A 144,179-nucleotide genomic window follows, 5' to 3' on the forward strand; every position below is an offset into this window, starting at 1 on the left:
CATCCTCTTCAGGCGGCGGAGGTTGAATCTCACTGACTTGCTTCCCGATTGTGACTATGGCTGAAACTGACTTATGGGTGTTTATCCTGTTACGTCAGTAGACCAAAAACCAGCCAGCAACCAGATGACCCCAGAATCCAATTCTTGTACCAAACACTGGGCCAGCACCCTCTCATGTGTTTCCATGGTTTTACTGTAGTACAGGTGCTGGTCATAAAATTAGAATATCATGAAAAAGTTGATTTATTTCAGTAATTCCATTCAAAAAATTAAACTTGTATATTATATTCATTCATTACACACAGACTGATATATTTCAAATGTTTATTTATTTTAATTTTGATGTTTTCTGGCCAATTAAGAACAGGGATACCATGGTCCTTAAACCAGGTACTGGTAGCTTTGGCACTGTGTGCAGGTGCCAAGTCCTGTTGGAAAATGAAATCTGTATCTCCATAAAGTTGGTCAGCAGCAGGAAGCATGAAGTGCTCTAAAACTTCCTGGTAGATGGTTGCGTTGACCTTGGACCTCAGAAAACACAGTGGACCAACACCAGCAGATGACATGGCACCCCAAACCATCACTGACTGTGGAAACTTTACACTGGACCTCAAGCAAGTGGATTCTGTGCCTCTCCTCTCTTCCTCCAGACTCTGGGACCTTGATTTCCAAAGGAAATGCAAAATTGACTTTGATCAGAGAACATAACTTTGGAGCACTCAGCAGCAGTCCAGTCCTTTTTGTCTTTAGCCCAGGCGAGACGCTTCTGACGCCATCTCTTGTTCAAGAGTGGCTTGACATAAGGACTGCGACAGCTGAAACCCATGTCTGCATACGTCTGTGCGTGGTGGTTCTTGAAGCACTGACTCCACCTGCAGTCCACTCTTTGTGAATCTCCCCCACATTTTTGAACGGGTTTTGTTTCACAATCCTCTCCAGGGTGCGGTTATCCTTATTGCTTGTACACTTTTTTCTACCACATCTTTTCCTTCCCTTCGCCTCTCTATTACTGTGCTTGGACACAGAGCTCTGTGAAAAGCCAGGCTCTTTAGCAATGACCTTTTGTGTCTTGCCCTCCTTGTGCAAGGTGTCAAAGGTTGTCTTTTGGACAACTGTCAAGTCAGCAGTCTTCCCCATGATTGTGTAGCCTACAGAACTAGACTGAGAGACCATTTAAAGGTTTTTGAGTTAATTAGCTGATTCGAGTGTGGCACCAGGTGTCTTCAATATTGAATTTGGGGTTTTCATTAGTTGTCAGTTATAATCATCAAATTTAAAAGAAACAAACATTTGAAATATATCAGTCTGTGTAATGAATGAATATAATATACAAGTTTCACTTTTTGAATGGAATTTCTGAAATAAATCAACTTTTTTATGATATTCTAATTTTATGACCAGCACCTGTATGGTAGTAGCAGATAAGCAATATCAATAATAGTGGGGGAGCTTTCAATGAATGTCTTTTCTCAAAAATAGGGGTCACTGCTTATATAGAGTTTAATCTGTCCCTCAGTTAGTTTTTTTTTTTTTTTTTTTTAATGGAAAGAAAAAAATTATTTTGGCTTCTACAGGTTTGTAATTTTAATCCTGTCTGAGTCTTGTTGAAGTTGTATTTTGAAACTAGCCAATGTAAAACCTGGAAGGATGTCAAAGATCCTTTGTTTCTTTTAACTGATACGGGGTCAAGGATGTAACATGCTTGCTTCCTTGCTTTTGCTTCCCTTTCACATGTGTCTCTGTGACTGCATCTGATCTTATTTAAGTGCTGCTGGTAACTCTTAAATGAGCATCCGATTAGGTGGGCTTTCAGTATTTGCTCACACGCTGTGTATTATTGACACTGAGCATCTGCTCTTGCCCCCACTACCACCCAGCTGCCACTTGGGTGGGTGGGGGAGATCACAGGTCTATACTATAACATACAGTCAGTGGATTTTAAACCCACAGTTTGTTTTCCAATTGAAGCAGCTGTTATTTAAAAGAAAAAAGCTGCCATGGTAACAACAATGTTTAGATCTAAGTTTAAGAATACCTGATGATGTCACAGTCTTCTGGAATGTCACCACAATTCCAACCTGAACAGTGATGTTATCTGAGAAGTCACACATTATTAAGATCAAAGGATCACATTGTCAAAAAATCTCTCCTGGTTTACACAACGCAGTCTTTTAAAGCGTAACCAAAGAATTCGATTGCAGATTTAGTGTAATATCATCTGGTTTTGCTTGATACACAAAGATGCCACTCAGGGTTTTTAGAAAAGCTGCACGGTTCATCAGATCACACCTGGGACAATCTCAGTCACCAGATTCTATGAAAGGTTTGGAGTCCCAGACTGAAATTCACCAGAACACAGCCAAACAACCCACCTCTGCGACTGGGAGAAATGCCTCTGAGTTATCGTCGATAAAATCTGATCGAACTCAAGCCAAGTCACTGAGTTTCACTCAGTTGTTCAGTTGTTGTTTTAGAGGCTCGGAACAACTGGATGAAACTCAGGACATAGAAGACCAACCCACCTCTACAACTGAGGAAAATGCCTCTGAGTTATTGGTGCTAGAATCTGATCCACCTCAAGGTGAGTTAGATGATGATCTTCCCGAGCCCAGAGCCTTGGAAGAACTGGGAGAAACTCAGAACATGGTAGAACAACCCACCTCTGCGACTGAGGGAAATGTCTCTGAGTTATCGGCACCAGAATCTCATCCACCTCAAGCCGAGTTAGATGATGATCATCCTGAGCCCAGAGCCTTGGAAGAACTGGAAGAAACTCAGAACATGGCAGAACAAACAACCTCTGTGACTGAGGGAAATGTCTCTGAGTTATCGGCACCAGAATCTCATCCACCTCAAGCCGAGTTAGATGATGATCATCCTGAGCCCAGAGCCTTGGAAGAACAGGAAGAAACTCAGAACATGGCAGAACAACCCACCTCTGCGACTGAGGGAAATGTCTCTGAGTTATCGGCACCAGAATCTCATCCACCTCAAGCCGAGTTAGATGATGATCATCCTGAGCCCAGAGCCTTGGAAGAACTGGGAGACACTCAGAACATGGTAGAACAACCCACCTCTGCGACTGAGGGAAATGTCTCTGAGTTATCGGCACCAGAATCTCATCCACCTCAAACCGAGTTAGATGATGATCATCCTGAGCCCAGAGCCTTGGAAGAACTGGGAGACACTCAGAACATGGTAGAACAACCCACCTCTGCGACTGAGGGAAATGTCTCTGAGTTATCGGCACCAGAATCTCATCCACCTCAAGCCGAGTTAGATGATGATCATCCTGAGCCCAGAGCCTTGGAAGAACTGGGAGACACTCAGAACATGGTAGAACAACCCACCTCTGTGACTGAGGTAAATGTCTCTGAGTTATCGGCACCAGAATCTCATCCACCTCAAACCGAGTTAGATGATGATCATCCTGAGCCCAGAGCCTTAGAAGAACAGGGAGAAACTCAGAACATGGCAGAACAACCCACCTCTGTGACTGAGGGAAATGTCTCTGAGTTATCGGCACCAGAATCTCATCCACCTCAAGCCGAGTTAGATGATGATCATCCTGAGCCCAGAGCCTTGGAAGAACTGGGAGACACTCAGAACATGGTAGAACAACCCACCTCTGCGACTGAGGGAAATGTCTCTGAGTTATCGGCACCAGAATCTCATCCACCTCAAGCCGAGTTAGATGATGATCATCCTGAGCCCAGAGCCTTGGAAGAACTGGGAGACACTCAGAACATGGTAGAACAACCCACCTCTGCGACTGAGGGAAATGTCTCTGAGTTATCGCCAGTAGAATCTGATCCACCTCAAGTTGAGTTAGATGATAATCATCCTGAGCCCAGAGCCTTGGAAGAACTGGGAGAAACTCAGAACATGGGAGAACAACCCACCTCTGTGACTGAGGTAAATGTCTCTGAGTTATCGGCACCAGAATCTCATCCACCTCAAACCGAGTTAGATGATGATCATCCTGAGCCCAGAGCCTTAGAAGAACAGGGAGAAACTCAGAACATGGCAGACCAACCCACCTCTGCAACCGAGAGAAATTCCTGTGAGACAAAGGAGCTCTCTGGGAGTACATCCTTGGCCTCTCGCACAGTTAAAATTCAGAAAAGGAAAGAAGCCCAGAGGCTTGAAACAACTGAAAAAACAAAAGGAAAAAACAGAAAGAAGAAGGAAAGTAGAAAGTCAGAAAAAAATAACCATGAGGTCTTCAGATCACAACGGGGAAAATCTCAGGCAGCATATTCTATAGAAGATCTGGAAAAGTCCCTGATTAAAACTCAGCAGAAGAGGACAGACCAACCCACCTCTTCAACTGAGAGAAATGCCTGTGAGACACAGGAGCTCTCTAGAAGTACATCCTCTCTGACAGGTGAAAATCAGAAGAGGAAAGAAGAAAAAAGAAAGAAGAAGCAAAGAAGAGAGGAAGAAAATCCTGGCCTCAGGCTTGTTCCCAGACATTTGAGAGGAGATACTACAATCTACAGTTTTTTAACTGAAACAGAAGCTCCTTAAAAAGTTTATTCTGGAGCCAGAGCTGTTGTCCTGTGTGTTGTCAGAGGGACAATTTTTATCCTGAGGCCATGGATCAACTGCAGGACTGCAATTCTACAAAAATCCTCCATGGTCTGGCAAAGAAGTGCAGCTCTCATACAGAGATTGTTGGCTCCAGAAGACCTTAGAATAGCTGCTAAAATTTGTATTTAAATTATTGGTAGTAAAAGACCTATTTCAATTGGTTTGTATTCTAAATTTTAAGATGTAGTTTTTATATAACCAAAACAGCAGTTGCCCCAAGTACATTAACCCAACCAGTCACGACAGATGGCTGCCCCTCCCTGAGCCTGGTTCTGTCGAAGGTTTCTTCCTGTTAAAGGGGAGTTTTTCCTTCCCACTGTCGCCAAGTGCTTGCTCATAGGGGGTCATTGGATTGTTGGGCTCCTCTATAATACTGCTGGGACTTTGCAGTATTATAGAGGCTTGGGGAAATTGCTGTTTTAAACTAAATTTACATAAATAAACTTTTAAAAAAAAGCATATGCAAGAGAGAACAGTCTTTTTTTTTGTCTCACTCCTCCTGGAGATTGGCCACATGTATTGAAATCTAAGGAAATGGGAACAAATGAAAGTGCACAGGGAATATGTTTTTGAAGGCAAAAAGAGGAAGGGGAAAAAAACCCCTAAATAGTTTGGCCATGGTAACCAGAAAAAAGAAGATGGAGCATGGAGCGCTGCTGCTTCTGCTTCTTCAGGATAGAACTTCAGACTAATAAAACATCCTCAGACTTTTAAATATTCCCCCAGCCATGTTTCGCTGTGGTTTCATTCTCTCTCTCCTGTTGGTCTCCTTACCTACATTCATTGTGTTTCATCAGTAAAAGAACCAGCCACTGTGAAATGCTGGTTGAAGAATTTATAGAATTTATCCCCTGCTTATCTATGTTATAAAAACACAGGTGGGTCTGCAGAACTCCACTTTTGGAGCCCGCCTGTCATAAAACCTCCTAAAATACAACATGAGGTTACAAAGTCATGTGACCCAATGATGTTCCTGCATCCAACCACCAAGGTCTCAAGCATATATGAGTATTGGCTATAACAGGCCTTACCTTTACCCCAGTAACCTTAACGTATTCAGTGTTCATTAATTCAGTGTGTGTGTGTGTGTGAGAGAGACTCAGCCAGAAATTTTTTTCAGCCCAGCGCAGGGGTGTTGCTAATGCTAATTAGCAAGCTAATGCTAACCCCTAAAAGCTGCTCCAACTTGTTAATTGAGTCGCGGGGCTTACATATTGTAGCGTCCCGGTTGAAAAGATGGTCTCTTTAACTGATGGTTCACGATCCTTTTATTTGAAATGCCTTGCACGTGAACACACCGTAAGAGCTACAAAATATACAGAATAAATATACATTAATAACTCAAACAGTATGTTGCCTTTAACCTTTTCCTTTGCTTTAAATTACAACCTTTTAACATTGTTTTCTATTATTTCCTGCACCATGAAACTAAAACGAGATATGCCATGTTCCAACATTCTATGACTTTACACAACACAACACCGAAGCTTGTAAACCTTAGCATGACTAATTTACATGAGCACCCTCTAGTGGATGCGAACGTAATTGCAACACTTAATAGCAATCTGTATGCTTCGTGAACTATAACTATATATGCATTGACACAACAAAATGAAGATACCAACCTTGTTCCCTCATCAACCAGGTGCTGAGCAACCCTTTAGAGCTTAAAATTATGCCTTAACAATTCTTTTCTCCGTCCTTTACCGTGGAGTGCACCTTCTCTCTGTACACTGGACTTCGCGCTACTGCTGCAGTTTGCGACAATCGATTTACGGCCTTGTCGTTCTGAGCCTTTCAAAATAAAAGCATTAGCGGCGTTACTGCTGCAGCAGAATAACAAACACTCATTAATCAATTTACCATAAAGAAAATATCAGGTCAGTTACACTCCCACCAAATCATTAGAACTTAACTGGTAAACAAATGGAGCGATAATGATTTCCTAATGAAGAAATGACCTGTAACCTTAACTCTATGAAAACACATAGCACATAAGAAAGAACCTTAAACTGTAAATTGTAGTTAAACAGTCTCTAATAGCAGAACCAGTTTCTGCACCGGGCGTTCCACTATGGAAGGTTTACTGGAACACTGTCCTTTCTCCATCTTCCTTTCTCCAAAGCGAATCTTTACCTTCCTTACAAGTCCGTCTTTGTCAGTCACTGTTTCCATTACACGTGCTAGTCTCCATTCATTGCGAGGCAAATCATTCATCTTCTCCATGACAACATCTCCAACCTTCAAATTTCTCCTTGGAGTGTGCCATTTCTGTCTCGTTGCAATGTTGGGAGAGATACTCCCTTTTCCAACGTGACCAAAACTGTTCTGACAGGTACTGCACCTGCCGCCATCTTTTCCGTGCATAAATGTCCTCTTTGATGAATTTACCTGGTGGAGGCAAGGCTACCTTTGACTTCATAGTAAGCAGGTGATTTGGGGTCAAAGGCTCGGGGCTGTTTGGGTCACTGAGGTTGTCCACTGTAAGAGGCCTGCTGTTCACAATCGCCATTGCCTCATAAAAGAATGTCCTTAATGATGGGTCATCCATTCTGCCTAATGAAAGTGAAGCTGTTGAGCGCAGAATGTTTCGAACTGTCCTGATTTGCCTTTCCCATACACCTCCTGTATGGCTTGAATGAGGAGTGTGCATTTTGAAGTCACACTGTTTCTCGGCCAGAAATGTGATAATGCGATTAGAGTCCACTTGTTTTAGGGCTTCCTGCAGTTCATTTTTTGCTCCAACAAAGTTGCTTCCTTGATCGCACCTTATCTCACTGACTGCTCCTCTTATAGCTATAAAACAGCGGAGCGCATTGATGAAGGCGTCTGTTGTCATGTCGTCCAACATTTCTATGTGGACTGCTCTGCAACAAAGGCATGAAAAAAGAAGTCCATAACGTTTGTGCACTTTGCGAGCTTGTTTGGTTAGAAAGGGACCGAAACAGTCCATTCCACAAAATGTAAATGGTGGGGATGGCTCTAAGCGCTGTCTTGGGAACTCAGACATTTTCTGTTCCTCTGTGCCTCTTCGGAGTCTGCGACATTTTACACATTGGTGTATGAAGTTTGCAACAGCTTTGTTGATGCCTGGAATCCAAATTCCATTTGACCTGATCTCATTGATTGTCAATCCTTTCCCTTGGTGATGCACTTTACTGTGAAAATGAGCTATTATTAGTTGAGTGACATGGTGACCCTTTGGAACTAATATTGGATGTTTCAGTGCGGAGGAGAATGAAGCATCTTGGAGCCTTCCTCCCACCTTAAGGAGTCCATCACTATCAAGAAAAGTGTCCATTTGAAACAGTTTGCTTTTGAGAGGAAGTGCCTTTCCATTCTTGAGCAACTTTATCTCCTCTGCATACTCAGTTGCTTGTACATCCTTTAGAATAACACATTGTGCATTTTGTCTTTCCTGTACTGTACTGTGGCCTGTTGTTTTATCTCTCTTGGCACAGCGAATCAGTCGAGCTATGGCTTGAGTGGCTTTGTGCCATGAGGAAAACTTTGTCAACTTGTCTGATAAACCTTTCTTCTCTGTTTTGAGCGTGTTTAGTGCATGTACCCTTTTAACCTCTGGATCTCCGAGTGGTACGTTCATGTCAATCTCTGCAGCTGGTGAGATTTCTTTGTTCCACAGAAACTGTGGCCCCTTGAACCAGTCTGATGCAATGAGCTCACTTGCACTTGAACCTCTGGAGGCAATATCTGCCGGATTTTGCTCAGATGAAACATATCTCCACTGCTGGGGGGCGCTGTTGAGCCTTATCTTTTGAACTCTATTGGAGACAAATGTGTGAAAACGACGTGCTTCGTTATTGATGTAGCCTAAAACGACCTTAGAGTCCGTCCAGAAATACTCATCAATCTGTGTCAATCCAAGCTCATCCTTTAACATGGTGCTTGCAGTAATGGAGACAACAGCAGCTGTCAGTTCGAGTCTTGGTATTGTTGTTACCTTAATAGGAGCAACTCTGGTCTTTGCTGTAACTAAAGCACAATGCACTTTATCATCTTTGCTTATATGTCTTAAATATGAGCACTGACCATAACCGCACAAGCTTGCGTCAGAAAAATGATGCAACTCTGTTTTTGCTATTTGGCCAAAGTCTTTAGGAACATAACAGCGTGGTATTGTGATTTTCTCCAAATTCTTTAAGTCAGCTTTCCAGTTATCCCACACTGGCCTTAGTTCACTGGAAAGGGGATCATCCCAGCTTGTGCCTTGTTTGCATGCCTCTTGAAGCACTCTTTTGCCTGTGAGTATAAAGGGGGAAATTAATCCCCAATGGGTCATAAAGAGATGCAACCATAGATAGGATGCCACGCCTTGTAGCAGGTTGGTCGTTGGGAAGAAAGCGAAACCTGAGTGTGTCTGAGTCTATGTGCCAATGAATGCCTAGTGCTCTTTCAAGTTTAGAGTCATTAAATGCCAGGTCACATGCTTGCTGTGGGGAGGCACGTTCTGATGGTGGAATGCTTTCCAACACTGTTTTGTTGTTACTCACAAACTTGTGTAGTCTGAGGCTGCCTGATGCACAGAGTGTCTGAGCCTCCTGAGCTAGCTGAATAGCTTCCTCGATGCTTGCCGTGCTTGTTACACCGTCGTCCACATAAAAATCCTTTATTATGAACTGAGATGCAAGGGGAAACTGTGTCTCATTTTCTTTTGCAAGATGTTTTAATCCATAATTGGCACACCCTGGTGAGGATGTGGCGCCAAAAAGGTGAACCTTCATTCGAAACTCCTGAGGCTCAGTGTCCAGGTTGCCATCTGTCCACCATAAAAATCTTAAATAGTCTCTATCTGCTTCATACACATGAAATTGGTGGAACATTTTTTCAATGTCACACAACAGTGCAACTTGATGCCGTCTGAATCTGATTAAAACACCATTTAGACTGTTCAACAAATCTGGCCCTGACAGCAAGTGATCATTGAGACTGTTACCTTTGTATTTTGCTGAGGCGTCGAAAACTACTCTGAGTTTGTCTGGTTTTTGGGGATGATATATCCCGTGGTGGGGAATATACCACTTTTCTCCTTCCTTTGCTTCACTGTGCACTTCCTCAGCATCACCCTTCTCTGTGACTTCACTCATAAATTTTACATATTGCTCCTTGTACCTTTGGTCTTTCAACAGCTTGTTTTTGAGGCTTTGAAGTCGCACAGTGGCCATTTGCTTATTGTCTGGTAAGTGAGGTCTCTCCTTAAATGGAAGTGGCATTTCATAATGTCCTTCATTGTTTTTGTAAATGCCTTCCTTCAATGTATTCAGAAAGAGAATGTCATCCTGAGACACTGATCTGTTATCCTTGGTATCATCCTTAAAGTCAGACTCGAGAACCTTGAGTGCATCAGCTGGGGTCATTAAAGGAAGCTCTTTGACTGTAACTCTGTGACACACAGCAGACATGGTAAAAGAGTCACTGTGGGATGATGTGGGTCCTACAATACTCCAGCCCAGTGCTGTTCGGACTGCATAGGGTTCGTTCTCTCCTCCTAAGATTACCTGCCTTGGAGCTAATGCCTTGGAGCAATTGTAGCCAATTAAAAGCCCAACTTCACATTCTAGTTGTGAAGGAATCTCGTTCACTATTACCTTAAGATGATTCCACTGTCTTGCCGTTTCACAGGAAGGAATGTGGGAGCGATTAACTGGTATACAGTCTTTAGTGTAAGCAGGAGGGAGTTCAATCATTTCTGAGGAGTTGTAGCCTCTCACCTTAAGACCTAAGACACGTTCACTTGGCACAACAGCCTCTTTACCAAGCATTGTAGTGAGCCTTAACCTTATTGGGGTGGACTTAGCCTGGAGATCATAAGACACATCTTGGTCAATGAACACCGTGTCGCTTTGGGTGTCTAAGAGTGCATAAACAAGCCTTTCTTTACCTGGTTGTTGCTCTGAAGAAACCCATACTGGTATGATCATGGAAGTGCTTACACATTGTTCATTGGTTTCTACATTGAGTGACAGGGTAGTTGCAGCCTGTTCTGTGTTGGTCTGAATTGGGTTTGTGGTTGATTTAGCATTGTCGTAGTTGAAGTCATGCAGACAGGTAGGGTGTTTTTTCTTACACATTTCACATTCAAGTCTGTAACGACAGTCCTTTGCACTGTGTCCGGGCTTGAGACAGCCGTAACAAAGCCTTTTCTCTTTTACATATTTCCTTCGTTCCACAAGTGATTTGCCTTTGAACAGGGGGCAGTTGTGAAGTTTGTGTCCGTTGTCTTGACAGAGCATGCATGGTAATTTAATGTTTGACCTTTGTTTTGTGTTTTCTGTCTCTGTTACCACCTGTGTGTGTAGAACACTGGAGGTGAGCCCTTTTCCTTTCTGGTAACTTTTACCGGTGGTTTTGGTGAAGTCTGTAGAGTGGAGAGCCTGAAATGATGTGATTGGATTGCATAAGATCTCTGCTTCAGAAGACATGAACTCAGCAAAGTCCCTTAAACTTGGAAACCTTCCACTTTCTTTCATGCTCTGAGTGGCTTGACGATTCCACCTAGCTGCTGCCCAGTTTGGTAACTTCTGAACAAGCTTTTGGTTCTCCTCACAATCATTGAGAATGTTTAAACCTTCTATGTGGGGCATAGCTTCATGACATGTTTGAATGAAATCAGCAAATGCTCTAAACCCTGTAGAGTCATTCGTTTGTATCTTTGGCCATTTTGCGAGCCTTTCTCTGAACGCCTTCTGTACAACAAATGGATGTCCATACCTTTGGTTGAGGCGTTCCCAAGCATCCTTGTATGCCTCACTGTCGTTTCTGTAGAAGATGCCATCAAGCATTTGTCGAGCTGAACCTCCTATATATTTCTTTAAGTAGTGCAGCTTGTCTGCGGGTGAGATGTTCTTTTTATCAACGAGTGAAATAAATGAAGCTTTCCACTCGATGAACTGTATTGGGTCACCTGTGAACGTGGAGGGCTCTGGCATTGGCAGTCTGTTCATGGCGACACTGTCCTGTAATGCTTGGGCTAAGTAAAGGATGTTTGCTTGTGGAGGTGAGTCGGATACAATGTTACTGTTAGTGACTTGAATGGGAGCAGAAACTGTGGGGGCCTTCTGAGCTGCTCTGCTACAGTCAACATGAACACTGCTCTCACTCTTTATCTCCTGATCATAAGTTATCAGTCTAGCTCGTGCAGCCTTTAACTCCCTTTCAGACTTTAGTCTCTCTAACTCACGTTTCTGAGATTCAAGCTCCTTTCTCTGCCTTTCCTCTAAAAGTTGAATCTTTTCCTTTTGTTTTTCTTCTTCTAATAACACCTCATACTCTGCTTCCTTGGCTGCTAATTCAGCGGCAGCCTCTGCTCTCTTTACGGCTACTACTGACCTTGAAGAGTTTGACTTACTGGCAGATGAGGCTTTACTTGAGTGAGTGACCGATGAACTGTAAATGGATTGAGCATAGTCTGGTTCAAGAAGCTCGCGTAGGCGTGTCTTCACTTTGCCGCTGTCATAGTCATCTATGCCTGAGAGTCTTTCATGTGCAACCTTGATAATGTCTTTTGTGACTGCTTCACATGCATCTATAAGTCGCCTTGTGTCACTAGAGGGAGTAATGCTTTCCCTAATTTCTGCATACAGCTTTATGACATTGTCTCTTTCTTTCTCTAAGATGTCCATGAGTGAGGCAATTTCACTGTTTGTTATGTCTCCTTTTAACTGCTCTCGTGTTGTACGTATTTGTTTTTTCCATTGATCATAGACTTTCAGAAGTCGTTTTCCCCTTTTATGGGCCTCCTCCTCCTGATATACTTGCATTTTTTCTGTAGGCCTCCTTTGACGAACGGAGCATGGAGGCTCCTCTTCCTTGTTCACCTGGAGGTCCTCTGTGGACTCTGTTTCCTTTTCAGATATTTCCATGCTGAAGATAGGGCAATACAGTTGACCATCAGATCCCAGAAGACGTTGATTGAAGCCGTGGAGCTGGAACCTTGTAACAGCTTTCGCTGGGACCTCGGTGCTGAGCGCGGGTTGAGCTCTTCTCAGCTTGAGGCGAACTCTCACTCAGCTTGGGTCAAGCTCTTACTGTAGCGTCCCGGTTGAAAAGATGGTCTCTTTAACTGATGGTTCACGATCCTTTTATTTGAAATGCCTTGCACGTGAACACACCGTAAGAGCTACAAAATATACAGAATAAATATACATTAATAACTCAAACAGTATGTTGCCTTTAACCTTTTCCTTTGCTTTAAATTACAACCTTTTAACATTGTTTTCTATTATTTCCTGCACCATGAAACTAAAACGAGATATGCCATGTTCCAACATTCTATGACTTTACACAACACAACACCGAAGCTTGTAAACCTTAGCATGACTAATTTACATGAGCACCCTCTAGTGGATGCGAACGTAATTGCAACACTTAATAGCAATCTGTATGCTTCGTGAACTATAACTATATATGCATTGACACAACAAAATGCAGATACCAACCTTGTTCCCTCATCAACCAGGTGCTGAGCAACCCTTTAGAGCTTAAAATTATGCCTTAACAATTCTTTTCTCCGTCCTTTACCGTGGAGTGCACCTTCTCTCTGTACACTGGACTTCGCGCTACTGCTGCAGTTTGCGACAATCGATTTACGGCCTTGTCGTTCTGAGCCTTTCAAAATAAAAGCATTAGCGGCGTTACTGCTGCAGCAGAATAACAAACACTCATTAATCAATTTACCATAAAGAAAATATCAGGTCAGTTACACATATGTAACCAGAAAGCACCTCTGAAGCCTAGGCAGTAATCACAGTTTTTGTGGACGTGTAGTTACATTTCTCAAGGTGCATGTTAAGTTAGGTTCAGAGAGGATTTTTGGTTATGTACGTAGGACCGACGCAGAATGCTAAACCAGGCCTTATTAGATCGCCTGTTTTGCATTTAATCCAGAAGAGCTACACTTAGATATCATGCATTTAATGTGTCCAAGAGTGCTGTTTGCAGAAATAAGAAATAATTTTTCGTATTAACAATTCATCTGCACATTTTAACTTCTGTACTGCAGTATTTCTGTGTGAAACAAACAGCGGTGGATGGAGCAGCTACAAAGTTCTCTTTTCTTCATGTTGCTGATCAGGTGGTTGATTAAGGACCTCCAGCTGTTTCCCAGTAAATGTTTTAGGGTGGTTACAGGAGTAAGCCCTGCTGCTTTGGACATCTCCTTTCTCTCCACCTGAGCGCAACCAGTGTTGCCAGATCTCAGTAGAAACAAGCAACCAGCTCTATGAAAACAAGCCCCAAAAAAGCCCAACTGGCAACCCACCACATTGTGTAAAACTGAGGAGCATTTAATTGAGGAGCTCTATAGCAGTATTTATTGTTTTGCCTCATTGTGTTTTGGAGCAGTGAAACCCATGTTCCTTAGCCTCATAGAAGAGAAGGGTGCACAGTTTTTTTGTGTGCTTCTCGGTATTAGCATGTTGAATTAAATCAGCATGGTGAGCACAGATTTCACACTTGCAAAATCTGCAGAATGCTTTTGATACGTCTCCCATCATATTTCTGAGGTGTATGCGGGGACACAAACAACACACCCTCTCAAGGTTTACTGTGTTCATGCCTGCAGATCTCACTCATTCATGGACTTATAAAATATAAGACTTCTATTACAGGCTTTTATTTTCTATCAATCACAAACAAAAAAAAAAAAAAAAATGTGCGTGTGTGTGTGTGTTTGTAGAGGGGGCAGGAGGACGGGAGGTGAAGGAGCACAGGAGCGCCTAATCAGCGCCCTCCCTCTGTTATTGATCAGATCATATGCACAGCTGTTAAATACAGAAAATGCCGAATGGAGAAATATTTTCCCATCACATCGCTTTGGCGCCCCCCTCATGTTAAACTGTCTTTAGCACAGGGGGAACCGTTCCACAACCATCCAACCATTTAGAATCACCAATTAACCCAACCCGTTCCCCCTGTGCTTGACCTTTGACGGTGTTCGTAGTTCTCTTGCAGCGCAAGTAAGCACTGAACAAGCACGGGAACAAGCACGCGCGTTCTTTGCCGCGTGTGCGACGGGGAGACGCCAGGGAAACAGTATCTGATGGGGAAACGCGAATCGACCAAACATTTCGATTTTCCTTTGAAATCAAGCGCGCGCACGACCATAGGGAGATCAAACGTGCACATTGTGAACTTTCCGTGCTCTGATAGATTGCAAATTGCAGTGAAATAATACAGGTGCAAGCAGCGATAAAAGCAGCGACCTAGCCAGGGCGGAGTCCGCGGGGCGGGCTCCTCTTTGCTAAATGCAGTGGCAGCAGAGCTCAGAAAGTGAAGCGGTGAAATCCTCAGCCCGGCGCCAGGGCGCCTCAGCTCGGCGTAGCGCCTGGCGATCAACCACTAGCTAGAACACTGTATTTGCATAAAAATAAATAAATAAGTGCCACGTAGGGTGAATTGTAAGAACAGTCATCACAACCTTGAACTTTTATTTAGAACATCAGGTTAATACCATCTGACTTTCTTTATAAATCATACTGTTATTATTTTATTTTCTTTTGCCTGACTGAGTGAATCATACAAGAATTCTGATGTTTGATTACCTTATGCTTGCGCAAATGCTACTAAAGTCAAAGTAACTGCAAAACTTTAACCCACCTAATATTGATCCCCTTCATGCTTCTAGCACTGCTCTGATCCACTGCTCCGTGGCCTTTTCAGCATCTCTTAAGGCATCTTTTGGTATCAGGCACAAAGGGGTTTGTAGCAAATCCTTTAAGTCCTGTAAGTTGCGAGGTGGGGCTCTCTGTGGATCAAACTTGCTTTTCCAGCACATCCAACTAATGGGGAATGTGGAGGATAAATCAACACTCTTAGACCTTAAAGAGGTCAACGTGGACACTTGATTGGTATTTGTCTGCAGCTTTGCAGTCCCATATGCTTCAAGCTGCAATGTGTGCTTTCAAATTTTTTCTGTAGTAGCTCTTCTGTGGGATCAGACCCACATGGCAGCCTTCACTCACTGCATCAGTGAGTCTTGGCTTCTTTTGGACCATGTTTGGTAGATGGTACCAAAATAGGTAGTATATCACTGGATATCAGGAACAGCATTTATCTGTGAGTTTACAGACCACAACCATTAATTAATTAATTCATCTCTCTTTAGTTTGGTTTGTCCATTCTTGACTGCTCTAGAAACATGGCAGTGCAACATGGCAGACTAAGCAGACTCTAGAAAACTAGGGCTTGTTCTGAGGGATCAGTAACACAGTGGTTCTTATTTTCAGGTGATTGCAAACTAATAAAAACATAACTGAATACTGAATTCATTTTCTGCCCATATAACTTTCTAAATCCTACACACTGGACCATTAAGAAAAACAGCACCGTGCCAATGCATGACCTCACAGGGACCAAACGGATGCAAACTCATGGATTTTGGATAAATCTGGGAGATTTCAAATAAACTGATTTTACAATTCTGCACAAATAAACAGATAAAAGAGAGCTTAAGATGCTGCATTCATAGAAGAATCTTGAATTAAAATACATTTTATTTGTGATAATCCCTGGTGTTGTCCTATCAATGAATCTGTCAATCAGTTTATTGCCAGATGATTCCATTTCACTTACAACATTTCAGCTGATTGAATATGCAAGCTCAACTCTTGATGCAGGTCTAGCAACTGACAGCACTAATTTCACCCAAGGACTAAAGATGAAGGCCGATTCTCCAAGGAAAATCCTCGGTCAGTTGTGTGCACCATGGAAATGCCAGCTGACAATGTGACCTCCCTCCATCTGCCTCTGGTAGCCACCACAGAATAAAGCACTGCATATCAATTACACATGCCAGTATAACAGCCCGGAAAGGTTAGACATGGAAACACTGCACAGTCTACTGAATGACACCCAACAGAGTTACTGATTTCATTTACTTACACATTTTTCTATTTTGTTGCTGGGTTCTTGAGACTACACTCTGCATTTAACTGCCTGTATTTTGATGAAGAGCCTCACCACAGAAAACAGAAGATAACTTCTTTATAACTCTTACTTACTCTGTGCTATCTGTAATGCCCATTAAGCACGTAAGATTATTTACCACTTTAAATGCACTTTAAAATGTTTGGTATCTGATAGAAGTGGGTGTTTTCACCCTTTGCTGTGCTGGGGTTGAGGATTCAAACAATACTGGTACTTTTCTGATGTAAGACTACCATCTGCTGGGAATGTGACATCACTGCTGGAAGCAACTATGGGATGAAGGATGCAAGAACAATTGAATAGCAAAGACAGGAAGTAAGTTTTTTTTTTTTTAATTAATAGGTTAAAAAAAAAAAAATAACGTCACAAAGGTACTCTTCAGCTCAGTATCCTGACCAAGCTGGCCAAAAACGCCACCAGGCTTTTAATTACAGTGGTGCAATGGCTCAGAAAGGCCGCTAGAGGGAGACAGTTGCTGATGAAGTCACCGGAAGTTGCTGCTTCAGGTTTGTTGACATCTGTAGCAGGAATGAGTGGGGTTTATACGCACCGTGGCGATTTGAGTCGCGGTCTTGAGGATGTTCCCGTTTTATTTGAAGGGTTCACATTTCCTGCTTTTCAGGTAACGATACTTTAACCTGTTTTATCTGTATTTGGACACATTTCAGATTTTTTAAAACACTGCCTCGATATTTTAGCAACTGCATTAGCTGGCTGAGCGCAAGCGTGGTTAAATAGAGGTGGATGTTATTTCTTTATTTAGAAATCTGGTAACGCTAAAACTTTATTTAAACATGTGTTGCTAGTTAAGAATTACAATCTGCAACGACACAGGTTAATTACTGTTTTCTCTGCTGGTTTTTAGACTTTTTAGTAACAGAAAGGTCAGTAATCTCTCTATTTTAATCTGTGTGCTTCCATCTTTGGCACTTTAAAGTTGTGTTAAAAGTATGCAACATGGATACATCAGGAAACACTGATATTTTATCCCATTGTCTCCCATCCCATTTATCCCATCTTTTTTTTTTTATATATAGTCATTGTCACTGATCATCTTCTGCAGGATTCACTTCATTCTGTGCATTTCTTTATTCATGTAGAAAAATTATCTTTTCTCCAGACACAGAGATCATTGTTAAACTTGGTAAGAACAGGTAACATAAAACAGCTTTTAAAAAAAATCTAAGATTAACTGTATTGGGGATATGTAAATAAAAAAGGTCAAATGCAGTTTATTTTTTGTACAAAGATTAATAGCTTTCCTGTTTTTAGCAGTTCTAGACACAGATTCAGCTAGATATTGTGATAATAAATCAATGGTGGTCTGAAGTTTATGCATGCACATGCATAAACTTGTCATAGGGTGACAGGCAGGGTACACCCTGTACTGGACGCCAGCCTCTCGCAGGGCCAGCACAGAGAAACAGACAACCATTCAACCATTTAGAATCACCAATTAACCCAACCCCAGTAACTGCATGTCTTTGGAGGAAACCGGAGTAGCCCTCTTTGAAAGGAGAGTAGCAGTGGTCATCTCTCAGCAGTCATTTCTCCTCTGGTGGGGCAGTCAGTGTGCTGAATAAACTCCAGTATCACCTTTCAAGTTTGCACTGTTGAAGTCCCCAGCTACGATGAGAGCTGCATCACGCTGGTTAGCCTGATAGGTGGAAATAGCTTCTGTGTCTGCCTGGGGTGGGATATATATGGCGCTGAAGATGACCAGAGTGAACTCGCGGGGCTGGTAGTGGGGCCGGCATTTCAATGTTAGGAGCTCCAGGTTAGGTGAACAGGATTGTTTCTGAGGGACAACATTCCTACTGTCACACCAGTTGTTATTAATCATTAAGCACACACCTCCTCCTCTTGTTTTCTCAGACTGGCGTTTTCTGTCCATGCGATGAACTCTGAAGAACTCTGCTGGCTATATATTGTTGTCCAGTACACGAGGGGTCAGTCATGTCTCCGTGAGACAGATGTTACAGTCCTGTATGTCCCTCTGGAACTGTATCCTGTCCCTGAGTTCATCCAGCCTGTTCTCCAGTGGCTGGACATTAGCCAGCAGGATGCTCGGCAGTGGCATTTGGTGTGCCCTACGCCTCAGCCTTTCTCTTACACTTTTCCCTCGGGGCCTTGCGTGTGACCTGGGGGCCCTGTGCCCTCCTTTGTTTGAGCTGGCCCACCGGTGCAGGATGTCCCTGGCCAAGCCGGGTCAGGAGGAAAAGGTCTCAAAATACAGCCGGAGTACTGTATTCTGATGTTCCAAAGAGTCTCTGTCATACGTGATATGACACAGAGCAGGCAAAATTAGGAAGTCAAAAATGAAGGCAAAAACTAATATATACAAAGTGTTGGAGCAGGTACGACAGCTGCTGACCTCAGCAGTGCCATCTTATTTTGCTAATAAACAAATAAAGTGCCAGTAATTACCAGGAGTGGAATCAAAGTGCTTTGGTGAAAGTGTGCTAATTTGAGAGTGTTAATTAAGCCATCACTAACATTAGCTGTCATAGCCAAGTTACCTGGAAAGCTTCATTTTCATAAGGCATCAGTCATGCGAACAGGTGTACCCAGCAAACAGAGTGTTTTTATTATGTTCTAGTCATCAAAAAACCCACAAGAAGTCTGAGTGGCGTTTGTATTTATTACATATCAATTTTTATTACAGTCGTGGCTGTGGCCTTGACAACAGCTCAAATTGAAACATAAATTAAAACTGATGGGCAGTGACGTGCAGCTCCTCTCTCTAGCAAACATGTGGACATACAGTAGATGCATCCCAAAGAGGTGCATTGTGATGCTGCTGCAGGTCACCAGTGTCACTCACCTTTATTTACTTCCTTTATTTACTTTTGAGCATTGATGCAACTGTTATATTATTTGAGAGTTTAAGAAAACTATAATGCTATGTAGACTGATCAAACAAACAGGTTGTTGGTTTTCTTGTGCACGGCGTCACTGCAGTTTCTGATCAGCCGTCACATATGATTGTAGAAAAAATATAATTGAAACAATGCTGTAATTTATTTAAAGATTAGTATAAAGGTATGAAAAGTAACTGAGCTGTCTAGAAAACCCCTGTGTCCAAAAACCTCATGCAAGCCTTGTGATTTTTTTAACACTACCAAATGTAGCACCCTGTTTTGCCAACAGATGGCAGCAAATCATCACAGTCACATCATCAACATGCAGCGCAGGGAATAAAAAAGATGCACTACCAATCCAGGATCAAAACTCCTTTCTCCTCTCTCCAGAGGACCCTCCTGACTGTATGGTTGTATGTGTTGATGTGGTTTTTAATGCAGGTTTAACAGGTTTCACATACTTAAAAACACTTGTACTCTCTAACAAATAAAACTCATTTAAATAAGAATTACAGTAACTGATTATTTTGATTATCAGTTTTAGCTGCGAGTTATTTTCTTGTTATTCTGTTTTACACAATTTCCACAAAGTCCAAGTGATGTCCTCGTTATCTGAAAACAGTCCAGAACTCAACTGTGCTCACTTTGCTTTCATTTAAGAACAAGAAAAGCGGCACAGCCTCACAACAGGTTTTTTTTCTTTTTGAATTGGGACACTCATTGTTTTTTTTTCTGTTGTCTTTCAGTATTCCCCAGATAACGTTCAGGGACCAGGATCCACTGTAGACCCCAGTGAAGTCACCCTTCCTGGATGCTCCTGCCTTTCCCACTCGTGCTGCATTGACAGCTGCTCCTGCCTGCAGACCCATGGTCAGGAATATGACAGCACTGGCACGCTGCTGTACCTCAACAGAACAGATGCAGGTTTCTGCTCACCCGTGTTTGAGTGTAATGCCCTTTGCACCTGCAGCGATGATTGCTCTAACCGGGTGGTGCAGAGAGGGTTACGGCTCAGCTTGGAGGTCTACAGCACCCGAGACAGGGGCTGGGGGGTTCGGACACTAGAGAAAATCTCACGTGGGGCATTTGTGTGCGAGTATGCAGGAGAGGTGATAAGTTTTGGGGAGGCCAGACGCAGACAGTTTTCCCAAAGATCTGAAGACAATAACTACATTATTGCTGTAAGGGAGCATGCGGGCACAGGCTCAATCACTGAGACGTTTGTGGACCCAGCCCAGGTGGGAAACGTGGGTCGCTTTCTCAACCACTCCTGCGTGCCTAATCTGTTCATGGTCCCGGTGCGTGTGCACTCAGTAATTCCCAGACTGGCGCTGTTTGCTGGACGGGACATTGAAGCTCAGGAGGAGCTGACATTTGACTACTCAGGAGGATACAGTAACGAGCATCCTGCAGAGCTTTTGTCCATGCAAAGCAATGCCGCCGCGCAGGCCAGTGGGACAGATAGACTCCAGAGGAAAGCATGTCGCTGTGGTTCCAACAACTGCATGCAGTTCCTTCCTCTGGATTTATCCATTCTAAGCTGAAATGATCTATTCTGGTTGTTATCTGAATATTGGGAAAACATTATTGTGAAACACAGCATTTCTTTTGCTCTGACGTTTGTTTTTTAATTGTATATTAAATGTGTTTTCCTGAAATCCTAGTTAATTCAGCTGCTCATTAGCACAAGACAGTGCAACATGTTTGGTGGCTCCATGAACACAATGAGCTCGATGAATCGTGTCTGTGCTCATCACTGTTTCCTGTTTGGTCTCCCGAGTGTCTGACTATCTGCCACTGTCTTAATGCCGTCTCCCACTAATTGCGAGATGATGTGAAAACAAGAATAATTCGATTCTTGTCGACATTCTTATCTGTTCTTTCACTTGTGTAATCCATTTCATGTATCAGGACAGGCTTGTTCCCAGTTGATCTACAAGTCTTATATTTATCGTCTTGTCCTGGCCCATTTCTCAAACCACACATGACTATGAATATAGAAGTGAAGTCATTTGCACTGGCAGGTGTAAAAGAATGATGTTTAATAGGTTTCTTTTTAAAGCCATGTAGTATACACGATTGTTATCTTGGTAAAACAGGATGCAAGTGAGAATTTGATGGTTTTTCACAAACTCATATAAAAGTTGATAATTGTCATATGTCTCCATCTGCTCAACATGTCTTTGTTGTCATCGTGCTGCGCGGCCACCTCTTGTAGATATTCTCGGCTTCTCATCGCACTCAAACCTCAAGAGAGGTGGGACCAATTAAAAAGGGCCACGGGGTATAGTTTATATAGAAACAGACTTTATTCCCCTGTCAGAAGGGGGAGCAAGGTGTCCCACTTTAGTGTGACCATTCTGAAATCAGGACCTTCTCCTCTCAATCTGCCCCGTTTCTAGTCTAGACCTGCTTTCATCTTATTAATATCCACATCTGGGTTAATTAGGATGGAGACCATATTTCATCCAGAAATGGGACCAGTGCTCCAGCCACACTGGGGCTGATAGGGACTAGCGGCGGGTGGTGGTGGTGGAGGGAGTGGGAGCCTTCTGTTGATTGGAGACCACTGTCAAGTTGATTGGTTTTCGTGTCATCCAGTGGAGAGGCAAATGTTGTATCAACCTATATTTTTTTACTCTCTGAGGGTTACCTGGGATTCTTTCTGTTCAAAATGGGCTGTTCTGATCTGATCCACATTCAAACCTAAAGGAATAATTCTGAGTTATATATTTTTTCTTCCCAAGAGTTGGATGAGAAGATCCCCTGTATTAGTCCAGAAAGTTACAAAAAAAAAATCTATCTTGAAAGCATTTTTAAAATGTACTGAATTACATTATTGGATATTACAGAAAACATACACAGGATGTCCGATACATCCTCTTGTGTACGGCACATTAACAGCCAGGCCTTGGAGAAGGCACTAACACAGATCATGCAGAAAAGGAATACTCATGCATATTATTATGTTATGCATTAGAGTTTCTTCTTACATCATCTTACCGGTAAAACGGCTGCATGACCTCTGACACCTGTCTCCCCTGTTTGTTTCTGTGTTTGTATTTCTTTCTGTTAACTGTAATTTCCCCATTGTGGGACTAATAAAGGTATTCATTCATTCATTTAGGTAATTCATGTCTGCAGTGTTGGGCACGTCTTTAGTTCAAGGTCAGAGAGTCTGCAGTCCTTAGAATTTTTTCTGGCCTTTTCTTTATTTTGCCTTTGTGAAAAATTAGATTCCACTGTCGATGCAAAAAAAGAAAGAACCGAGCACACGAAGAAAAACAGTCATTCTTCAAAATCATGACTCATGTCATTTTTGAGTCAGACGTCCCTGGAATCCCCATGGCAACCGGCTGTGTGTACAGGAGGTGGTTTGGACAGCAGTGGTTGGTCCGGAGGTGCACGAAGGCTGATCTCAAATCCTGGCTGTTGATTAGCTGGGCTCCTTTCCAGGGTTGTCACCTAGCAACCAGCAGTTAATCACACGAGGTGAACTTCACCACCAGACACCTTCCCAGCCCCCTCCCTGACTTGAAAAAACAAACATGCCAAGGATGCTTTACAGTGCTATGTCACTGTGTGATTGGATTTTGACCGTGACCACTGCATTGTTTAACGTGCGTGGTGGCAGCTTGAAGCAGGGTTCAGGGCAAAATAAGAAACTGGAATATCCCAAAAATTCCATAACAGGATGTTGTGCTGTTTCATACCAGCGTGACTAAAATGTAGCCTTACGATATGTGCAAGTTTTGTTACTTCTACTAACCTTATTTAAAGTGAGACTATAAAACCTTTGAAAATACTCACTGTTCTTTTCAGGGGGTCATTCATAAATTCAGTAGCTCTACATACTAAAAATGTGCACCGCAGCTCTGTATTTGCTCAATATTACGTGGGCCCAAACGCCACAGGCCAGTTGGTGTATGGTGTCAGAATGCCAAACTGGGAAATTTAGGATCATGTCAAAATACTGTACTAAAGTTATTGCTGTGTAACTGTAGTTAGGTAACCAGCTCCAAGAATTCATTAGTGTTTGAGCATGTCACTTATAAACATGTCATAGATTATTGCTGAAGTAAATTTAAAAAAAAAAAAATGCTGTTGCTGGGCAAACACAAGTCTTCCTTACTCTCAGAGTTAAGTCATTCATATATATATATATATATATGAAACTTGGACTCAACAAAAATCAGAGTATAAAGAGTACAATTAGTTTTTTTCATGGGGTGTTGCGTGCAAAATTATGTTGCCTGGCAGTGCTGATGTACTATGCTAAACTAACACACTGTGGACTGCAGCCATGCTTGCTGTCAACTTTAAGGGGCTCTCAGTCTTTTTCATAATACTCTTGTGAAAAAGCATATTTCCCCAAATATTGATCTACACTTCTACAGCAGATGAGTTAAGATAGTTTTTCTCGTTTCTCATGGCTAAGTGCTGTTAGTCTGCCTTTAAGATTCTTCTATATAATAAGCTTTATTTTCATCATGGCACCTCCTCTTCATAGCCTCCACTTTGATTTAGCCTAATAAGTTTCACCTCAGTGTCTTACCTGGTGCAGCTCCAAAGGACAAAGGATAGGATACACCTTGATGCTTATGAGAGCCGTGCATCACATTGATAAAGGAGCGAGACGCTATTTCAGGGTGAATGACCAGTGGAGAAATTACAACTGGCAGTCCATTTGTCCAGAACTGGAGCACCTCTCTGATGAGGGAGCAGATGTCCTTGCCTTGAATCCCGCAGCCAAATCAAGGGGAAAAGAAAAGACAACAGATATCTGTGGGGGCCTCTGATAGCAAAGGCATTTCATAGTCCAATCTGGAACATGTTTTAAAACTCCTGACTTTGTTGTGACAGTGGCTGATAAGAGAAGAAATATTGTAAGCTGCAGTCTGTTTCAACAACCTGTCGCTAATTATAGCATGTTTTAAAGGACCTGACAGCACTCTCTCACTCTCTCAGGTTGTGGCAGAACACGTGAAACATTGGCCTTTGTGCTTACATAATTGATGAATGTATCAAATAAGTTGTTTCTTTGTTCTATTGATGTCAAATCCAGCAGGTGGCTATTGAATCAGTGTTTGAAATACTCACCGTCACCATGAGAGTAATGTCTCTCAAAATGAAAGTTCAGTCGAGCTGCTGGCTGCGCTTCAAAGGAGGAGTTCACAGTAGGATTTCACTCTTTCCCTCTTTTTTGGGGAATTTGCAGTTTCACTTAAGTGTTAAGAGCAGTTGGTGTTAAAGAGGGTTTTCACATTGGCTCCTCCCTCCACAGATGTGAAGTTAAATTTGGCCCAGGGCACCTGCAGCAAACTCAGCAGGAAGTTCTGGAGCCCAAAAAGCACCCGCCTCCACAGCTGCTCTCCGCACCGATCAGAATGACACATGCATGCATATCTTCTCTGCTCTTACACTCACAACAAATTGTTAACCATACCCGTCTCTTAGAGCGTATTATTACTTCTGCTTCAGTGGAAATGCAAACCACTATTAGTGTGAAAATTAAACTGAAGGGAAACTCTGGAAAGGATGGATATAATTTTTAAAGAATCAGAAAATAACAGGTTTAATCATAGCCTCACATATGCCAGGGATTTCTGTTAATCGCTATCATTATTTCCCACTGCAATCACAAGCTTTGCTTAATGACCCGGTGTTTCATAGGTTTAAACGCCCGGTTTAGCAAGCATGTGTGTCAGCATAAGACGAATCATGTGCAGGCTATTACACTTAAGGATTTTTAAATCATGTGCAACAGCTTGCTGAAAAATATGAGCCCCAATTCCATTATCGGCCCTGTCTCGTCTTTCCACCATATAACAGAGACCAAGTTTAGTAAGCTGGTATTTTACAGCATGCAGTGAAAGTGAAGCTGGAGTCCTCCCATCCTCCTGATCCTAATGGATTACCTGCCTTTAAAGCAGCTTATTGAACATGCTTCCCAGGTTAAATAGAGGACTTCAGGCTACTGCCTCCTCCAGACATTGTTTCCCTCAGTGGGATTAGCTCACAAAGAAAACTGTGTGAGGAGTGATAGTGTGCAAAACTCTGCTAACGTCCACCTGTGCACATCAGACACCTGGCAGACAGTTCCCTTTGGCATATGGATATGGTGTGTCATATTGATTATGCCGTAACCAAGGTGACGTGGTGAAGTGATCCGCTGCTCTGTGCACATTGTTTTCGAAGAGGAGATTCACAGGAAATATCCAAAGCACATCTATCTGCTATCAGACTCACTATTACAGGTTTCATACAGAGTGGCTTACATTTTCTGTAAATTGAATATAGATCCAGCACAAAATGATTTTTCCTGTAGGAAAAAAAAAATCACAAGGCCTAATTAGAAAATCTCTGCAGCTGGTTTAATCAGACTATTTCCACTGGGGATATGTGGGCCATTATACCAGCATAATTATCTGGTATTTTTAGGGAGGAAGATCTCTACTTTATGCCCCAGTGTAGAACCAATACCTGTTGTCTTGCAGGCAAAATAAGTAGGATCTGTATTTTTTCCAGCTTCAACATGACAAAACTCAACGGGTGTCTGATCTCATTCTGGTTCAGTCTTATTTTCTTCCACTTCTTCTTTTGCTGTCATTAAGTCAACCAGTAACCAAGTAGAGTAAGCTCCCTTGAGCAGCCTGCTTTCATGCAAGGTTGGGGCTGCTAACTACCTGGCTTACAATTTGTCTGCATGTGGTTCTGCGTGTGTGATCTGACTAAACTGAAGTACTGTGCATGGACTTGACTCCACGGGGGTGTGATGTCATTCACAGCCTGCCTACGTCACATACTGACAAAGGCTGGGAGATGGGGAGAGGATAGCAGATGGTTGTTTCTTTTCACACTATGCTAGAAGATCCTGTACTCAGTGTGTTTTTACGCTACATTTGTTTACACCATCTGCCGTACAGTTGTGCATGTTTTATACTGATATTGACTAAGATGGGACTCTTTGGTCCAGTTCGTCCAATAATACAGTTTAGTGAAAAAATCTGTCAGGACTGAGAATGAGATGGAGAGAGGAACCAAAAACAGCAGAAGACCCAGAGTCAGACGAAGTAAACCAATGGCCGATGCAACAAACCAAGAAACACAAAGTGCAGAGGGCAACAAAAACAAATCCAGAAACAGGACCACAAGAGGTACAAGAATATAAGGGGAGATACACAAACCACAAACTGATAAAGCCCAAGGTAAAGATGGGAGTATGTACTATATACACACCCAGGTGACTGGTGATAAGGCACAGGTGGGAAAGAAACAGGTGAAACTAATGAAGACAGGGCAGACAGTCATGAAGGAGGAAAAGGAACAAAGGCAAGAAGTAAAATCACAACAGGACACATAATAAAACCTGCCTTCAAAGTAAAACGGGAAGTAACCAAAATGTAAACCGCTAACACTGAGACAAGAAGCTAAACATGATGACAGAAGACGTTGAATACAGAAGGAAGGAGTATCTAGAAACAAAACAAACATAACCGGGACCATGACAGTCAAGTTCTACCACTATTCTACATTTAGCTACATTGGTAATAAGTCATTATCTATGGTTCTTGCTCCCAGCGGCATCGTGCCTTGAGTGGTTTCCTGTCCCAGATCCACAACAGCAGTAAGAGAGTGATACGGTTACAGAGCCCTCCTTTTCACCTTTTGACAAGACTGTAGAGTTGATCTGGTCTTTGGAACTTAACCTATAACACTGAACAGTCCATCAACGTGAAATAATCTAAATTGAAATGTTGCCTTTTAATATATTTTTTCTGTATTTGCCCTGTTTTGCTTGTCTTTTATCATTTCTGATGAATGCGAGGCTTCGTTTTGCAAGCGTGGCCCACACAGGCCTATCTGCGGCTCAGAAGAGAATACAACCAGCCACTGTGCCTACACATTGCTGCAAAGGGAAGGCCTGTATCTGCATGAGAATACTCACTCTAACACATGCACAATGATGACTCTCACAATCTGTGCTCCCACACAGATGGTCGCTGCATTTTGTCATCCCACTGTCTCTTTTGCACTCCCAGCATGCAGATGTTGTATTTGTTAATTTGATAGCCATTTGTAAATTTAGCGCATCTCCGTCAGCTACGAGTCAGAATACCAGGCGAGATGAATCACCCATTCTTCCAACCCATCTTGTGTTCTTATCCATCACATTACATGGGAGATCAATGGTTATCCTATCCTGGCTCATATCTATCTATACCACGGAGTCTGCTGTGCTCATGCATCATGTGTGTGTGTGTGTGTGTGTGTGTGTGTGTGTGTGTGTGTGTGTGTGTGTGTGGGGTCTTCAGGTTGAAAGAGAGGACGAGAATAAAACACTGACCAAAAAAACCCGGAGAATAAAGAAGGCATTGTGTTCTCCGAGCATTTCTGACATCCCCGTTTGCTGCAATTCACAAAACACAGAAGCAGTTGTGTCCAGTTTTATATTTATAAACTCCCTCCCTAGCCAGTCGTCTGTACAGTGTATCCATGACAACTGAGTACTCAGTGATTTGTGTTTAACTTCACTTAATGTCAAATTCAACTGAAGCTTCAAAATATTTTAGAGGAAAAGAAGGTTAGTGTCTCCGGTGCTGTGAAGTCCTAACTCTCTGACATTGATGGCGAGGGACAAGTCACCCACCTGCCATCTGTCCCTCAGTGAGCAGAGCAGTCTGTTTCTACATATGTGGTTTTCAGTGCTCTTTTGATAAAGTTCATCTCATAGTTGGATAATGACGATAGATTGGACAGCCGTTAAGCGGGAAGAGCATTTGACTGTACAGAAAATGACGTAACATGCACAGTAATAATAAATGGTTTTCTACAACTAGAGTACTCAGTGGGTTCAACACAAGGAATACAGAGCCTCAGAGCATGAGTGTCAGGTGGTAGTGGCGGTGTTGGGGCTTAGAGTACTCTACAACATAGCAATATGCAGCCATTTACATCTGAAAGACCTCACTGTGTGCGTAAAAAGCAAATGTGGAATGTAGAAAGTGAAAAGAAGCACTTTCACGGTAATGGACACTTGTCCATCCCCATTTAGTCCTCTCTTACAGTCTCTCTACATCCTGTAGCTAAGAAACCAAATCAGGAGCTAATTCATGGGCTTGGTTAATACCACTGGGCCCATTTGGGGGATGAAAGTGCTCTTTCTCCTCATGTATCTCTCTCTTCTTCATTCAAATTGCAATTAGGAATCATTAGGAATAATCAAGCTTTTAGGCATTTTCAGATATAACCATTCTACACACAGGCTTCTCTGCTGTTTTGGAAGAAGTATCAGGATCACTGTGGGGACTGCCTCCTTCCTATTTTTTAATTCATATTTGTAAATTCGGTATCTGACAGTACTAATGACTGCTTCAGTACACAGAAGAGTCTGTTCCAGTTCCAGTAGCTGAAAATGACACACTGCGGTTTTATTGGGTCAACTGTAGGAAAAAAAAGAAAAAAATCTCTCAAAATGCTATTGGGAGAGATTGAGGTTGCCAAAGCTTATATTACAAATTGAAAAACTTGTTGGCATATAGACAAGATCATCTCTGTTTGTATGATGCATAGACCATCCAATTTAATGAAAGTAAAATAAATAAATACTTTACAAACCCAGGAATCTGACTGCTTGTGACTGAATCAGTGTTCCTGACAGGAGGCTGTCCACACAATGGAAGTCTTTATCTCATGTCCTTTCACTTTGGCATGCACAGCATGAAACCCTCTTCATAAGGCACCGTGTGTGCTTCTGTTTTTGACATTACATACATAAAATAATATAGACATTGACATGCACGCAATCCCCCAGAGACATGTTTACTAGTCCACAACATGTGACACATGTATGGGAGTTATTTGTACTCAAACAGGCTTGCAGCATGTGATCTTACAGAGGTAGAAGGTTCTGTTTGTTAAAAAGACATGTAGGTGCCTTTTATTTTATTTTATAAATAGAACTACAGGCTATAATTTCTTCATCCTTATGGCTACTTGAAATTAAATATACATATTTAGCATTTTTATTATTATCCCACTGGGAATACATGCATTTTTATTTATTTACAATAAATAAGATCACATATTTCTGCTACAGGTTAGAAATTCTTCTGTACATAAGAAGATTGAGTTAAAGGCCCAAAGAACTGCATTACCCAGGGAGCACCGCTGCAGTATAAATAGTAACAAAAGGGGCGTTCCTGCGGTGACATGTGGAGGAGGTAAGAAGAGGATTGTTACCGAGGACGCATTCAGCTGTGAGAGATAACGTCGCTCAGGCTACCCTTACCTGGAGTTTCACTGCCATGGACTTAACCGAGGATAGCGCTGTGGAAATTATCCTGTGCTGACCCACTTCTCCGCGCGGTTCTCTCTGCCTCCATCCTTTGACGCCTTCTTTCATTTCTGTCAGGTAAAGTCCTTGCCTGTGTGTACTAGTTTTCCAGCTTGGGCATTGTTCATTTTGTCACTGAGCCGTAAGCATCCCTGTCAAGGAAGTAGCCCACGCGCTCATTTGTTTCTGTTGTGTTGCTGCAGCTCGTGCGACTTGACATTTCATGTAGCTAGAAGGCTCGGCTGGAAACTCAGTTCAAATGTGCCACAAGACGTTTAAATTACTTTTCACGCTTTCACACTGAGAAATAGAAAGTTTATATATGTGAAGTAGAGTGCGACTTATGATTTATTTTATTTTTTTTTCATTCTATCCTTTTATTTATTTGTAAATGTCTCTGTATCTTCACAACCAGGACTATATGTGTGTCCCTTACATACTCTTGTTTGGTGCTTCTCAATCTGAAATGATGGTGACAGTCGTTTTGGGTGTTTTTTTTATTAACTGCAAAAGTTCACAAGGCCACATAGACCACAAAGCCTAGTGGGAAGTTCTTTCACACAAGCTGATATTTTCACAACTTGAAAATAAGCTAGCGACCTAAATTTAAGACCTATTGCTTTATATATAACAGCACAGTGCACATACACGCTTCATTACTGTATGTTCTCCTCGCATACACTTTTAACTTGTAGCGGTATAGTTGGGCAATAACAAAAAAATAACGAGGGCAGTCATACAAAGGAAATGGCTGGCTTTGTAGTTCAGTTATTTGTGGTTAATGTAAACAGTAGTAGTGTTTGTTATAGCCGCTGATGATTTTGCAGTAGGTGGTGCTCTGAGGATGGCCCAAAAAAATCAAGTGGACACAAACTAGGAATAGCAAAATCAATATCATAAAGGTAATAATAATTCAAATAGGTGAGTATAGGTGTATCTAAAGGCCAGTTGCATTGTATTATTGTATTAAATAGTTTTAAATGTTATACATGAATGTGGCTTGGTTGTGTTTGCTGTATGTCATGATTCTTTAAAGTCTCATGTTGTCAACTTTTTGCAGGTGTTGTCAGTGCTGAGAAACCATGTCAGACAAAATGTCCAGTTTCCTCCATATCGGGGACATTTGCTCCCTGTATGCAGAGGGCTCCACCAGTGGATTTATCAGCACTTTAGGGTAAGCCTGCCTGTTTTTAAATCTTAATTTTAACATAACAAAAAAAGAAAAAAAAAAGGAGTTATGGTGAATAACTGATTTAAACAAATGAAAAAGAAAAATGAGTTGTTTTCAAGAGTTTCCACTTTAGTTGAGGTATTTCAGAGACTGAGGTGGACTTGGAAAAATATTTGGACTGGAAAATGAAGGACTGCAGAATTCTTTGCTATCTTTAATCAGAATTAAGACCCACCTCCTAAAAATGCATCTGGACTCCTTTTGAGGTTTTATTTTGCACACTGTTTAGCCTGTCTTAGTGATGACCATCAAACATTTGAGCTCAAATATTAATGCAGTAATAGGTATCGCTTGCTTGCTCTGCTGCAGTTTTGTTGCATGGTCCTAAACGTTCTTAGAAATGCCTGGTAAATGCTGTCTAATAAGTAAATTATGTATGGTATCTACCAGCTCTATCAGCTTTTACAAAAGAATCTGATGCAACTAGTTTCTAACTGTCAAACCCAGACTTGTTTTCAGTCAAATGTGTAGCTTCATATGATGTCATTGTCTTATCTGTGAATACACAGCAACATACCATGTCCCTCTGGATAACACAGTCAGCCCAGTGTGCTGGATTCTGTAGTTGACTCTTTTGTTTCCTTGCTGCTCTGTGCCTTAGATTACTCTGTCTCCTCTGTATGCTGAGCACCATGTTTTCAAGCAGTTGACATCTCCACTCCTCCCTAATTGTAGGCAATGAGTTAAAAGTGCATCTCATTATGTGGAAATTGAGCAAATCTTGACACACAACTGGCACACACAGGAAAAACAGAGGGCTAAAAGAGGAACAGCGGGGGATCGTTGATGTGAATGTTCCTGTCCAGCATCTGGCATGTTAGGCTCCAGCACCCGGAATGAGCCTGTCTCAGTCTCCCCTGCTTCTTTCTGTTTACTGTCCTGGGGAGTTAGTTTTTCTTCTCCTGAGGTGAAAGTGGGCACAGCGTCTATATTGTCCTGTTCATCCTCTCCCTTTTAAGAGCTGCAGTCTTTCTCCTGTTGCCTTGTCACCGTTCAGTTTGCCATTTACCAGAGGCTGAGTTGAGCCCTCCTCCTTGCCTTCATACACCATGCTCTTAAACAGTTTTAATGTTATGCGTCACCCACCATAGCAACAAATGTGAGCACAGCTTTGAAGGCTACCACCATGACAGAGCTTGTCAATTTTCCTATCTTGTGTTGTTATGCCAAGTACCCCCCCCCCCCCCCCCCCCCCCCCCCCCGACCTAACTGCTCCTGTGAGCGCTCTCTGTTAAAATGAATAGCTTAGACTGTAACTATAAATAGCTTTATTGTATTAGGTGTTGCACCCCTGAGAGAGAGTTGCATTCACCTGGACCACAGCTGGCGCAGGAAGGCTGACGGTCAATGATGCTGTATCCCTGAAGGCCACTTTCTGACCTTGGATTTCACTGACTCTTGAATTTCCTGTATTTTTTTGGATCTCGGCCCGTCGGTGCATCAGTGTGATCGAGGCGATCAGCTTTTCATTTCTGCAGAGACGATTCTCACAACATGTGAATTCTTTATCATCACAGGGCTCCTGTGTGTACACACTGCAGTGCAGTGTGTACACAGTGACCTATAAAAAGATGCACCTGATTTGACCTGCTCAAGTATCCTACACAAGTGTCCTCTTTGTGCCAATATACTTTTCCCAGGGGTTTCCCCTTAATTTCTTGCACTTAGAGTACTACTAACTTTAAATTTGTGGGGTTTTTTAGTGTTAATTAATGTTTTAGAAAACTACAATTCAAATAGGAATAATGTTCCTAAAGTAGAGTGCCTTAAAAGACAAAGGGAACCACTTACAATTGTATGGTGTGGTGGAAATGAGTTTTCTCTGAAAGGTATCCAGGCGCAGCCTTAGGTGGTAGAGCTCATCATTTGGGAGAGGTTTATCTGCTTCTCCCTCGCGAGACTGTTGATGTAGCTTGGATGCCTCCTGGGACATCTCCTAGATGAGGTCTTTCAGGCAGGTTCCACTGGAAGAAGACCCTGGGGCAGACCCACGGCATACTGGAGAAATTGTGTCACGGCTTGCTTGGCAACACTTTGTGATTAAAACTCTTTTTCAAGATTTCACCAATGAAACTTTTATTTCCTCTGACTGACAGAGCTGTGGAAGAGCACAATTAGTACTGTGTGTACTATCGTGCCATAATAATTCAGCTATGGCTGTGGAACCACGCAAAATAAGCAGGAAAGCAGGAGTTGTTGGGAACTGACATTCTGCTCCAGTCTGCATCCTGGAAGTCTGTGAGATCACCTCTGAAACTTTCACCTGCTTTCTGCTGAGCCGTAAAATAACAAGTTACTAATGCTGGGATGGGATAGGGATCCTTTGTTATATCCTTGGAAGTCTTTCCCCCTTGGATGCCTACTAGGCGTAACCCTTGCTTCTCTTGTCATATTTCAGGCCTGCTTCCAGAACAAATTGACTCTGTGTGTATCAGTAGTTAGTGAGGGTACTCTCTGCTTGTACAGCTTGTGAGGGCTACCCATGGAAAAACCCATAACCTGTTCTAATGGTCGTCAAACCCCATCTTTTGATATATACTGAGGTGTCAAAACTCATCTTTGAGGGTACAGGGGAGAGAGTTAAAAGAGGCTGTGCTGGTCAGGGATTGCTTCAGCTTTTTGTTAGACTGTTATAAGTAGGAAGCTTAATTTGAGTAACAGAGTAAATATGTAAATATGAAGGCTTACCAGATGCCAAAGTGCTACAGCTTATAATATTGTGTTTTGAAATTGTTGTTTTCACGGTTATCATTTTATCTTTTGTCACATCACCTGTCAAGTAAACAGCATGGAGGTTTGCATGTAAATATGCAAAACCTTCCAAATTAATGCCCAATTTTCATTGGTCAGTGCAGCAGTCTGTTAGATGACACTGTTATGCGCCTGAAGTTGAGGTCAGGTTCAGCCCCCCCCCCCCCCCCCCCCCCCCCTCTCTCTCTCTCTCTCTTTGGGAGCCCTGTGCATTGGCAGCTCTGCTGTGCCGGTGTGATAAAGTTGGTCAGTCCATGACTTAATTATCCCACTAATTTAGGCCAGTGAGTCAATATTCATAATACCAGAATAGTACACCTGACACATCTAAATGGCATGCAGCCATTTTTATTCCTATTAATTCTATCTGTGACATTCTCATTAATCGCATATCAAAGCTATACCTTGCAACAGATTGGAAAATAAAATTCTCTGGTTGGTTAACACCTGTTTTGGTTATTATTTGAACCCTCTACCAAACAGTTTAATTTCACCAATGATTCATGTTTGTTAACACCTCTATAGCGCCTGTCCATTGTCAGTAAATAATAGATTCTGGATATTTGGATGAGGGATGTGCACAACTAGTAAACTCCATGTTTAGAAATCTTACCCCTGCAAGTCTGTACCAGAAATACTGCACAGATAAACAAATTATTCCTATTCTATTAATGCACAATAGCAGTTAACTGTTGGTTCTAAGATTTTATTATGCTACCAGTCAATATCAAAGGGTGCAGCCCTGATAGACACCCCCTCACCCTTTCTGTGATGTGAAGCTGTAGACAAGCTAGGTGGCATCTATGTGAACCAGCACAGTTCTGCAGTACTTTCAATGAAGAAAATTAGCGGGTGTTTGTAGGCTGTGTCAGGGTAATCTGCCATATGACGAGTCGACCAAAGCAATAACTAACTGCATTCGGCACAGCCATGTGGATGCTAACAAGCAAAGAAATGAGGGCTGCTGGTGCTAGCAGTTGCTCCCTTTGCTTACGTTCGCCACACAATGCATAAAGTGCAATATACACAAAGTAGATTTCGTACATTTAAGACATTTTGTTTATCAAAGAATGCACATACAGTATTTGTGTGGTCAGTTTTTAACCTTCTCTATTCAATATTTTCTGAGTGTTTCAATATTTTCTGAGTGTTTCAATATTTTCTGAGTGTTTCAATATTTTCTGAGTGTTTCAATATTTTCTGAGTGTTTCAATATTTTCTGAGTGTTTCAATATTTTCTGAGTGTTTCGCTGCTTTTAGACTTGTTTAAATGACTTGTAAATTAGTCCTCAGGAACATCCCTAACTTTGCCTACATATTATTAAGATGTGGCCACAAGTTATTTATCTAATTCCTATGTAACATTAAATTGTGGCCATGAGTTATTGATGTTGTGGCTATATGTTACTATTTCAAGGCCACACAATAATAATTTTTTCCACCAATGTCACTGCAGGGATCTGTAGAATATGCTATGAATATGCAAAAAAATTACTCAAGAAATAATATTGCTAATATAAAGTGTACTTTTTTGATATATTGATGATTTAAGTAAATTTCAGCTGCAAATGTCTCTGAGTTTCTCAGTATAATAATGGCTGTCTGTGCAGGCTTGTGGATGATCGCTGTGTGGTACAACCAGACACAGGTGACCTCAACAACCCCCCAAAGAAATTCAGAGGTAAGGCCTAAAAATCTCTTGCTTCTCATTTGATGATGATTTGATGAAATGGGTGAGTTTTGCTGCCATTGTGTTGTCACTGCTGCCTATTACATTAAAACTCTATTGGAAGATGATAGAGGAACATACGAGTAAACACAGAGGCTTAATATAAATCTCACGTTTAATTCATGAGAAAGTTGGGCCAATGCTTTTGTGCTCATTAAGGATGGATTAGATGTATACATTTTCTCCTTGTACTAGTTTCTCATGTTGTTGGATCTTAGAAAATGCAGAACCCCTTTTTGTTTTTAGAACAACTTGTATTCATTGATTCTTTTTTTTCTGTTAATGATATACACTAGATTACCAAACGTATTTGCTCATCTGCCTTCACACGTATATGAACTTAAGTGACATCCCATTATGATGTCGGCCCACCCTTTGCAGCTATAACAGCTTCGACTTTTCTGGGAAAGCTTCCCACAAGGTTTAGCAGTGTTTATGTGAATTTTTGACCATTCTTCCAGAAGTGCATTTGTGAAGTCAGACACTGATGCTGGACTAGACTGCCTGGCTCACAGTCTCCACTCTAATTCAGGGGGCTGAGGTCAGGACTCTGTGCAGGCCAGTCAAGTTCTTCCACACCAAACTCACTCATCCATGTCTTTATGGACCTGCTTTGTGCACTGGTGTGCAGTCACGTTGGAACAGGAAGGGGTCATCCCCAAAATGTTCCCACAAAGTTGGGAACATGAAATTATCCAAAATGTCTTGGTATGCTGAAGCATTAAGAGTTCTCTTCACTGGAACTAAGGGGCCGAGCCCAACTCCTGAAAAACAACCCCACACCATCATCCCCCCTCCACCAAACTTTACACTTGGCACAATGCAGTCAGACAAGTACCGTTCTCCTGGCAACCACCAAACCCAGACCCATCCATTGAATTGCCAGACAGAGAAGCATGATTCATCACTCCAGTGAACAGGTCTCCACTGCTGTAGAATCCAGTGGTGGCGTGCTTTACACCACTGCATCCAACACTTTGCATTGCACTTGGTGATGTAAGGCTTGGATGCAGTTGCTCGGCCATGGAAACCCATTCCAAGAACCTCTCTACACACTGTTCTTAAGCTAATCTGAAGGCCACACGAGGTTTGGAGGTCTGTAGTGATTGACTCTGCAGAAAGTTGGCGACCTCTGTGCACTCTGCACCTCGGCATCTACTGACCCCACTCTAATTTCTTTTTTTTTTTTATGTGGCTTACCAGTTTGTGGCTGAGTTGTTATCATTCTTAATCACTTCCACTTTGTTATAATCCCACTAACAGCTGACGGTGGAATATTTAATAGTGAGAAAATTTCACAACTGGACTTGCTGCACAGCTGGCATCCTATCACGGTACCACACTGGAATTCACTGAGCTCCTGAGAGCGACCCATCCTTTCATAAATATTTGTAGAAGCAGTCTGCATGCCTAGGTGCTTGGTGTTATACACCTGTGGCCATGGAAGTGATTGGAACACCTAAATTCAATGATTTGGATGGGTGAGTGAATTTTTTTGGCAATATAGTCCATTTAAAATGGGCTGTAGTGACTTTACTCTATACTGGTTCAGTGGTGCTGGTTTAACAATATTTGTGGTTATTACCCCTCACATTTGCACTAAAGATGCCTAATTTGGAAGATGCACAACTGCACAAAGTTTTTTTTGTGCTTGTGAATCCATGTTGAGCTGGAAATGACAGTGGTTATATTGGAATATCGAGCAGGAAAAATCTAGTAGGACTGTGCTGCCATGATTACCTGTAGCAGCAGTGTCTGAGCACTCTTCAGATATCCTCTCAACGGCAGTAAGAAAACATTTGACACATCATTGTACAGCAAACCCTGTTTGATATTACAAACTCTGACACTATTTTGAGTTGTTTGGCATAAGGTAGGTCTTTAGTAAATTAATTAGAAGACAAATGACGCCAAGGACACGTCCACTGACTTGGAGCAGTGCTCCTTCCAAACAGATTAAATTGAAAGATTAAATCTTATCAGACATGAGAAGCCTTGTAGGATTCTGATATGTTCCCATCATGTCACAATTGATGATCTCTTGTGCCAGGTCATCACTGAGTGACCATAACCAGGAGAATATTGTGCACCCAGACCCACTGAGGAGGACTTTATTCTTTAGTTATACATTATATAATAGAGCCAAAGATAAACTTACATATTATTTGACAAAAAATAAGCAAGAAAAAAGAACAAGAGTGATTTTTAAAAGTCATTTTGTTAGCTGTCTTCATGTAGTGTCACTACCAGATAGCCAGAAATGGCTGATCCTGTTTATCTACTGGCCTGAGGTAAGCAGTTTCCCAAATAGTACGCTGATATTTTTAGCCTCGATTCTTCTAGTCTGGACATAAGTAATAGCTCTGGATCTATCACATGTGGTGGTGTTGGTGTTTTTAGACGTGGTTCCTTTTAGGCAGAATGCCAGGCAGCTGTAAACAAAAAGCTTGTCACGGAAAACTGTCATTCCTGCTTGATAACAGGGTCTAACCTGACAGCACGAGCACATGCACAGATTAACTGGCAGCCATGTGTCTAAAAATACAATAAAATCTTGTTTTGCTTTTGAAGACGAGCGTAGTTCTGTTGTTTGTTGTATGCTAAAGCTATAAAAGAGGATTCCCACATCACCTTCCTCATTCACGGAGAACAAACTGTTTAAGAGTTCTCTGAGCACCAACAATGTTTACAAAATATAACTGAAGCTTCTGTGATGTGCATTCATGGGCTGCCCTATTGTTAGATACAAAAAAGGCTTTCAGTCTCATGTTTCTTTTCTTTCTTTTTTTTTTTTCTTTTTTATGCGGTTGATGTAAATAATTCACGTCACATGTTCTGAATCACTTCCCTAAGTTTGGTTTACAGATCCTTTAATCACTGAATTTACTTCCTCACACCCTGAAATTAGTCCTATTTTCTAAAATAGAAAATAACCATAATGTGACCTGTTTTACTAAGGCATCAAATTCAAACTAGAGCTCATTGCAAGCATAACACTGAAGCTCCGTGAGTTTAGCTGGAGATCTGTCTTTACATTTCAAAATGGCCAAGACACCAATGCACGTTCTACTTCACAGGGGGGGTCATTTAAATTTAATAAAAGTCTATAATTTTCATATCCACTTAGTGTGAGCAGTCAACCAGGAGCTGCTCAAACCGCAATAGTCACTGTGTTACCTGACAGGAGAAAATTGTCCTTAGTGGGTCCTGTTCATGTGTTTAGTACACAGTAAAACATCACATCCTGGCATTAACCTTGCCTTCAGGAATCATTCAGATCTTTATTTTCTTTCAAACAACGTATCAAATATTAAGACTGCAAAATGTTATTGTTTTTGAGGCTTAGTCTTCTGTATTATACGTCTGTGATTAAATGATTTAACAATTTAGGAACATTACTCGATATAAAACTATAAAAAGAAATAACATTTCATAAACTGTGCTGCTGTACACAAGCTGTTTTACAGCTTTTGGAAAATCAGGAGAAATATCTGTAAGCAAAAGATAAAATCCAAAAACAAATTTTGATCTTGGAGCCCTCATTCAACACTGCAGTGAAAGTAGTCACAGTTCTGTAGTGGTGATGACTGCTTGGGCTCAGGAACACATTTTGTCGCTGCATGCTCAATTGCAAGTCAAAACTACGATGCACAGAAGAAATTATATCCTGAGATGCTGCCACTTTCTCATGGTCTGAACCGTGTTTGTGATCAGCACACAGTTCAGAAGCCAGGCTGCAGAGGCAGACACAGTAGCCTTAAGAATCCTGTCCAAGCCCCATATGCTGCTTTCCTGTACCAGGAATAATTTGGATAAATAGCAGATAGGCAGCAGTGTTTTATGAGTTTAAACAAGTCTGACTGACTTATTCAAATCATATTCAGAGATATGGCTAAATGAAATATACTGCAGTAATTGCACAGAGTCTCTGACTAAATATGTTTCTAGTTTAAAGCTGTGGTTCCTTTTAGTCATGACATGACCATGCACATATTTAGATGTTCCATTGTAAATTACAGATTATGAGTCAAGACAGCATTAAGAAGATTTTTAGCTATTAAGTAATATTTAATCCAGCCACAGACAATCGTATCCCCTCTCCTATTAAGGCTAGTCCAGTATTCAACAGAAGCAGATTAAATTAGTTAAATCCTGATGTCTTTGTTTGGTCATAATAGAACCTGCTTTAAAAAAGAAATTATCTCAAAGATCTGTGTGGGGAACCAGTTTTTGTTTGTGTGTGTGTGTGTGTGTGTGTGTGTTTTGTTTTTTAATCTACATGGCTATGATGTAATGTATATATCAGTGTTTCATTAACTACATGATTGCATTTCTTTTTATCTGTGCAATGAAGAAGAGTTTTTACCCACAAGCCATCTGTCTGCTGAGCTCTGAGCCCTGAACTGAACTCTTATGAACTATGTAAAATATTCTGTTCTGTTTGACTTGGACTATACCATGCCATGTACTTACTGACGCAGCTGAAATAACATACCCTGGTGTAAATACTAGTGACTAGAATTTTATATTATTAGCCTAGATATTTATATATTTTTATCATGTGTGCTATGACATGTAAATTACATATTTTATTCCTATTTATATATTTTTACAATGTGTGAATTACTTATTTTTATTATTTATATACTTTTACAACTTACTATCGGCTGCAGGTACAAATTTTATTTCACTGTGCATTGTACTGCGTTTAACTGTGCATGTGACAAATAAACCTTATTTTATATAAAGCTTTGAGTGATCTAGTAAGATTGTGGGTACAGGAAAGCTTTGCACATCTCTGTGCTCACTCATCCCTTTGTGCACAGTAATACTTTTGTTGCCATATATACAAAATCAAGAAATTGGTAAATATTATATGATTTAGAGATGCCATACAAGGCTGGAATGTGAGGCATGACAAAATTTGTCATTTACCTGAGAAAGAAAAGGCAGCAAGATGCCCTGTGGGGGAAAAAAAGGCAAGACAGCAGATGCAGGGTGATGCCCTGCGCTATGGTTGCAAAACCTTTGGTTTTGACATTTATGTGAATGTTACTTTGAGATTTTCAGACCACACACACCCCTTTGTAGCCTGTTTTAACATGGTAATATGCTCTGCCACACTGTAAGAAATTGTTCATGAATGCTTTGAGAATCAGTGCGATTTAGTGTCTGCCATCTGTGGAAGGTGCTGGACAAGCAAGTCGAATCCTTGAAGAACCTCATCTTGTTTGAAGGATCTTCTGTTGTGCTGCTACCCTAGACACCTTCAGAGCTCTTTGAGAAGTCCATGCTGCAGCAACTCAAAGCTATTTTTTTTTTTTAAAACAATGGGGATCTACACAGTATTAGGCATGTGAGTTTAATGTTGTGGCTGGTCATGTGTATATTTAAATAGCACCGAAATGTACAAGTATTCATTCATATGAGTGGGTGAGTGTGTCCAAACTTCTGACTGGTGCTATATTTTAAATAAATGTCTGATGACTAAGACATTGTCACGGCCAGTGGCCAAGGATCATGTTGGATCCAAATGCAGACATGGAAAAGGGCAGCACTTTAAACAGTGAAACAATTTATTAGATATAGTAATTGGAGAGGAACAACAGTTATTCTATTAACAAAATAGGCTTCCAGGAGATTTCTCAGGACACACAGTCCAAATCCTTGCAGATACTGAAGGAGTGCAGATCATGAATGGAGGGGGTCGGTGTGTGGAAGAAAGTGGGGAAAATCCAGAGGGGGAGGTTAGTTGCTGTGGTGGCTCCGAGGCATTTCCAGGAGGGCAGGCAGCCTGGAGGGAAAAGAGTATTGCTGTAATAACCAGTTCCCACAGATGAGAAGCCAGGATGTGGGTCACCAAACTCATTTACAAAAACGTCAGCACTCTGGTAAAGGTGGGAGGGTAGAGCTGGTCCTCAAAGGCAGGAATAATAATTGAGAAACGCGCCACATGTGTGCAGGGCCTCAGCGAGTCAGCCTCCAGCTCCGCCCTACAGAGGAGGAGAAATCAGTCTGCCAGCCTCCTGGAACAAGGGAGCCAACCACAACAACACACAGATCTATGACAGTAATGATAAGAAATTCAAATGTTTCATAGATTTTGTAACCTTTCATTTGTACATTTTTTTTTTTTTTACATTTATGACCCTGACTGTGACTGGTACACACACATAGTTAAGGCAATCTTATGTATGTTGGTAGTCAAATGCAAATTTTTATCTAAGCCCAGAATTAATTTTTCATAATTAAAAGTATTTTCAGTGGGAAATAAGTAAACATGGAGAATAATTAAAATTTGAATTTAAACCCATCTTTGACCTCTATGAAAAAGGGTGTTATTTATCAATGTTTAAGGGAATTAAGAAACTAGATTAATCAAATTAAGCAAGAGATTGAATTAGATTCAAAGAATGTTTAAGAACTTTCATTCAGACGCTGACGTGTCATAAACATAACTGCTGTTTAAGTTTTAAGATTGTTGCCATAGTGAACAAAAACAAAGAACAATCTCTTATAATTTCTTCTTGAAGTTTGTCATGATCAGCTTGTTAAAGATACAGGAAAAGTTAAGTAATCAGTTGGGAAAACCACCTGCTTTGAGGTTTTGTTTTGCTCTGTTACATTAGGATGTCTGTGGACACGACATTAACAAGACTTACAGAGCTAAGGCAGGGTGGTAGGGACCAATAGAAGAGAGAGAAGTTTGTATTAGTAAAAGATCAACTCACTTGCCCTCACATTAGCTTAAAAGGGTAATACATAGGGATTGTAATGGAAGCAAGGCCTTCATTTTATGAAAATTCGACTCTCTGTAGCATATTGAGCATAGTCCAGGAGAAATTTGAATTATGCTGGAATATTGTTTAGCCTTGCCTCCTAAACCCAGAAGAAATTCACTGTTATTACTGTGAATTTCAGAGATCACTGCTGGCTCAAGGAGGAGGCCCAAATTGCCAAATGTGAAATTCATGTTCTTCAATGCAATATTTCTGAGACAGGAGGATTAAAACTCATGAGATAAATCTCTGTATGCAGTGATTTCAGTGATTATCCTTTATTTAGTGATTATCTCTTAACAACCCACTTAGTGCTTTTTGCATACTAATTAGCTAAATGTGTAACAGGTGTGCTCTAGAGTTTTGGTGTTCAAAGACTGGGTTGGGAGCAGTTAAAAATGTATATTTCACTCATGAGTATAGAAGAAAGAACTTCACTTCTTTGCTTATTAGTGACTTTGATGTGTTAGTTGTTTACTTGCATCTTTTTTTGTTTTGCTTTTGTTTGAGCCTAATTGTGCTAAATCCAGAAAACATGTAGCATATCCTTTAATGCACTGTTCTCGCATCACTGATGCACTTTTTTTGTAAACTCAACTGCCAAATTCCTCTCTGCCCATAGAATTTAGGTTCTTCCCGGTCTATTTTTGGATTTTCCTGATTGTTCACCCATGAGACAGATGTTTTCCCACTGCCCCCTTTTCTCTACTGGTCCTTGGCCTCCTGCCGTCACGTCCTCCCTCTTCCACCCCATGCCACATGATAGATATCCCTGGGATGCTCCTGCAGTGGCTGCATTTCCAACAGAGGCACCCACTAGGGCTTTAAAAAAATTGTACCACATTTATAACTCACTGGGTCTCCTGTTCTACTTAACCGTATACAGTACAGAAACTACAGCATACTGTAGAAAATGGAGCACGTTTGCTTCGAGTGTGTGGTTCAGTAGCTGTTCAGGTAGTTGCTGTGTATTGACTTGGCATGACGTAGGATAGGTTCTTAAGCTGAAAGTGTGCAGACTGACTGGACTGTATTAGAACCATAGACCGTTTATACGTTGAATATGGCCACTGTGAAATCAAACATCAGCTTTTGGACTCAGCATTTTAAAGTCTCTTTGATAGCATTTTGGCTACCACCGTGCCACAAGTTTCAGTGTTTGGATGAAATGTTGGAGTGGTCATCAGCTAATACTCGCAAGCCTGGTTAGCAAACCTGTCTCCATAAACCATATGCAACACACAAACACATGTAACTGCTTGTTAGTGCCATGTAACAGACTAAAATAAATAGTTTCACTCATTAAAAGTTCTTGGATGCACTGTATCTCACAGCATACCATATAATTTACCAGAGAATTCAAATAAAATGCTCCAAAAGATGCCAACAGTACAACTGGGGAGGTTCCAATAAGTGACTTGAATTAACAGAGGTGAGGCCTAGCAGACAAGGATCAGCTGCACGGGCCTGTTGAATTGGCCATGCCTCTAACACCCCAAAGAGTTAATATGAAACTCTCCATAAAGCTCAAAACTGCAAACCTGTGCATTTCAACATGTAAGTCTATAAGGATTAACTCACTCACGGGGCCAGCCTCAAGTGGCTATTGTCAACTTGCTACTTGGTCAAAACAGGTCAATCGGCTGACCAATATTCATTCTAATGTTATATAATCAACATTAATGCAGGGTACTATGGTTGAATATTGTGTTTCTTGTGTGTCAGTGTCCAGTGCCATTTGTGCAGACAAAGTAAAATAATTTTTACCGAGTCACACCAAACTCTTATGTCTTATCTAGTCTTTCAATCTTTAACCCTAACCTGTCAAACTAAATTGCACTGCTGTTAACCTGGCATGCACTGCTTTTAGTTCCCAAGTGTGCCAAAACATTGCTTTGTCCTTTTGAGACACTCCTCTGTTTGCTGAGGTCAACCACACAGTTATCTGTGGAAACTACTGCTAATATGAAATTATGACTCTTTACCTTTCTCTTCTTATTTTCCCCCTAGACTGCCTTTTCAAACTGTGTCCTATGAACAGATACTCAGCACAGAAACAGTTCTGGAAGGCTGCAAAACCTGGAGGCAACAGCACCACTGATACAGTCCTCCTAAATAAACTTCATGTAAGAAAGACTGACATCCTCATTCCAAAACCTTGTCATGCTGTGTAGCTTTGTGCTGCAGTGTTGTATAGAAAATGTGGACAGATAAAAATGCTGCATGTTTCCATATCTGCCCTCTGCTCTGTGCATTAGCATGCTGCTGACCTTGAGAAGAAGCAGAATGAGTCTGAAAACCGCAAGCTGCTGGGAACAGTTATCCAGTATGGAAATGTCATTCAGGTGCGTTTGAGGACCAGTGAGATAAGGTTCTTTGCTTAACAGAAAAGCAGCAGTATTTGACACCATATGTGGCACTGTGTGTTTGATAATACTTACGATAACTTAATTAAAGAGGAGTTTTAAATAATTGCTCCAGCACAAGGATGTGCTATAAAGTTATCTATTGTAGGCTTTCTTATCTTTGCACCTTACAAAGGAATGTTTTGTACCCAGGTATCAGGTCAACTGTAGCCAAAAATAGGAATTCATTCCTGCTCTGACATGCACGAGGAATGCAGCATATATGTGATAAGTACATATGTATATAGTAGTCATGAGAGTATATAGGTGAGGAGTAATTGGTTAACTGGTTTCATGGGTAATAATTTTAAATATATTAAAAAAAACAAAAACAAATTAATGTGTCAAATGTGCAAAGCTTATGATTTACCTGCAGTTAATAATGGATCATTTTGAACAATTTAACTGTGAAGAATTGTTTAGTTGTGTGAACCTAAGCTCCAAAAGCAATCTGGGCAGGACAGAGAATAAGACATAAACAGTTTGAGTGAAGTGCTCCTCTGGGCTACCTGTTGTGCCAGTTTCCTCTTTGTTGCAACCGTTGTCATTCTTTCCACTGTCTTCTAAATGCTGTTGGTAATGACTGCGTGGCAATTCTGTTTTTTGTTTTGCCAACAGTTGCTGCACTTGAAAAGCAATAAATACCTGACAGTGAACAAGCGCTTGCCTGCGCTGTTGGAGAAGAATGCCATGAGAGTAACTCTGGACTCGGCCGGAAACGAGGGATCCTGGTTCTACATCCAGCCCTTCTACAAGCTCAGATCCCTGGGAGACAGTGTGGGTAGAGCAGGGTGTGGGAGTGAAGTTAATTATACCCAGCAGGAGAAATTAAGGCTATATTTTTAGACTTTTCAAGTGGTTTGAAATCAGAAGTTAAGTAGACTGACATATAGCACTAGTTTCAGTTCCTGATTTGCATTTAGCAGTTCTGTGCTTGTGTTGGCCCTGCTACAGATAGGTGACCTGTCCAGGATGTACCCAGCCTCTCGCCCTGTGACAGCCAGGTTTGGCTCCAGCCTCCAACCAGTTCCATGTGGAACTGGATGGAGGCTGGATGGATCAGTGTCCAAAAAAATGTTTATATCAAAATTAGTGTTTATTAAATATATCACTACATACTAATAAATAAATGTTATCATTATATCCACTCACTGGCCACTTTTAGGTATTATCTGGTTGAACGCTTTTGCCTTCTGCACTACCTTAATTATTTGTGGCAGAGATTCAACAAGCTAATGGCTAATATTTCTCTTTTTTTTTGGTCCATAGTGGTATGATAGCATCATCACACAGTTTTTGCAGATTGGTCAGCTACACATCCATGATGTCTCCCCTTCCACCACATCCCATAGGTGCTTTAATAATTCAAGCCATAAACGAGCCTCTGTTTCTTGTTCTTAGCTGAAGGGAGGGGCACCCTGTGTGGTCTTTTGCTGCTGTAGCCCATCTGCTTCACGGATCAACATGCTGTGCATTCAGAAATTTTCTCTTCTGAATATCTTGGTTACAAAGAGTGACTGTTGCTGTTCTATCAGCTTGAAGTCTAGCCATCATCCTCTGACTTCTAGTATCAATGGCACATTTTCACCTAGTAAACTGCTGAGCACTGGCTGTTCTCTATAAACCCTGGAGATGGTTGTGTGGGAAAACCCCAATAGATCACTAGAACCATGCTACGTTCTGATTCTTGGTTTGAACATCAGCAGGTTGTGCTGACCGTATCTACGTGCCTAAATGCATTGAATTGCTGACATGTGATTGGCTGATTTGATATTTGTATTAATGATCAGTTAAACTGATGTACCTAAGAAAGTGGCCAGTGAGTGTATATCAGTTAATACCCTTCTGTTTTTAAATGGAGTTAAAGGAACACACTACAGGTGCATGAAATCTGAGATATTAAAATTTAAAAAAAAATCCGTAACATTGATATAACTGCAGTCAGCCTCTTAAGTCTTCAAGTGTAGAAAAAACAAAAAGCAGGGTGTGTGCATTTAAATAGAAGTGGGTTTACCTTAACCTGTGGTACATTCATCACTTGCAGTTACATTAGAGGTTTTGGATAATGTTGGTGCCAGGTTTTGACCTGGGAGGTAACATGGAAAGAGCACACACTACACTGACATAACCTCAACTGCTCATGCTGCTGTTTCTGCATGTGGTGAATGGAAAATAATAGTCAAGCTGCCTAATTGGCTAATTAAGTTGCATTTTATTAATCCCTTTGGGGCAATTTTTCCACTGCATGTGACTCATCCTCCTACGTAGGAACAGGGGGCAGCTCCAGTGCAGAACTTGTACATTCCACCAGTGACACCAGTGGAAATGTGTAAAATGAAATGTGGAAAATAGTTGTTTATTTTATTGGTGTCTTGACTGAAAGGATTTCTTGTAGTGTTCACCTTGCGTGTGGCAAACACAAATCAGCTACTGACCAAAAGAAGTTAGACTCGTACCTGCTCATATTCATATGTGGTGAATGTGTGATGCTCAGGACAGGGGCTTCAACTTCATTGGTTCAGTTTTTGTCAAGTTTTTTTTTTTTTAAAAAAAACATACAATATGGACTATAACACCACCTAGTGTTTATCTGGAGGCAGGCATCATCCACTTATTTCAGTATTGCAAAATAATATGCAGTAGATATCCCAACCATCCGCTGTTAAATGTGCAGTAATTCTTTGCATTTCTTGTTTCTCCTGCAGGTGGTGATTGGAGATAAAGTAGTCCTTAATCCCGTGAATGCTGGACAGCCTCTACATGCCAGCAGCCATCAGCTAGTTGACAACCCAGGGTGCAATGAGGTACAAAAACACATGTAGTCTTATTAGACTTAATTTTTGTCTGTCAAATTCTGGATGAAAGTGTATGTGCGCTAAAATATTTAAAATGTATTACTTTTGTCTTTCAGGTTAATTCTGTGAATTGCAACACAAGTTGGAAAGTTGTTCTATTCATGAAATGGAGCGACAACAAGGAAACGATACTCAAGGGGGTTGGTGACGACTTTGTACATTAGGCATCCTAGCTGGCTATAAAGCAGCCATATTAGAACACATTAAACACGGTTTGAAAAACTTGTTTACTGGTTTAAGAATAAAAGTCACAATAATTGTCCACGCATGTGTTTATCAATGTAATTGCAGGGCGATGTAGTGCGGTTGTTCCATGCAGAGCAGGAGAAGTTTCTCACTTGTGACGACTACAGGAAGAAGCAATATGTTTTTCTTAGAACAACCGGCCGGCAATCTGCCACTTCTGCCACAAGCAGCAAAGCACTGTGGGAAGTTGAGGTTAGTACAGCAGTAGAGGCTAATTTACAGTTTGGTGCTTCATTGTACCTTTTAAATAAGTAGATAATTATGTAAATGCATAATGGCTTTGAAGCTCAGTGCTTTAATAATGCAGTACTCAAAGTGTAATGTTCACTACAATTATTCAGTGATCATAATCAAACAAATAATGCAGGTTTATTGTAATTTGTGTCCCTGTCTTTTGCAATTGCCAGGTGGTTCACCATGACCCATGTAGGGGCGGTGCAGGCTACTGGAACAGCCTTTTCAGGTTTAAACATTTGGCCACAGGGTGCTATTTGGCTGCTGAGGTGGGTGAGGTGTGTACCACCATGTTTCCCTTCATATTTCTAACTTTGACTTATCACTTTGTACCCATGCTGACTGGGCTTTCAGATAAAAAAAAAAAAACTCTACGATGGTTGGTTCAGCGTTATGGTGCTATTATATAGACATGCAGGGATGTTGAAAGCACAGCAAAGGGGCAGCAATGTGAAAAGTAATGATGCTAAGCTATACCAACCATAAGCTATGCTAAGGATGTTTTCATGTGTGTTTACCAGGTGAATCCAGACTTTGAGGAGGAGAATGCTGAGCAGCGGCCCTCTGTAAGTAACCCTGATCTCTTTCCTCTGAGTGCATTGCAATGTCCTGCTTGTTGCCCCAGTGTTACTGATCTTGCCTGTTAAAGTCTTTGCTGGGTCTTTGCTTTCTGCTCTAGGTGGTGGACTTTACACCCTTTAATTTCCAGGTACTGTGTCACACAATCTTTACTGAACTGCAGCAACGTAGCTCAAAAATTACTTGTTTTAAACGTTGCTGATTGTGCATTGTTCGTTGCAGTTTCTTTTGTCGCAGCTTTTTCATCTTGTGTGCCTTCATTTTTAGTTGCACTTGATCACCACAGGATGTCACCATGCCAGCATCCCAAGTGATGCATGTCTCAAGTGAAATTGCCATTAGGTGTCAGTGTTACCCATGGTTTGATCACACTGTTAGGTCAGCAACGTCCAGATGTGTGATCAAAGGGTTTGGTTCAACTTCCATCAGTTATGAGATCTAATTTGTAAAATCAGGTTAAGTGGTGACTAGCAGGTTGAAGTGAAAACCTGCATATGCCTTTGCCTCAATACAGTTTAATGATTCAAGCCATAAAAGAGCCTCAGTTACAGTATATTTTATCTGTAATTTCCAGTCATTTTGTTTTAGTAGCTTGCACTGTCTCATTGCATGTTTTCTTTCTTAAGCTGGATGGAGATAATGAAGCGTTACGTGGCCGCCTGCGGGGTCCACAGGAGAAAATCATGTACACTTTGGTGCCTGTTCCTGATGGTATGGATATTTCCTCCATCTTTGAGCTGGACCCTACCACTCTGAGAGGCGGGGACTCCATGGTGCCCAGGTTTGGCATTTTAACACAGCCTCATATAGTCACATACGCATGCCACAAATACTTCTTCTGGAAGTAGAAGTATTTGCAAGTTCATGGTATTTAAATATCAGAGATGAAATGTTCATAGTGTAAGGTCATAAAAAAAAAATGTTAAGATTATTGTTCAAACAAGCCCAGTCAAACCAGTATGTGATTTCAAAGAGTAAAACTGTTCTGCTGTTCAGAGGGGAAAAAATAACATCAGGAATGTTGTAAAATATGGGGGAAATATACAGATGACAAATATCTCAACAACACCTTGGCTAATCAAAAAGACCGCAATGATGTCAAGACGTCATCAGTTCAAACAGTGACAGTAGTAAACTTTTGACTCATGTGTATTGTGAGGGGGAATTTGGAACAGCAGTGGAAAGGGAGTTTCTGAGGTGATGACTGCGTTTTGCAAGTATGGACAAGGGCCAGTTTTGTTATGAGTGGTCTAAAACATCTGTCAAAACAGAGATTGTTACTCAGTCTTTTTCTTTTGGGTGAATCACAAATGGCAGACAAAGACACACTCGTTTGTAGAGTGTGTTCTTGTCTATGGGGTAAATTTTATTTAATTTTATTATTTGTTTTTACTTTGACTTATTTGTTAACACATCGTGGACTGCTGTATGTATGTGTAGGTGTGTGCGTGTGTGTGTTTACATTGGTAATCTTCACATATGAAACTTACCAAGGAGAGGTAGGAAAGTCCCAGTATGGCATGAAACAGGAAACCATTGAGGCATGGATAGTATGCACAATAAGGAAAAAACTTTCAGTTTTTAAAATGCTGTGCACAATCCCTTACACTTAAAAAACATCTTGCAGAAATGTTTTGGGGATCTCTTTTCTTAAATTAAAATGAGTCAGTTTGAGCTGTATATTTGATGGAGAAAAATCAGTGAAAACTGACATTATACAATATTTCATGTAGTCATTGTTCTTTGGTAAGTGTGCTGGCCTTAGCACCTGGCTTATCTCTAATGAGCCTTAGTTTTGTTCCTCAATTCCAATTTGACAGTATTGTGTAAAAGAGAGAATGTGAAGTTCTAAAATTACAATTGTGTAATCGTCATTGTCACTGCACTTGACAGTTATCAAAGCCTCTATTATGTGGCATGGTCAGGTGTCTATCTGCATGTTGCAGCTACTACTACACCTCCCACTTCAACCTAAAATAACCCTGCCTCTCAAACTTTAGCCAGGGAACTAATTAATGCCTGGCAGAACCGGTACACAAAGGTAAGCCTGTTAGCTTCAGTAGGCGGTTATGTAATACTTGCCAAGAATATGGCTGCTGTCTGTGCTGAAGCCCTGACAAACTACACACACGCTTACTCACTCACACACGTGGAGCTGGCTGGATGCTTTGAGAATGAAGGACATAGTTGGCTCAGACTTTACTTTGTGTAAAGGTTTAGTACTTAATGGAAGAGAGATAATACTGTACAGGTCACTGCTGGCTAATCTGTGCAAATAGTGCACACTTGACTGAGGAAGCCACTGCAAGCAGCCTATTCCAGAACCAGGCAGTTTGTTTACAATTAATAGCTGCACCTTTGTCACATAACAGTGTGCAATAAATCTTATCACAGTGCTTAGAGTCATTGGGGTTTTTTGGCTCTTTTTCAGAGAGGTATTGATTTATGATCTTTGGCAGGTTTAAATTGTGAGCCATGTTGTGTGCTGAAAGTGGAGGTCTTGGTCAGAGAATGGAAAAATGTTCGTTGAAAGGAGCTATCTGTCTTAAGGGTTGTACAGGGAGCAAACAATGTTATTTCTCCATAATTAGTCAGATTATTGAAGCACTGTACCTTGTCCTGTCACACTCCTGTGCTCTGTAGTTGATTTCCAGCTTCTTTTATTTGTCTTTTTTGCCTTACTTTCATCACATCAGCTTCCTCTGTTATTTCTAGGAGCTCCTATGTGAGGCTAAGACACCTGTGCACCAACACATGGGTTCATAGCACCAACATCCCCATTGACAAAGAAGAGGAGAAACCTGTTATGCTAAGGGTGAGTAGCTGCGGATCAACATGTGAATGAGGTTTTCTTAGCAGTTACAGTGAACTAATCTGATGCATTTCCAGATTGGAACATCAGCAGTAAAGGAAGACAAAGAAGCATTTGCTATTGTCCCAGTGCCGCCAGCAGAAGTGCGTGATTTAGACTTTGCTAACGATGCAAGTAAAGTGTTGGCGTCCATTGCTGGCAAGCTGGAAAAGGGTACCATTACCCAAAATGAAAGGAGGTATGAATGACACTAGACTATTAACCTTTTTATTGGGTTTCATGTTTTTTGGAAAAATATTTACCATAAATATAGAAGGAAATTATTCATTGAATTTGAGACTATACTGTTGAGTTTTAGTTAACAACCTGTACCCTCTCTAGGTTTGTGACAAAGCTCCTGGAAGATTTAGTTTTCTTTGTAGTAGATATCCCCAACAGTGGGCAGGATGTTTTGGAGATCATGGTCAACAAACCCAACAGGGAAAGACAGAAACTCATGAGAGAGCAGAATATTCTTAAACAGGTAGGTCTTAAACCTTCGAGACAATTTATGTACTGGTTTAAATTTTTATCTTTAGGTACTTAAAAAAGAAAACCCTATGTTGCCTTTGCAGATTTTCAAACTTCTCCAAGCCCCTTTCACAGACAGTGGTGATGGTCCCATGCTGCGACTGGAAGAGCTGGGAGACCAGCGCCATGCGCCATTTAGACATATTTGCAGGCTTTGCTACAGAGTGCTCCGCCATTCCCAGCAGGATTACAGAAAGAACCAAGTAGGTTCGGCACTACAACTTCACCCTGAGCTCTGACGCGGTGACATTTTTGTTTTTCCTGCACTGATTTACCCCCTCCATTCATTGATTTGCAGGAATATATAGCCAAACAATTTCGCTTCATGCAGAAACAGATAGGATATGACGTGTTGGCAGAAGACACAATAACAGCTTTGCTTCACAACAACCGAAAGCTGCTGGAGAAGCACATAACTGCTGCTGAGATAGACACATTTGTCACTCTAGTGAGGAAGAACCGGGAACCCAGGTAAGGCTTACAGGGAAAGACGAGCCCTGGCTGCTCTTTTCAAACTGTCACAGAAGGAGCCTCTGTGGCTAGTCTGGGTCAGATTTGCCTGTATAACAGCACTGAGAGAATGTAAATCTATGTAAACGTATTCAAATGAGTGCAGTACTCACATGAGTGGAATTGCTTCTGCAGGACATTGGTACTAGAGGAAATTTGCTGACTTCTACTGTGTACCTGTGTTATGTATAAGTCATGTAAATTGCTGTTAATGATGTGTGAAGCAGGCTTAGCCAGGGGTTCAAATAAAAGAGGACTTCACAGTTTTAACTGTTACAGTACTGAGACAGGGGGAACAGCCAAGAGAATTTCAATATACAGTAGTTTATTTATTCTTCCTGGCATAGGACAGGATATAGTCTGAATTTATTTATTCAAATGTAATATATTTTCATCTGTACCCAGGTTTCTGGACTACCTGTCAGATCTCTGTGTGTCCATGAACAAATCCATCCCTGTGACACAGGAGCTCATCTGCAATGCAGTACTAGACTGTAGCAATGCTGACATCCTCATTGAAACCAAGTGAGATACTTGCTTTCGTCAGGTGTTTTAATTTGGTAAACTGAAACTAGCCCTTAGAATAAATGTTGGTGCTGTTTACCAGGTTGGTTCTGTCGAGGTTTGAGATTGAGCTGGCGACGAATGGGGAGAATCCAGTGGAGGCAGAAGATGAAGAGGAGGTGTGGCTCTTCTGGAAAGATAACTCTAAGGAGATCCGGAGTAAGAGCATCCGGGAGTTGGCCCAGGATGCAAAGGAAGGCCAGAAGGAGGATCAGGAGGTGGTCAGCTACTACAGGTAATGTGCCTTTATGATGATTATTAAAAAACTAACGATAAGGAACAAGGCATATGAGTGAGATTATAGCTCAAATTTAGAAATGACTAAGAGTTCCACACTGCCATATTTCTTCCCAGGTGCCAGCTGAACCTTTTTGCCCGGATGTGTCTGGACCGTCAATACTTGGCCATCAACAAGATCTCCGGTCAGCTGGACGTAGATTTGATCCTGCGCTGCATGTCGGATGAAGACCTGCCCTATGACTTGAGAGCATCTTTCTGCCGTCTGATGCTGCACATGCATGTGGATCGTGACCCTCAGGAGCAGGTCACACCTGTCAAATATGCTCGTCTGTGGTCTGAGATTCCATCTAAAATCGCTATTGATGAGTGAGTTCATATCATGTACACTTTAAATGGACCTCTAATGCCATTAAAAAGATGACACGACATCTTTTAAATGTGGTGCTTCTCTAATTATCCAGCTATGACAACGATGGAACCACACGGGATGAGATCAAAGAGCGCTTCAGCCTCACCATGGATTTTGTGGAGAACTACCTGAGAGAGGTGGTTTCCCAGAATATTCCCTTCTCTGACAAGGAGAAAAACAAGCTTACGTTTGAGGTAATGGCTGTTTTTGCATAGTGTGAACAGTGAACAGAAGTCACATTGGTTTATTATAGGTATAAATTGTTTGGTGGCTATTTGCTTGTTTGTAGGTTGTGAACCTGGCGAGGAACCTCATATACTTTGGTTTCTACAACTTTAGTGACCTGCTTCGACTGACAAAGATCTTACTAAACATTTTAGACTGTGTACATGTCAGCACCATTTACCCCATCAACAAGATTGAGAAGGAAGAGGAAAACAAAGGTAAACAGTAAAGACTTAACTTGCTTTACTGTACACCAGGAAAGAAGATTTTCCTTTGGTCTTAAACCTTTCATGCAACAACATTGTTCAAACAGTATTTAAGGGTAGATTTCATCAAGCTCTCACTTTTTTCATTTGTTTAAAGTTTTAAGGCAAAATAAATCTGCAAATAATATTGGACCTATTCATATGAGTAAATGAAATTGAATTTATTTTTCTTTTATGTAGATTTAAATGTTTTCTTGCTCCGTCTCTGCCTGCATTACAGGTGGCAGTAATGTGATGAAGTCCATTCATGGAGTTGGGGAGCTGATGACCCAGGTGGTGCTGCGAGGAGGCGGTTTGCTGCCCACCACACCAACTCATCAGCCTGAGGGTGATGTGGTTAAAACTCAAACTGAACCGGAGAGAGAAGATATCATGGTCATGGACACAAAGCTCAAGATCATTGAGATTCTGCAGGTAGGACAACAGGAAAATGGTCTTTTCTTGAAGTCAAACCTTTAGACCATACTGCAACTTTTTATCTGTTTCTTTAGTTCATTTTGAATGTACGGCTAGACTACAGGATATCCTGCCTGCTCTGCATTTTCAAACGCGAGTTTGATGAGAACAACCCACAAGGAGACAACGCTGCCACTCAGAATGGATCCAATAATATCACAAGTCCAATGCCAGGTATGAAACCACTTCATTTAATTGTAACCATGTTAATTACATTAATTAGATTACATTATTTCCCATGTACATAACACAAATAACTTATTTTAAGTTGTCTTTAAATTGTTTAAACTGCCATTAGGAAATTTTGACTTTGAGAATATAGAGGAACAGGCAGAAGGGATCTTTGGAGGAAGGTAATTCCTGAATTTGTAATTTTTCAAACATTTTTTTTCAAGTGGATGTTAATTACATGTAGTAAGTTTCCTTTTAAATAAAGTAATTTTTTATTTTTTTTATTTTATTAAATGTTTAGTGAAGAAAACACTCCACTAGACCTGGATGACCATGGTGGTCGCACCTTTCTAAGGGTCCTCCTGCATCTAACAATGCATGACTACCCACCCCTCGTGTCTGGAGCTCTTCACCTGCTGTTCAGACACTTCAGTCAGAGGCAGGAGGTCCTTATGGCCTTCAAACAAGTAAGTCATGTCACACCTGTTTTTCTTATCTAGTCATATGGGATAATCCTCCGATGACGTTGAAGTCAATGGAAACCTCCTGTTTTTTTTTTTCTTCCCCCTTTTAAATGTTTATTCAGGTCCAGTTGCTGGTGACCAGTCAGGATGTTGACAACTACAAGCAGATCAAGTCAGATTTGGACCAGTTGCGTTCTATTGTGGAGAAATCTGAACTGTGGGTTTACAAAAGGCAAGGAGAAGATGGGATGGATGGAGATGGACCCTCCGAGTCTGACAACAAAAAGAAGGTACGCTGAACTTTTGATGTGATGAAAAAGCACAGTTCATCAAAATGTAGACTTATTTTTGAAAGGACTCATATTTGTTTCTTGTCTTACAGGGAGATTCAGACAAGAAGATGACTGAAAGCACCAGCAGTTACAACTACAGAGTTGTAAAAGAGGTATGTTAATTTGCCTTTTATCTTTCATTTCCATATTTGTGATTCACTGCTGATTATTAAAATGTTTCTTCTGTGTGCATCTGTCAGATCCTGCTGCGCCTCAGTAAGCTGTGTGTCCAGGAGGGAAGCTCAGGGAAAAAGAGCAAGAAACAGCAGCAGAGGCTGCTGAGGAACATGGGAGCTCACAGTGTGGTGCTAGAACTCCTACAGATCCCCTATGAGAAGGTGCAACACTGAAGCTGAACAGAAATGCAGAATAATTAGGACGCTCTTAAGCCATTCAATGCTTTCCCTCTTATGCAATTATCTATTAATGTTACATAACTAAAAAGAAAGTCTGTATTATCTGCACTAGGGTGAGGATGTACGAATGCAGGAGATCATGAAACTGGCCCACGAGTTTCTGCAGAATTTCTGTGCAGGGAACCAGCAGAACCAGGCTCTTCTCCACAAGCATATCAACTTATTTCTTAACCCGGGGGTAAGCACCACTGGCGTCTCACAGTTATTCCATGGGGAGGGATGACTTAAAGACCTAAATTCTCAAAAAAGTCCCCGCCTATTCCACTTTCAGATCCTTGAGGCTGTCACCATGCAGCACATCTTCATGAATAACTTCCAGCTGTGCAGTGAGATTAATGAGCGTGTGGTTCAGCACTTTGTCCACTGTACTGAGTCACATGGTCGACATGTCCAGTATCTCAAGTTTCTGCAAACCATTGTCAAGGCCGAGAACAAGTTCATCAAGAAGTGTCAGGACATTGTCATGGCAGAGGTCTGTTGTGTGAGTAATGCTTTTCTAATTCAGAGGAGACGGTTTGGTATTAACGCTGTACTCTCCACTATGACCCTCTCACCTTCAGCTGGTGAACTCCGGTGAGGATGTATTGGTGTTCTACAACGACCGTGCCTCTTTTCAGACGCTTGTCCAGATGATGCGCTCAGAGCGGGATCGCATGGATGAAAACAGTCCCTTAATGTACCACATACACCTGGTTGAACTGCTGGCCGTTTGCACTGAGGGCAAGAATGTCTACACGGAGATCAAGTGCAACTCTCTGCTGCCCCTGGATGATATTGTGCGGGTCGTCACCCATGAAGACTGTATTCCTGAGGTATGGTAGATTTTTTTTTTTTTTCTTCACTGATTTTAAAGTCGAGTGCATACACTATATTTTAGTTTATTTGTAATTGTTGTGAAAAAAAATGAACCTAAAATAAAATTGTTCTACTTGACACTGTAGTTTCACTTTTTTTAAGACCTTGAACTGATTGAGAACAGCATTGGAAATACATTTTTTAAAACTACCACAATTACCAGTCCATTAATGATGGATGTACCTTATTTAGTTTGTTTATTTGTGTCCTAACAGGTGAAGATTGCCTATATCAACTTCCTGAACCACTGCTATGTGGATACAGAGGTGGAGATGAAGGAGATTTATACATCCAACCACATGTGGAAGCTGTTTGAGAACTTCCTGGTGGACATTTGTAGGGTAAGCCACAAATATTTGACACCTTAAATTGATGGAGAATCTAGTCAACACACCGTGAAGTGAACACACAGTACTTTACCTGTCAGTCACATGCAGGAAGTCTGATCCGGTGGCTCTTTTGTCATGCCAATGTCTCCCCTATCCTTGCTTAGGTGTGCAACAACACCAGTGACAGGAAGCATGCGGATACCATGCTGGAGCGTTATGTAACTGAAACAGTCATGAGCATTGTCACATGTTTCTTCAGCTCTCCTTTTTCTGACCAGAGCACAAGCCTGCAGGTAAAATGGGCATGCATTTTAAATACATATTCCAAACAATTTTGTTACTGGGATTTCTTTGGTGCAGTTTAGAAATCACATACTTTCCCAGAATTGTTTGAAAAAGAGGGACTTAATCATATGCATGTAATGTACATACCGTAAAATATAACATTCTTCCCTTTACATAGCTGGCTCGTCATATGTTTGTAAGTAATGGTAGCACTTCCCCAAATTTGGTTTCCCAACTTTTGGCTGTGCATCAATAGGCTGTGAATGCTAAGAAGTATTTAGTGTGTGGGTTTTTATATGGTCATAGTTTAGTCAGCACACAGATTCTGTTCTTCCCAGATCTGTGGGTGTGTTGCACAAGGCTTTGCTGGGACTTGATGCAGATGATGTACTGATGCAATGTGGTTACTATGTTTCTTAGACCTTGTTGTAGCCCTGTCTCTTCTCACCCACGACTTTCCAATAAGTCATGACCAATAACCTCCTTAAATTTCCAAATCCCTTGTACGACTTTGTGGTTTTGTGTTATATACAGTTGCACACTTGGCAACACTCACCCAGTTATCTGTGTATGTAGCTGTTTTGTTTTGATTTGGTTTCGATAAAAAGGTTGATTATCTTTTATGTGACTGCACTTTCTGAGAATTACGCTTGCTAAAGTGTACCATTACAAGACGACTCCGCAACCCTTTCCTTTTTCTCTTGCAACAGGCAGCCATTGTTGGAAAGATAACTGAGGTACTTATTGTACTCTAGGGCTGTGGCCAGGTAGAAATCTGTTGTACTCTGTTAAACACTGGTTTGGTTTGTTATAATGGGGAATGCATGTGATTAGGAACAGCTTGCCTAAAGGACCTGAAGCTGTTGACCCTTCTCACTTTATATTCTCCCCTTTATATACTCACGTTGTCATATCTAACACAAATGGGGTTATGAATTCGACCTACTCAGAGAGCACAATAGTCACTCTGTTGGTTATTGAATATTTGTTGATAGTTTCTCTCCTAAATCTTTCATTTACACTGTGATCCTTCCTTTCTCCTTTGTTTAAAGGTAAGATGTAATTAGTTCCCCCTGTCTTACAGACCCGCCAGCCAGTTTTTGTGCAGCTGCTTCAAGGAGTGTTTAGGGTTTACCACTGTAACTGGCTTAACCCTCTCCAGAAGGCCTCAGTTGAGGCTTGCATTAAAGTGCTGTCAGACGTGGGTAAGATCTTAAGACTAATGCAGACTATGAATTTCAGTCAACATTAAAAAGTGTCATACATTATATCTACTTTCTGTTTCTGCTTAGCTAAAAGCAGAGCCATTGCTATCCCAGTGGACCTGGACAGTCAGGTGAACAACTTGTTTGTCAAGTCTAACAATGTTGTGCAGAAAAGCATCCTCAACTGGAGACTATCTGCTAAAAACACATCGAGACGAGACTCTGGCCTGACCACCTCAAAAGACTATAGAAACATCATTGAGAGGCTGCAGGTCAGTAGAAAGGCTGCTGCTGTCGTCAAGTAAAATACATACAAATGCATTCATTTAATAATAAACCCGACATCCTTTAAAAGAAAACACATTCGTACTGTGTAAATGTATTGGTTAAAAAAGCTAACTAAAGCTATCTTTATTTCATGCATTTTTGAAAGCTTGATTTATTTATTTTTTTTAGGTTTTGTACTGTTACCAGTGTGTTTATTACGAAGGCCAATTTATCAAGTGACACAGAAAGCAGTAACTGCTTTAATGAAGTCCATTATAGACATATTGGATGGCATGATGGTGCAGGTCATCAGGTCCTGTTAGTTGTGGTAATGTGGCCATTTGTGCCACAGTCACTCTGTGTGGAGTGTGCCAGAGTGACTGAAAGTGCAAATGTCCTAAATTTCCAAATGCACACCATACACATGTTGCTGTTGTTGTTTTTCTCTCAGTTCATTGGATAAATGGGTTTATGCTAACTCATCATTTGTGTGGTATTTATATTTAATAATTCTGAAATTACTCATATTCATGTCTTACCATTTAGAATAACTGGTGTTTCTCTGAACTAGATTTAAATCTATGAAAAACATTTATGGCAACATAACTGTCTGATATTTACCACAGGGTTCACCTCTCAGGCAGTAGAGCAATCAATCTCCACCTCCGTTGGGCTTTTTATGGAAGAGAATTAATAATATATCAAGAAAACTCAGTCTGCCTTCATAGCTTGCCTGTAAAATGCAATGTGACTGTACATTAGGTTAATAAGACCCCCCACCACTGTTGTTAATTGCTGACGATATTCACATGTGACTTAATGCTTTTGGTAAGTATGTGGCCATCGAAATACCATGGAAGCTAATAATATCTAATTACATATTAGATAATTGTGTGTTTTTTAGAAATAGACCATGTTGCACCACCCTTTTCTCTAGTAGCACATGACTCAGTGTTCACTGGAAGCCTGAGAAGTCACAGCCAAATTTCAATCAGCACAGCTGTACAGCTGACTCTACTTACAAAACCTGAGGGCTTTCTAGTCTTAATTCTGCTTTTCATCCTGTTATTTCAACTATAAAACGGACCTTTTTTGATATGGTGATAGTTCTTTAATTTAACTCTAACTTTATTCTCAACGTTCTTTAATCACCACGCCAACATTTTTCACGATGCAACATCACTCATTTTCACAGTAATCATCACCAGACGCGACAGGAAGTGCACAGAGAAAGGTGGCATGTTGGTGCTTCATATCATTTGATCTATGATGCACTGGATGTGTCGCTTCCTGGGTATCTTAAATCAATATCAATAATGTGAGGTTCACTGTAGCTGGATGTCTTTGATCAAATTTGAATGAAATACAGGAATAGGAACGCTTTAACTATACAGTGTAGCTAATCTGTATTTGTAATCTCTGTTTTGTTGCGTGCTATATTTTTCTTAAAGCCATAGTGCACTATGTCATAGATCATGTAGAAAATCTGTTATTTAGGACTCGTATGTGGTGTCTTTTTATTTTTATTATGAAGTTCAGGCTTGTAACTATGAAGATTAAAATCATCTGAGATGACTGTCCGAGTTGACGGTCCTTCGGTGAACACAAGCTTTCATCTTTTGTATTAAAACACAGTTCTGGGTTATTTCTAACCTATTTCTAACCACTTGGTAGGACATCGTGTCGGCCCTTGAGGACCGCTTGCGACCACTGGTCCAGGCTGAGCTCTCTGTGCTGGTGGATGTCCTGCATCGTCCGGAGCTACTCTTCCCTGAGAACACAGAAGCTCGCAAGAAATGTGAAAGCGGAGGATTCATATCAAAGTGAGTCTAAACTTGTCTGAACCACTTCCAGTGCTGTTGCTATTTTTAGTGCGATTCCTGGAAGTCCCCTTCTAACCACTTGCACGTGTGCGTTTGCAGTTTTGTCATGTACCTCAAACATGAACAGAGAGCAAATGTAAATGTGTTTTTGACCAAACAGGAGTTTTCAGTGGGGGACTGTAGGCTGGAGCGTGCTTGTATCACTGTCATATTTGTGATACAAGGAGGCAGGATATACTGATGACTTAATTATCCAATGGCCTAAAGTAATGCTACTGTAGAGTTGGCCTATTATAGTTTGTCCAAAACTACATCAGCCTTTACTGGCTTTGGGGAGTCACTGACTTGTTGTTTTCTGTGAACATAAAGCATCTGATACCTAAATACACTTCAGGCCCATAACTGCTGAATCTCATATTTGGGGAAAAAATAATCACTGTGCCATGGAAATGATTTGCTCATAAGACTTTTAAGTGTATAGTTATGGAGGAAGGTGATTGGTTCATCAGTTTATTTCTATTGTTTGTGCTGACCCCCCCCTCCCTTTTCTTTAACCAGACTGATCAAACACACCAAGCAGTTGCTGGAAGAGAATGAGGAGCGCCTGTGCATCAAAGTACTGCAGACACTGAGGGAAATGATGTCAAAAGATCGGGGCTATGGGGAGAAGGTATGTACCTCCTCTGTTCCTGTTTCTCACTCTCTGGTTGTAGCCGTGCCCCAGATTCACCCACACATGAGTTTAAACAAATTAAAACACTCAATCAGAATATTCTACATCAAAACTTAGGGGAAGACATAACATCAGAGAGCAATAAAAAAAAAAATAGACTGAGTTCTCCTTGCTTAACTCAGGAGCCTCTGCAAAACACAAAAAAGAAAATGGCTCATACACAATGTATGTCATCAAGTGTATTTGACAGGGCAATTTGTGAATACCATTTTGTTTTGCGGTTTTAAGTTTTTAAAAAAATTAATTTAAAAGAAAAACATTTGCTCATTGCTTTTCTCCTAAAATAATTTTAAAAAGTTATGAATATCAGCTTTATTAACACTATTAACAATATGCATGGTCCAGCATTGTTTCACAACCATTTTACACACCATTCATTGGCTACTAATGATCACTTGCACTAATCTCTAATAAATTACCTCAATTGCGTCAGCTTGTTTTATGGTAAAAGGATAAAGCACGTTTGCGTAACAGGTTAAAACAAATCCACTTGTAAAAATGTTTTTTGTTTTTTTTAATTAATAAAGTAAAAGTATTTTTATTTAGATTTGCTGGCAGGGATCGTGTCTTCAAGTTACCTTGCGGTGGGTCTGTTATTTATTTGAGTCTTTAGTAATGACTGGATTCCCATTTTTTTCGTGTCTCCGTGTGTGTGTGTGTGTGTGTGTGTGTGTGAGTGTGTGTGTGCACAGGATTCACATATTGTAACGTGTCTGACTGACAGTACTGTGGAAGGTGGGAAGCTTGTAAGGACTCATGTCCTAATTGTTGCACTAGTGATTCTTGCTGCCTGGTGAGGGCAGCTGTGCACATAGGCATAGGAAACAAGCATAAGTTTTTCATGCCAAGGCTCCTCAACACATAAATAAATGATATCAGCATGTGGTCAGTTAAAGTTAGGGCTTCTCTTTTCCTTTATTAGAGACTAAATCCATAGTTATTTCTGTTAGTTAACAGGGCTCGATTGTTAGATGACTTTCCTTGAGTCATTGAAACACTTCAAGCTTCAAGAACATTTTAGAGCATTTCTATTTAGGTCAAATGACAATACCAGAGTATGCTCTAATATCAACAGTCAGTGTTTTAATGTAATGATTCACATATTGAATCCATTTTGTCTGTTACAGACTCAGCCTTTAGTCTTTGTGATGACAGCAGTTCAGAAAAGGCTTTTTTGGAGGTTGAAAAATAGCTGGATGTTCAATTTCAAGTTCAAAATCTCCTGCATAGACTATTTCATGTTTTATTGTTTGTTTAACAAAAATCAACCGTAAATGGTGAAATTAAGATTAAGATTTTTTTTTAATGCTGATAAGCTGGAAGAGAAAGAAAGTAGCCGCTTGGAAAAACTACTGAATATCTCACCTTTTCAGCCAGAAGGCTTTAAAAAAATATGTGCAGAACTCAACTGCACTCAGTTCTCTGAACATGAAACTATTTGATATGTAATAAATGTGATGAAAGAAATGAAATGATGTCGGGAACGTGGTTTTTCTTTATCTTGTTCTTATTTTGAGCTTTGACAAACTCTCGTTTCACTTTTTTCACTAACTTGGCATGCTGCGTGTGTGTGTATGAGTTGACAAGCTTTACATTTGCACACTTGTTACAGAGCTCTAACTCACTAATCTAGCTCTACTAACTCTCTGCCCTCTATACTTCTTCTCTTGCAGCTGATTGCCTTTGATGATGAAATGGATGTGGCTGAGGTTGATCACTTTACTTACTACTGTGATGTTCATCTGTCTCTCACTAACAACATAGATGTGCTTTTGTTTTAAGTAGGCTCTCTAGTGCCTCAATCCCCATCTGTGTCAGCAGCTTAGTCCATTTCCCCGCCCCATCGAGTTGCTCCCGATTTTCATGTAAAAACCTAGCACAATGCTAAAATGTCCAGCTCACATAACACTAAATGGCCAAAAGTACTGGGCCTCCTACACAGTACACCTGCAGGAGCTGCTCAGCCATTAAAACCCATGCCACAAAGCTCCTGGTGCACAGTTTTTGTGCTGATATTAATGCCAGAGGAGGTTTGAGTCAGCAGAGCGTTGGCGTCTACGCACTGTCTGCCTCAGCACTGCACTCTGTAACTTTACATAGTCTCCCACTTCATGGTTGAGTTGCTGTGGTTCCTGAACACTTCCACTTTGCAGTAATACCACTTAAAGCTGCTGGTGGAATATCTAGGAGGGAAGAAATTTCACAAATGTATTTGTTGCAGCATCGGCATCCTGTTACAGTACGACACGTAAATTCAGTGAGCTCCTTAGAACCTTGCATTCCTTCACAAATGTTTTTTTAAAGGCAGACTGCGTTATTAGGTGCTTGATTTTATACATCTGTGCAATGGGACTAAAAACACTCGAAATCAAAGATTAAGAGTTATGGCCCAGTACTTTCGTCCATATAGTATATATGCTTATGTGTTGTGCCTGTACTTCGTTGTCTATTTATTTGCTACATCGGAGTGTACTCTTTAAAGAAGTGTTTATTTTAGAAGAATGCTCGTTAATTTTGGGTTCCCGTGTTGAGACTGTGGTGATTGCATAGATCTTCTGTGCAGGTGGTTTAAAGCTCAGTGTGAAGCATCCACACTACAATTTGAATCTTCTTTGCATCATGTCATACTTAAAGCTTTCCTGGTGTCATTAGCTACAATTTTGTGGACTGTCATAATTTTTTTTTATTACTACATATCCAGTTGAGACCTGTAGAGACATGGATGTAAAGTATAACTCTGATGGTTAGGGGAAACAGGTGTGAGGTGTTGTAAGATGTTAAAGTAGTTGGAAAATTCTAGAAACATTTCTCAAAAGAATGACCTCAAGCTCCCCTAATAACTTGGACACATGTATATACTGTTATTTTCCATCCATCAATGGACAACAATATTGTCATATAGGTTAAAAAAAAAAAGTTTTTTTAACTCTTTATTTGTACTTGTATTTTTAACATAACTAATACAGGCCTCTGGATTTATATTTAATTATTCATTTTCCCAAAGTACTTTGATTTAGAAATACACAAAGCAGACCATCAGTGTCAGCACACAAGCAGCTTAGTAGTAAGATTAAGGTTATTTTATTTCATTGCATGACATCATAGAGTTGTTTCTGTTTGCACTATGGCTTAGTTTAAATGCCACACAGACCCCTGATGATGGATGGTGATAAGATGGCATATTTTTCCTCTAAGCCCTTTGCCACCATTACAAGAGCAGGTGTGAGTGTATATATAGCTGGGGATACTCCCATCTATCAGATTCATAATACAGGGCATCAGGCCATGTGTGGTGGTCATGACCTGTGGTCTTTATTTGATAAAACAGGTTTCTGCTTTATGAAGATTATGGGTACTACTACAGCAAAAGTATATCTGATATGTCTATTATACTGGCCAGTATAATAGTGGCCAGTTCTGGCCACTATTGGAAAAAATTACTATTTTATACAAATGTAGACAGAGTGAGGAGTTTTGTTTGACGTGTACAGCCAAACCTCAAAGTCTTTTACCACAGTTTGTAGGAGTTACTAGTTGTTCAAGCTTTTGTCTTCTCATATTTTGACCTTTTACCAGTCTTTTTATCCATAGTAGATATCAGTCCACTTTCAGCTTTCTCAAATTAGCTGCTAGCTTTTGACCATTTTTAGTATAGATTGTCTCGTCTCTCGTCATCGTTGCCTGTGGGTTCTAGGCTCAGTTTTAGGACTCTCATACCTTCAAAGGCACTGTTTATAGACTAATTGCATACCACAGCCTTTTCAGTCTGTGCTCCTTAGCTTTGAAATTTCTTGTTTAACTGTTTCAGCGTAATTGGATTGGTTTTACTCATTGTTGACAACAGATGAGTCAGCGGAGCTGATCCGATACCGAGCCGCCTGGCGTCCGTCAACTTTGTGCTAAATTTGCTCCTTCTCTGTCATTCATATTTGAAATGTACTGAAACTTGGCACAAATACTCTTTGGGTAAAGCTCTGCAAAACTGGGAGATAGATTTTCAATTTCTTTTACCTTGTTCTGTTTTTCATTTTTTTTCTTTTTTATAAATTTTTATAATTTTCAAGAAATATTGTACATTGACGTTTACCTTTTAACCCCTACTCCACCCTTGTTCCTAGACTCTTTTGAAACTTGGTATGAGTATTCAATGTGCAAAGCTCTACAGAATACTTCTGACAATTTTCATTATTTATTTATTTTAACAGTTTTTACAAATTTTTAAAATTTTAAAGATAAACAGCACATTCGTGTTTAACCTCAGATGACTACTACATTATTATTCATTGGCTGAATGTTTTGCTACAAGTATTCATTGGACAAATCTACAAAATGCTGCAGATGAATTTCTGAATTTTGACTATTTTTTACACATTTTTGAAATTTTAGAGCAATACTATAGCTTGATGTTTAATTTCACTTGCGACCCCTCCCTTGTTGGCCCATTCTTATGAAACTTATGAGTATTCATTGGGAAAAGAGTTACAGATTTTCAATTTTTTACTTTTTTGAAAATTTTTTTTAAACTTTCAAGAAAAACTGTACATTGATTTGTAACTTTAGTTGCTACTCCTTCAGTCGCTACTCCTCCATTATTTGTTCTTCTGAAACTTGTCATCAGTATTCATTGGTCAACTAAATGTTCTAGGTGGGTTTTTGATTTTTTTTTTTTTTTTTTTTAAATGTCAATCGCAGCTCCTTCCTTGTTATTGGCAAATTCTTCTGAAGCTTAGTATGAGTATTCATTGGGCAAAGATCTACAGAGTGTTCCAGACAGATTTTTAATTTTTGTACTTTTTAAAAATTTTCAAAATTTATAACAAATACAGGAGTAAAAATATCAGCTCAATGATGGCTAACCTACAGCCAAATTAGTTTCTGTTCTAATATAGCACACATTGTACAAGAAGAACATTTCACAGTAGAGCTCTATATGCCAACAAGCCTCTTGTTATAATCACATGCCAGCCCTTCAACACTTAATTTTTTTGCCCATAGTTTGAACAGGCCCCATTGAATTTTGCTTTAGTTGTGCTGTGGTCTCATATTTAAATTTTAATTATTTAGACCTGGTGATTTTGAATGTAGTGAAAAGTGAAGTCTCTATGAATAATAACAATGAACTTAGATGGCTGTGTAATATGAACAAAAAGCCCTGGAAAAAGATTTTTAGCCTAGTCAATACTTCTATTGAAATCACTAAATTGATCATAACTGAAAGTACTGAAAGTATTTTACAGGAGGACGAGAATCTGTGGCAGCAGGAAACGCACAAGTTAAAAGCAGGCCAACATCACAATAGTCACTTAATCCTCTCTCTCTCTGTGTGTGTGTGTGTGTGTGTGTGTGTGTGTGTGTGTGTGTGTGTGTGTGTGTGTGTGTGTGTGTGTGTGTGTGTGTGTGTGTGTGTGTGTGTGTGTGTGTGTGTACACAAAGCAGTTAGGTAAGGAAATGGAGAAATTGTCAGAAAGGGTCTTTCCAGAGTTGCCAGGAAGCAGCATGCTCTGTTATGTTATGCCTCTGTCTTTCCCTCTCTCCTTGTCTATGCTGCTGAAGTGATGGAAAACCCCAGCTTCCACAAAAACTGGGCTGTTCTCACAGAGCACCACTTTGTTTTATCAACTCCTCCCACGTGCAGCATCTTAAGAATGTCCACATACTCTAACCCCTCGGCACGGTTCTGTGTCACTCATTCATACACACATTCACGTTAACAACCACATGCAGTGGCCTGACTGATGCAGCACGTCTGTGGGTATTCAGATTGATGGCAGGAAGGCAGACAGGCCAAAACCCGAACTTCCCCTCATCAGCAGCAAGATAAACTGCCATTAGAGCTGTTATGTAACCCAAGTGTGTAGCCTGTTTCTGCTCCCTGACCTTCTGCAGAACGCCCCTTCACTTCCAAATCACCCACCCAAAAATCTCTGGGAATGAGTGCAGCTGTTACTTTCACTACTGTCTGACAGACTCCATCATGCTTCTTGTTGCTGCACGCCCAAGCTGTGTACTGGATTTTGCATATCCAGTCAAGCTGATGAGGGTTGACTAGAATGACTTTTCACCCATTAGGAAGAGGTTATCTCATTCATCCAGAAATAGAAACATGATAAAATGCAAACCAGGGGAAAACAAGACCTGACCAGCCCGGCAGGCTCATTGTCAGGCCTTATCGTATCAATCACTGCGTTTGTTTGTTCTCCTTTCATGTGCACGTCATTTGTTTTAGAGGCTGGAAGAGCATAAAGGGATGAGATGGAGTTTATTTCTCTTTCTAATTCAGGTGGTACAGAGAGGTTTGCTGAGGATGAGGCTGAGCGTGTAACTGTACATGAAGGTTGTATAAGGGAACTATTTGCAAGGAGAGTGACGGTCTCTGTGTGGGCGCAAATGTCTTTTTCCAGTTTGCCAATTTCTTTTGTGCTCTGTCAACCCATGACAATCTCTTCATTATCTCAACCAATCACTGTTAATATTTCTGGAGGTTTTGAGACGATCATTTCCTCCTTTTTCTTTTGCATTTTTTTTAAATCACCACATTCTTGCCAATCTCCACGGAAACATTGTTGTTTTGTCTTTTTTTGCCTTTACCTACTTCCTCTTTTAGCCTTCTCTTTGTTTTACCAGTTGCCACTCCCATTATTCTCTCTGCCAAACTGCCTCAGATAGCCTTCTCTTGTCCTCATTTATCCTCCTGTTTGCTACAGTAAGTGAATTGTGGAGACTCCAAGCTGCTCTGCTTTTTCTCCTCAACAGGGGGAGCTGCAGACGTTTCTCAGCAACAGGCTGTGCTGTCCCAGTTTCCTTAACTTAAGTTGCACGATTCTTGGGCTCAAGCCAGCTATCAGACAGCAGTTACATAAGAGCCAAAAACATTTTTTTTTCTCCACTGTTTTCCTGGAATTTTAAACTCTCCACTGATGTGTGATCTTCAGTGGTAATTGGAAATAAAAGTGCAACAGACACGTCTTTCAGGAGACAGCAGTGCTGCATCTCAAGTTAGGTAACACAGAGGACTGCCAGGGGAAAATTTAAGGATTTAACTTCAGTGGTGAATGAGCACCTGTTCATCGTTATGAGATTTGACTGTGGTACAGAGCCAGTGGTGTGTATATATATATATATATATATATATATATATATATATATATATATATATATATATATATATATATATATATATATATATATATATATATATATTTATATATATATATATATATATATTAGGCTTTTCCTTCTAATATTCTTAACAAAGAGATGGTTTGAGGAGAAGATGAAACAGATTTTCCTGGTCACTGCGAAAGCTCAGTGTCATTGTATTTATTTGGCCGGCCTTGCCCCTGTAGACATTTTATAACACATTCTGGAAACCTTCAAAGTGCTGGAAATTATTATTCACACGGTGCACCTGAAAATAATTTTAAAGTGAGCTGCTAACTGTAGTTAATTAGCAAATTAGGTCGCAGGTAACGGTTAGAACAGTGGTTAGGTTTTGAAGTATATTAAGAGAAGTTAGTGTTGGTGCTAACTAGTTGCAGAATATAGCTTCAGTTGCATATGTGATGCATCAGTTCTTCTGTGGAAGTCGGTGTGTTGACATTAAAGTAGTCTTGATGCAGGGAAATTCCTGTCCAGTTGCACAATTAATCAGCATAAAGCAGCATGACAGGGTTACAGACAGAGACGTATGACCATGTTAGGTTGTGTATTTATTTAGTCTCACATTTTTTGCCCTTTCTGCAGTGAGATTTTTTTTTGGGTGTGGCTGTGGGTGTGTATAGGCTTTTTTTTTTTTTTTTTTTAATGATATTCAGAGTTTAAATTAATTGCAGAGTTATTGTTTCATCAGACTGTTAAATGTTTTATTAATATTTTATTATGTGGTACTTCGTACTTTGCAATATGTATTGAAAATAAGTTGTTCTTATAACCCTTTGCAGCGCCGCCCATACAATACATGCTACAAAACATCTTGTGTTGGAAAGGTTTGGTTATTTATAGCTATGTCTTTTCTTTTTTTTTTAGACAGACTTTCCATCAGCAACAATATGACCGTAGTTAAACCAAGCATAGTTCGAAAACATGCTGGGTTGTAAATAATTCTTGTTTGGTCTTTAAAAAAATAATGAATGTGCATATTGGCACTTGGATGAGTTTGCTTTTGATGTTAATATAGTTGTTTTTTAATGTTAATATAGTTTTTATTAAAAGGGAACCACAGTATACTGAACACACCACAGCGTTGCATTCTAACCAGCGATCTGTGGTGAGGTGAGAACAAACCAAGCTTTTGCATTGATGCTGCAAAAGGGTAATGCTGCTTATCATTCATGCTCCGTCATCAAGCCAGCACCATGATAACTTAAATGAGACACACTTTAAAAAAAAAACAAGGAAAAAGGAAAAAAAAAAACAGAAAAATTTACCACAGCATTCTTTCATGTCTGCTTTCTCTGCTCCTGGCTCTTTAAGTTACATGCATTGATGATGAATTGTAGATGCTACTGGTAATAGAAAGCCAAATACAAGTTAGTTTTTAGTAAGGAAGCTGCTTGTTGGAGGCTGAAGTAACGTAACTAATTCACCTACTTCTAACCAAAAACTAACACCATCCTTTTATTCCCAATCAGCTGGCACCTCCACCTGAACCTGAAATCCCTGCCGAGGTGTGTTTACTCATATTGGCTCGTTGCCCGCTAACATGCGTCACTACTGATCATCATTCATACTCATACACTAATGCCATCCTGTATTATTTGTGCTTTGCATTTTATATATCCTTGTCAAAATAGAGAAAAGTCACAACCCTTCCTCAGTAGTTCCACTTTCATGGCCCCGTCATGCAGCACACCTCCATCACCGCTGCTCCTGTGGAAATTGCTACGTGTGTCCATGTTTTCATACCGCCTTCCACATCTCCACTCATCCCTTCCTCCCTCCCTCTGTCGTTTCTGCCTTCCGTTCATCTGTCCTTCTAGCGCTTTAATTTTGAGCAAAGTCCAATTCCCTGACCTCCTTTCAGTGGGGCGGCAGTAAGGGTGGGGGGGTTGAAGTCATGGGTGAGGTGTTTTTCCATGCCAGATTGGTGCTTACAGCGTGTGTCAGTAGCTCACAGCTCCATTATGTAACCTGGAATTTTTTTTCTAATTGTTTCCTCTTTTTTCTCATGGCTTGTGTCTTTCCCTCCGGCAGTTTCATTCTTTTATGTAAATAATTTAGACACTTTTTCTGCTGTGAGTGTAAGGTAACGAGGGAGTCACCATGTGCTAAAGTGTGCCAAGTCTGACAAATGATTGAATTTTAGATTTTAGTTCAAAACTTTTTTTGAAGGTGTGAGACTTAAAAAAAAAAAGAAAAAAAAAAAAAGTCAGTCCTCTCTTGCATGAAGCCCTGCACGCCTTTGACTCAACCTCACATCTTCCCGAACACAACCACTTCCCTCCTAACTGCATGATCAATTTTGCACCCAATTTCCTGCATGCTTGTAAAGTAACTAATTTGCACTGTATTAACACCCTTTTTTTTTTTTTTTTGTATTTTCCCCAACTTTCCTTTCCAACCTTTTTATTTGTTTTTCTTATTTTAATGCTTTCTGCTAACTCACCTCACCTTTTAAGGAGCTTGATCCCAACCAGCCACTGAAGCAACTGGAGGATCAAAGGAGGGTAGGTAAAGATTTTGGTTTGCTGTGGTCTGGCGCAGGCCTGCTTCTTACTGATGGACTGACTGTTGTGATGCCCTCACTGCTGCTTCTACAGCATGGCACTCACTCACTCCCCTCTGTTATGGCATGCAACCCGTGAGGAAGATCAGCCGGGAAACACTGATGTTGGTTCTCAGTCTGTGCTCTGTGTTTGGCACAGACAGATCACGCTGCTGTGGTTTTACATACAATCATACAAGTGCAGGGTTTAATGCATATGTTGAGGTGAAAAAAGGGCACAGTGTCACCTCTGGACATCACTGACTGAAGTCAGAAGGCAAGCGTCAAATAAAAAGATTGTGTGTGTGTGTGTGTGTGTGTGTGTTCCTTTTTTTTCCCAGGTGGACATCTTGCTAAGATTAATCTTTATGACTTAAAGGGAAAAAATGTGTTTTTGTTTTTTTTAATCTTTTATTTTATTTGTGCAAATGTTTAAGGCACGTGTATGGCATTAATGTTTAGCTATCTCGAGAAGCCCCAAAAAACACCAAAATGAGATGTAAAACAAAAAGGAAACCTTTCATGTGAGCTGAGGAAATGCCAACTTCAGAAATTCATTTTACAAAACGAAGTTTCATTTTTGGTTTACCTGTAACCTTGTAACCCATTATGGCTTTATGTTGTGGCTTTGTCAATGTAGGACATACTACTATGACTGCAATCATAGCATCAGTTTTTATAATCTTGTGCTGCCATGTCAACATATAACATTCATTTTCCTGATAGGGTGAGGCTCTGCGGCAGATTTTGGTCAATCGATACTATGGTAATATCAAAGCTGGCCAGAGGAGAGAGAGCCTCACAACCTTCAGTAACGGCCCACTCACACCAGGAGCACAAGGGAAATCACCTACAGGTTTGTGGAACAATACTGTGTGTGTCTGTTTGTCTTCATGTTTATGCTGACAAGATGAATTCGAAATGACTTACTGCGGGAATGCGGGACAGTGCTGTGTCAAGCTCTGCAGTCACCACTTAAAAATTAGTAAAAGTTTCTGTCTACGAGCGATGGCAGCCAGCCAGAAACAGATTGAGCTTTAGTTGTGCAATTTAAAATGTAGTTAAAAAGTTAAATAGTAGGGTAGATGATAAATAATTTTATGTTTTCATGAGCCAGCCAGCTTTTATAAAGCTTTGCGAGTTTTCAGCTGCTGTAATGAAATCTTTTGACTCCCAAAATCTGCTTCAGCTATTTATCTCCATCTATTGCTACATACAGTAACTCCATTCTAATTTAAGTCCATCTGTTTTGATTGGTGTAGGTTTTCTTTTTTTTTTTTAAATTACTGTTTTATTAGGAAATAACTCTTTATGTCTAAGTCACACCATGTGTGCAAAAGCTTGTATGGAAAAATAATTAGTTAATTGATATAGTTTTAAGCAGTTTTTTTTTTAATTAAAAAAATATCAGTTAAATGAATTAAATAGCAAAATGTAGTTAAAATGCTCACATATGATTTTATCTAAAAAAAAGAAAAAAGTTGATCATAGAGTAATCTGACTACATTTTGTTTGTCAGCATAGGAGGGCAGTTTTAAAAGGCTTTCTCTGTTTCCTTCTTTATTATTGAGTAAGTATATTTTTGTCAAAAGTTTAGCATTTTAAAAATTATTTTAAACTGTTTGCAGCAAAGTGTTAACTGATTTATTATTTTTTTTAAAAGTTCCTCTAATGCTGGAAATATGTGTCTGTTAGTAGCACAGATTACAAGGAAAAGTGACTGACAGTTTCCAGTGGGTAGCGGTAAACACAACGTGGCTCGTGTATTGCTTTGGAACATACATGCTACTGTATGTGAATGTGTGCACGGAGCTCACAATACAACATTTACAAGAACATTTTTACACAGATGCTGTAGAATTCTTCTTGGCAGTCTGAACCTCAGGGACAAATTCACACTGCTCCTGGTTATCCTTCTCAACAGTGTGCCTAATTGCTATTTGCAAAGAAATGTACAGCAGTGTTGAAAGGATTTGCAAATGTTTGCATTCTTAGTTATTTACAGTTTACCAAGGGTCTTTTCAAATCAGGAATTAGTACAGAAAATAGTTAAAATGGTGTTTTCACCCCTCCGTCTTTGTTTACATGAGATTGACATTCATAAATAATATTTAACAGATTATTCATAAGTGACATTTACACATTCTGGTGATTCACTCTGCGTCTCATCACTGATGACTCATATTTTGTCTATAATGGTTTAGAGGGGATGAGAAAAAAAAAAAAAAAAGATCTTTTTTACAGCTGTGACCTTGTACTCCTTTAAGCCCTTGGACCTGGGCTCTGCTATTGAGCGTACTGGCTCTGTCTTCGGCATAACGCAGGCCGTGTTGTTGCCAGGCGACCAAAGAGCCAAGCTCCATCTAGAATGGGATGTGTTGTTGATTCAGTGGCTCGCCCAGCCAGAGACAGCACTGATGGGTGCTGTTATCTCACCAGTTCTTCCCTTACAGGCTGTGGTAGGCAGCCATAGGAGTTAAAGTACCTCCGTGAATTAGAGACACATCTAATGTTGTGCTGTTTTTGTATGTTGGCTTAATGGTTATAAAAGACACCTGCGGATAATTACATGAATCACAATTTCCTTACTGCCTCCTTACCAAATAACATCTTAAATAAACCTGATTGAGATACTCTCTCTCTATTAAAGCAGTCACATGTAGATTTTTTTTAATGTAATTATTATGTCTTTCCCAAATGGCTTTATGATTTAAGCTATATTTATAAGCTAAATGCACAGCACTGTCCACCTTTATATATGCATGTATGAAATTAAAAATACAAATTTGAACCCTGAAATTGAAAACCAGATACCTGCTCAACCAACAAATACCCAAGTAAGGGTACAGCCCTCACTATGTAGGTAGGTTGCTGAAGCTTGAAGTTCTGCAAAAGGCCAGTAGTAATCGGTTTACTATACCTAATACTGATGTAATCCATCACTATTCATGTTTGATATCCCACTTTCTTTGTTCGCTAAGCTAGTTTACAAAGTTTGGAAATTAAATTAAATAAAAATTGGAAATGTTGGACTAACTAAAGCTGCTCTTGCTGCTCCCTTGTCACAAGCTGTTGCTACAGCGGGTAGCTCCACATGTTTGATTTGGCAGGGTTTTGTGCCAGATACCCTTCCTGATGCAATCCTGGTGGGGGGGGTTGTGACTCTGGTTGGAATTGAACCAGCAACCCTTCACTTGCCAAGTGAATGTGTGAACCACTATGCTATGATGCTCAAATATGATACTACATTGTGACCCATGTTCTCCCATGTAACTTGTCTGAAATCTAAATGCATCATTATTAATGAAGGAAATAATGAGACTTCTGATTTCTGTGCTCTAGTTGTCAGCTCTGGGGTCGGAGGTCGAGGGGAGCTGAGCTTGGCGGAGGTCCAGTGCCACCTGGACAAAGAAGGGGCTTCTGATCTGGTCATTGACCTCATCATGAACGCCACCAGCGATCGGATTTTCCAAGAGAGCATATTGTTAGCCATCGCACTCCTGGAGGGTGGAAACACAGTCATTCAGGTAAGTGAGGGGAGGGGTTACAGGATTCACAAGTAAAGTTGAGCACTCACACCCCTAACCTGCAATTAAATGCACTAAAGCCTTTCCCTCCAGGGAGGCATGAGCAGAATTTCAATTAGGTGCTATCTTACGTGTTCAACTGCAATGTCAAGAATTTAAGTCAGTGCTGCTCCACTGCTGTTGACATAAAAAAAAAAAAAAAGAGACTAAACTTGCCTTTAGGGAAAGGACACATATTTTGTTGTCAGTGTATCAGACTGGCCATCTTTTAAAAGTTCTACTTCACAACGATGCAGAAAACATCTTAACATCTTTTAGATTTTTGATATTTTATATGTTTTAAAAAAGCTCGGCCCATGAACCAGAAAGGAAGAGGAACAGCAGTCTGCTGGGAGATGTCCAAGCTGTGCAGCCAAGCACGTCATCACCTCTCCACTGTCAGCCAGGGGTTGCTAAGGCAACGCTAACTCTTTGCGAACCTCACAGAAAGCAGGTTGAGAGTGGAGCGAACCACTGTGTACTATTGCAGTACTATTGCAGTATTTCAGCTTTGTGGTGGGGGGTTTTGTACGTGCCTGCCTGCCTGCCTGCCTGCCTGCCTGCGTGCGTGTGTGTGTGTGTGTGTGTGTGTGTGTGTGTGTGTGTGTGTGTGTGTGTGTGTGCGTGTGTGTGTGTGCGTGTGCGTGTGTGTGTGTGTGTGTGTGCTGCTTGTAAGCTGTCTATCAGAATATTCTGGTTTTGTGGTTTATGCATGTGTGCTCTAGTGTTTGTATTGCATAAACAAGGCTGTTGCATAATAGGCTCCTATTTGCATAGTATCGTTACCTGACAAGGCCTGACTTTGTATGCAAAGGCTCTCACATGACTCCTGTTACAAAAGCTGCTGCCTGTCGCTCTGTCTAGGTGTATAATACCCAGAGCCCCAGTCCTTCTAACAGACTCCTAACTGGGTCATGTTTTGCACGTTTTAAGAGGGCAATGAAAGGTGTGATCCTTAAAGGCCTCGGGCGAGAGCCATTAGATTTCACACAGTCTTTGCTGCTACTTTTGAAAAGGCCTATAGCCTTCTTTAGGACTAATATTATCCCTTTTTGAGATCTAGGTAAAGTGAAGAAGCTTGGTGTCGACTACTAAAAGTAGTCTGTAACTTACTTTTGTTTAAATGCGACACTTTAGACTATCAAAGTGCTCAAACAGTTTAGAGCCATTAGTAAATGTATTCATTTCTATCTGTGATGCCTATCGTGACAAGACATTTTGCGTACGCTTGCTGGTACAGAAGGACCTCAAAGTGAACTTGATAAGCAAAGCAGTTTATGAGCTTAAACAAGAACACTTTTATCAAGTAGCGTCTTGTTTTTGAGTTAATGTGTTTTTCTGCTTCATTGGAATGATATGGGGACAAGTAAGCTTTGTTTAAGAATCATGTATGATCCAAAGTTAATTTACAGCATATCAGCAGATGCGTCACATTTTCCTGTCTTACACAACGATTGGTTGCTGCTCCTCTTTTAGGACAGAAGGACTCTTGTTGTCTAAATGAACAAAAAACATGGCCACAGATTTCTCCAAGAAGGCCGTTTGTTTGTTTTCTAGGTAATCCAGGTTTGTAGCCTAGCCAATGTAATTTCTAGTTAAAAAAAAAAAAAAGCAAGTAGGAGAGAGAGAGTACTCTTACTTTGCTTCAGAAAGAGTTCACACAGGGCCCAGAGCTCTGTGCTAGCTGGACTTGTTATGGCAGCCCTGAGAAAAAGATTAAATGTGTTAGTGAAGACAGTAAGAAATGGGTCAGAGCACAGTCCTACCAGTTTTTTTTCTCCTCCCCAGGCATTGTCTGATGAAAATAGAGCTTCAGAAACTGTAGATCTGACACATCATGCTTTCACTGAGTCATGGGATCCTGTCTAGATCTGTCAATATATGCCAACTTTGGTTTACTGATGCATCGCATCATCGTGCAACCAGTGGCAGAAAAACAAGAAATGTTTTTGATGCATTGCCAGTACATTTTTAAGCCTTTTTTGTATCTACTTATCTAGATATCTACCGAAAGGGCAAAACTGTCATCTGTACAAGTCCACCCCGCATGTGTTCATACTCGTGCTTAGAAGGGGAAAAAAAGTCTAACGATAAAATGACACTCTATCTTCTGCTTCATACACGCTGTAGGTCAAACTTTACTTTTTGACCTACATAACTCACATATTATGAGCAAAACCTGCATAGCTCACCTTGCACAGGATAACATGCTGTTTGACACGTATCCTCAAGCCCTGCAGGTGGTTCAGAGATGAGCAGTAAAACACTGTGATAGTCCCTGAGTAACTTAAGCATACACACAGCAAATACCCAGTGAACATAAAACCTCGTGCATGCTCATCTGTACACTCCATCAGCACATGCGTGCAGCCATACTGCAGGATATACTTAGAGACTACAAAGCTTATTTGAAAAACAGCCCTAGTGAGAGTGTGTGGGTGTGTGTGTCTCTATATGTGTTATGTAAGAGAAGAGGTGTAAAATCGCTCTGAGCCCACCATCCATCTTCTGATCACTGTCATCATGACCTCAGATCCCTAACTGTCACAGGCGCGAACAGGTGCGACTGCTCTTACTCAATAGGCTTGTTGTGGCACACCGCTACCCTCAGCTCATTCCAAGCATGATTTTACCCCCCCCCCCCCCCCCCCCCCCCCGCACGGTTCAGTTTCATTTCACAGCTACCTCTTGGAAAGCTTTAAAAAAGATTCTACAAAGTGAGTTTCCAGGCATCAGTGCCCTCAGCATACCAGCTCTCGTTTAACTACGGAGTGGGCAAGAACATTTTTGTATAGATCCCAGTTTGTAGTTTCTAAAAGTTCAATTATTTCAGTCCTGTCATGCGTAGCTTTTTGGATAGATCATTTACATTTTAGCTTGTTGAAGTGACTGCATACGTTTTAGATTCAGTATGGCTGGTTGCCTGTGCAGATTTCTGAGAGAACACACTCACGTGTAGTTTGCTTTGATTTGAACCTGCTATCTGGCATTCTTGTTATAGCTTCAAAGAGCAGATCTCTGTGGATACCAGCTGGGTGGTAGCAGAGTACGCAACTGAAGCCCTCCAATAAGCACAGAGATGGCTTTGTCACTCACCAAGGTGTCAGGCTGCAAAGGCGGGAGACGGATAAAAAGAAAGGGAGAGCTGGTGGTATAAACAGGCCTTACATAACCGGCTCGTGTTGATGCCAGAAGCTGGGGTAGCAGCTGACAGGAAATGGAGGGAAAAGTAGAAGCGCAGAATAATCAGAAAGAAGGTCCTGCTGTGCTGCCCTATTGACTCTGTAGAATAGGAGAATTTCAAGTCAGCCTAAAGCTTCTGTGTTCAGCATACAGTAACTGCAGCAGCAGGGTCGGCACTGCTCCCAGGAGGCTTATTGACTATATAGTGGGAGCCGTAGAGGGCTTAGACTGCGTCAGATGGCAAAGCTGAGGCTTACTGGGTGATTGGCGTGAATGACTCAGCAGTCAGTAAAGAAGCGGGAGCTAATGACACTCTTCAAAGGGGTTATCGAAGTTGTTACCTGGATTTTTTTCTTATGTAAAATCTTTAAATTCTGTCTTATCATATTACAGGGTGGCTAGCTCTGCTCTCACTCTGCTAGAAAGTTAGCCACAATGTGGCGGTTAACTACTTCACTAACATGTGGTTGGACCTGTACTCTTACACTCTGTTTCCCAAATACACACACAAGCCAAAACATATGAACACACCCACCTCCAATAAGCAGTAGCTGCTCACCACTGCTGACCATTTGCATGTCTAAAGCTTTGCCGTTTCTAACAACCTGCAGTCCAGCTCGCTAGGCATAAAGATGTGGTCTGTATCAGTTTTTCAGTACAAGAAAAGGAAATGCTTAAGGTCTTTACATAACCTATTTCATTATCTAGTTATACCCCAGATCATGACATATAGTGTTGCTTAAGAATTATTAGTGTTGTTAATTTAGCCAGCAGAGTGTGTGTGTGCGTGTGTGTGTGTGTGTGTGTATATACAATTTATCTGATTCAGTCATGTTGAAGGAAGTTAGACTCACGTCTAATTGAATAGGCCAGAAGATGATTAAATGAGTAAATCTTCATGCCAGCTATAGACTGCCTTTTTCAGCTTCTGACTATATATATATATATATATATATATATATATATATATATATATATATATATATATATATATAAATAATATAGCAGTGTGAGCAAGCAACTTTTGACAGTTTTTAATGCCTTGTGACACACACTCAACCCTGAACACGTGCAGGCAGGCCACAGAGAAACAGCTGTTGCTTGCTGCTCACTTTGCCTTCAGTATATATAACAAAATTGTCCCCTAACATTAGTGGAGAAATTGAGTTTTTATCACCACTGTCATGAGGTCTGTTTAATATAGTAATCTTGTAAATCTGGTATCCCGGAGCTGTTGTTTGGAGAAGTATGCCTGCTTGCATAAGTCTGACTTTTAATCAGATCACTATCAGTGAATGACCCTTGTCAACAACATGATGTTAACAGCTTGAAAAAGCAACTGTTGCGTAAAGGAGGGGAAGGAAAACAATGCACTGAGTGCTCTGCTTCTCTTGGGATTTGAATCAGGTGATTTTTGTTTCAATAGATGCCTTGATTTTCTGTGCATATATGTTGAGTCGTGCAGTGTCATTGCACTGCAAATGCGTCACTATTTGTATGCTTTTTACCTTTTCTCAGAAACTTAACTGAGTTAAGCTAAACCTGGAAAGAGTCTTATGCAACAGGCTTTCAAAGCTGCCCCAGAATCTCTGTACATGAAAGCTCCTGCTTGCATCAACCCCACCTCCCACTTTTGGACCCTTCCTCCTCCCTCTCACACCACTCAAGCTCACTTAGTGCTGCTCTGGCAGTGAAAAGTAGGGCAGGGTTTTCCTCTTTTCCTCTCCTGCTCCCTGTCTTTCTTTCTCCCTCCACTGCTCGCCCTCTGTGGCTGATGTAACAGTGTTGGCGCTCTGTGCCCTCACTGTAACCACTCAGCTGATTACAGGTCTTATGTAAGGAGGGATTGTTGAGAGGAAAATGGGACGGCACATATGAGCCTGTTGCAGGAAAAAACAACAGCTCCGTGTAACAGGGCTTTTAAACAAGGTTGGCCTTTGTATAGTTGTAGGTCGTAGAACATTTCCTTACTCATACTGGAGCAACTATCTGTGTTTCGTGTTTGAAATGTTATAAAAGCAAAAAGTAATTGCTTTTTGCCATTGCACGTATACTATATTGTCAAAAGTATCTGCTCACCCATCCAAATCATTGAATTCAGGTGTTCCAATCACTTCCATGGCCACAGGTGTATAAAAACAAGCACCTAGGCATGCAGACTGCAACTACAAGCAATTGTGAAAGAATGGGTCGCTCTCAGGAGCTCAGTGAATTCCAGCGTGGTACTGTGATAGGATGCCACCTGTGCAACAAGTCCAGTCGGGAAATTTCCTCACTACTAAATGTTCCACAGTCAACTGTTAGTGGGATTATAACAAAGTGGAAGTGATTAAGAATGATAACAACTCAGCCATGAAGTGATAGGCCATGTAAAATGACAGATTGGGGTTAACGGATGCTGAGGTGCATAGTGTGCAGAGGCCGCCAACTTTCTGTAACATCAGTCACCACAAACCTCCAAACTTCATGTGGCCTTCAGATTAGCTCATGAACAGCTCGTAGAGGGCGTCAAGGAATGGGTTTAGATGGTTGATGCCACTGGACATTAGAGCAGTGGAGGTGTATTCTCTGGAGTGACCAATCACACTTCTTTGTCTGGCGGTCTGGGTTTGGTGGTTGCCAGGAGAATGGTACTTGTCTGACTGCATTGTGCCAAGTGTAAAGTTTGGTGGAGGGGAGATTATGGTGTGGGGTTGTTTTTCAACCTTAGTTCCAGTGAAAGGAACTCTTAATGCTTCAGCATACCAAGATATTTTGAACAATTTCATGCTCCCAACTTTTTTCTTTTTTTTTTTTCCTTTTTCCCTCCTCTTCTCTTAAATGTGGAAACAATTTGGGGATGGCTCCTTTCCTGTTCCAACATGCTTTGTTCACTGGTACACAGTCAAGGACCATAAAGACATGGATGAGTGAGTTTGGTGTGGAAGAACTTGACTGGCCTCAACCCAATAGAACACCTTTGGGATGAATTAGAGCGGAGACTGTGAGCCAGGCCTTCTCATCCAACATCAGTGTCTGATCTCACAAATGCACTTCTGGAAGAATGGTCAATAATTCCCATAAACACACTCCTGAACCTTGTGGAAAGCCTTCCCAGAAGAGTTGAAGCTGTTATAGCTGCAAAGGGTGGGCTGATATATTAAACCCTATGGATTAAGAAGGGGGTGTCACCCAAGTTCATAAGCGTGTGAAGGCAGACGAGTAAATACTTTTGGCAATATAGTGCATATACTTTTTAAGTGTAGCACAAATGAGCCCTGTTCTATGAGCTCGTTTTTACAGCTGTGTGCATTTACCTGCATACATGTACTCTCCTGTGAAGTACATACAATTTGCTGTCTAAGTTGTGGGACTGGTTGTGTAGCTGCTTCTTTTAATGTGCGTGCTTTTAAATTTAGTTACACACTAATCCCAGTCATGTATTTGTGCATGTTAAGACCCATCAGAGTCCTCAGGTGTCAGAAGTGAGTTCTCAACAGATAGTGTAAAATCAGGTGAGCGTGGTAGAGCTTTTAGAGCTTGTTTTCCTGGCATTGTGAGGGTTGGATTATGTAACTAATTCTAACTAAACCCCTGGGTGACAGCACTGCAAAAAATTAACAAAGACAAAGATAACAAGAGATAAGAGATTACAATACATTTTGTCCTTGAAGACTTATAAGAATTATAAAAAATAAATTATAGGTAAAATATTGGTGTAAATGCTGATTTAAGTAGACACTCAATTGCTTTAAATTGGATCTTATGCATACCTTTTTTTTTTTTATTAAACCTTTATTTAATCAGGCAAACAGATTAAGAACAATTTCTTATTTGCATCTGCGGCCTGTAAGTTGATTTAAAAACGTGTAAGGATACTATGTCAGTGAATCCTATTTCTTTCTTTCATTCCCCAGCGGTCATTCTACCATCGTTTAACAGGGGACAACAAGTCTGAGAAATTCTTTAAAGTGTTTTATGAGCGGATGAAGCTGGCCCAGCAGGAGATCAAAGCCACTGTGACAGTCAATACCAGCGACCTGGGCAGCAAGAAGAAGGATGAGGAGCCACCAGACAAAGACACACCAGCGCGTAAGAAAGGTCAGAGGACAAGACCTGCCAACATAACAAAAGGCTAGGGAAGGATATGCTTTAGTCAAATAAATCATACATGATGCCATCAAACTGGAAAAACAAACCTCTGCTGCAGTCTGTGTACAAGATAGTAAATCCAGCTCTATATTCTTAATTCTACTCATCTACAAAAATGTTATTTCTATTTTATGAAGAAGCGTGAGATGAAGTGCAAAAAATGTAGCAGAAATTGCTGGGGGGGTTTTTTTGTTTTGTTTTTTTCTTTTTCATATCAAATGACATTGTTGAACCAAAGGAAGTCAGGTCACAGGTTATTTAAAAAAAAAAAAGTATGAAGAAATTCTTTGTATCTAAATCTTTAACTATCAAATGAGCATTCAATGTAACACTTGTCTTGTCCAGTGGTCTGTGGTGTTTGACTGCCTCTCTTTTACCTGTGGGTAGTGAAAGATATGCCAGTCGTGGCAATGGTGACGGAGGAAGTGAAGGAGCAGCTAGTTGAAGCCTCTGCGGTCACCAAGAAGGCCTTCACGACCTACCGCCGTGAGGCCGAAGCCGAAGAGCACCAAGCTGCGGCTGATGGCTCTCCTGTCCCAACTGCTGATAAGAGCCAGGAGGAGGGCGAGATGAGCGTCACCATCACTATCATGCAGCCCATCTTGCGCCTCATGCAGCTGCTGTGTGAGAACCACAACAGAGATCTGCAGGTCAGCCATTAGACCAGCTCGTTCTGAGTGTATTGCTTTTGTATACCCTGCTATGGGCTGACGGGAGCAGGGTTAACATTTACTGGCCCGTGTTCTGAACTTCAGTCATCACACTCTCTTATACAGAAATGAAACTGTTGAAAATAGGCACCAGTTGCAGAACTTCCTGACACAGTCTTGTATGTGTTGGTCTGGTTTCACTATGAGAAGTGTGTTAGTGTTTGGTAATGGCTAGCTCTGGCAGCCCAGACAGAAAACTTCCTGCTTGCACTGATTCTGTTTTTCACTCCAAACCAGGACAGAGCTTCATGAAATGATGGTTGGCTCTCTGCTGTCTCTCCCATTCTGACCCTGTGTGGGAGCCAGATATTGATTTACTGCTAGCCTTGCTACACAGATGATCAATTCACTGAGATGATGTGTTCTTTCCAAAGACATCACTGCAGTAATTGTCTTGCTGCCATATACAGTAGGCTTCGAAAAGTACAATGAGCCATCACGACTTTTTATATTTAGTTCTCACGTCAGTGAGAGAGAAAAAAAAAAATTACCTAAGTAGAAGAATTTCTCTTCTGCCAACCATCTCTTCAGATACTGACACCCTCGTGAATCATCTTGTATTAATTCTATTGGACTTATCATGGGCCAGATACATTTTAATTTTAATTCTTCCACCATGACTAAAAAAGTGTTTCTATTTCTGTTTCCCTAAAGGGGCTATTAAAGGTTTTGGTTACATGAATCCAAGTAAAGAAGGATATTCCATGTTGAGTCTTTATTTTCATTGTCTTTCTGTAGAATTTTCTACGCAACCAGAATAACAAGAACAACTATAACCTGGTGTGTGAGACACTTCAGTTCCTGGACTGCATCTGTGGCAGCACTACAGGAGGACTGGGACTTCTGGGACTCTACATCAACGAGAAGAATGTAGGACTCATCAACCAGACTGTGGAGAGCCTCACTGAGTACTGCCAAGGCCCCTGCCACGAGAACCAGGTAATACACTGTATGCCTATATGCAAGATGTACTTTTTAAACATCTTCTATCAAATCACTGGCATGCTTTAATCACAATGCTAGTTTTGTTTGGACACCACTGTCTGCAGTCATGAATGTTTCAGGTTCCTGTCTTTCGTAATCACACTAACACCAGCCTACTCTGGGCAGGATGCCTGTGTTTGTTCTTTGGCATAGGTTAGCATTACATGGCCTCCTCACATGATGGTGGTGGCATCCTCTGTTCCTGCCGCTGTGGGTCATTTTATAATGAGTGTGAAACTGGCATGACTAAACAAGCTACTGGCTAAACGCAGTCACTGTTTGAACGGATTCCAGTTCCTTCAAACGGTGCTCGAAGGGGATTGCCAGACTAAATGCAGATTTTTGTTCATATCTTCAAAGTGGGAATAAAGAGGGCCAAGTGCTGGAATTCTTTTAATTTGTGTTTTGTATGTTCTGCTTGTAAAATTGTATCAAGTCACTCCAAACCATTTGGCTGCCACACGTTATTGTTTAGTTCTGAGGTGTGGTGCATGTCTAGCAACAGTCATTTGAGTATGAAGCCTCTGAAACTTGGCCAATAGTTATGACATGTGACCTGCCTTGTCACTACATAACTGTGCCAGGAATGATAACCTGAGGGCAATCTGATCATTATGAGTAAGGATGCTGTTGATATCTGCAACAGTGTCTTTTTTTTTAATTAATTGTTTTTCCCTTTTGTTGGTCCTCCCTGTGCACGCACACATTTTCTCCAGGAGCTCCATGCTTCTTCTACCACCAAAAAATATGTAGGGTTGATCCTGCCTACCCTTTGCCCAGAAAAGAGATTCTTAATCTCAGCAGTTTCACTTCCTGGTTAAATAAAGGTTAAGAAACTTAATTTAATTTAAGCCACTGAGTTCATGCAATACTGCATGAAATTAAAGTGAGGATCCCTTCAAAAATGTTTGCTTCAGGAGACCCAAAATATATATATGTATATGATGCTTCCACTCTTGCCTTTTAGAATGGCAGCAGTTTTTTAGATGCCCACCTTGTAGGTTGTTCCAGACTTCTTGGATAACTTGCTGTTGTTTTTCTGTAAATTCAGGCTGCCTAATTGTCTCCTGTATCTTCTAATCCTCCTTTGTTAGGGAATATACAATCTGTTGAGGACACCCCCCCCCCTTTTTTTTTATTTTATTGTCATCACTGATGGTGCTTTATAACCGACTTTAGGTTTGTTGCCACTGTTACATTATGTTACATGATGCATTATCCAGTGCCGTTTCAGACATAAACACCTCTGATCCGTGCATCTTGTGATTATTAAAAAAACGGATGTAGGAAAGGGCCTGATTTACAAGGAAATGGATCGGACTCTCTCTTATCTTATTACAGCTTTAAAAAAAAAAAAAAAACTGGACTGCTGTCCGGCTGGTTTTACAGATTCTGTCAGGAAAGACTCTAACAGCAAAGAGTAAACATGATCTTTTTTGTTTCTTCCCAATGTCAGCCTTTTAACCTAGAAGTACTGGCAAATTTGTGCTTTAGTTTTGCCCTTTCTTTTCTTTTGTTCCTTAGAACTGCATTGCCACACATGAGTGTAACGGTATTGACATCATCATTGCTCTCATCCTGAACGATATCAACCCTCTTGGGAAGAAGAGGATGGATCTGGTGTTGGAACTCAAAGTGAGTGTTTATTTAATGATGAGGCGTGATCCCTTTAGTAATGTGTTAGTCTTTCTTTTGTTGTTTTGATTTGCTTAGTTCTCCTGCAGACATGTGATATAACGTGGGAGATGTGTCACTAGGGATTTGGATTGGTGTGTCAAAAGCTTCAACTTTCAAGTTCTTGGACTTGCACCTCAAATCATTACAGGAAAATCTCAAGAGATTGTTAACTAGAAGTAGGCAGCACCTACGTTTGATTTACCGTCTCTGGAAGTCTGGAATGCTGAACATCAAGTAGACAAAATCAACTTAATTATGCTTGTGCTGTTATCTGTACTGTCTCATCTTTTCCTAGAATAATGCCTCCAAGCTCCTCCTTGCAATTATGGAGAGTCGCCATGACAGCGAGAATGCAGAGAGGATACTGTACAATATGAGACCTAAAGAGCTGGTATGTGTGAAATGCAAACCATTACATGGCAATAAGGACGGTTCTGTTATGACAGTCTTTGTTCTTGCAGGTGGAGGTGATCAAAAAGGCCTACATGCAGGGAGAGATAGAGGTTGAGGAGCCGCAGGAGGGTGAGGATGGAGAGGAGGAGCACTCTGCATCTCCACGCAATGTTGGTCATAATATCTATATCTTGGCACATCAGGTAAGCCACTATAAAATTGGTGTGAAAAGGGAGACACACCTTGAACAAATGCTGCCACATAGCTACATAATATGGCCAGTGGATATGTAGTCTGTCATTTCCAGTGACCCCTAAAAACACATGATGCCTGTTATTTTATTCTCTTCTCCTGTTTGAAAGCTTTCATGCTGTGCGCTGCTCAATAACAGAAGGCCTGTTTATACAATCAGTTAGTGCAATGACAGTAATTATGGGTATAAACAGTCCCACCCTGCAGCTTTGTGGGTGAATGGGAGAAATATAATGCATTCAAACAAAGGAAAAAAATAGTACCTAGTGTTAATGTAGCTGCTGAATACCAGCAGTGTCGATAGCCTGGAAAGAACGTTGTGACAACTGTCATTAATCTGTTTTCAGTTAGCCCGCCACAACAAGGAGCTGCAGGCTATGTTAAAGCCAGGAGGGACATATGGAGAAGGCGATGAAGCCCTGGAGTTCTATGCCAAACACACAGCTCAGATTGAGGTCAGTTTTTGGCTCCATGTCTTTAATAAACCACGCTAATGTGGATCTGCTGCCGTCATTCTTGTGTTTTAAGGTTCAATTTTCCTGCAATGTTATTTCTGGATGAACAGTAACTAACATTTCTGTGTAAGATGCCTGTGTTGGTTTAAGAGGGCCATGACGTGTTTTAGATTAACAATTGACTTGAGGCATGTGATACTTTTTTTTTTATTGTTGTTGTTGTCCTTTTTCTTCTCTTTGCCTTTTTTGTGTTTCTTTGTGTCGTGTGACAGAATGACAAGCACCTTTGGCATGTTTGCTCACTATGCACACAAGATGATTAAGAGGAATGTCGACTGTTGGCAGTATTCCAAACTCAAGTAGTTGGTTCAGTTTATGAGCCGCCTTTGTAAAGAAAACAACCCTTCTCTCTCTCTCCTGCAAAATACAGTTTATACCTGTCAGTCCATTTGAATCAGAGCTATTATAGCTTTGTGTTTTCTAGTAAGTTTTTATTTTTATTTCAGTTTAGTTTTGGTGAGTTTTCAGAGTGGGTTTGCTTGTTTCAGTTTAGTTTTTATTGCATGGAAATATTCAGATTTAGTTTATCAGCTCGGCTGTGTTGAAGAAAAAGTCGAGTTCTTGTTGCAGCCTTGGTGTCAGCAGCATCGGCGTCGGTCCCACGAAAACTTTAACACTGGCCATAACTCAGTGTTCAAATTCATACCATAGGTGCATCTAGTAAAAGTCTCGAGTTCAAATCTGTGACCTTGACCTGTAGGTCGGAGGTCAAGTTTTCAGAAAATCTTGTGAATGTGATAAGTCACGAACAATCTCAGATAGGATGTTCAAATCCACACTATAGGTGCATACTGTTCAAGCTAGACCCATCAAACTTCACACACTTGTTCACTGACTTTACTATAACAGCACTTTGCCTGATATAAAGCGAGAGGCTATTGTTGCCATGCTGTCCGTCTGTCTGTGAGGTTTTACCTTTCCAGTCTATAGACTCCAAAACCACTAGGAGTAGAGCCTTGAAATTTTGACATGTGTTTTTTACTCTTCAAAGATGCTCAACACTATTTGTCTGTCCAGAAGGTCTGCAGAAGGTAATTAGATGTCTGCTGAAAGCTTTTCTGCTATGAAATGGGCCTGTAATTTTATCCAGATTTCTAAATTAATTTTATATTTTCATTAACGGCCGGAGGATATGTTAGTTTAGTTTTAGTTAACTATAATTATCTTGATTTCTAAATTAAGGATACAACCTGGTTTCATATAATCTATAAAAGATTGTGGAGTAATTTGCCTGTTATAGTCGCAGATGTTTTGATTGGTGGCCGCTGCTGTGTTTGGTGTCCAGATTGTACGGCTGGATCGCACTATGGAGCAGATAGTCTTTCCTGTGCCCAACATCTGTGAGTTCCTCACTCAAGAATCCAAGCTGCGTGTATACTACACCACAGAGCGAGACGAGCAAGGTAGCAAGATCAATGACTTCTTCCTGCGCTCTGAGGATCTCTTCAATGAGATGAATTGGCAGAAGAAGCTGCGAGGTACTCAAGAGGCTACTGGTAACACAAACACAGTTCCCTGTGCGTCTTTCTCCTCAACTCTTTATCACCTAGTGCTGGGTTTACACTCTTTCCTCTTGCATCTCTCCAGGCCCCAAGCCTCTTTCGCACATATGCGCTCCATACAGGATAATGCATAAGCAGGAACTGGGAGCGAGGTTTCCCTATCGGTCATTCATTCTATAAGGATTTCTTAAAATGTTTCCTCCACATATCATGTGTGATTAAAGCACATATCCCATTAAAGAATATAAAGGCCCCAGGCACCATGACAAGTCCATTTATGATGATCCAGGTTTTTTTTGTTTGTTTTTTTGTTTTTATTTTAAATAAAAAATGTTTATGCAGCAAACAGACATGCACAGGTCTAACCCGTAACTTCAAGTTTAAGTTGTGCCAACCGCTGATCTCGAAGGGATTAGCTGCAACATGTTGCATCAAAATAAATCAGACTTTTTTCACAACCACAAACCTGTGTCATGTTTGTTTATGAATTTTTTTTGGAAATCTTGAAAAATTGCCCAAAAATTTAGCGAGAACACTTCTTTCTCAGTAGTGGAATAAAGTTGACCCATAAAGTGACCTTTCGTGAATTCACAAATGCTTCAGGGCCCATATCTGAAAGAGGCTGCAATAATGCTGAACCCTGGAGAGATGAAAGTTGAGAGAGCATGTAAACTTTTATAAGTTGCTTGTATTTATATTACAGTACAGCCATTGAGTTGGTTAGTTAATAAATATTAATAGTAAATCAGTTAAAGGCTAAGGCTAAGAGGGGGAAATGTACTTTAAGTTGAAAGCTTTGAAACGTGTCAAGCAATGGTGTAAAATTTCCACCCAGCAGAGTGGTGTCGGCCCTCAGTGTGATGTGGTGGATGACTGACAGAATGCTAATTTGTTTTCAAGAATTTACAAAGTCCTTTTTTTTGTCTTTCTCTATATAGCTCCTGACATTGTAATATCATAAGAGCACATTTTTAAAAACGTGCGTCTGTGTGTGTGTGTGTGTGTGTGTGTGCGTGCGTGCGTGCGTGCGTGCGTGCGTGCGTGCGTGCGTGCGTATTTTGTTTTTCTGGAAACTAAAAAGCTGAACTTCCCATCATAATGGAACTAATTGCTTGATGCACTTCACCTACCAACCAGCTGAAAGGTCATTCTCTTTTGGATGTCTTCTAACATGTGACAACCTTATTACAGACAAATCAAATCAAGGGGTTATAGACAAGAGACCAGGAACAGGACACTAAGGCAGAGCATGACAAAGAAAAAATAAATCCTAACGTCATCTTCATTTTAATCTTTTGTTTTTCATTAATCTTAAGTTATTTTAGTTATCCACTCAAGAAGACTATTTTGACTTTCACTTTAAGGTCATGTCCGGTGCCTGCTGACTCTGTCAGTTTTTGCTTTTGTTTGTCTTTCCTCACTTGGTTGAAGAACAGGTTGTGGCTTGTCATGTGGTCAGGCTGAAAGAAATAGGGTTTGGCTGTAATGTGAAAAAATGTGAAGAGACCAGCCTTTTTCCTATGTGAGTGAATCAGCACAGCCGGAGACCATGCTGTTCCACTGGTGCTAACCACTTATCATCAATATAATGACTTCTGTTGCCAAAAGTCTCCACCCGTACTTCTTCTTTTCTAATGAATAGCTGAGCTCAAAATAGCGTTGGCCACGATACTGATCTCCTGACCCAAGTCTAAATAGGCTGTGTCTGTGTGAGTGTGTCCAAATATGTGTAAATTGCTTTTAACTCTGCTAAATTAGGAAAAGCATTTAGTGCACAATCTTGTTTCCAAAAAATGTGGTCACTGTCTAAAATGTAAAATAAAAAGATTGAAAAAAAAAAAAAAAAGATAAATACTAGAACAAAGAACACAATAGTTTATTATAAGTTATTTAAATCCTACATTAGTTCAGCATCTGGTGTGACCCCCTGCAATTCATTACATTCGGTAACTGTTGATCAGTCCCACCCATCACATTTCAATGTTCTGACACATTCACCTCTGGGTTTCCTCACAGGAACTGCTTGCTTCACGGCCCTCCATAAAATTCCTGTTGGATTAAGGTCAGGACTTTGATTTGGTCATTCCAAGCCATAATCTTTGTGCTTCTTTGACCATCCTTTAGTAGAACAACTTTGTGTACCAAAGGTGGTTGTTTGCTGCATTGCCTGGCCCTATTCAGTTATCCATCCAGGTCAATGATTGCCCAGGTGGAGCAAATCCAGGCCCAAAACAGGACACTGAGATTATCATGTTTCACAAATAAAGTTCCAATGCTGGAATGTAGTGCTTTCCTTTCTCCAAACATAGTTTCTCATTTAAACCAAAAAATTCTGTTTTGGTCTCCAATCAAGCATAATATTATGACCACTGACCAATATTGTGTTGGTCCCACTTTTACTGCCAAAACAGCCCTTATCCATCGAGGCATGGACTCCACTAGACCTCTGAAGGTGCGCTCTGGTATCTGCACCAAGATGTTAGCAACAGATCCTTTAAGCCCTGTAAGCTCTGAGGTGGGCCTCCACAGATGGGACTTATGTCCAGCACATCCCACAGATGCTCGATTAGATTGAGATCTGGGAAATTTGGAGGCCAAGTCAACACCTCAAACACCTCAAGCCAGTGGGGAATACAGTTTCCATGAATACATGGTCTGCAACAATACTTAGGTAGGTGGTACTTGTCAAAGTAACATCCACATGATGTCAGAACATTACCCAAAGCATCACACTGCCTCCGCCAGCTTGCCTTCTTTCTGTAGTAAATCCTGGTGCCAGGTGTTCCCCGGCCGGGTAAACAACACATGTGCACCCGGAGTGAAAAGAAAATGTGATTCATCAGACCAGGCCACCTTCTTCCATTGCACCGTGGTTTAGTTCTGATGCTCACGTGTCCATTGTTGGAACTTTCAGGTGGTCTGCAGCTGTGCAGCCCCACACACAACAAACTGTCATGCACTGTGTATTCTGACACTTTTCTAACAGAACCAGCATTAACCTTTTCAGCAATTTGAGCTACATTAGCTCGTCTTTTGGATTGCAACACATGGGCCAGCCTTCACTCCCCATGTGCATTAGTGAGCCTTGGCCACCAATGACCCTGTCACTGGTTCATCGCTGTTTTTTCCTTGGACCACTTTTGATAGATGCTGACCACTGCAGACCGGGACCACCCCGCTAGAGCTGCAGTTTTGGAGATGCTCTGACCCAGTCGTCCAGCCATCACAACTCGCTAAAATCCACATTAAATACACTTGCCCATTTTTCCTGCTTCTAACACATCAACTTTTGAGGACAAAATGTTCACTTGCTCCTTAGTCTGAATCCCACCCACTAACACTGCCATGATGAAGAGATCAGTGTTATCCACTTCATTTTTCAGTGGTCATAATGCTATGCTTGATCAGTGTATGTCCACAGCCTTCTGGCTTATCCATGCAGTCTTTAGCAAAACAGCATCAGTGGAAGATCAGTGGTTTTCCCCTTGCTACCTTGACACACACACACACACACACACACACACACACACACACACACACACACACACACACACACACACACACACGCCATTGTTGTTTTCCTGATGGTGGACTCATTAACATGATCATAAGCCAATGTTAGAAAGGCTTTAATTGCTTAGATGTTACTAAAGGTTCATTTGGGACCTTGGATATGATCTTTCCTCTATTTGTATACAATCTGGTGGTGCTCAAACTCTTTAGAGTTAGTTTTGCCACCCGATGAGCATCAACTGCTTTTTTTTTTCTTCTTTCCCTGAACACCTCATAGCTTTTGTGTGTGTGCGTGCTGTGATTCACTTCACACAGGTCAGACTCTGATAAATCCCCACCCACACCTGTTTGTCATACCACTGAGCAAAAGCATGTGACTGATTTCAGCTTAAAATTGATGCTAATCCTAAAAAGGAATGAGGTTTTAGAAGACGCTTAACAGAAATATAGAAAGTTCAGAAGGGTTCACAAACTTTCAAGCAGTATGTCTACGTCATCTCACAAATTAGGTGAAGTGGAAGGTCAGTAAATTACTTAGTCACTAAATGGAGCATTCATTCTGAATCTATGATAAGTCATATTGCTGAAGAGAATTTCCAGATTTCTTCATCTGTGATACAAAATATCATTAAAAATGTGGCGAACCCAGAGAAATCCATGAACACAAAGGACAGATGTGACTGGAAGGGCTCACTGATAATTCAATAAACCATTTTCTGCATTCAAAAATTCAAATTTTTTTACTCTACCATTTAAAGGGGGAAAAAAAAAGGTCAAATTACTTGTACCTGCTGTGTGCCTTTGGCAATTTCAGATGGTTTTAGGAGACGTGAAGAACATCCTGTGGTCTGATGAATCATAATTTGAAATCCTATTCAGATATATATGCATAAATGATTTGGAGATTGTTGCATTCTGTTGTTTACATTTTCCACAGCATCCCAACTTTTTCCAAAAGTGAAATTTGTGTGATTTTTGTGTACTTAAATTGATCTGAGCTTTCCCAGGTTCCTTTTTTTCTTGGTGGTTATATTAGCAATAAACCTACACACTCACATTATGACTTTAATTGTGTTTCACATGAAATTTACTATTATGGTCAAATCACCAGATTTGTGACAAGTGAGCAGCTGAAAGTAGCTTTATGAAAGAAACTGTTAATGGCACAATTTTTATAGCTTCTATCTCAGTTTTTGTAAAAAGAGAGAGAGTTAAACCAGTCCATGTGTCTGTATATAAATGTAAGTCTCAGCTTTGACTAAAATATATTGAAAATAAAACTTAAGAACCAAATCTTTGGTCTGAAACACTGGTCAGTCGTTATGTGTCTGTGAACAGTTTTTGGTGTATAGACAGGGATGCACCATATCTCGATGCTTCAGTGCTCTTTCTTTGCTATAGCGTTCTGTGTTAATTTGCTTCAATATCCTGTCCTCCAGCCCAGCCCATCCTTTATTGGTGCTCCAGGAACATGTCATTCTGGAGCAGCATCTCCTTCAACCTGGCTGTGCTCATGAACCTCCTCGTAGCCTTCTTCTACCCCCTGGAAGGCGTCCGTGGAGGTCAGTCACTTTCACTCGTCACTTTTTAAACTATAGATTTGTGTGTATGATACCCAGTAATTGCCACAGTGTGAAAGGGCCCATTGCCTATTGTGCTATAATATTTTTAAACACAGAAAAATTATTGTTAATATTCTGCATAGGTAGTGAGTGCATACAAGCAGATCAACTAGATCCTAGAAGCAGCTTCTAGTCTAACCAACAGTAAAAGTTTGGTGTGCTGCAGTCGAAGCGTCATACATGAATTTTGAGATAAGCTTGTTTCTGTAGGTCAGTTTGAAGCAGCGTTACAAATCTTAGTCTTAAAACAGGTTTTGGTTGTGTGAGCTTTAGCACGTTTCAATTTTCTGCTGCGTATATGCTCATTCATGAGCTGAAGATCACATGCATGAATACCGTGACAGACTTTTAACGTTTGTCCTTTAACACATGAGAACAACAGATTGCCTGTGCCCTGATTGTGATCTACATGTGTGTGTATATGCACTGTGGTTAACACAATGAGTGTGACTACTACAACACAGGAAATGGGAGTGAGTGACACGAGCATTACTGCTGAGATCAGGGGTGGGGCGGGATGTAGTACAAAATGTGCATTTTCAGAAATCTATATGGCAAAAATGAAAATTGGGTTCTTACTAATTAAGTTCTTAATTTTATGGTCACGTGACCTTAGCACATTTAGACCTTCCAGGTGAAAAGTCAGCTCAGTGTGGTATTGAAAGTAGTCCTCGATCACCCCAGGGAACCTGTGATCAAAAAAAAAAAACTATCAAAAGTTCAGATTAGCCTGAAAGATTATAAGAAGTTTCTTTCGGATATTCAGAGAGAAGAGAAACAATTAATCTTTTTCTTTCCCCAAGTTTCTGTAATAAGTAAATTAGCAGCCACGCCCATTTTTGACATTAATTACCAGGCACGGAAATGGGCACCACAGTCTCCTCTGTCCCAGTCTGATAATGGCACTGCGCAATTAAAAAGGGCTGGCATAAGTTTGTGTGTGCTGGAGATGAGGATGTCAGAAATGAAAAACTGGTGTTGGCAGACGTCTGATTAATGTTAGCAGCTCATAGTTATGAGTCACTATGTACATCCAGCAGGGGGAAAAGGCCATAACTGGCTCTGCAGCAACAATTAAATACTTTTAGCTCTGATTTGAGTCCAAAAATATTATAGAATGTCATATCTGCTTAAAGCCATCTTACAATCTAAAGTAAACACAAATAACCAAAGTCCATCTGAGGTGATATATGAGGCATGTGTGACCCCAGTTTTTACATCCTTTACAAAATACTTTTTTTTTTTAAACATTAATTTTTACAGTAACACTCAGTACTTGAGCAGAATACATGCAGTACAATGCATTATTAGTGTGTAGTTTAAAAAGGACTTTACAGAACACTGTATGTTCCGTGCCTGTGGTTTGGGTGTAGCTTCACACCTCTCTAACCAAAGTGCACTTCACCACCGGTACAGCTGTGTTGAGAATGTAATCCTAGTTGAAGAGTTGGATTTTGAACTGCACTGCTGTCATTAATGACTGATTTTAATTAGGTCTTGACCCGGACACTCGTCTGTTCCACTGATACTGGCTTAAGAGATTTTTTTTTTCCGTATGCATCATTTCTGGTAATTAGGTATGTGATAGTTTGTTTTCCATCCATACTTTTAATACTGTGGCCACCTCATAAAGACAAAATCTCTGGCAGGAAATGCTGTAATACTGACTGTGGAACTTGAAATAACAGTGAAAGCGATTAACCTGCGTCAAAGATGCATACAGCAAGAATTCAAATGGCAGATGTCTGTCTTGACAGTTAATAAATATTTGTCCAAGCAGGTGTCTGTTTCAGAAATGTAAATTTAAATATAAAACTGCGCTCTGATTTCCTCGAGTGACGTGAGGAGTTTTTCGGTCCCACAGCAGGTGGTTTAAAGTGCTTTCCTAGTCTTACTGCCCACTCAAATATGGTTTGCAGTGTAAAGCACTTTAAGCGTACAGCTCTTTATACACTTGATCTGAATCATATCTGTGGCCAAGTGGAAAATCGTTCATCATTTGCAGTTTAAAAGGTGTCTCAGTTCAAGCCAAGGTCTATTATGCTTTAACAATCTTGCCCAAAAGTTTTAATGACTATTCATTTTTAAATGTGTGTAAATATTTCAGCATCACAACACATTCTGACTAAATGCAGCGCGTTTTCCAAAGCTTCCTTTTAAACTTTTCTATTATTGTGCAGGACTGCACCACAGTCTTCCTCACTCAGACACTTACAAATACTACAGTAATCTCTGGGATATGATTCAGTAATGTCCACACAGTCAGAGTTCTACAGAAGAAAACTGTAGAGATTGTATTCAAAGCTAAAAATAAGTCAATATTTGTTGTCATGACGTTGGTGACTTGCAGTCATGTTATAGCTAGTCCTTGGTTATTTTTTAATATCTAACCAAGATTGTGACGTTTCTAAAGACATACACTTAAAGTGTTAAAGTCTTTGTATGAATGAGGAAACAAATTGTGTTGCACACTGCTGCTTCAGGCTCAGAAAAGGAGAAGGTGTCACAAAGAAACTCAGTTTGTTGAAGAAAACCTGCCAGGGAGCAGGTTAGATTCAGACTCCATTAATAACCAACAACTAACCCAGAGTTTTATTTAGCACTCTGAAACGAAAACCCAGTGAATCCATCAGCTCTCGGTTTCGCTAAACCCAGTTTCTGGAACACATCTCTTCACAATTTTAACCCAAATTTTCCAAATGTTTCCAACTTTAACAAATGAAACAACCAAAAAAAGAGAAGTCGGCGTTTTGATACAATCAGTCACCAGTGGTCACCACTTTAAGACAAGAACAGGCTTTCTGACTGTTGTGCACGCACGCACGCACGCACACACACACACACGCGCACACACACACGCGCACACACACACACACATATACTCTTATATTACCAAAGTTCGGCATGCCATAAAGAAACCCTTAAACCGAAACTACACAACAAATTTTTTTTTCTGGAATAAGGCGTCAGCACTGGAAGCGTTTACATTTTTACAAAAACAAAATCAAATCCAACCTCAACCAAAATTTAAGATCTCTGCTCATTCATTTCAATACTGAAACTACAGATGGTGTTATTCATTCCTTAACATCAGTATTTTCTGTGTGCCATCCTTCTTTTAGAGTCGCTGTTGCTGTCGCTGATTGGATATAAACATCTTTCGAAGCTGCTGTTACTTTATTTATTTATTTATTTTTTTTTAGCAAAAGATGTCTGAGAAAAATGTCTTCACACTGATGCTGCATTCATGCAATATCAGTTTCAGACATGTGAATGCTCTCAGTAGGCAAGTTGTAATAGTTGGTTATATCAACCAGTCTGAAGCATGTATGTCAATATAATGACAAATGCACTTTACTGTATTGTGTAAAAAGGAAAGGGGGGGGACTCTAACCAATGCAATGAATAGTATTATTAATTTAAAATGACTTTTCCCTTCCTTTTAAACATTAAGGAGCTGAACAAAAACAGTGATAATCAAGCTTCTCTCTGGGATCTACAAATTTGACATTCTTTCCAAAATCATCATAATCCCTGATCAGTCGGGGTTGTCACGAAGCTTTAATTTCTAAATTTAGGTAGGGAAAAATCTGTCTGGTGTTTGGTCACAAGGTGTAACTTCAAAGACTGAATATTCATTCAAACAGAGATTCTGAGTGATAACAGGAGATTCTTCACAAGCCAAAGGAATAAGCAGACCTGAGTGTGTTTTTGTGTGAAGTTTCAGTTTTCTTTTTGAATTGCTCTTATTCCCTTCAGTTTTTCTCAGTTCTGCTTGAGGGCAGTATTTGTGGGTACGTGAAAAGCCTCAGCCATTAAGGCATCCATTGTTCCAGTGCAAAGAGAAGACGCACATTGTTTTTCGTATAAACTTTCAATTGTTCTGTCTGGGGTCAAACGGCGAGGTCCCTTTTGTTTGAACTTCCTCGCAGTGGTATAGAGCAGACAAAAAAAAGAGGTTGTTAGCTTCGCTTTAGAAACTTGATGTGGTTTTCAGTGTTAAAGGTCTTCTGTGAGCTTATAAGATCATTCCAGGACACATTCACTGCAAAATTAAGTGTTCCGGGGATGGGTTATGTGGAATGGTGAACACTTGCAGAAACACAGACACCATTTCCTATATTCTTACCAGCTGAGATTCTTAATTTTAATGTTCAAGTCAGCTGCTTGCAAAAAATACCATATTGTTTTAAGGAAGACAATTTGGTCAAAAATGTTGTTTATTGCCAGTTAGGCTGCTATGAGTCAATATCAAACTTGCAGATTGTACAGACACCTTAAAAAAATATGTGGAATCCCCTTAAACATGATTGAAAACCTCATTTGCGATGATGATTGATGGTTCACTAAAGCGGTTTGTTTAGAGAGAAACTGTGGTCGGGACCTTATGCTAGTAGCAAGCAGAAGTGTGTAAGCCTTAGAAATAAACACATTCTGAATAACTCCAGGTTGGATAGTTTGATGTTGAGCTCCAGGTCAGGTGGTTGTTTGTGGGGATCGGAAGAAATTAAACTGGTCACAGGTGCTGCTCTAATATGAGCAGACACAGATAGTTGAGCTGTAGTGCAGCTGCCTGTCAACAACACAAGCAGTGTGTATATGTGAAGTGTAGTGTAAGTAGTATAGTGTGAAGGTCAGTCTATGTGTCTTCTTACAGCTGCAGAGTAAGCAAGTAAGAGAGATGAATGGCCTTAGACAGTAGGTGTGACGTCAAAGCTACTGTGTCTGGGTTGGCTGCCAAGTCCGAGTGCCCAGGCTGACTGTTACAATGCAGTACCTGGGTGCATCTGATACATTTGGCTGGAGCAAAGTGTATTTTTAGCCAAGAGGATGTTATGTAACAACCTGTCATGTGATCGGTATAGAGAGAGACAAGAAAAAGGAGGCCTCAGAAAGGAGAGAATGCAGGGAGACATTGAAAGCGCTCTTCTTCCTTACACAAAGGTTTTTCTTTATTTTTTTTCCTCTGGTAACAGAGAAATCAGAATGTAGGGTGATGCAACCTTTCTGCTACATGCTGATCAGGAGCCAATGCATCACGAGCTTATAATACTGCCTGAACTACAATGATTGTGATACAAATAAATACATAGGATAGGAGGAATATACGGGATAGGTCCAGGTACTGTATTAATATTCATCAACATTCACAAATAATTAAAAAAAAAAAAAGTTTCAGCTGTTTGTCAGATGGCCACTTTGTGCCATTTACTGCTTGATGATGTGTACTTAATGATTCCATAGTTAGTACTAACTTTTGTCTCAAAATGGAAAGCATAATATTCTGTTTCCTGAAGCTTATTTATGAATGAATAACTCTGAAAATGGCCTTGCTGAATAGGGCATGTGTGCTCTTGCTTCACTGCAACTATCAAACAGTTGCTTTTGTATTTAAGAAGATAAACTGATAAATTTTAGTTATGGTGCACAGATGTTATGGAGTCTGACTTGCCTCACTCCTGAGTGACTGGATTATCAATTCACTTGATAAAAACAATAAGTACTTACTGTAGGTGGCTTTGATAGAAACGATTGACTGTTTCTCACCTCTCCCTAATGAGATCTCGTTCATCTTCAGGCACTCTGGAACCCCATCTGTCTGCCCTGCTGTGGATGGCCATGCTGGTTTCTCTGGCTATTGTCATAGTGCTGCCTCAGCCTCATGGTATCAGGGCACTTATTGCCTCCACCATCCTGCGCCTAATCTTCTCTGTGGGCCTCGAGCCCACATTGCTTCTACTAGGGGCTTTTAATGTAAGTGTGCATGAACCTGACATTGAACTTACTCATACAGGAATAATTTACATGCAGTGCAGAAACACAGACTCTGTTGTATTGCCACAGCTAACATTCAGACAAGATTTTGCATTCAAGCAGCTGCTAACAGAAATGTCACTCACTGAATCTTGAATCTCGTAGATTTGATGCACAACTCTGGGAGATTCTACACTGACAGTGTAACACGTACACTTTATTTTTAGTAGTCTGAACAATGACTGTTTGGAACTCTTCCTACTTAAACCGAGCTGTACTTTTGTTTTTACTTTGAACATGCATTATGCTATTTCTACATCCTGTGTGTTTCTCATTGTACTTCAGTTGTGTAATAAGGTCATCTTCCTGATGAGCTTTGTTGGAAACCGAGGAACCTTTACACGTGGATACAAAGCCATGATTTTGGATGTGGAGTTTCTGTACCACCTTCTCTACCTGATTATCTGCACTCTGGGGGTCTTTGTCCATGTCTTCTTTTACAGTCTGCTAGTAAGTGAGCCTGCATTCACCCAGTTCTTTCTTTCACATGCAGATACTCATCACTAAATCCTTCCTCTTTCCAGCTCTTTGATCTGGTATACCGAGAAGAAACCTTGCTCAACGTAATAAAGAGCGTCACACGCAATGGCCGCTCAATTGTTCTGACAGCCGTGTTGGCGCTTATCCTCGTCTACCTCTTCTCCATTGTGGGATATATCTTTTTCAAGGACGACTTTATTTTGGCTGTCGACAGGATACCCAACAAAACACTCGGTATGTTGAAATACAGGTTTCTTGTCATTTCCTTGATGGAACCAAAATGCATGCCACGCCCTCCCTGACCCAGGTACTTAAAAACATTGAATGTTTTTCCTCGTGCATGCTGAATGTCTAAAAAAAAACTTGCTTTTAGAATCTGGCTACAATATCACATGTTAAATTTGTCACCATAAATATGCATTGTATAAAAATAAAGGTTTTGACTCACAAATGTGCAACTTGTATTTCTTTTGTGCTCAACTGAACAGAACATGGAGCCAGTATGGTGGGAGAGTTCTTTTCTAGTGGAGTGTGTCAGAAGGAAAATGGAGAAAACTGCTCAGCAGAGGCCGTGATGGATGGTAGGTTGACAAGAGTAAAAGGTAAATGTGAGCGCATTCACATGGGGTGGAGGCTGGGGTCAAAGGTTTCAAGTGTGACATCTTTTGAGTGTTTTCACGTGGCTACATGTGTTTGTGTGAAGGTCTTTATGTTCTTACATATGTTCATTTTTGACTCACCCAGAAAGAGATTGATCCAACTGAGCTAAAAATCTAGGCGACTGGGTGGTCATAGGATTAAAACTGGCTGGGCCAACTGGGGGCTTTCAGGGAGCTGGGTCAGACACCAGGGGTTTAGGCTCTTTGTGGTCTCACAGTACCAAGTCTAAGACTTGATGTAGGGCCCCATAGTTGAAAGGTCAGAGATTAGAGCAGGTCGCTGGGTCCACCCAGTGATGGTTCCGAGACCCTCTAACTGCAAACAATGAGTTTTTGCAAACCAGCTGACCTTGCTGTGGAAAGCCACCGTTCAAAGGTGAACACATAGCACCTTTAAAATTGATCGGCCAACCATGTTGAATCCTCAAACTGCCCGGAGCTTGACCTTGTCTAAGCTTCTCTATCCATCACCACCAGGCAGGCTAATTAAGGTAGTCTAGTGACTAGTTTTTGTGTGGGAAGTTAGAGAGTTCTCAGTAATATCCTCCCAGTTTATTTTGGAAATATATCAGATCTCTTTTCATCTTTATGTAGTGTAGCTGACAATACTGGTAGCCTCTCATTTATGTGAATTCATTTATACAGTTCCTGCTGATGAATAATAGAAATGCAGACTAAACCTAAAAGGATCCTACAGTAACATTTCACTGTCTTTGTAGCTTCCCTTGTTATCCAGCCATCAGCAGTGGTGATTGAGGATAAGGAGCGGACGTGTGATTCCTTACTCATGTGCATTGTCACAGTATTGAGTCACGGCCTCAGGAGTGGGGGAGGTGTTGGGGACGTCCTGCGGAAACCATCCAAAGAGGTATAAAGAACAGGAACACAGCAATGAAGAAAGATCACACCCAACTTTGAGGGTGTGAAGAAGCGTCATAAAATAACCAAAATAATTTTCCTGTTTTTGCCTTTTAAAGTCTGTCAACACAGATCAGACATACGTGCACATTACGTGCACAGAGTTAAATTAAATTCAGAAACTAAAAGACCTTCAAAAGGGCATTTATTGTTGTAACGAGGCAGTGAGAATTGAATTTTCTCCAGCTTCAAAAAACTGCGTGCCATAGTAGACCCAATAAGCAAAAATGGGCCTGCTATCAAGTTTATTTTTTCTTGTTACTTATGGGTTTTTGGCCTTCACTGTGCAGTCATGTATGTGAAAAGTTCATACTGATCTAATTTGAGGGTCAGGTTTGTGTGTTCAGAAATCTGAGTTTTAAGAAAGTGTTAAAATTCACATAGTGTGATGTGGAAAGCCAAAACTTCTTGTAGACATGAACTAGGAATGTTGTGTCCAGCATATTGTAAAATGAACAACTTTACTTTTTCAAGCTGATATTCCTCTAAGTACTGGGAAGGATAGCACACAGTTTTGTTGAAAAAATGATCAGAAGCAAACTGTTCACAGCTGATATTTTATATGCTTTCAAACAATCCAAGATGTGGTCTTTAGAGGTTTTTCAGTATGACAGGTCAGGGTTTATACCTGTATTAGTTTGCAAACCTGTTAACCTTCATCTGTGAATAATGACTTAGTAAGATGGAGATTTTTTTTTTAAACTCTCTGCACCTGACTGAATATCTAAAGTGAAAAATACTCCCACTGATTGACATTAGTGTGTTAGCTTACATTGCCTGTTCTCACTTCCCACCCAACCCCAAACCCCCCACCCCGGCTTCAACAGGAACCCCTGTTTGCAGCCAGAGTTATCTACGACCTGCTCTTCTTCTTCATGGTCATCATTATTGTCCTCAACCTCATCTTTGGTGTCATCATTGATACATTTGCTGACCTGAGAAGTGAGAAGCAGAAGAAAGAGGAAATCCTGAAGACAACATGTTTTATTTGCGGTGAGGAAAGAAGCAAAATCAATTTTAAAAACATTAAGACCACAGCAGACTGCCGTGCTGCTGTGGTCACATTTATGTGCTTTCGCTGGCAACGGCCATGGCCAATTTTAATTTGTGCTCAATGTTACTGCTCTATTCTCATGAGTGTGATATCTCTTTATTAATGCCTGCGGTATTTATAAACTTATAAATGTTCTCACAGTCTTAAGTATGAACTGATTAGATTTGAGTGGTAAAAGGTCACCAACTTCACATCTGTCCTGTTCTTGTGAATGTCCATGTCAGTTTCAAACACGTGGTTGCCTGGACACAAAGCCGATTCCTTGTACTCACAAGTTAAAAGCCCAACTCGACAATCTTTGCTTCCTGTTTTGGATCTGATTTTATTCTTAAAGTTCTGACCCAGGTGTTGATTTGTGTGTCTGCTCTGTGCTGTTCTTTGTCCACCATGCTGAGGTGATGAAGTTATGGCATTCTTATGTTCAAAAGGTCAAAATTCAAGTCTATTCAAACATGGATGGAAATAGAAACTTGATTGGTTGGAGGAGGCATACAACAGCTAGGTGGTAATTCTAGTCTTACTTTTAGAGGCATTCTGCCTACTCAGCAAACACTGTAATTTGTCAGCATTATGGGAATATGACTCATGACCTTTGACACATCTTTTCCTATCTTTTTAACCCCCATTTCTACATACTAGTAGTGCTACATTCTTTGAGTTTAAAAAAAGCGGAAATGCCTTTTAGTTCCATTCGAGCTGAAGCTGCAGCTGATACTTGACAAGTTTCATTACAGGCGGGTGCGAATGCCGAGATTCACCGATGATGATGAAATTAAGGGAAATCAAACAAGTGGTCTGCTCTCAGCTCTTATATGAACATGCGACTGCTGTGATGCAGCTTCACACGAGGTGTCTTTTCAAATGGGGGCTTTTTTTTTTTTCTTCTTCTTTTTTTTTTTTTTCTGGGTAAACAACCAAACGCCTCCTCTTCCCAGAATGAATGGTTAGTCATGGCAGGTGCTGATGTGGAGGAGGAGTGTTTCTTCCTGTTACCATATGGGTCTTGACCATGTTAGACAGTTCGCATACTCAGACACTGGCCTCATCTGTCACTGCACAGCCACTTTTTTTGGGATTTCATCTGAATAATCAGTAATCAGTTCTAACTGCGCTTGTTCCTTTGTTGTGTCTGGCCATTCCCTCATACCCCCATTTCCTTTTCCTTTTCTTAATTTTTTTTTTTTAGTCATCGTCATTTACCTCACAAGACTGATGATGCAATCTTGCAACCAAAAGTGTATTTTTCTTCACTTTTCCTAAGAAATAAAGTGGAAAGATGTGTGTGTGTGTGTGTGTGTGTGTGTGTGTGTGTGTGTGTGTGTGTGTGTGTGTGTGTGTGTGTGTGTGTGTGTGTGTGTGTGTGTGTGTGTGTGTGAGAGAGAGAAAGAGAGATTGTATCATTTTTTGTTTTCTTTTTTTTTTTTAAGGTTTGGAAAGAGATAAATTTGACAACAAGACAGTCACCTTTGAAGAGCACATCAAAGTTGAGCACAACATGTGGCACTACTTGTTCTTCATTGTACTGGTGAAGGTCAAGGACTCAACAGAGTATACTGGCCCAGAAAGCTATGTGGCTGAAATGATCCGGGTAAGGATGCTGTCATGCACATGCACATACACTCGGTATTAGTATAGCTGCAGGTCTTTCAGGTCTAACAAGTCTTGAATTCAGTTGCCTCAAACAAGGCCCAAAAGAGGGTCTTTAATTAGAAAAGTTGTGAATAATTTCCTTCCTTGACATTAATTTAAACATTATTAACAGTACTTTTATAAGGTAGCATGCAAGTGCCAATTCTCAAAAAATGTGAATTAATTTTTCAATAGTGCATCTTTCTATTTATTTTCTGTGGTGTTGAAGGTGACATGAATTGATGAACTGAGCTGCCAAGTACTTACATTACTGACAAATTCATGTGTTTGATTATGAAATTGGTTGTAAATTTATTCATTTTTTAATCCTTTAAATTGTCAGGCACTTTAGAAATTCTGCAATTAACTTGTTTGCATTTGCCACCCCCCCCAATCTTCTTCACTGCTACAGGTGTGCCTCAAAGACTACGTTAGCAAAAAATACGGCACAGCACTGTATCTGCTACCGCTGTGGTCTTAACTGAGGTTAACCTTGACTCCTGAAGAACACTGTAGGCGTTTCGACTAGGCGTTAAGGTTTATATGGGTTTGGACAGAAGTGATTACTGCAGTCTTTTTTGCTTCCTGCACAGTGTGCGGCAGTAATATTTTTTTTTTTTTACCTCATGTGCTCCAGTGTACCAGCACTGCTTTTATGTAATCCCTTCCTCTGTGACCTTGAATCCTTCCAAAGCATTATCGCATCAGTCCATTTTATGAATGGACAGTTAACATTCAGACACAGTCTGCCTTCAGCATAAAATGTGTTAAACCTCTGAAGCCGGCATGAATTGTTTTAATCATTAAACACACATGCGCACACCCTTTATATCACCACATGACACTTAAGCACGCAAACACGTAGAAACACTGAGAATTATTTCTTCAGTTTTTGTCTATCCTGATATACTGCATATTTATATGTACTTCATAGAAAGTATATTAGTTATTAGTTCTAACTAAGGCATTATCATAAAAACTTTAAGATGGTAACTGTTAAGTGATTGTGTTTGTACCAAACAGAGGAACATATCAGATGCGTGCGAAACCAGTTGAGCAAGTAATTCAACTAGATATCTGTAGCCAAAAAACGGTAAAAAAAAATAAAAAGCTTAAAAATGTATTGTTTTGATTGTTGCATCATACTTGTAGTCTGTGAGCAATTAGAAAGCATTTTAACTGCCACAGGAAAGCCCCTGCTTCTGAAGTGGTTGCTCCCCTGACGCACTTCTGCTGCTGTCAGTTTTTGACCCAGTTTTTCATTCGATGCCATTTAGCCCACTTTCCTGCCTTTTGCCTTGTTGTGCTACTCTTAGTCTTGTGAGGAACCACCTGATTTGGGATTAACTCCCTGTCCTCTCTCCCATTAGCCTTGTACCCCCGCTGAGCCAAAACGAGCTCGTCAAGGGTGCATTGTGACTGGTTAAGAGTTTAAGCCGAACAGAAGAAGTTGCACATTATGTGAAAGGCGCCGGTGAGCCCAGTCAACCTTTGACATTAACTCTCAGCAAGTGTCCCCATGTCTCGTTACAAAGAGTTCATCATTCACAGAGGTCTTATAAAACACGTTTAGTTAATCATTCACGGAGGTTAAGCTGAGTCATATTATATGGAGAGTTATCATTTTATCAGCTCCTTCAATGGAATTCATGTTTTTGTTTTGTTTTCTTGGGGGGGGATTATTTATTATTTAAGTAGCTAAAATAAACTGCATGAAAAAAAGTAAAACATCAATTTAATTAAAATTGTATCAGGTGTAAAACCTTCGCAGTACTCTTCCCATGTACCATAATAATGTAGAGTGCAATAGTCCCAATACAGGAAAATGATATTCATACATGCATTATATGTATATAATAGCTTATGTGCTGTCTTTATGAGAATACCTAATGTGTGTGTTTACATAGAGATATACAGTAAATCTGATTAAATGTTTGCAACTAACTTAATCTGTGCAGTTTGTATTAGTGGTTCATGATCTTTCTCCAATTTTCAGTTACATGCTGTGTTAAACTTTATTTGAATGCACAAAAGTATTTAGGAATATTATGGGTCATCATCATCATAATAATAGGAATCATTTCTGCCAACAGTATGACAAAAAAATCCATTCAAATGAGTTATAAATGAATTATTTTGTTAATTATTTAGTTGTTAGACCTTTAATTTTATTACAGACACATCCCTTTATTTTCCGCCAGTGATTTGATTAGCAAATGGTATATTTACAGGCTCTTTTGTTTCTATCTGAACAGGATCTCTCCCACTGTGTTTCGATTTTTTTGATGCTGCGCTAACGTGGAAGAAGCAGCGGGACAGAAGGGGGTGTAGAAGTCAGACTACTCTGACAATGACTGGGACTGACGTCAATGGTGGAGGGCTCTGGGTGAAATGTCACATATAAGGTGTAAAAAAGATGATGCGCAGTTTGCACCCATTGCAGTACTTCTAATTATGTCCAGCACTTAAAAAAAAAAAAAAAAAATGACACCCCTGCTCTACGTGCAGATTTCCAATCATCCGCTGCTGTCAACTTTCAAAACTGTAATAAATCTGAGTACGGAGGAAAAAAAAAAAAAACCCTTCAACTGTCTCTGGCTGCGGCTGTTTAAATGTGCAATTTTTTTTTCTTTCTTTAGTTTATTTGCATATTTGTAAAGTGGGAGGGTCGTCAGCTCATCAGGTGGCTTGTGGCATGACTGTGACGTTTTCTGTTGCTGTTTTAACCACACAGCATCCTGTTTCTGTCATGGCCCGTGCGGTTTTAATAATGAAAAATGTACTTCCGTCATTTCCATTGAACCAGCACGTTGTAGACTCTTAAGTCATGCCTGCACTTCTCAGTTTACTGGAAGTGCTTTCATATGTAAACACTGGGGATGGAAAGAAGGCTAGGCCGTTAGTGATAAAGTCGTCAAACAAAGACACGTGTGCCTGCAGCCTGTGGGTAGAATCCAAAAAAGGGGAAATGACCTCTGTCATGTTTGCGGGCTTGCTTATTTATTTGTTGAGCAAAAAACAAACCCCAAAATTCTGAGTGTGGCGGCAAAGATTATTTCAAAAACATATCTGTGATTGTTATCTCTAAATCAGTTTTTTTTCTGGAGCAGTGCAATCATATGATGTGCCAAATATTGCAGTCGCTGTGTTCAGATATAGAAATGTATGCTGGAGTGCGAGGAGGCAGGTAAACTAGTAAACACAGCCTCTGTCTCTTTGCATTCAGGAAGTGGAACTTGCTCACAGCCATCCTCTCCTCCTTTCAGAATGAGTGTGCACTGCTCATTATTTTAGTGTTGCGTGATTCCCCTTGGGCTACCGTCTGACCCAAGACTGGTTTGTGGTGCGCACGGCCACCTAACTTGTTTCTACGTCTCCAAATCGACCACTGAAACGTGGGGACTTTTTCAGGCCAGTTCTTTGGCACTGCACTATTTCTAGCCAGTGACCTCAGCGTCTGCGCGCAGCACACTCCCTTTTCATTCATGCGGCAGTAGGGCAGATGGTTGTGCTGATTTAAGGCACATGACAACGGTATGGAAGTGTGTTGGTTAGGTTTTCAACATAAATGTATTTACATGACTTTGAGCTATTTGTGAGAACACACAATAACTGTGGCAGTGACTGCTGCCCCCTCTGCATGCTACTTTGTATAAATAACATTATACTAAATATGTTTTACATTATTAAAACTAGTTTCTATTATTTGATTTTTTTTTTTTTTTTTTTCCTGTCACTTTCTGTCAAAGTTCTTACCGTTTTAGGTCCTGGTTGTTTTGGCAACAAATTATTTTTTTTTGCTGTTGCTTAAAAAAGAAATCCCCCACATGTAAGTATAGAAAACAGAATTGAAGTATTTTTGTCCTTATTGTTTAAACACTCCAACAACAAACATAACAGCATTATAGGCTCCTCAGCCTTCAGTTTCTTGCATCTACTGGAAGTTAAAAGCTCCTTGAGGTTTTTTGTTTCTTTGCAATGTTTATCACAGTGATACAAAAATTGTGATAAATCATGCACATCAATTGTTGCCATCTCTTGTTCACTGCTCCTGGTGGGAGTCTTAAGACTGATACTCTATAAAAACCTTTTCAGTAAGCAGAATTGCTCCAAAAAGTATTTCGAAGTACCGACAAGAACATTCGAGATCTCAGTGTTTATCTGTATATATGATGTGACTTGGAGTCATATGAGGAAATTTCTGTACGCTTGCCAGTTTGATTGTGTGTGTGTTTTAAGACTAGGCGTGACTGAAGCCGATCAACAAACAAGTGAACTGTCTTGTGTGAGTGGTTTCAAGAATGCCTGCATATCCCATGTGAATCTAATATGGAAAGTCCCGTTCTGATTAGTGTGATTCCGCTTTTAGAGTCAGCTTCAAATCAGTGCACCCAAGCCAGAGACCAAAGTGGGTGTTAGATGGAAAATAAGTCCAAATTTAATATGGCCTAATGTCATTTACGCTTGTTTGAGGAGTTAAATTTAGAATGAGAAGTGAAAGCTTTCTCAAAAAATTGCAAAGCTTCCAGCAGTTTGAAGGCATTCACAGGGAACGTGATAAATACATTTCATTGTATTTTCATGTCCCCTTAAACCAATCAAATTTCTGTTTACCAGGAGCACAACTTGGACTGGTTTCCAAGAATGAGGGCCATGTCCTTGGTCAGCAGCGATGCAGACGGGGAACAAAATGAGATCAGAAACCTGCAGGAGAAACTGGAGTCCACCATGAAACTGGTGTCCAACCTCTCAGGCCAGCTGACTGAGCTCAAAGAACAGGTTGGTTTGAACTAAAGTGCATTAAAAACCGAGAGTTTGCCTTTGATGTCTGACACTTTGTCAGGGGGGAAAACATGAAGCGTTAGAGGTTTTTTTGAAAAATGTTCTGCTGACATTTCTTCAGTTTTGTTTGTTTGTTTGCTCCTCATTGCCCTTTAGATGCAGAGCTTTCTAAATGCAAAAGGTGGTGAGTCATAGTTCACAATGCAGCTCATGAGGTTCTCAATCTGATTTTATTTTCATCACTGAGCAACGGCCACATTTCGTTTCTCTGGATTAGCTAAGCCGAGACCATTTTTCCTCTTTTCTATTTATCTATCTTATTTATATACTTCTCCAAATAGCATAGTGTTTAATAAACTTCAAAACAATACATTACTTTTACATTTAGTAGACATACGCGTAGTTGTGCAAGAATACACTGGTATTGCATATCAAGGCCAATAAGACGATTGTTGCACAATTTGCTGCAATCTGCTGTTTCTAGTAAACAGAATTGTAAAAACCCTTTTACCTTCGAAATGAGAACTATCTGTGAGGAAGTGAATGTTTCAGAGACATTTTGACCCAGACGGGGAAATGGTTATTGTGCCTCTGAGAGCTGTGATGGGCACACAAACATTAGTCACATCTCACTGCAACGTACAACATTCGTTTGGCCTGCTCTGATTTCTTTCCCTTCACTTGATGAATTTAAATGTCTTACTTTCTCAGGAACAAACCGGCATTTATTCACAGGAGAGCAAAATTTTTCCATAATTAGAATAGAATAGAATAGAATGCCTTTATTGTCATTATACAGCATGTCCAATGAGATTGGTCCAAATTATAGTGCAAAAAGGACAGCATGCTATTACTTTAAATGATATTTTTCTCTAACACAGCCCTCTGCGCAGAATTATTTCTCCTGGAACACTCATTACAGGACCACTTTGTCTTCTCACTTTTAATATTGTTGTGTTTCAGTGCCGAGGTGCAAATCACCACTTTATGTCAATTAAAGTAAATTCTTCGCAGAAAACCCTCTCTTGTTCCTGCTTGTATAAAGGTCAGCACCTGCATTATGACTCATGTACTTTGCTTGATCTCTGAAATTTCTCTTGACTGGGTTTCAAGATTAGTAGTTTGTATTCGGCTGCTTTCGTCAGAAGACGCAGCAACGTGGATGACAAGGCTGGCAGGATTGTGTTTCAGTTGAGCAGCATGCAGAGTTTGCTGCTGCATTTTGTCAGTTTCTGTAAGGTGCCGCGAAAGACCGAATCGATTAAGATCAGAGAAGCTGGAATGATTTTTACAAAAAATTAGTCCTGTCTGTCTGTCTGTTGTTCTCAGATGACAGAGCAGAGGAAGCAGAAGCAGCGGATCGGCCTTTTGGGACACCCTCAGCACATGAACGTCAACCCCCAGCAGCCTGCGTAAGGTCGAGCAACACGGCCCCGGAGCGTCTCAGCACTGGCTTCGTGCCCGGATGGAGCGTGCACTCCTCACACCGAGGTTGCACATAATGTATACTGCACTGAGTGTAACTTATAACGGTAGGGAAACACTGTAACATAGGTAGTCATAAGGCGATGTGTAGCTCTACCCCACCACGCATGTGTTACTCTAGAACGTAACACTCACCCACCTCATTCTGTTCAGGCCTGTCAGAATTGGTGCCAAATGTTTCGTAGGTAGAAATAATTTGGATTTCTCAACACATGGCCTTCACTGGTTGAACTTGAAACATGAAAAAGCTGACTAGAAAGGAGGGCATAGTCCCATTTGTTGTTCTTTTTTTTTATTTTATTGTTTTATATTTATATTTCTAGCATAATGAGCAGTATTACACGTCTTATTTTTGTATGTTGTGCAATATATTAACTTAATATGCAACCTCATTGGTGTGTTGATCGAATTTCCATCAGTTATGTCTTATTTAAAAGCACGACCCAATGTTTTGTCTCTGGATAAAATAGGGCACTGTTGGTTGTCTGTACTTACACACAAATAGAGATAATATTTAATAAGCTGGCCTTCTCAGTTTTACTCTTTTCTTTTATTTCTTGAAAATGTGCATACTTCTTGAGGGGCAACTGCACTCAATATAGATAGCATATTGTTTGAGAGCAATATATACAGATAGTTTACTGTCACCTGTGTAAATCCAACAGCGTCATATCTCAGTGCTAACTAATTTTATGATATATTTGCTTTCTTATTTAACTGGGTTGTAAAGGACATTTAGTGCCACTCATGCTAATCTTGGCTCAGGAGTTGTCATTTTTACAATAATAAATGTTATGATTATAATTTCTCCAGTTTTTGCAGCAGACTTCTTCCATTTGTGCCTGTTTTTGGTCCTCGAGTTAAGTCTCAGACGTCTTTGCTGCTTGTGCTGAGTCACTTTTATTTTTACCAAAACACATTAGTTGCTACTGTTAGACTTATCTCCTTTTTGGACTATTGTGTGTACATAAAATTTGTTGCTTACCTTTGCTTTTGTATAGAAAAAGGACATGGAGGGAAAAAAACTGTTATTCATGAATATTACTATTACATTTAAAAAATTAGGCACTGTCAATTTGTATACTGGAGTAGAATTATTTATTAAAATTGATGTAATTATCCTTTACTTCCTGTGCTGTGTTTATTATTGATGTGACATGACAAGAGTAATCTAAGAAATTATATTGTTTTCGTTTAAAAATGTACACCACCGTACATTACCACATTTGAGTCGTTTCGTTTAATTATGGTTTTTTTACCATTTTCGTTTTTGTAACCACAGGCCTATAACGCACTCAAATTTATGAATTTGACTTTATCGGTACATATAGATTGATATTGCAATTGCAAATAGCATTCCTTGGTAATAAGCTGTACGTTCCACGTGTGTTAATGCAGAAATTTCAGTTTAAAAAATTAAACTGGGCCCACATCGTGGATCATTCTCTTGGCTTTCAGAGAATCTGTCTCTCTTGACTAGAAACCAGGCACGTCTGAGTAGAATACGTATCCTCATTAATCGGGGACTTTCCTGAAAGATTCTCTGAGAGCCAAGTAGATGTTCACAAGCTCTTAGTGTGTGTGACTCTCCAGGTTCAACCACATGTTCAATCAGTCAGTGTCTCAATATTTAGATGTACTTTATTTATTTATTAATGAAATACCAGTGCATCTGAACTTTTCATTCCTTCCACTTCCTTAAAAAAAAATAAAACAATTGTCTATATATTTTTATTCTCCAAACTCTTACATTTATACCTCTGAGCAATGTGAGCATTCTTGCTTAAACATTTCATCAGATAAATTGAGGTCATAAAAGAAAGTCATGCTTCATTATGCAGATTGTTACATAAGCATAGTGGTAGGTTCAGACTTAGTGCATCTTTAAATGTGGATTGTAAGGGTGCAGCGGGCCTACAATGAAGGCTTCTTAAACAAAGGCATGAACTTAATGCTATTTGGACACAGGAAACATGCAGCTGGAAAAGTTTGTGTATGTGTTGTTGGTTTAATAAATATGATGAACTAATTGGAGTAAGCTACATTCGGGGCCTACACACAATTCGTGGTATTCTGATATTCACACCTGTTAATATTATTTTAAAACCACATAGCTGAGCACCTACGTGCGTGAAATGATGAGAAACGTGGACACTGTTGAGTCTCCACAGAACAAAGTAAAAACAGAGAGATGGGCTACAAACTGCAGTTTAATTTTCTTCTCTCCCCCCGTGAAGTCTTATCAGTGACCCCTTCCCGTCCCCTCCTCTCCGTTGTTTTGAAGCCGTTTCTATATTTAGTCTGTCTGCTTCGGGACGTCGGCGGGTGGAACCGACCGACCAGTCGGGCTTTCTCGGTCGTCTGCGCGCCTGACGTCACCGGCAGAGATCCGCTCCTCGGCGCTTTCCCGGCCATGAGGAGCTCAACGTGACAGCCCGCTGGGTACAAGCAGGTCTAATGAGTATCAGCAGAGCGGCGCGGGGTATGCAGCAAGCAAAACAAAACGCTCCGCTACAGCGGCTGTGTCATCCTGCCGCAGGTGCACGTGCCGCACAGCAAACGGGTACACAAATTTCACGGTGTTCACGCCACACTGAGCGCGTGACACTTGGCAGGCGGGGAGTAGAAACGGTGGTCCCGCCGGCCGCAATGAAACGTTGCACGCTGTTAGAGACCCCGTGGATAGGTATTGTGTGACTCACTGTAGTTTGTAATAAACCTGATACACGGGGTGAGAAAATAATCTAGAAACCTATTCACGTCCTCTTTTGTAGGAAGGTTTACTGTTGTAAACAAGTGTTGCAACTTGATGAAAAAAATGCCACTACGGTGTGTTATCACACTTTTGATATCTCTGCATTTAGGCAGCATAATAGTTGATGTCTAATACGCTTAAAAAAGTTTTATTTCCGCCGTCACAACGTCGAGGCTATATGCTGTTATCGCTACAGTGTGGCCTAATATAAAGCCATATTGGTAGTTAGAAAGAGGGGAAGTTTATTATTTATTTATTTTTCTTCTAACTGTCCAGGGGAAATCTGTTGCTCTACTTTCTGCCTCTGTAAACACGACTCAGCCCCAAGAGCCGGAGCATGGTGGTACACGGGACTCTGCCCCGGTGGAGGAGTACTACAGAAATGGGTGTACTCCAGCAGCAGGGAGAGGGGGCGGGGTGGTGGGGAGGTGAGGAGTTGAAAGCACCGTCCAACACGTGAGGCTCATGTGACGGAGTGGAGTCTGTGTCTGTAGCTGAGAGACGTGCCTGCAGTCACAGGGTTTATTTAACACGTAGTCAGAAATCCACCCAGCTCTCACACATTGCGCCGGGCGTGGAGCCTCTCTAGACTTACTACTGAGTCCCCGGACCTCAGGGCGACAAAACTCCAGCTGCGCTCGACTGCAGCTCACAACAGGAAAGCGCACACACACTGGATAAGAGGAAATACTTTTTTCTCTCCATTTCTTTTATTTCGGGAAGTTTTTTTTTTTTTCCCTATTTTGAAGTGCGGCTGCTGGGACACATTTTGGAGCTTTTAATTTAATCGGCATGGAGAGGATTACCAGCGCGCAACCACCTCCCTGTATGCCAAAACACCCCTCACTGGATATAGCTGACATGCACGGGTAAACGGAACATTTCTATTATATTTTATCTTCTTCTGTACTCTGTATCGAAGCTCTATTAAAAAAAAACAACTAATTTAATCTTCTCTCCAAAAGAATGGACTTTCCCATTTATGTGTACAAACCCAGGAGGGGCATGAAGCGAGGGGATGAGAGCAAGGTAAATTCTAGTTTAACCCGTGTAATATTTCTGCATTTACCGAGTTAAGTGTGAACTGAATTTTCACTGACAGCCTTTCAACCCTCTCCAGGAGACCTACAAGTTGCCTCACCGACTGATCGAAAAGAAGCGACGTGACAGAATAAACGAATGCATTGCCCAGTTGAAAGATTTATTGCCAGAACATCTTAAGCTTACAGTGAGTATTATTTCTGCATATGGCCGGTTTAGTAACAGCCAGGGAATCTGAGACGCCACATGGTTGTGCTGAACAGTTTATATGCGCCAGACTTTGGAGTCAGTTTTGAAGCATTTAAAAAAAATAAATAAATAAATAAAAAAAATATATATATATACATTATATATATATATATATATATATATATATAATGTGTGTGTGTGTGTGTGTGTATATGTTTGATCTTAAAGGAGAAGAGCTGAACAAAAAAAAAAGTCTTATTTTTGTTTAATTTTGCAATCTTAGTTTTTTTTTTAAAATATCCGTTTAATTTTTTTTTTTTTTTTTGTATTTGAATTTGATACTGAAAGTTTTGTACGTGTATGCATGGATTGCATGACTTCCCGGGTGTTCCAGACTTGTCCTCTTGCTCAGCTGCAGAATGTGTTACATAAGAAAGATCAACATGCTTATTGAAGGTCTTCCTGTTTTAGACGCTGGGTCATTTGGAGAAAGCTGTGGTGCTGGAACTCACTCTCAAGCATGTGAAAGCCCTGAGTGCCCTCCTGGAGCAGCAGCAGCAGAAAATTATCGCTCTACAGAAGGACCTGCAGCTTGGTAAGTTTGATTGTTTTTTTTTTTGTTTTGTTTTGTTTTGTTTTTTTTTTACAGGCCGTGAATTGGAAGTGCTCAAGCAGCAGCAGTGGACCTGGCACTATGCAATCTGTTGTGTTTGTTAGGGTAAAACTTTGCTGTAATTTATTTAAATGTACATTTTTTTGAATCTCCCAGGTGATCATGGAGGTGACAGCGCAGAGAACAGTGAGGAGATGTTCCGCTCTGGCTTTCACTTGTGTGCCAAAGAGGTCCTCCACTATCTGGCCAGTCAGGAAAGCAGCAGGGACTTGACTCCTTCGCATGTAATCACTCACATCCAAAAGGTAGCAGCAGAAGTTCTGCAGGATCAAAGCAGCCTACGGCCGGATGAGGAAGTCAGCTCTTCTGAGAAAGTGAAGAAACCTTCCGGACAGCCTCAGAGGGGCTCTGAAGGGCCCGCTAAGAACTGTGTCCCAGTCATTCAAAGGACTTACCCTCATGGGACAGGGGAGCAGAGTGGCAGTGACACAGACACGGACAGCGGCTATGGTGGAGAACATGACAAGCGGGATCCCAAAGCCCAGTGGTCAGAAAACCACTCGACTGAGGGGGAGCTCAAGCGTCCTGCATCTGAGCGGATGGCCGGTGCCATCAAGCAGGAGGGTGAAGCGCCTCGGGCCAAGAAGCTGAGATCGGACTCCCCGGAGGATGAGATTCTCTCCGGTCCTAGTAATTACATGAGCTTCTCCCCGAACCAGCCCCCGTTTTGCCTCCCCTTCTACCTCATCCCCCCTGCAGCTGCGGCGGCCGCAGCGTATCTGCCCATGCTGGAGAAATGCTGGTACCCTGGAAGCATGCCTGTTATGTACCCAGGCATGAGTGGCTCTGCAGCGTGCCTACCCCCAGAGCCACTGCACTCATCTCTGATGATGTCCCCGAGGGCAGGATCTCCAGTACCCCACCAGACTCGCATGGACTCCCCCACTCTTCACAAAGCTTTAAAGCAGGTTGCTCCTTTGAACCTGGAAACCAGAGACTGAGCAGATGTGTCAGAATCATATCCTCTGAATGTCGAATGGGATAAACAAACACAAAAGCACTGGTATCCCTTTAAACAGTGGCTGTAATTTGGCCTGTTGAACCCCAAAATGGTCACCTCCATCTATTATGAGCTCCTGAACTGAAATGAGACTTTTGTGGGGAACCTGGAGTGGCCATAAGAAGGCTCATGTTAGACTTGTTGCATGGCTCTGAAATACTGAGAGTTTAAATACGGTCAGTTCAAAGCATGCACAAGAGTGCGCACAGGTGTTTTTCTACAATGTTTGTCATCTCAGCACTTACTGAATGTCAAAGGTTAACTTAGAATGTAAGACATAGATTAGCCCTGCCACGCACACCCCTTGGAAAACATTTTGGACCTACTTTTTTTTGCGCGTGCACACACACACACACACACACACACACGCACGCCAGTCTGTAATGAATGTAAAGATTAAACAAAAGATCCCTCGTAGATGCTGCTTGAGTGACTTTTCTGGACGATCTACTTTCAGTGTTTGTTGCTCCTGTAACTGCAACAAAGTATCGTTTTAGACCTACCAAAAAAAATAGATATATTGCTCCTTTGACCCTGTCAGTTGTCACAGCTGAACGAATGCAAAGAGTTTAGCGTTGTAAGAATTCAGGGCGTCGTCGCTGTACGAGGTGTGTCACTCATGTCTGTCAATGAGTGATGTGGCCATACATGCTTTTATGATTTAATTTGTTACTCATGACTGTTTGTGCATTTTAGGTGGAGTTCCTGTGAAGTAATGTCTTGTAATTATTTCTTTGCTCATGCTAATCGTACATCTCTATTTTTGATACGTGACCCACTGAGTGTATTTTGTAGAGAAAGGTTGGGGGAGTGATATGCTGTACGCTGAAAGAACTTGTACAGTATACATATAGCATCAACCTGATTTGCGTATTGCCCATGTCTTTCCAGTCCAGTCCAGGCCTGTTCTGAGCTCATGCTGTTGCCTTTACTCGTTTAACAGACACAACAGTGGCAGGTGTTTCGAACCCATTTGCTTTTAATGTGTCTGTGGCAAAGAGAGTGAATGTAAAATTCAAACAAAAATAATAGTTTTGTATAGAAAGAGGTACTTGGGATTTTTATTTTGAAATGTAACGCAAATGATGTACATATTTTGTATATAAAGTATTATTGATATATATTAAAGTATTAATAAAGCTTTTTTTCCCCCTCCTGTGGAATTTGTGTTCGACTGCCTGTTGGCTTAAACGTGTTGTAGCCAGCCACCCTGACAGCTTCTCATAACAAGGCATACTTACATAACACTTACATAACCCGTAAAGCAGCACAGTCTCTGGAAATCAATAGCATGTCTTAGACTACTGTAAAGACTGTACACAGTTTAATTTCAAAAGGATATCTGCGGAACTTTGCAGAAGTAGATATTAATATTTCTTCGAGTGTATCTTACAGGCAATTAATAGCAACCGTGGAAAGGAAGAACTTGCTTGCTCTACAGTCACTGTATTCCACCAGTATGACTTTCCATAGTGTGGCTTTAAAACCTAGAGATAGAAATTCATAAAAACGAAGGGCATGAAATTCAGATTCACGGAGTTATTTTAAGTTTACCTTTGTGGTTTAATTCGTAAGTGGGCACATGTCTGGAGATAAGAGATGTCTGGCAACTTGAGAATACCACAGTGGAAATGGTATTTGAGGTTATGAAGGAAGGGACTTTTAAGTCTTTGATTTACTTTCATATTTAATTTGGAATACGTACCTCCGGCGACCTTCTGCTGCTCGTTTGGGGGCTGTTTCCTGCGTGGTAACGCAGCTGTAGTTGTAGTAATAGTGAGAATAAAAAGGCCTATATCATGAGCTGCTTACCACAGACGCCGTCAGACGCGTGGAAATGACAGTTTTGCTTTTCTTGTAAACTGTTTCTTTTTTTTTTTTTTTTTTTGGCTCGCTGGGAGGGGGGGGGGTACTTAATCTTCAAAGAGACTGACTCTCAGGCCTGCAAATACTCCAGATCGACCCGACCATGCAACATAAGCGCCACCTTGTGGAATTAGAACTTCATGTCATGTTGTCTCATGTTTTACACAGGAGTCAATCTTAGTAATATTTCAGGGAATACTTCAGTAACTATTATATTTAAAAAAAAAAAAAATCCTGTACGAAAGCCCTCATCAAAATAAAATCCTTTATGTGTTGAATTATGTGTGTGCACAGAATTTGAAGAAAACTAAATTAATAGTAACAATGTATCAGATTACTTCATGTACTGTGAAATGCGCTGCCATTAGTAATAAATCCAAATACATTTTTTTAATCAACAAGCAGTTCAATTTGTTATTTTGTTGTTATGGCTACCTTTACTTAAAAAAAACACAAACAAAAAAAAAACAAACTCCCGCCTCTCCCATTAAACTGGTCCTGAACAGCACCTGATATATGTTTGCACAAAAAAGTTAAAAAAAAAAAAAAAAGGTGTTGGCCAGCACCAAACAGTAAGCAAATAAAACTACAGTCTCTAACGGATTTAGCCATCAAAGGGCAAGCTATTTTTCTTATGCGTTATTCCACACCAGAGCCTTAATAACACTTGAATATAAATGAGAAACAAAATTTAATTTTTTTGTTTTATCGGTTTATTTACTCAGCACATTTTGAAATAAAAACTCTGAAGGTTATTTCACCCTGCTGATTTTGGACTATAAATATACTCTGTTGCCAAAAGTATTCACTCATCTGCCTTCACATGGATATGAATGTGAGTGACATTCTTAATCCACAGGATTTAATATGATGTCGGCCCACCCTTTGCAGCTATAACAGCTTCAGTTCTTCTGGGAATGCTTTCCACGAGGTTTAGCAGTGTTTATGGGAATTTTTGACCATTCTTCCAGAAGTGTGTTTGTGAGGTCAGACACTGATGTTGGATGAGAAGGCCTGGCTCACAGTCTCCACTGTAATTGATCCCAAAGATATTCAATCAGGTTGAGGTCAGGACTCTGTGCAGGCCAGTCAAGTTCTTCCACACCAAACTCACTCATCCACGTCTTTATGGACCTGCTTTGTGCACTGGTGTGCAGTCATGTTGGAACAAGAAGCGGCTATCCCCAAACTCTTCCCACAAAGTTGGGAGCATGAAATTGTCCAAAAATGTCTTGGTGTGCTGAAGCATTAAGAATTCTTTTCACTGGAACTAAGGGGCTGAGCCCAACTCCTGAAAAAAACCCCACACCATAATCCCCCTCCACTAAACTTTACACTTGGCACAATGCAGTCAGACAAGAACCATTCTCCTGGTAACCACCAAACTCAGATTTGTCCATTGGATTGCCAGAAGAAGAAGCGTGATTCATCACTCCAGAGAACATGGCTCCACTGCTCTAGAGTCCGGTGGCAATGTGCTTTACAGCACTGCATGGAAACACATTCCATGAAGCTCTCTACGCGCTGTTCTTGAATTAATCTGAAGGTCACATGAAGTTTGGAGGTCTGTAACGAGTGACTCTGCAGAAAGTTGGAAACCTCTACGCACTATGCACCTCAGCATCTGCAGACCCCGCAGTCATTTATGTGGCCTGCCACTTTGTGCTGGATTGTTTCTGGGGCATCTCTGCACAGCCTGCACCTGTGGTCTTGTCTGGTGTGGTAGACCCCAGCCTCTATTGATCTTTAGAGCTTGTTCCTGTGCTGCCATGATTAGTGCCTCTGTGCTATCTTTCAATTCAGCTTTGTCCAGCCATTCACAAGATTTTTCACTATCAGCCACTTCTTTTATGGTAAATACCGTGCAGAGGCCTGTCCTCTTCTTTCTCGGGTTTCTACTGCCTGAGGTATTCACTAAGCACATTATCAGTTGGGGCCATCTTCCTGATATACCCATGGATCTTTGTCGTTACATCCTGGATAGTGGTTCTGACACTCAGGAGTGCAGAGCACTAGTGGATGATTTTGTGGAGTGGTCTGAGAAGAATAATCTGCTTCTGAATGCGAATAAGACCTGAGTGAAGGTGATCAACTTCAAAAGAAAGAGGATGGCTACACGGCCCATTTCTATCCTGAGACAGGATGTTGATGTGGTGGAGTGCAAGTTCCTGGGCGTCCATATCAACAACAGACTGAATGGAAGACCCACACAGATGCTGTATACACAAAGGGTACAAGTAGGTGCTATTCCCTAAGGAAGCTGAGATTCTTTAATGTGTGCAGCCAAATGATGGAGATTTTCTTTGGCTCATTTGTGGCAGGCACAGTGTAGTTTGCTGTGGTCTGCTGGGGGAGCAGCACTGGAGTTGGTCACAATAAAAAGACTGAATCAAAACTAATTAGGAAGGCTGGCTCTGTGATTGGCTGCAAACTGGATCCTTTTGAAGCTGTGAAGGAGAGAATGTCACTGAACAAACTGTTATCCATCATGGATAAATCTGACCACCCTTTGCTCCACATCATGGAAGGGCAGCGGAGCACCTTCCAGAAATTCTTATTCTTATTTTTATTTCAACTGCTGTAAGAAAGACACTTCCCAAATATGATATAAAATTTACCATCTCATCAGTATACATGGAGTAAATTAATGTTGACAAAACCATTTTTTAAAAATGAACTGTAAATAAACTATATGCAGCTTCCATACATCTAATATGAGATTGAACAGAGCCATTCTTGCAGGCCTCACTGTGTCCATAAATTTCTGTGCCATCTGTGGTGCGTTCCAGTTCTTTCATCTTTTTGTTAACCTAAGATAATCTGACAGTGACAGTCTCCACATCACAAACAATATTTTAGAAAGATTCTATTTATATTTTTCTTCCTGTCATCTCAGTTTATTCACAGTGTTATCTGAAAGCACTTTGTGCTGATAGCAATTCATGATTAAACTGAGGCAGGAAGAGGTCTCTCTGGAGTCTTGCAGCTTAAAAATGGCAGCCCTGATAGCTCTTGCAGAAAACAGTGATGCTAGTGTAGTAGAGACACGGAAAAGATTGTCAAGTGATTAAAACTTCTAAGAAAGTCTGAACCACAGAAATGTGACAGCATCAAAAGAAAAACTCTAAAACTTAGTGATAAGGAGGACTGGATAAAGTGTGGAACTTATGTGCATGGACATGGCCTCCGTGGTAATCGCTGCTGAGAACAGTGTGTGCACTGTGAATGAGGTAGCTGGGAGGACTGTACAGGCTGAAGGGCGGATTTCTCATAAAGCTCAAAACACTTTGAGAACTCTGAACAAAGAAGAGGGTGACCTCAAAGAGAAGGCTGCAAAACATCCACTCAGACTGACGAGGGGCTAACTGAGGCGAAAGAGCTTTCACAAGAACCTGATACAGAAGCACCTGCAACTGATCACATATAGCCCTCTGTCACATTGTAAACTAAATATAAAATTCAAGAACCTGATGTTATTTGAATATTGCACGTTTGGACCTGAACCTGCACGCAGCTGATTACACTTGCCTCATAATGCAGGGGTTCAAATTAAAGGTCACAATTCCATGAACATGTAAACCACATCTTCAGTGTTACAAATTTAAAAAGGTTATCGATCTTGGAAGCTTAGCATGTCCAAAACAGTTCAAGCCTATAGTCATTTTCCATGAATGAAGCTGCAGTTACCCTGCACCAGCTGTGGACTCCTGAGCCCTCTGTGAGTGATTATGTAACATTGCCAACCTGTCATGCTGCACCACTGCTCTGGGCACGTCCTTGAAAGGAAGGGCACATGTTGGTCTGCTGAAATAGAGAAGGCTGAACCCCACTAGCCATATTACATTATATTCCAGGTAATAATATCATATTCCTGAAGGGTCATTTTTAAAGTTTCATACATCATGCTATAGTTTGACACCACACTGCAAGAGCCTAATAAAGTATTCCAACTTATAATAATAATAGCATGATTTTGGTAAACCATACTATTGTGTACGAGTTGTACGAGTTGCAGAAGAGCTGGGTCTGCAGAGCTTCCAAAACTGACAAGTCCCCCCAAACCATGGATATACTTTTACTGACTTCCTGTTTCTAGCTGGGAAGGGTGGAAACTGGTGGATGCGAGAATATTATATATTATTATTCGTAGTAGTAGCTGAAGAAGGAGGAGCAGTACTAGTTGTCCACTGATATATTCCAATACTGTGATTAAGTTCAATACCTTCGTTTTGCGGAAGCTGCTCAGTTTGCGTGAAGGAAGTGCGCCGTGTGTTTATTTTATTGTGAAAAGCTTGTAACGGAAATGTGGCTGTTCCCGTTGCTCGTCGGCCGCCTCCGGTGCAGACTGCGACTCTCTCGGACGGGTCAACATCTTAGGATGTTGCGGGTACTGCTGCTGCTGGTCGGACTCGCGGCGTCGTGTCGGGCAGAGGTTGCTCCACCCACGGTGAACATCAGTCTGGACGATGATCCAGAAGTGCGATGGATGCCTCTTGCGAAAGTCTTCGACATAGACTACGTGAATAAAGCTGCTGCAGAGGTCATTGAGTAAGTTTATCCGAGACTATATCAAAGGAAAAAAAAAAAAAAAAGCTGACCGTACATTTGCACTATGTTTTAATGTTGTCCTTTCATTTTTTTCGATAGTTGAGTGTCTTTGAAGTGGGTTTGGATGAGCTGCTGGACTTTGAAAGTTAGTCCTGTTTCAGCACAGATTACAGAGTCCGCGCTCTTATTGCACTGGGCTGCTTAAAGGGATTAACATGTTTTAAATACTTTGTAATACTACAGCATTGTCTTAATTTATTATTATGTAACGGTGCGAATTAAAGTGGTATTCACATAATATTGCTGCCTGAAGAAGGCAGGGGCTCTGATGAGGTCTTGTCTGACTGATATGTTGATATTTTCATTGACCTTTTATTTACCACATTGACTTTAGGATGTGAAATCAGGAAGTGGCTCCCCTGTGAATCCCTGATGGTCCGACCCATCATAAACGTACACTCTATCTCCATGCAGTTCAGGTTTTATTGTTTTACTGACATCAAACTCAAGGCCAAACACCAACCTCTTATTTATTTAATTACTCTTTTTTACTAGGTTTCTGCACTCGGTTTTATCAAGACACTTCCATAAGTCTGCCTATTTATCTAAATAGATATACTAGAAATCCATAACAAAATTTACCACACTATGTCCTAACTTAAATCAACCTGAAAAAGTCCGCTGTGTAACCCTATTTAACATGAATAACTGGGAGGCAGCGATGTCTGACTAAATAAATAGGGGGTGGCCGGTAACGCTGATGTTGACTTCAGAAGGCAGCCGTGTGGCAGAGGAAAGAGTATCATTACTGCATTATTACAATTTTGGTTTTCAATCCAATTCCATTCAATTTTATTTATACAGCACCAAATCACAGTCACCTCAAGGTGCTTTCTGTTGAAAGGTAAAGACCCAACAAACCCAACATTCAAACGACCCCCTTATGAGAAAGTGCTTGGCAACAGTGGGAAGGAAAAACTCCCTTTGAACAGGAAGAAACCGGCAGAACCAGGCTCAGGGAGGGGCAGCCATCTGCCGGGACTAACCATCTTCAGCCGACTCTGACAGGTGTGTACGCACCTGTGAGTTTTTCTCACTGTGTCTTGCGTGTTTGTGGCGCTGTGATGTTGACAGAATAAGTCCACAGACAGACGAATATCTAAACACCTGCCAGTTTTATTCAAGGAATACACTATGCCAGGGCTATTCAATTAGCGGCCCGGGGGCCCCATCCGGCCCACTAACCCCCTTTGACTGGCCCACCCTCTGACTGACCCAACGTAAGCTGCAAAAACGCATTTAAATCATATTTGCTGTGACAGTTTTAAAAATTCCCGCCCTTCCTCTTGTACCACTAGCAACGCCAGCCCAGAATACTCTCTCCAAGTGCGACAACCGCCAAAATATATCACTGACAGGTCAAAAACGTAAAATTGACAATGAAAATCGCCGTTTTAATCCTGCTTGGACTGATAAATCTGTTTATTTTACCCCAAAGACTGAACTCTAAGACTGAACTCATTAAGTCAGCATTACTTTGAATATGCAGAAGAAGCTTTAATTTTACAGTTATTAAGTGTTCACTTGGTGCAATTTCTTTTGTTGAAATATTTAATGCACTGCATCAGTTGGTCTTTCTAGTTCAACAAATGCACTTTTGCAAATACATCTAAAATGTTATAGAAGACTTTACTGTTGCAAAAAGTTGTTATTATTACATTTTTTTTAAATTTAACATATGTGTGGTGAATAGATGCCTTATATTCTGGTCAAGGTTTGGACCAAATGTTAAAATTTGCAATGCACTTGAATTATTTTGCTCATCAATAAATGATGCAGTATAAAGCCTTTATTGTGAATTCCTTTATTTATTGTTATGACTTAGTTGAGGTGTTAGCATATTTAGAGTTAAATCTCAAGAAATAATATAAGTAGGGGTCTTCGGCCCAGTGGCCTGAATAGGCCTGCACCATGCATTTGTGGGAGTACCCTTTTGCTAAAGGTGTCTCCAGGGCCATGACTGCACACACATACACACTCACAAACAGACTCACATTGTGAAAACAACATCAGCTTTGCTATTAGGGCTGCTGTTTAGCAACCTTCAGCCCCCACAGGTCCTCCCTAGGTGGTTTGCCATTGTTTAGTTTCACTGCCACTTTAGTGATTTTAGGTTTTGATTGTTGTTGGTCTTAGTTTTTGATTCCTGTTTTGATTTCATCATCATTTTGTGTATATATATATATATATATATATATATATATATATATATATATATATATATATATATATATATATATATATATATATGTCTGGTTTTTTGTTTAAGTTGAATTCTTGTTCTGGGACTCAGTTTTAAGCCCTCAGTCTCGTGATGTTACTGAGCCTCTTCCTGGTTGTGTGTTTTGCTTTATGTTTTGCATTGGTTTCAGTTCCTTAAGCATTTGGCTGTTTCTGCTTGTGTCTGGTCTTTCTGTTAGTGCCTATTCTGTTGTCCTTGCTATCATGTTCAGTGTGAATCCTCTTGTTCAGCTGGCTGTTTCCTGTTTTATTTTGATAGACAATTTTCTCTAGTACCTTGTTTTGGTTTTATTTCCTGTGTCAGATTGTCTTTAGCCTGTTCAACTTCTGTTTCTCAGTTCTGTTCCTCAGGATTTTTGCTCTTTTGTCATTTTGTTGTGTCATTTCTGGACTCTGTTATCAGCTTTTGTTTTGCTCCTTGTTCGGCCTGAATTTGTGTGCACCTTTTCACTGGATCATGACTTTGAGAGTAAATAATACAGACTTTAACAGAGTAAACTCTACAATTTAATGATGTAAAATTCTTCTGTGGTGTGATTGCAATCTATTTTAACTGCAACTAAATAAACTTACTTGTGCGATCCAGGATGCTGCCAATGAAAACTGAAAACTTTACTTGATTGAAATGTAAATCAAGGAAGGTTTTTGAGTTTTGAGTCAGCTTGTATCATATATGTAGTTGGTGTATTACACCAGTCTGGAGAGGCTGGTGGGAGCAGTGACACAGAAGCTAAGCAAAGTACTATGGTGCACGGAGGTAAGGAACCACCGTTAGCCACTTTAGCACAGGCCAAAGCAATCAATCCAAGGAAAACACTGCACACTCTACACACAGCTCTGCAGGAGAAAAGCACAGAGCATCTTCAGAGACTGACACCATCCAGCTCACACTCTGTTGCTTTGAGACACCACAACACAAAGCGCATTGAGGCTCACAATAGATGTTTTTGTCTACAATGTTTGTTTTTTTCCCCCCGGCCATTGTTAGAGTAATCACAGAGGGAATTAGATGACTTCCTGACTGAAACCCCCACACAGCATAGATTAAACTAATACCTTACCCTCTCTCACTATGCTAAATGTGTGTAGTGCTGTGCACCTGCTATAATGCTGGTTGCTCATTGCATGGGGCCACAGACAGAATAGCAGGGCTGCATGCGTGCAGGAGGAGCGAGGAGGGAGGCAGAGAAGGAGATACTCAGGAGTATTTAGAATGTGCAGGTTTGTGTTGTTGTGTTTATCTTCCACTACACTTTGGCTGACAGCGATTGCACACTAACATGGTAAACTTTCTTCTTTTTTTTTTTTTTTTTTTTTGTCCCAGTTCTACAGTTCCAAAATGGTTGCATCATGCAGTCACACCTATTGTGATGGCCCTGGAGAAGTACGTTCCTCAGCCATATGCGGGGGAGATCCGCGGCCTGGCCTCACACTTGGGAGGAACCCTGTCCGATGTCATCCTGCTCAACTTTGCCTATGAAGTGTCTGCGTATGTGTGATTTTTTAAAAATCCGCTCAGACATTTGTAGCTAAGTCCCACAGGGTCAAACAAACGTTCATCCTTCTCATGCACCTTTAACCACTTCTAGATTTTGCACCAGTATCATAGCTCAGGGCAAAAATGGGCATGTGTACCACGGCAGGAATCTCGATTATCCGCATCCTGTTCTGAGGAATCTCACTGTCAACATAGTTTTCCTCAAGAATGGAAAGGTACAACATTCATTAGCAGGTGCACAGCTGAAGTCCTTCTGTGACAGTATGATTTTTGAGAGCTAAATTTAGTTTTTATTTTATTCATACACCATTTCAGGTGGCATACCGTGGAACTTCATTTGCGGGCTATGTTGGCTTGTGGACGGGACAGAGTCCTAACAAGTTTACCGTCTCGGGTGACCAGCGAGGTAAGACCACACATGCCTGTGGGAAGGTTACTTCTTATTGTTTCTTCTTGTTTCCAAGCTTTTTGTTGTTCCTAAGGAACTGAACACTGGTGGAACTGGTGGAAAAACATTGTCTCTGCTTTCCTGTTTCGGAGATCCCCCGTCAGCTGGCTGGTGAGAGAGGTGAGAGAAGTTAGTGTAGGAAAAAAGTGACGGTATGTGGAAGTGAAAGTAATGTGCGTGTAACTTACACAGACCCTAGAGGAAGCCAAAGACTTTCAGGATGCAGTGATGCGACTTTCAAAAGTCCCCATCATCACTGGGGTGTATTACATCGTTGGCGGGGTGCGGGCCGGGGAAGGGGTCGTGATCACTAGAGATCGAACGGGCCCTGCTGATATCTGGCCTCTGGATCCTGCGAGTGGAGGGTGGGTAAAAAAGTAAAATAAAATAGAGGATCTGAGGAGGAGGAAGGAGAATGATTGCACAACTCAGTAAGCATTTTATTGTGTGTTCTGGATTGTTTTTAGATGGTACAGAGTGGAGACAAACTTTGACCACTGGCTCCCTCCCCCTGCTCAGGATCATCGAAGGTGAGTCATTTCTCATGGCGAAGGTGGTCGCTGTGTTGCTGTTGCTATTGTTACACTGCTGCTGTGTGTTCATTTCTTAGAGAAGCAGCCAACAAAGCTCTAAATGCTACTGGCCAGGAGCACATCAATATGGATACACTTTATCAGGTAAGTGTGGATCAACTAACCTAAGTACATGGATTCATATTTCTGAAAATCAGAGACAGTGAATGGGTTTATAACTCTGCCTTTTCCTCCAGGTTTTGTCAGAGTATCCTGTGTGTAATGGGTAAGGAGGAAGCTACTCTTGTTTTATGCCCTTATTTACACTCCAACAACTCAATGGCTGAGTTAACGACTTAATGCATATTTTTCAGCTTTTTAAAAAAATAAAAACTCAAGCGTTGAATCACATTTGGTAATAACCATTGTTTGTCTTGATGTCCTCCCAGAGTTACTGTTTACACGACAGTAATGACCGCAGCAGCCCCTGCGAAGTACATCTCGCTCGTCAGGCCACAGGTAATTCAGTTACATCCTAAATGACACCAATTAAAAAAAAAAGACCCATAATCATTTGTGTTTTAAAATCTCTTTCAAGGGCTGCTACAAGACAGACTGAGCTGCCAGAGATGGAGGAGTAAAAGACGCACTGATTTCTTTTTTTTTTTTTTTTTTTTTGCTGCAGATTATGAAATTCATGACCACGTGGAGAAATGTCATTAAAATATGCATTTAACACTATGATAGTGCCTTTCAAAAAAACCATTTGCTGTTATCATTTTTTCCATCTTATGGATGTGCAATTTACATGCTAACCTTAATAAAACTTGGCTTTATTTTAATCTGTTTTTATAGCCCTCACTTTCTAAATAAAAGTCATCAACTCTCACCTCGGAAAGTCGGCGACAACAAGATAAGAGGAAGGAGGAGGAGGAGGAGGCCCTGCCAGGGTTGCACAGTTTTTAATGTCAAATGCAGTGGATCATGTGATGTAGTCTGTTTGTGTTATTATTATTTTTTTTTTATAGAGAGCTTTATTTCTAGCTTTTCATACAGTTCAGGGGTTCTCAGTGAGCCAGTATATGATTGAGGATTACACAGAAGAAAACAACGCACACATCAAATGCTATTAGTTTGTGTTTCTAATGTGTCTGATTGAAAGGTGGTGGTTTATAGTTTTAGCTATAAGTGAGGGGGGCGGGAGGGCTATTACAGTTATTTTATAAGCTGTATTGATCGGTGTTGTGCAGGTTCAGTCTGCTATTAAAGCCAGAACAAAGGGTGAAAAGTGAACAAAATGCTCCTGCAGTCTTGTTTTTGGTGCTATCATAGCACAGCTCCAACTGTTGGTGAATGAAAGGTTCAGTCAAGCATTTCTGCAGGCTGTTTAAAACTTTACCTGCAGGGTGCACTTTGAACAGTGCATACAAATATTTGTTATTAAAATTAGCATTTCAACATTGGCAAGAGGTTTTGGAGGCGGGGTTAGACCTGACTACAGTACATGAATTACTGAGAATCATCTTTCATGTTTTGGTGACCTAAAACGTAATTAAACACTGGTGCCAGCCTGCTAGAGCAGAGACACTTATATCCCTCACCTTTATTCCAGAGACATGATCAAACCTGCTGAATCTAGCAATGAGAAGTGCTAAAGTAATAACTTCTGCTTTTCCAGTAGTGCAGTAGTGAGTCATCATGCCAATCCTCATGTTTCTAGTTGAACAAAGCTGAACCGTAACTTGCAGGCTTAAAGCATCCGAGGAAACGTGAATTATCATGGGTAAAAAAAGTGAGATCATAGAGACATTGTCTGTTAAAAACAGTAGCAGAGGTTGTTGTGTGGCTACAGGACTGGAGTTGGTAGATAAAAGTGAGATGATTGCGTTCTGCTGTGAAATAGGAGAGGAAATAGAAAATCAGTAAGTGTGAACGCCACACTTCACATAAAAGGAAAGTCATGTTTTTGTGATCACTGTCAGAAATTATAGAGCATGTGCTTGTTAGTTGCAGAAGATATGAAGGTGATATAAAGGACATGATACAGGAAAAACTTTAGTTTAAGAGTAGCAGGAGTTAAGACGACTGGAGTAGGAAGAGGGTCATTGTACATCAGACCAGGACTGAGGAAGAAAATCTCGACAGCCTGGCTGCGTTTTCTCCAGGAGATGGCGGTAGTGCAACATATAGTATGCGAGCTGCCGTTAAAACCCGCAGGAGACGAAGAAAATAACTCCTGTCGGTGGGATCACATGATATGACAAAGCAGCTAGCTGCTTCCTGTGAAGACCGCTTCCCAATTCCCATCCTGACGGCAGCACAGACTGCGACTACAGTTTCATCCAAGATGCTGGCTCTTATAAACAGGCTTTTGGACTGGTTCAGGTCCCTCTTTTGGAAAGAGGAGATGGAGCTTACATTAGTGGGACTTCAGTACTCCGGAAAAACCACATTTGTCAATGTGATAGCAGTAAGTAGCTAACGTTTGCGAAGACGCACAGTCACAGTGCGGGCCCAAGCTGCTACCCGAGAGAGGTTGTGGCCGAAGGTTTCCGTGCATGTTATAAATTCACTCTAACTTTGCACTTCTACACTGCAGTTTCTTAAGATAACGCGACGTGGCTGCGTTGCTGGGTGGTTATAAAGCTATAAGAATATCAAAGTTGCTGCGGTACTAACAGTCCCAGTTGTTGTTTTGCTAGCTGCAATGACGAAGTTGTTGGTATGGTATGCGCTTACGTGTGAGCTGGTCATGTGAACGGAGCTGTCAGTGCTTTAATAGCTGCCGGTATGTCAACATGACCGGTATGTCGACAACACGGGCAGTTATTTCAGGTTGAAGACACTCTGCCTCGTCATGTTGCTAGCAGGGTGTACCAGAGCGGACGACATTTGGGCAATCATGGCTGCAGGCTGCCAGCTGCGTATATTTACACAGTTTGGCCAAAAAAATACGTGTGATTCTTTCAAGCTAACCTCTTCCCACTGCCACCCACTCTCTGCTTCCTTCCGGCGGCGGTATTGATCTATTTCATTGCGTTTTTTCTATGTCGCTGGCACCGTGAACGTTGTCAAACTTTCTTGTTGTGTCTCGTTTGTTTAGTGTGATAGCTTTGGCTGGAAGTGATGTCAGTGATGAGGCCAGGGTTGACTGTTTCAAGCTATGGTGGCATTTTAAGTGTAGGTCAAGTCCTTTTCCTTCACACATTCATTGCACATAACAGTTTAGACAGTTTTGCATGTGTAAATCTGTAAGAGAAATTGGTGGTAGACATAATGCATTGTGTTTCAGACCAACATGGCAGCTTGCTATAAGGTTTTGTTTTGGGTTTTTTTTTCCCCCATATTCTTCATATTCTTTCAACCACAGGTTGATGACCTTGTAAGATGTAAGATTGGGTCGTACTAATCAAAACAGTTTCCCTTTAGGACTAAGGTATTGTTTGGTGCTTTAAGCTTGTGCAATATTTGAGCGCAGTGCACTGGATGGTATCAGAAAGCTTATTTTGTAACTGTAGGTATTTGGGTAGTTACACATTTTTGGTCTTCAGGTTCTCTGCTCCTGCATGTTTAGTTTGAAATAATAAAGTGAATGCAACATTCAAGTGCCACGTCATTGTGCCCAGAGTTGAAGGTTTCAAAAGTATTTGGATTTTTTGGCTACTAAGGTAAGAGTCACCAGACTAAAGATGTCTGGTGACTCTTATGAGTCTCAAAAAGGCAAAAATTTTCCAGAGATGTATCAAAGGTAGTTTGTTGGCAGAATTAGCAGGTGTGAACAGGAAAACTTAAAAAAAATGAAAAACATCCCAAATGAACAGGCAGCCCCAGAAACTCATGTCTTGTGGATGATCAGCACAAGTGTGCTCCTCAGGATGTAGACTACATGTATTTTTTTTTTTTGGTCAGTTGTGAAGGCAAGACTTTATGACCAAAACCTTATGGGGCTTGGCACAGAGTGCAGACTCATGGTAGGCCTTCAAAAACACAAAGATTTGGTAGAGTTGTGGGACGAGGTTCACTGGACCAAAATTAACTACTGTCAAAATGATAGAAGAGCAAGTGTGAAGAAAATGGGAGAGCTTCTGAGCCAAAGCATACCACCTGATTTGGCAGACATGATGATGCTGTGATGGCTGCCAGCAGAATGGGTACTTTGGCACTGATTTCACTGCTGTTGGAAGCACCAGTGTTAATGTAAAAGTATATAGGAGGATTCTGTGTGTTCAGATTCCACCAAATACATCAATCTCACTGGACCTCGATTAATTATTAAACGTGAGGGGGTGCAATAGCCACGACTGGCTGAGTCACTCTCCTGATCTCCATCTGAGTAAGCTGCATTTGATTGGCCAAAGGCCAGAAAGAGAGCGAGAGAGAGAGACCCTATAACCACCAAAAGCTGAAGGAGGCTGCAGTGAAGGCCTGGGAGGTATCACCGGGGAAGATTAGAGGTCTGCTGATGTTTGTGGGTTCACAACTTAAAGCAGTCAAAAATTGACTGCAAAGGATTTTCCACAAAATCTAAAACATGTTGTTGATGTTTGTCTTCATGTGACTCTGTCCATTTCCTTTTAAACCCTTAAAATTTGGGCACTGTCTTCCAAAGGCTGCACTTTCGTACAGTTCATTTTACAGCCATGCAAACCTGCTCCAATTACAACTGAATCTCATTACTTTATTCTGTATCCATTATTGTATTTCATATTGATTGCAGTGAAACAAAACACAATGCTGTCAGAATACTTAGGATCTGGACTTTGTGCTGACACATAGACGGCATCATCTCATCATGATTCATGGAGTGATAATGACAAACGTTCACATTCAGCTGGAGGAAAATAACCCTTGTAATAAAATTATTTCCTAATTTAATCATGCACAACAGTGACTGGCATCCACAGTGCTTTTCGTGTGCTTTTAGATCCAATTAAAGCTTGCTGACTTCAAGAAGGCAGCATGCAGTCTTCACTAACGTGCTTTTTCTCTGCCGTTTGTCTTGTGCAGTCAGGGCAGTTCAGTGAAGACATGATCCCCACAGTTGGTTTCAACATGCGGAAGGTCACTAAAGGCAATGTGACAATAAAGGTAAGCCAGCAAAAACAGCTGGTTGCTGTCAGTTTAACAAAGCAAGTGCTGCGCATTTGGCATCACAGAGCTGCAAATAAAAATAAAAATGTAAATAGGGCTGTTTACAAAGTAAATAAAATGTTACTGAGGCCTTTTGTGTTGCTTCTGACTAGATTTTGTGCTTTCTTGCGTCAGATATGGGACATAGGTGGACAGCCCCGCTTCAGAAGCATGTGGGAGCGCTACTGTAGAGGAGTCAATGCTATTGTGTAAGTTTGTTGGCTAAAAAGTACAGCATGTTCTTTGTGGCTGGACAAAAATGTACCAAAATACACATTAATATTCAGATATGCCTTTTCTGCTCTATTTTGAGTTGGCTGTAATTTGATTCTCTTCCCCGTCTGTAGTTACATGGTGGATGCAGCAGACCGAGAGAAGATAGAAGCGTCCAGAAATGAACTTCACAACCTTTTAGACAAACCACAGCTACAAGGAATTCCAGTAAGAGGCCACCTGGGATCTTTATACTTGAGGCTCATTTTGTGTTAGAGCATCTGCTTGATCACCAGGGTCCAGTGACAGCCCCAAGCAGTCATGAAACTCATAATTAGCAACTGCAGAAACCCATTAGTTGCAGTGACTCAGGCTTGATGTTACATTTGGTGGTAATTTGAAACAAAGCTTCAATCGATCGATCTATCGCTCTGACGCGATGTATCAATAGCCTTCCTCAACTCAACACCACACACAGGCAGTTTGTGTGGTGATTGAGGCACACAACTGAGAGGAGAGTGTGAAAATGCTGATACATTGCTGCACTAGATATTGATCAGTTCTTTCTTTCTCCTTTCCTCCTCATTTTGCAGGTGCTAGTCCTCGGTAACAAACGTGACCTTCCCAATGCACTTGATGAGAAGGAGCTTATTGAAAAAATGTAAGAAATGTTCTCATGCTAAATGATCTGTTACTGGTTTTCTTAGATAAAGAGCTTCCACTGGGCTAGTGCCTGATTATTCCTAATAATCCCATTAGACTGTTTATAAGACAGATGTGGATCCCAGGTGAGGTGTGAAAAGTGAGGCCAGTGTGGAAATGAGTTAACCCTGCATTCTTTCAAATGTCCAGCAGGGGTCCTTGTTTGCATCCAATAATATCAATAGAAGTCTATGAGAAGATGACAATTCTGCTCAATTGCTTGGTGACCTCAGTAAACCTATTTCTGATGAGTTGATGATCCCCAACCCAAGTTTAATTTCTTATTCATTCTACTGTCATGTTAAATTTGTAATCTATGGTCACAGTTATTAGCATGGATGATAAAGGTGGGTATGCTTTAGGGTGGGGCTACATGATGATTCGTAAGTCACTGCCACGTGTGCTGGGTTTCTCGGTCAGATCCACCGCTCACTCATCAAGAAATCAATACGCTAAAGTCGAGGCTTCAGAACAGGACTTGACCCGTTATCCAATGGGTAATGTTGCAGTCGATAAAGTCTGTGGGGTATTTGCATATTCAAATCTGTAAGAGAAGCTGGTGGCTGATGGAGTGCACGTGTCCACAGACTAGACATTTCTCACTTTCCTCATTACAGGAATCTATCTGCCATTCAGGACCGAGAGATCTGCTGCTACTCTGTGTCCTGCAAAGAGAAAGATAACATAGGTAAATATCTGAGGGTTGTGTGAATTATAAAATAATATTTAAAGGGATTTAAATGTGCTAACCAGGTTAAGTGTTCTGCCTCACGGCTAGTGTTGGCTAACATTTGAGCTTGCTTGGGTCTTAAAGATCTGTTGAATGTTTCCCCTACAGATATCACACTGCAGTGGCTCATCCAGCATTCAAAGTCACGGAGAAGCTGAAAGTGAAGCCTTGCCCTCCTCCTCCCCCCCGGTCGCAGCTCTGGCCTCAGCCCCACTTTACGGTCATGGGTCCTTGACAGTCATCCCTTCCACTGCCTCTGTGACGTAATCCAGCTCTCTGCTCACTACTGTCACCACGCGCACCATCCACTACACTACCATAGATGTGTAGCCTCTCCCCCTGTACAGCACTACCGCCCCCCCCAAACCACCAGGAGTCTTGAAACGTTGTCTCACTACTGTGCTAGAAGGTGGATTCTTCATACCCATCATGCCTTATCGCTCATTACAGACATGATGTGGGTCTGTGTACATCATGGAGGTGTTTTTGTTTTTGTTTTTATTTTTAAATGATGTTGTAGTGTACTGTTCTCCAGCTACACTAGGATGAAGCTTCCCTAATCCCACAATCAAACGTGCTCTGTTGCCTGTCAACACTTGGTGTTTACGTAACATTGTGTGATTGTAGTTTTTAACAGTTATTTGCCAAATGATGATGGTCACCTGTGCTAATGCCTTCGATTCCTGAAAAACTCTTTAGCAATGTAGCCTGCATTTTATTTGCTGGTGTATGGAAGCGTCTGCTTTAATAAATGACTTGAATCAAAGTTTACACGTAACATAACGATCAATAGAAGGTAAGACTTTAAGTGGCTGTTGCGTCTGGGGCAAAAATCCTAAGTAAAGTTTTAAGTGCCTTTGGCTAAGAGCGTTCCCGATCAGACGGTTATTGCCCAATGTCATTTTGAACCCTCTATTATAAATAAACACTTGGTACAGACACAGCAGAAATCCCTTGATTACACTTAACGCCGGCTCTCCGACAATCTCATTGTTTTGTAATCACACAAACGCATTATGATGTCTGAGAAAAGGCAGCACTGGCCTAACAATGAAGAATGAGGTATGATGTAATGTATGATGGGCGAATGAGAGAATGTTACATTTTGTTTTGTTGCTGGGTAATTTGAAGCCCATATCCTGTGAATTCTTATGTAGCTTTTGAAAACTAACTTTTGCTTGCAGTTCTCAGGTCATTCTCAGTCTGACAGCAGTATGGGTGCCCGAGTCTGTCTCATTTTTTTTTTTTTTTTTTTTTTTTTTTTTGTGTGTGGTGTTTTTTTGGTTTTTCTTTCTTTCTTTCTTGTTTGCGTTGGAGAACCAAAAGCCAGTGTTAGTCGTGATGACTGAGCATGCAGAGAACGGAGGACAGTCCATTAGTTCAGTGCTGGATGCTTGATGTCATCCATTCTTCGCCATACTCTTATCAGAATCCTGATGTCTTCTTTTTTTTTTCTGTAAAAGCCTTAGCAGTCCAAGGACAGCACTGTCTCCTCAGAAAACGACATATTGATTGACACACAGTTTGCTTTCAGCGACAAGACAATGACTTTTCAAAAGTATGATCACTGTATACGATTAATCCCCCCCCCTCCATGCATGGCCAGTGCATCACTATGAAATGCTTTTTCCCCCTTTTGGTTACCTGTGTCCCCTGGGTCGGGGTGAGCTATTCCTTCTGCTCCCACATTGTGTGTAGGCCTGTGCGGCTTGTGCGTTTCTCTGTAATATTGTCCATCACGCTCTGTTATCTCACATGTTGCTCGGCGTCTGTTGGAAATCGTCGTACTCGTAAATGTCGATTGTTGGGACCACGGCAGCGGTGAGGGGCTGTATAATCGGGTGACTGTATGGGGAAATTTGGGGAAAGCTTTTGTTAACTGTGTAATAATCTAGCCTATTTGCAATTTGTATGTGCATGTGCTCACCTTATTCACATTCAACTGCAGACTTTGTAAATAAGAAGTTGGTGTTTTTATTCCAACAAATGCTCTGTAGATGTCATGCATTCTTTCCCTGTGATTGCTAATAAATTTGTTTTTATTTTTAAGGATTTTAAGTCTTGCATCACTTTTTTTTTTTCCCCCCACTTTTTTTGTGTTTTTAAAAATTTCTGCCACTAGATGGAAGCAGAGGACTTTATAGCGCTAATGGTAAAAAGAAGCGATTTAGTGTATTTAAACACTCCCAGGTCTCATCTGAGGTTTTCTTTTGCTGCACCTTCTTGCAGTTTTCTTCTGCCCCGAGACTCTGGAGGTGTAGCGGGTGTGTCTGAATCTACTGTAGTACAGGATCGCTTTGTGTGGTCAATAACACTAGAAAAGTTCTCTATAAAGGAAGTCCATTTCTGCATTGATATTACTAAAAAGACTAAGAAATTTAGAATTGCATAAATTTATATATGATCACAATAAGCGTGTGCATTTTCATGTAAAAGTAACACCTCATTTATCACGGATATAGAAGAGAAACGCCTTAAAAATAAATGCTTGGTTCTTGTAGAGCCATTGTTTTATACCTATTGTCACTCGCACATTGTGTAATAGATAGTTAACACCTCTTGGTGTTTCTTGGCAGAGTAATGACTATGCACAGAAATGTAACACCCAGGATGTTAAGGCAAACGCAGGAAGGGTGTCACAAACTAGGGGGCAATAAAGTGAGCTGTGATCTTGCAGCCTTTGGATAGCAGGCCTGTGCTGTTAAAGCTGGAACCCCTTAATTAATCTCATTTCTTAAATGCAGCGCCTAATGTACACCATCTGGCGTTTATTGCAGTCAGAAGGCGTGGAGAGATCCAGGTGTTTTCCGAGGAGGTCGGTGGAGAACGCGGGCCGTGTGCGTCCACATGAGGTCTTTATATACGGGTGTGGGTGTGTGGTTTGCAGTAGGGATTAAGCAGTGGTAACAAACCACAGAGAGAAGGTCATAGAGACAACCAAAAGGTGTGACATTCTTAATGTAGCTGTACCCCCATTGCTAGTGCGCTCATGATGTAATGTAACATGTTGCACACTTACCACCTGTCACAGCAGCATTGTTTGCATGTCTTATGTGTCCAAACTTGTCAGCCTGCCCTATAAATGATCATCACCCAAATGACAGGAGCCCTAATGAAAAGAATTACTTAAGACTCCTCCAAACATGATTTGCTCCTTCATAACTTTCTCTCTAGTTCACTTCTACAACCCTGAGCTTAATACATCCTGTCTCTCAAACGTTGCTGGGTTTCCTAATTAATGACATTGCAACTCAAACATATCACACCTAGTTTAAGCAAGTGTTGCATTGTTATCTTTGGAAGACAGTTTCTTGCAAAGGGGAAAATATTAAATGTCTGTCCAATTAAAAGATAACTTCCTCCGGAGTTTATTTAACTGGTTCCACTGAAGCATTAGTGACGACTGCGCTATCCTTATAAAAGCAAGAGCATTCTCATTTCCTTCCTTCTTCCTCTACCTCTGTGTCATTATAAACTGTTTTTATGTCTTCCAGGCAGGCCTGTAATAATATTTAGTTCACTTCCAGCATTTAGACTTTTAGGTCGTGGTGTTTATAATATGCAACATTTGCAGCGCGCCCATGGAGCATCTCACTAAATCCTGGAGCTGAGAACATGTAGCTCAGAAGGTCACGGTTGTTTCACGTCTGATTTACAGCATCTGTGTTGATATGAGTTTTAAACAACAAGCTATTAAATCTAAACTTCAGCTCAGTTACAGAGAGCGTGTACAGCATGGAAATGACAGAAAACTAAAATTCTGACCGACACACGGTACATACGAGAACCAGCTCTCAGGCTAAAGCGAGCCTTTCATATTTAAGACATGCTTTTACTTCCAGGTCTTTGTCAGGCCTCTTTGTTCATGTGACAGCGATGAGGGCAGAGTATCGCTGTGTTGAGCTGAGCTGACTGTGCGGTAATTTGTCCAGGGATCTAAAAGGCTTGTGTTACGATACATAAATAATGTGTTCCAAAGTTGTTAAAACTATAGTGTTGGGATTAGAGGTTTGGAGCCCAGCATTGACAGGCATCTGCAAGCACTTCGTTCAGTTCCCTGTGCGGACCATAATTTGGCACTAATCACTATGTGTGGAATGTCACATGATTCATACAGAGCTGCATGGTACATATCACCGTCCTTCAGTGCTCTGCACCCTGTAAAAGACAGATGGTGACGTGCACCACACACCCTGTAATAACCCAGCTTAATGGGGCTCCGCAGACAACTACATTCCTCCACTTAGTTGTTTTACCCTGGCCTTTTATTAGTGTAGATACACAAGTGAGTGTTTGAGTCAAATTAGCTGTGGTTAAGCAATCTCATTAGACTTTTTTTTCCTTTTCTTTTTTTAATGAACTTTGGTTAGATAAATGAAAGCTCCTCTCGGGGGCTCCCTTATTCACAAGAGGGCACCACAGCGGGTAGCTCCATATATTTGATTTGGCAGATTCTTACATCCTGATGTAAACCCCCCCCCAATGGATTTGTGTCTCCCCCTGGGACTGAACATGGGATCTTTCACTTGTCAGGCAAATGTGTTACTACACCATGGAGCCACTGGTTACTTGGTGAAATTAAATATTAAATATAATCAAAATAATTTATTTTATGTTGGCAGTAATTTTTTTAAGAATATTTAAGATATATTTACTATCTTTATAATGTTGGAATTAAGTACAGATGCATATAGTTATAATAATTATAAAATATTTAACAAAACGAACGCTGAATTTAAAGAGTACATTTTTGAAGTCTTCACACTTCGACTTCTAAAGACACTTAGAGTCAACATATCTTACTAATTTATATTTTTACACAGGTCATAGACTGTATAAAAGAGGATGTGGATTCCCAGTACAAAAAAGGTAAAGCCAGTATAGAAGTGACTTAAATATGCATTATTTTTCATGACCAGCAGGGGGCAACCCCTGGGGAGGCAAGATAATTGTATAGAAGTCTATGGAGAAAAGGCCCTGGGTGCTCTTGTTCTGTGACCAAAGTAAATATTTTCTGGGGGACTTTATGAGCTTTGTTCACTAGTTTCAAGTCATACTGACTAAAACATGATTTTTTTTTTTTTTGATTATGGTCATTATAGAGTGATTTAACAGGGTGTGCTCATTGACCAACTACTTTTCAGTCACAAGCTGTTAACCAGTGAACATGTGGTGTCCTCGTTTTCACAGTCAGATCAACTACTCGCTCATCACACCTCGCTTCAAAATGTCAAGATGGTGACTATGAAAACACCGCAGACACTATAAAAGTTGGATGTAGCGACATCACCCATTGTCAGGTCTCTTTATTCATGTGACAGTGATGAGGCCAGAGTACCACTGTGGTTGGCTAACTGTAGGGGAAGTTTGTTCAGGGATCTAAACAGCTTCTTTTATGATGCATAAATAATGTGTTCCAAAGTTGTTAAAGCTGTGGTGTTGGGATTAACGGTTTGGACCCCAGCATTGATGGGCATCATCATTCCCTTCACTCAGATCCCAGTGCTGACCTGCATTCTTTTTAATGACCAGCAGGGGGCGACCCCTCTGGTTGCAAAAGAATTCTAATTGTATAGGCGGCCATGGAGAAATCCTTTTTTGAAGCCTCGAGAAGACTGTTTCCACTGTCACCATTTTGGTGCTTTGAAACTGGATGTGATGATGAGGGGTGGATCTGACTGTGAAACTGTGATCATTGGCTAACAACTTGTCAGTCAGAAGTTGGCAGCCAATGAGCTTATCTTGGATAATCCTCCTTTCTCGCACTTAAGCTGATCAAAATTTACAAAAGGGACTCAATGTTTTATACATTATGACCTGGAATGAGCGACTGACAACAAACTCAACAGCAAAGTGTTTACAGAGGGACCCAGCAGGGTGCCAATTTTCCTTAGATTGCTATAGGACCCCAAGTCCTTTTGCAACCTAGCTCTCGCCCCCTGGTGGTCATTAAATATAATGATTTCACTTTTCAGACCATGTCCATCTATTATAGTATATCTATGTTAGCAGGCTATTACTAGCATTTAGCAAGGTACTTCAAAGTACAGTTACTGCTGGCATTGTTAATAGTAGGATAAGCATTCTACTTTATATAAATAGTTATCTTTTCAATGCTTTTTCCTTTTAATTATGCAAATTTGGTGAAACAACCAGGTGTTTGTTCATTAACATTTTTTTCAATCAATAATTCTGGTAAAATATGCAAAAATGCTTGAAACCTGAAACAGTAATGTACGCACGCTGAGGTTCGAGCAGCGAGCGAGAAAGTTGTTTTTTTGATTTTGCGTAAACCGTGACTTTCTCTTCTCTTTTTGTGTGATTGTGGGAGTCCAGAAAAGCTGCTGAGACCTCCAAATGCAATAATTCCATTTCCACTCACTGAGAGTAATCTTTCGGGTCCATTCTGTTATCCGGTGTCCTCTCAGATAGCCAGCTCCCCTGTGAATGCTTTCATACTCTCACCTCCCTGCCTCGGCTCTGACACTCTCCCCTCCTCTGATTCCATTAAAAATCATAACTTCAGCTCCTGGGGCTCTGATCAAACAGGGCGGCTAATGCATTTTCACTGCGTTTTGATTTTTTTTCCAATGTACCTCATATTTACATATAGATTGAGTATTTATCAGTCTGCATTTTAAGGCAGATTCACTGTAGTCCACTTTATTAAACCGTGTTGGATTTATGTATATTTAATGAAAAGTTGGTGTAGGGAGTGTAATTCTTTGAACAAGAGAGCATCTTTGCTGTGTGGGGTGAATAGTAATGCAGCGACCTGTGCGCCAGTAAAAATCAAAGTCTGCACCTCTGCTCTCAGTAGCTCCACACATGTGCAACCATCAACATGTGATTAATAATGCAAAGCAAAACAGCAAAATCTTACATGCAGCTCAAAAACCTTTATTGGTTGTCTGGACTCCAGGAAGTCATTGCACCTGGCTAAGAAGCAGTCCAACACATAACTCACTGCTGTTGTTTTAGGCATGTATATAATATATAGAGATTTATAATGTGCAATAATTTGAGGTGCTGACATCTAATTTTGCAACATTTGGGCCAAGCGAGCTGCTTTCATCTCCTTCCGGTCTGTGGCTAAGCTAAATTAACTGGCTACCAGCACTACAGTAGAAAGAGGGAGTGGTAATTTGTTATATAGCATACAGGAGAGGTGAGTAAAATACTCTTTTTGTCCAGAATCAAGGGCAGATGTGTAATTGTTACCCAGTGCATAGAATTAGTTTTCATTAGTGCTAACACAACACTGTTCTCTGAGTCTCAAGCTCACTGTAATTAGGCTAGTTTATTCATTAACATGCTCTGGGAGGTCTTTAAACCATGACAAATACAATTAAGATGAGTGAAATAAAAGAACACGTCATTAAAATGTGCCTTTTCTGATAAATGTTGTCCAAATCCCTACAAAGGATGTCTTCACTGTGCGCTCCCGGCTTTCATAGCTGGAGGCTTGAAGAATCTGCTGCTCTTTGTTTGCTTGCAGCACCAGGTACGAGTGTGTTAAGAGGACTTTGCAGGGGCCACGTGACTCCTTTATCCTCCAGTCACCGTAGCTTCAGGTTGACAATGGCTCTAAACCCCCATGGGTTGTGAATAGAGCGTACTGACAGGACAAATGGTGCACTGTAGGCTGGAACGCTGAGCGGGGGGGGTTAACAATAGGGGTAAAATAATGTAGTGCAGACAATGTAGCAAATGAGCAAAGGGTCAGCTGTGTTGCTAATGTTTAAACCAGTCCGTGTTGATATTTTTCTTTCAAAAACATAGAGACTTATTTCACTTCCATGTTTGTATTCCACCAAGCAACATGCACAGAAAGAGTTAAATATCATAGATCACCTTTATTCCTCTAAATAAGGCCTTGATGAGACTTTGGACTCAGTTCAGTGAGAGGGACAGATGTTCTCAAATGAACTGGAAACCAAGCGACAGCTGGACTTAGACCAGGTAGCCTGCCTTTGATATCAGCACAGCCCTTTGACTGCAGGAAGCCTTGGCAGAGAACATGAGGCCAATCAGATGGAAGTACAACCTTACCTTGGTTTGATCCCCTGCCAGGGCACACCCTGCACCTCCAAGCAGACACGGGGTGTATATTCATCCTTATTGCATGTCAACTTGCATCTGCAGCAATGATGAAGTTAGCATAGCTCCAGATAAAAAGTGATTTATGAAGAGGCCTCCAGTACTTTGAGAGATGGCGATCTGTTGCTCTTCTTCTGACTCAGTCTTCTTGTTTGACTTTTTTTTTTTTTTGGATTACCTGAGGGAAATATTTGCAGCACTGTCTCTTGAGCACCATGATTTATTCTCGCTCATACAGTACAAGCAACAGTTGTCCCTCTGGGTTTGTGCTCCATTATAAACTATGAAGAGGCTGAAGTATTCCTGATGAGAAACAGCTGTAGCACAAGTTACCTCAGTTGCATGAAGACATAGGAAAAATAGCAGCTTGGCAACTTTCAACCACCTACCTGAACATACACACTTTTCAGCCACAAGCAGCCTGCAGAGGGAAACAGAAAAGCGTGCTGTGGGGCAGTGAAGTCTCACAAATGCGTACTAGATACTGAGTTTCGCTATGACATCCTTTTTCCTTCCTATAACATGTTCATGTTTTCCACACTGTATCCTGAGTGTGTGACTTTAATGGATTGTCCATTTCAATTATGCTGACTTGCTTGCACCGGTTTCCAAGTGGCAGTTTTGCTTTAGTGTGTTGTTGTTGAGACTTTTCCAAAGCAAACTTTCCAGTCATTAATTCACTTGCCTATCCAACCGCTTCTATGTGTTATGGTGTAATTAAAGAAGTGTTTGAACATGATCTGATGAAGAAAAGTGTTTGGGTACACAGGAAAGGAGATGAGGCATGGCAATCACAGCTGAAGAAAGAATTACATTCTTCGACATAGTTAGCACGTCCTTCACACTCACTCCTGCGCCAGGTTAAAAGCATTTCTGGGAGCCTGATTAAAGGTTGCATACAGAACAGCACTGGAGCACAGCATATGCAGGTATTTGAGAATAGAGTCCTTCCATAAAGAAGCATGATGAAGCAGGACTGGAATGCTATTGTTTTTTTTGTTTTTTTTCAGGAATGTTGTTTCATTGCTGCTGGCATTCGCCTCCGAAATGAGAACATGTTACTATTTTTGGTGCAGAATGTCTCATTGTGTCAGACCGCAATGAGGACAATGCCCCCTGAAGGTGACACTGCATAAAGGTTGGTTGGTGGTAAACAATAACCTGGGCCAGGGATTCAGTTCCTGAAAGCTTGAAAGATGCCAGCTCTAGAGAGAACTCACAGTCAGATGAAAGTTAACACAAAAGCCCTTGCACCCACACCTTCCACTCCATTTATGCCTTCTGATATTGTTCTTAAGGGAGTCATTTTAATTGTTGCAAAATGTCATTTATATCCTTCATGCCACTTATGCCACATAAAAGTTTTTATCAGAAGTTTAGTCATTTACAAATGTGCGATATTTATGTTTACTTTGTTACCACAGTAACCCAGAGAATGGACACAGTTTGACACCATCAAGTTTAAAATTCATTGAAAATAAACAGATAGATGAATAAAATCTTTTTTTTTTGCATGTTAATCTATAAGTTTTTACATTTTATTTATCATAAAAAGTAAAAAATGAAAATTTTTAGTATGATTTTTCCCATGTTGCATGTATTAAGCAACTTACTGCATTTTAAAGAATCATTTCAACAGTGAACTCTGTTATGAATAGAAATGAATGTGAGAGGACGATAACTTGTGCTATAAAACTTGTTGTTTCTACACTTAGAGAACACAAAGCATAAAGAAAGCAAAACATTAATAGGTTGCTGTTAGCTTTGTTGAAAGCAGAGCTGTCTCTTTTAGTTTCCAGTCTTTATGCTAAATTGAGCTAACCTAGCACTAGCTTTGCATTTAGCTTGCTAGCTAAGTAGAAAGAGGTATGAATCTTCAAATCTAGCTCTTGGCCAGAAAACAAAAAGAAACACTTTCCATAAAATGTTTAACAGTTCCTGTTAAACAGAATATTTTTTTCACTAACAGACATAAGTTGGCCGTTTCCAGCTTCCATAACTTATCAGTAACATTGACCAGATGCTGTAAATGCTGAGGTAATATATTTTACGCATATAAATAAATCGAATGCTTGGAAAATATTAGAAGAACTGTCTTCTAATTTTAATGGAAAACATAATTAAATCATGTTTGCTAACTTCCTGTACTCCTCCCATAATATGCACCTGCAAGAGGCTAATTCTGAGTAAACATGGAGGGAAATTATTATTTGTTCTTGTGAAATTGGTTATATTTTTTCTGGAGCCACACAGACAAGTTCCTGGCTCGAAACCATGATAGGAGTCTTTGAGGACATGGACAGAGGGGAGGGAAACAGAGAGGTTGCCTATAGTGAAGAGCTACAGAAAAAAAGGTTTTCCAGTGATGGTGTTTGTACTGAATAGTTTACAGTGCTTTATTCTTGACGGTTTCTCATTTAAAAAGAG

At 40.7% G+C, this 144,179-nt stretch overlaps 5 protein-coding genes across 5 annotated transcripts; all 5 read left to right on the forward strand.

The window, feature by feature from the left end:
- Window positions 1–17,057: 17,057 nt before the first annotated feature.
- On the forward strand, window positions 17,058–22,519 carry setmar (SET domain and mariner transposase fusion gene). The gene is made up of 2 exons (XM_030729729.1): window positions 17,058–17,158; window positions 20,144–22,519. Exons 1-2 carry the CDS (start codon window positions 17,066–17,068, stop codon window positions 20,939–20,941), a joined length of 891 nt encoding a protein of 296 aa, XP_030585589.1. The 5' UTR covers window positions 17,058–17,065; the 3' UTR covers window positions 20,942–22,519.
- Window positions 22,520–29,676: 7,157 nt separating this feature from the next.
- itpr1b (inositol 1,4,5-trisphosphate receptor, type 1b) lies at window positions 29,677–111,172 on the forward strand. The gene is made up of 62 exons (XM_030728482.1): window positions 29,677–29,811; window positions 30,794–30,907; window positions 35,326–35,396; window positions 44,234–44,349; window positions 44,482–44,568; window positions 45,247–45,405; window positions 47,334–47,432; window positions 47,540–47,623; window positions 47,775–47,921; window positions 48,137–48,232; window positions 48,485–48,529; window positions 48,643–48,672; window positions 49,169–49,323; window positions 51,258–51,357; window positions 51,432–51,592; window positions 51,736–51,877; window positions 51,969–52,127; window positions 52,223–52,395; window positions 52,840–52,959; window positions 53,042–53,233; window positions 53,353–53,604; window positions 53,700–53,841; window positions 53,937–54,090; window positions 54,359–54,552; window positions 54,630–54,768; window positions 54,893–54,947; window positions 55,067–55,232; window positions 55,352–55,519; window positions 55,612–55,674; window positions 55,762–55,899; window positions 56,030–56,155; window positions 56,249–56,449; window positions 56,538–56,789; window positions 57,048–57,173; window positions 57,326–57,454; window positions 58,531–58,651; window positions 58,739–58,923; window positions 60,593–60,741; window positions 61,300–61,411; window positions 63,148–63,183; window positions 70,105–70,140; window positions 71,092–71,139; window positions 71,904–72,033; window positions 74,520–74,704; window positions 81,823–82,006; window positions 82,445–82,707; window positions 83,506–83,706; window positions 85,276–85,386; window positions 85,724–85,819; window positions 85,890–86,024; window positions 86,421–86,528; window positions 87,874–88,066; window positions 93,043–93,165; window positions 98,804–98,979; window positions 99,325–99,489; window positions 99,564–99,753; window positions 100,008–100,100; window positions 100,898–101,046; window positions 101,924–102,089; window positions 103,578–103,738; window positions 108,397–108,558; window positions 109,891–111,172. The coding sequence occupies exons 2-62, from the start codon at window positions 30,816–30,818 to the stop codon at window positions 109,975–109,977; spliced, it is 8,298 nt and encodes a 2,765-aa protein (XP_030584342.1). The 5' UTR covers window positions 29,677–29,811; window positions 30,794–30,815; the 3' UTR covers window positions 109,978–111,172.
- Window positions 111,173–113,248: 2,076 nt separating this feature from the next.
- Window positions 113,249–116,848, forward strand: bhlhe40 (basic helix-loop-helix family, member e40). The gene is made up of 5 exons (XM_030729241.1): window positions 113,249–113,670; window positions 113,767–113,830; window positions 113,922–114,029; window positions 114,503–114,626; window positions 114,801–116,848. Exons 1-5 carry the CDS (start codon window positions 113,594–113,596, stop codon window positions 115,643–115,645), a joined length of 1,218 nt encoding a protein of 405 aa, XP_030585101.1. The 5' UTR covers window positions 113,249–113,593; the 3' UTR covers window positions 115,646–116,848.
- Window positions 116,849–121,874: 5,026 nt separating this feature from the next.
- LOC115780551 (N-acylethanolamine-hydrolyzing acid amidase) lies at window positions 121,875–127,995 on the forward strand. The gene is made up of 11 exons (XM_030729806.1): window positions 121,875–122,118; window positions 125,744–125,908; window positions 126,009–126,132; window positions 126,233–126,323; window positions 126,400–126,485; window positions 126,558–126,730; window positions 126,833–126,895; window positions 126,976–127,042; window positions 127,135–127,163; window positions 127,327–127,396; window positions 127,476–127,995. The coding sequence occupies exons 1-11, from the start codon at window positions 121,949–121,951 to the stop codon at window positions 127,494–127,496; spliced, it is 1,059 nt and encodes a 352-aa protein (XP_030585666.1). The 5' UTR covers window positions 121,875–121,948; the 3' UTR covers window positions 127,497–127,995.
- Window positions 127,996–129,138: 1,143 nt separating this feature from the next.
- arl8bb (ADP-ribosylation factor-like 8Bb) lies at window positions 129,139–135,704 on the forward strand. The gene is made up of 7 exons (XM_030729996.1): window positions 129,139–129,347; window positions 131,885–131,965; window positions 132,143–132,216; window positions 132,355–132,448; window positions 132,814–132,881; window positions 133,540–133,610; window positions 133,761–135,704. Exons 1-7 carry the CDS (start codon window positions 129,225–129,227, stop codon window positions 133,808–133,810), a joined length of 561 nt encoding a protein of 186 aa, XP_030585856.1. The 5' UTR covers window positions 129,139–129,224; the 3' UTR covers window positions 133,811–135,704.
- The last annotated feature ends 8,475 nt before the right edge of the window (window positions 135,705–144,179 follow it).

This window comes from Archocentrus centrarchus, chromosome 5 (genome assembly GCF_007364275.1).
Source record: "Archocentrus centrarchus isolate MPI-CPG fArcCen1 chromosome 5, fArcCen1, whole genome shotgun sequence".
NCBI lineage: Eukaryota > Metazoa > Chordata > Actinopteri > Cichliformes > Cichlidae > Archocentrus > Archocentrus centrarchus.

What these genes read in the sequence shown, in the direction of transcription:
- setmar (XM_030729729.1), top strand. Translation starts at nt 17,066, where the DNA reads ATGAGTGGGGTTTATACGCACCGTGGCGATTTGAGTCGCGGTCTTGAG. An exon ending in TCACATTTCCTGCTTTTCAG is followed by an intron (nt 17,159 to 20,143) that starts GTAACGATACTT and finishes GTTGTCTTTCAG; the next exon opens with TATTCCCCAGATAACGTTCA.
- itpr1b (XM_030728482.1), top strand. Translation starts at nt 30,816, where the DNA reads ATGTCAGACAAAATGTCCAGTTTCCTCCATATCGGGGACATTTGCTCC. An exon ending in AGAAACCTGTTATGCTAAGG is followed by an intron (nt 51,358 to 51,431) that starts GTGAGTAGCTGC and finishes ATGCATTTCCAG; the next exon opens with ATTGGAACATCAGCAGTAAA. An exon ending in CCTGGAAGGCGTCCGTGGAG is followed by an intron (nt 93,166 to 98,803) that starts GTCAGTCACTTT and finishes GTTCATCTTCAG; the next exon opens with GCACTCTGGAACCCCATCTG.
- bhlhe40 (XM_030729241.1), top strand. Translation starts at nt 113,594, where the DNA reads ATGGAGAGGATTACCAGCGCGCAACCACCTCCCTGTATGCCAAAACAC. An exon ending in GATATAGCTGACATGCACGG is followed by an intron (nt 113,671 to 113,766) that starts GTAAACGGAACA and finishes TCTCTCCAAAAG; the next exon opens with AATGGACTTTCCCATTTATG. An exon ending in CAGAACATCTTAAGCTTACA is followed by an intron (nt 114,030 to 114,502) that starts GTGAGTATTATT and finishes TTCCTGTTTTAG; the next exon opens with ACGCTGGGTCATTTGGAGAA.
- LOC115780551 (XM_030729806.1), top strand. Translation starts at nt 121,949, where the DNA reads ATGTTGCGGGTACTGCTGCTGCTGGTCGGACTCGCGGCGTCGTGTCGG. An exon ending in TTTGCCTATGAAGTGTCTGC is followed by an intron (nt 125,909 to 126,008) that starts GTATGTGTGATT and finishes AACCACTTCTAG; the next exon opens with ATTTTGCACCAGTATCATAG. An exon ending in TCAGCTGGCTGGTGAGAGAG is followed by an intron (nt 126,486 to 126,557) that starts GTGAGAGAAGTT and finishes TAACTTACACAG; the next exon opens with ACCCTAGAGGAAGCCAAAGA.
- arl8bb (XM_030729996.1), top strand. Translation starts at nt 129,225, where the DNA reads ATGCTGGCTCTTATAAACAGGCTTTTGGACTGGTTCAGGTCCCTCTTT. An exon ending in CACAGCTACAAGGAATTCCA is followed by an intron (nt 132,449 to 132,813) that starts GTAAGAGGCCAC and finishes CTCATTTTGCAG; the next exon opens with GTGCTAGTCCTCGGTAACAA. An exon ending in CAAAGAGAAAGATAACATAG is followed by an intron (nt 133,611 to 133,760) that starts GTAAATATCTGA and finishes TTTCCCCTACAG; the next exon opens with ATATCACACTGCAGTGGCTC.